This window comes from Sciurus carolinensis, chromosome 9 (genome assembly GCF_902686445.1).
Source record: "Sciurus carolinensis chromosome 9, mSciCar1.2, whole genome shotgun sequence".
Taxonomy (NCBI): Eukaryota; Metazoa; Chordata; class Mammalia; order Rodentia; family Sciuridae; genus Sciurus; species Sciurus carolinensis.
Genome location: NC_062221.1, coordinates 91483719 through 91605553, shown reverse-complemented (window position 1 = coordinate 91605553; position 121835 = coordinate 91483719). Strand labels below are relative to the sequence as shown.

Genomic DNA, 121835 nt, shown 5'->3' with positions numbered 1-121835 from the left:
CAGAAAAAAACTTCACTCTTCCATATACTTCTGTCTTATTCTTTCTCCTGTTCTTTCCTGTTTGCACCTACCCCCAAAGGTAACCTATCTCATTTCTGATTTATCTTTACCTCGTTTCTTTTTTCATGCACTGTCCTTCATTTTAAACAAAAAATAGTGTAATACGGTTACTCTTTTTCAGACTTTATTCTGATACTGGGGATTGAACCCAGGTCTTCATGGCATGTTAAGCACACTATCATTGAGCTACACTACCAATACCACCCCCACCCTTTTTAAAATTTTTCTTGTGGTACTGGAGATTGAACTTGGACATCCTATCACTGAGCTACATCCCCAGCCCTTTTTATTTTATTTTATTTTTTTATTTTGAGACTGTCTCACTAAATTGTCAAGGCTGGCCTGAAATTTACAATTCCGCTTTAGCTTCCCGAGTTGCTGGGATTATGGGTGTGTGCCACAATGGCCCACTCCCAGCCATATATATTTTCTACCTTGCAGTATGCCCTAGAAATCTTACCAATCCATGGATGTGTTTTCAGAACACAAAAGGACTTATGGGGTGGTATAGCTCAGTGGTAGAGCACTCTTGCCTTGCATACAGAAGTAAAAAACAAAACCAAACCCAGTTCTCACTTGGTGATTCACCCCCTAATCCCAATAACTCAGGAGGGGAATTTGGGAAGATCAAAAGTTTGAGGCCAGTTTGGGCAATTTAGCAAGTGAGATGTCTCAAAAATAAAAAGGGCTGAGAGTGTAGCTTAGTGGTAGAGTACTCCTGGGTTAATACCAAGTACAAAAAAACAAAAAACTCATTTTTTCTTTTTTTTTTTTTTTCTAAACAACCACATACCACTAAATTCTGTGAATATACCAGTTTTTTTTTTTTTTGTCTTGTTATTTTTTCAGTTATTCCATATGTGAACATTTAGGTCATTTCCAATATTTTGCTATTACAATGCTGTAATTACCATGTGCATGTGAATTTTCATAAGACTGAGATATATTTTCAGGTAAATTCCTAGAATTAGAATTATGGGTCAAAATGTAAGCACTTTTGGTAAATGTTGCCAAATTCTCCAAAATCAGTTTGTTTTCCCACCAGGAATATGAGTGCCTGTTTTTCCATAGTCTTGCCAATAGAATGTCAACCTGATAGATGAAAAAAGGTATTTCAGTGTTGTTTTAATTTGTATCTCCTCCGATGAATGAGGTTAAATATCTTCACCTGATTAAGGGCTACTTTAATCTCATTTCCTAATGGTTTATGGTCCTTTCTCAAATGTTAAGAATTCTTTACATATTAACTCTTTATCTGTGAATATCTTATATTTTCTCCCAACTGTTCATTGTCTTGGTTCTGATTATGGTGTGTTTCACAATAGAAAAGTTATTTTCATGTAGTTAAACTTTGTTAATCTTTTATTGTCTTTTGGTTTTAATAATTAGAATTTCCATAAGCTGAGGTTAGAGGTGAATTCGCCCTTGTTTTCCTAGTACTTACATTGTTTCATATCCAAAATTTACAGATTCCTGATCTATTTTGAGTACATACTTACATAGTTTGAGATAGTGATCTAATTTAATTGATCTTTATATTGATTCTTACTAATCAAGATCGGTCTGCCTTTGTCTTTCAGAAGTGTTTTGAAATTTTTAGTATATATAAATTTTACACATTTCTTGTTGAGTTTACCTCAAAATATGTGATCTTTATTGCTCTTGAAATGGGATTTTCTCTACCATTATGTGCTGATTATTATTTCTCTGTTTCTAGATCTGAAGGCAATTAATTTCTGTATCTTGTGTATCTTCCTATCTCAATGAATTATTTTTGCTGTCATTGTTATCATTTATTGAATACTTACTTTTGTTCTGCGTGCTGTAGACTTACAGACTTTATAAGGTAGATACTGTTATTGTCACCATACTAAAGAGGAGGAAATTGAGTATTAGGGAAGTAACTTTCCCTGTGATACATAGCTATGATTGAGGAAATCAGAATTTGAACCCAGGTGTTATAGTTTTAGAGCAGTGCTGTCCAAAAGAAATGAGTTATATCTGTAATTTTAACTTTTATTAGAAAAAGTAATACAATATATCAAAACACCCTACTGAATTTTTATTTTTTAATCATTGATCCTATAAGATTCTACATATGCCATCACACCTACAAATTGAGAGGGTTTAATTTCTTATCAATTATTGTGCCTCTAATTCATTTTTCTTCATATTATTTAATATCTTTAGTATAGTACTAAATAATAGTAGACAAAGAGTTTCATTGCTTTAGCCTTGCTCTGAATGGAAGTTTCCCTTGTGTTTTCTTAATAAGGATGAAGATAAACATTTCATAAAATGTTACAATTATCCACTATTTCCTGTTAAGTACTTTTATCAGGAATGGATGTTGAATTTTGTCAAAGGCCTCTTCATCATTGTTTTGGCAAGGGAAAACTCTAAACCTGGGAATTCTAAGGTGTAGCAGAGGTATTAACTTTAGGGAGAAGCTAGTACTCTTACACCTAATGTGAGTACTTAATACTCTTAGGTGTAAGGATACTGGCTGAGGGCTGAGAAAATAAGTGAATAAGAGAAATGCTTAAATCTTAGAAGAGAGGCCCAGAGGTTGAAATTCAGATTTTTGAGAAGGTGTGGCTGCTGCAGAAAAGAGCAGCACACCAAGCTGTCCATCACCAAAATGAAGACAAATTTCAAAATTCGGTCTCTCTGCATGAAAACCCTTGGTGCTCTATAACCCTGCTTGGGAATCCATTGTTGGTAATTATTGTTCTTATATTTTATTTCTTTGCATTTTTCTATGTATCACAGTTTTCCTGCATTGATCCCACATTACTTTGATAATTGCAGAAATGACTGGAAAGTAGAAATGTCTCTCAATAAGGTGAATTAATTAGGCTATCTTGTTAGGGTTTAAGACGTATGAGGACATTCTCTGACCAAAGGCCTTAAGCACACCAAAATAGACATCCACCTAATTATTCATACTTGTGTACTTTTCTTATGTAATGTAATACAAATGAGCTATTATCCTAAATCTTTTTTTTTTTTTCTTTTCCTAAGAATACTCTTTGGGAGCATTTTATTTGGAATACCCACCCACATTTAGAATTTAGAAAAAAAAAAGAAATACCCAGTGACTCTAGAGGCTGAGGCAGAAGGATTGCAAGCTCAAGGTCAGCGTCAGCAAGATAGACCCTGTCTCAAAATAAAGAGCTCAGGTGTGGCTCAGTGGTAGAGGTCCTCTGGATTCTACCAAAAGAAAAAAAAAAAACAAAAAAAAAAAAACCAAAACTAAAATGTGTTGTGCAAAAAGTGTAAAACATGAGATTTTTTTTCTATTTACATATACTAAAAACAAACTGAAAAGTAAAAAAAATTTAGGCAAAACCATTCACAATTGCACAAAAATATGAAGTAACAAAAATCTGACAAAATATTTAGACTGAGATATTAAGTGGAGAAATGTGCCATGTTCAGAGAACCAAAAATTCAATATTATAGGATAATAATGCCCCCCCAATTGACTTATAGAGCCCATGCAATTCCAGTCCAAATCCAAGCAGATTTTTATTATGAAAATTGACAAACTACTTGTAAAATTTACATGGAAAGAATAGCCAAGACAAATAAGAATAAAGCTGGAGAACTCTTAATCAGATGTCAAAATTATAAAACTACATTAAAAGTGCTATTGGTACAAGGACAGAAAAAGCAAAAAGGCAGAATAAGTTCAGAAAGAAGCCCCCAGATGTATGTACCCATGAATTATGACAAAGACAGCAGCCCGAATTTCTTTGGGTGGAAAGGTCAGCATATTTTTAAAAACGTTAGAGACCCTGTCACAAAATAAAAAGTGCTGGGGATACAGCTGAGTGGTAGAGTGTTTGCCTAGCATGCATGAGGCCCTGGGTTTAATTCTTGGTACTACGAAGAAAGAAAGAAAAGAAATGTAATTTTGGAAAAGAACTCAAAAGATAAGTGAAAAGAGTTAAAAGAGCAATCAAGTTAAAAAAATTCTCCCAAGCTGGGATGGTGGCACACACACCTGTAAATCCCAGTTACTTGGGAGGCTGAGACAGGAGGATCACAAGTTTAAGGTCTGGGGCTGGGGAGATAGCTCAGACGATAGAGTACTTGCCTTGTAAGCACAAGGCCCTGGGTTCCATCCCCCAGCACCCAAAAAAAAAAAAAAAAAAAAAAAACAAGTTTAAGGTCACCATATGCAACTAGCAAGACCCTGTCTCAAAATGAAAAAAATAAAAAGGGCTAGAGATAGTGGTTCAGTGGCAGAGCATACCTGTGTTCAATCTCCAGTAATGTGGGGGGAAAAATTCTCCCAGGTTTGCAAGAAGGGAGAAAAAGAAAATGGAAAAAGGTATTGAGGGGCTGGGGTCGTGGCTCAGTGGTAGAATGCTTGCCTAGCATGTGTGAGGCACTGGGTTCGATTCTCAGCACCGTATATAAAGTCCATTGACAACTAAAAAATAATAAAAAAAAGATATTGGAAAGTAAATATAAAACTATCAAAATATGATCAATGAGAGCAGACTGCCAAAATATGTCTTACAATGAAAGAAGAGCCATTGTTCATTGGAAATATTTAAAACAACACTACTGCTTCCAGCATTTATCAGACTAACATACTTCAAAATCCACTTGACAATATAACAAACATCCTTAGAAAGTCAAGATATTAAGTTTGTAGGGGCCTCTGATAGAGGAAACCCAGTTGAAATTGTGGTAGATGAGATTTGCTAGTCTTAAAGAGACTGACACTTGACACTCAAAATGTTAACAAGAGATAAGGATTTTAGGTCCACAAAAACTGGAACTGAAACCTCCACACAAAGCTGACACCAGCAAAGAGTGAGATCTTCAGTGAAAGCACAAACCAGAAAGACTCCATTCACCAGCCAAGAGATAAGCATATGTAACTCTCAGGCTGAGGTCAGGTGGGCCAAAAGCCTACATTGACAATTTAGAACACCGGGTTTGTATTTACATGGGTCTAGAGTTCAAATTTATGATTGTTTACCTGACAAGCCACAGGTTAAGGTAATACCAGACTCCATAATTTATAAACCACATTTATTTTCTCACAGTTCTGGAAGCAGGAAGTCCAAGATCAACGCACCTTCAGACTTGGTGTTTGGTGAACACTTCCCTTCTGCAGCCAAGATGGCACCTGTTGCTGCATACTTGCATGGCAGAAAGCAGAAGGACAAAAGAGGCAAAAAGCCTAGTTGGTTCCTTAATAAGGCACCAAAATATTCATGAGGGTGGAGCCCTCATGACCTAATCACTGTCTAAAACCTGCACTTCTTAGTTTGCAATGGGGACTAAGTTTCAACATGGATTCTGGAGGGGACAAAAACTTTTAAACATAGTACAGCCCTTTTGGAGATCTACTCATCCTCTAAAATTTGTAAAACTCCTTGAGGAAAACTCTGACAGTAGTATTAAACTTCAAAAACTTCAGATAATAAAATAAGCATGGTATATTCAAAAAAGGATTAAAGAAATGAATTATGTACCTTGCTTCACACAACAAACTTACTAATGTGTAGCATCAATAGAGAGAAAGGCTAACTTTTCCTGCAACTGTGCCAAACATTATATGTAAAACCCATTAGGAAGCTCCAAGATTTACAGGTTTGAAAGGGAGAATCATGAGTAGGATGCATTATGCACAAAATGGGTTTATACCAATACTATAAAAACAGTACAGAAACAAAAATGAACCAACCCTGATGGTTGGATTAGCTCCAAATCTAGTAGTTTAACGTTCTGAAATTTTCCAGCCACTGGTTTTTAATAATAAAATGAACAGAATAAAACTCAGGTTAAAGGATTACTTAATTTCTGATAATAAATGGATTCCAGTGATTAACGACAGTGATTCAAATTGTTTAGCAGCAATAGCTGTAACAAGTAGACAAAAAATTGTTTCTTAGAACACTGATTTGAGGGGAGATAGCTCAGTTGGTAGAGTGCTCACCTCGTAAGTACAAGGCCCTGGGTTCAATCCCCAGCACCGCAAAAAAGATAAAAAAAAAAAAAAAATCAGAACACTGATTTGATCATGAGCCATGTTTCTTTAAGTCATCTGATGACAACAAAATACTTTGTGTTTCTACAAAGAAAGAATTTCCCACATAGTAACATTAAAACTCCTGAATTTTTGGAAAGTTCTTGATATATTTTTTCACATGGAATAATTCTAAAAAGTTAAATTATCCGAAGTCGATGGTTATTTGCACTACATTTAATTTTACGGTAAGATTATATTTAAGAGTAACAAGTTTTAATATTAATGTTCCTAATTATTTTTTAATGCATTTGATTCCCTTAACCTTTAACTAAACATATTAAATAATACTATGATTTAAGGATTAGAAATAGTGACAAGTTCAACTCCAAACCTTATGCTTTTAAGCAAGATTCAACATCTTTTATTTACATATTTATGACATACATTAATTATCTTATACAATTAACTAAATCTAATTAACAATGGTGAAAATGGAACATAAAAGACACAATTCCAAATTTTAATAGATTGAAATACTTTTTCACTAACTGAAAGATACGGTAAACAAGCAGCCATTATAACGTATGGGCTGTATGTTGATTCACTTCTTAAAACTGAAAGTCAGCCACACAACTACCAAAACAACAGGAAATTTGCAAATGCAAATATTACATATCTAAGTATAATGCATGCACAGCTATCACATTTATTCTTTATCCATAAAGCCATTTTTAAAGTAAACTGAAATAAGCATCTGAATAATATATGTACATCAAGGCACATTCTTTTCTTGTGCTTTAGGAATGATTTACATATAATTTGCTTATATCTTAATTTTATACCTTATAACAGCTTCTAATACCTAAAAGCTTCATTTTAACAATTATAGTTTGAATGGTAGTTTCCTAGAGAGAAATGTGGCATTTCCCCATGGTTATTTTGAAAATCAGAAAGTTGGACAGCTTAAAGAGGCAAGAATTCAAAAATCAAACACATGTATTAATTTAGTGTTGAGGTAACTTTTCAAAATATTTTCAACAATTTGGTAGGACCATAATCCATTAATTTCTTCAAGTAGTATACTATGAAGAGGGCTGCACTGAAGAATTTTCAATATTTGGAAATTACTGGACAATTATGAGATATCCACAGGACGACTGTAGATGTCTATATTGCTGTCTTATTTCTCAACTTCAGTTTTTCAACAAAGTAAAACAATTAAACATGATGCAAAAGTTGAAAACATGAAACGTAACTTGTTCATTCTTCAATAAAAGAATGTGGGTTTTTTTTGGTCTTTATTTATGTTCCTACATTATCAAGGAGAAATTGCCCATCAACAATTTTATAACGGTATTCTTTTCTTATTGTCAATTACCTGCCTTGAAGAGATAGAACAGTAAGGCTTTAAAAGGCATCTCATGCATTTTAATGGCATATTAAAATTAGCTATTTATTTATGGGTTTCCCATATTGTTAAATATATTGTGCAAACTTGATTACAACATGTAACTCATTAATAGTGCTTTAAAACAGAGTAAAGAACCCCTGATGTGGGGTTAAAATAAATAGTAAGAATCACAGATCTTAAAGCATTTTAAAAATGTAATACACCTATGCATCCTACTGAAATGCTTTATATTAGAATTTGCTTTTTAATTCACAAACAGGGCAACTGAAATCACAGAACCTCTATATGTTGAGAATAAAACAGAAGAAAAGGTAATTGGTGCAGCCTTTTAAACTCAGAATATATAATAAAATAATGTCAAAATACAAATGATACTGTACAGCTTTAAATTTAGTACAGTTGTTTACAAACATTAATTCATAAAGGGCATACCATGATAAACTATTACCATCATATAGATTTGTTTTCAATTTCTTTACAGTAAATGGACTTTTCTACAGAACTCAGTGGCTAGAGTTTAGAAATGTCACCAACAGCCCAGAGCCTTGACATATATAAACTCTAAGTGGATAGTCACATGAAATTGTAAACAAATGTTCTGTGAGTTCAGTATAAATATGATGTCTCTTCTTTTTTGTCATTACTATATTCATTCTGCTTCTGAAATATGTGCCACCTCTACTTCAACAGTTTGAATAGCTTCTGCAACTTCAGATAGCTTCTGTCCTTGCTGTTGGGCCAATACATAATTAACCACTTGCATAATACTTTGGTCAGAAAGCGTAGATACTGATGGACACTCTTCAGTAGCTGCAACAGCTTCAAGAACTTCCATGGTTTCTCCTGTCACCACCACAGTCTCAAGTTCTTGAGGACCACTGCTTTCTTGTTCCTGCATGTCTGCGGTTAAGATGCTAACAGCATGTTCCACTTGAGTTCCTTGGTTATGAAACTGAAGTGTGTCTTTTTCCAGCATAATTTTGCAAGGCACATAGTCTCGGTGGAATTTAGTCATATGTTTACGAAGTGTTCGAGCATCTATGTAGGCTTCACTACACACAGGACAGACATATGGCCGTTCACCAGTATGTGTTCGGACATGGCGTTTCAGAGATCGGGCATCAGCCCAAGCTACTCCGCATGTTAAGCATTCAAATGGCTTAACTCCTAGTAACAAACAAACAAAACGGGTATGTTTGGTGTTGGTGAGGGGCTAGTAAATATGAAAATTGACTGGAAAATAATTTTTTAAAAAAATACAGTAGTCTATAAGCCTTTGACCTTGAACTACCACTGAGTTGTATCCCCAATGCTTTTCTTTCTTTTTTCTTTAATTTTGAGATAGGGTCTCCCTAAATGACTGAGGGTAGCCCCAAATTTATAATCCTCCTCCCTCAGCATCCTTAGGAGATGGAATTACAGGCATCTATGGCAATCTTTTATTTATCACCTAATGGTTTTCCTTAGAATAAGCATGATTCTACACTATAATCTCACTGAAGATGTTTTCATGCATACAAGTTACTAGGAAAAAACCTGAGATTCTGTGCAAAATCTCATTTATTGTTTTGCAACAATTCTATAATCCTACAATAAGGAAGCAGCCTTTAAATAATTATATTCTCGGGGCATGATCACCTGTCACTTGCATAAATTTTCAAAGATAGGAAGAATCACTACTGGATTGGCTCTTACTCTATTTTGATGTATATAGTACCATGTATAGTTACCTTCATGGTTGTTCATGTGTCTCCTATACTCTCTCAGCTGAGTGAATTTTCTTCCACATTGTTCACATATTCGTTCCAGGTTTTGCTTTGCTCTCCCTTTCTTCCCATGGGTGGCTTTCTTTACATGTCTTCTGAATAAAGCTTTTTCATAAAATTCTTTGCCACATATATTACACCTAAAATAAGGGAAAAGACCTAAATTGTTTTTTCCAAAGCAGTGGAAGCCCTAAAAATCTAAATACATATTTCTTAATTAATTTCAGATCTTTTTTGAATTTACCCACCTGTAAGGTTCAGTGACAGAATGAGACTTCACATGGGAATACCAATCTTTCTTCCAACTATAACACTTATCACAAAATTGGCACTGGAATGGTTTTACACCAAGATGTTTATTCATATGCTGGCGAAGATCTCTTGCTTCAAAGAAACTTTTCTCACACCTGCAATAAAGTTTAATTACCCAATTGGATCACCTTAATCTTTTAAAACAAGTTTCCACAAATTCAGTATATTCTTAGGTTTAAGAACTCTACAAAATAACTATAGCATAAAAGAATTCCCCAATTTTCCAGTTTTTTATCAAGAGTGCATAGTTACAATTCTTTTATTTCTAAAGCACCACAGAAGTTTAAGAATCACACAAAGTTCTCAAAGGTTATTAAAAAGGAATTTATTGTCTCTCTCCTCCTTCTGCTTCTGTTCCCCCCTTTTACATTCCCTTCACCACTTTCATTCTTTGTCCATGTGTTGAAGGTAGGCTTCACCCCTGACCCTAGGGATGGCAATATTCAGGCCTAGGTAAACCAGAGCATAGCATTCCCTTGGTCATGGTGATTGCGAGATTTCTGAATGACTTAATTTGATCTAATAACAGTGAACCTCAGGGCTTTTTTGGAATTACCAGAAAAGGAGCTTGACAATGTGGAAGTTGAGGATATGACACTCAAACCATTGTCCCTGTCTTATCCATTTGGAGCCTAAAAGAAATCAAATACTAATCTATCTGAAACCAGTTTGCATTAAACTTCTGAGACTTCTAGGTTTTACCCTTCATTCAACCAGTTTTGGATGATTTCTTTTTTCACTATAATGAAAAACATATTGATAATAAACTACCTTTCTTTTAAAATTAAAATAAGACTAATTAGAGTGCAATTAAAATACAGCAAAGTAGGAAACGCCAAAAGCCCATCCCTCCAGAAAAGCTGTGGATAAACTGACAATCAGAATCAACTTTACTGGGATCTCTAGAAATTAATCAGAAGTAGCTGGGCATAGTGGTATGCACTTATAATGCCAACTACTTTGGAAGCTGAGGCAGGAGCACTGCAAATTCAAGGCATACCTTGTCTCAAAATTAAAAAAAAAATGTTTAAAGGTGGCACTAGGAATGTGGCTCAGTAGTTGAGCACTACTGGATTCTATCCCCAGCAAAAGAGAGAAACTATCAAATGTTTAATCAAGAAAAAAAATACTGTTGAATCTTATAAGATTCATGACATTTTCAACTTACCCTGTCCTGTCCCTGCTCCTCAAAGCTTAGCAATATCCTTGACAACAACAGCCTGCATTTCAATATAGGTTACTGTGACTGAAGGTACTTTTTTTTTTGTATTAGGGATTGAACACAGTGCTTCATACATGCTAGGCAAGCACTCTATACTAGAGTTATAGCTTCAGTCTTTTTTTTTTTTTTTTTTTTTCTTGAGACAGGGTCTTGCCAAGTTGCCCACGCTGGCCTTGAACTTGCAATTCTGCTGCTAGAGGGATTTATTGTGGTTGCCTTTACCTATCCGGTAGTTTTCTGAAGGAGTCCTTGTCTTCATTTATTGTAACTTTCCTATTATTAAAGGATGGGAGTGGGTAGTTTCTTGAAAACATTGAAATGAACAAATTGAAAGCATGGAATGAGGTGTTTTCAGGAATATGAACTTTGAAAATCTCTCACCTATTCTGGGTATCCAGAAGCCCATATGCTTACTTAGGGTTGAGCACATGTTCAAAAAAGACCTCTAGCCTGAACTTGGTATACAAACAGGAAGTGAAAGGTAAGGCAGAGTTGTAAACTTTTTGGCTAAATATTATAGGAATTCTGGAATTTAGTGGTAATGTTTGTACAATATTGTAATGTACTAAACTTCCCCTAAATTGTATACTTTAAATGATTAATTTATATGAATTTAACTTCGATTATTGAGAGAGAGAGATTATCAGCAAGCTTTGGAAAATGAAAAGAGAGGGAGAAAGAAAAAGAGTGGGAAGGAAGGAGAAACTAGCAGAATGTTCAGCACTTCAGAGGAACTGTCTAGAAAGGAACTCCAGCTGGCCATGGACTTTTCTTTCCTACTGTCTCACCCCCAGGTAGTTCATATAAAAAGCTCTAAAATGAGTGGTCAGTGAAACTGTTAGACTGATTAAAATCAAGGGTAAACTGAAATTACAGTCTGATATTATCTTTGACTATTTTCTTTTGAAAACAGCTTTCAAACAAACCAAATAAAAAATATAATAAAATTAATTGTTTCACATATTAAATACTTACTGAGTACAATGATAGCCTCGAACCTCAGGCTTTGGTTGGTGTTTCTTTAAGTGCTTGCTGAGTCCAGAGCCCCTGTGAAAAGACTTTCCACAAACTGAGCAAAAGTACTTGGACTCTCCTATAAAAAATAAAAACCATGCCACATATATAACAATCAGATCTTCTTTCAACAGAACTCTGTATATGTCATATTTCAGAAGTTGTTTTATTAAGGGGACATGGAACCCTTAACATCTGGCAAGAATTCTCTAACAACAAAGCTTGTTAAAATCTCTATTTCTTCTCAAATCTATAAAACCGTCATGTATTGCTTAGTGAAAGGATACATTCTGAAAAATGTACCTTACACAATTTCTTTATTTGGTCAACATCACTGAGTATACTTACATGTGCTAAGGTGGCTATGATGTCATAAGGCAATATAATTTTATGGGACCACTTGTGTAGTTGTTTGAAAAATTGTTGTGTGTGGTGTATGACTATTATCAAAGGCTGTTATTTAAACAAGGTGATATGCTTCCATAATCTATGGGCTATGCTTGCATAACAACAATAGAGTTGAATACAAGTTCTTCAGTTCTTCATTGGCCATTCCCACATTCCTACTTTAAAGCATCTGAAAGTAAGTATGTGTGGACTAGAAATTCTAATAACATTATAAGCCATTTACCATATTGACATTTACAACTGCTTATCATTGAGATTTTTAAAAGCATGACCATTTCTTTGGATCTCGGGATCTAATGATCTGACACTAAATGCACATTTTTCTTACACTAAAACAATGAACATTTTTATACCTTTTAAGATAGTTTTTAAAAAAAGATAATGAAAACATTTTTCAATACCACAGGAAAAAAAGATAGTTTATAAGTAGACTGAAGAAAATCTTTTTAACTTTACTGTGATTAATTTTTAAAAAACTGCACATATATAACCATCAGTATCTCAATGTAATTTCTGGTACAATTGAGGCACAATCGGTATAATAGCAAATTAAAGCATATAAAATGTAACAATGTTAATAAAAATTTCTCATTACCTGTGTGAATACTCATATGTTCCTGAAGACTCCGTTTGGTAACAAATGACTTAACACATAGTTCACACTGGAATTGCTTTTGTGATTGATGGAGACTCTGGTGTAATTTCAGACCATGTTTATAGATAAAAGTCTTTCCACAGACCTAATATAGGAGTGTTCATGTCAGTAAAACAAAAAGAGAGATAGGTGTTGTTTCTAAAGAATAAGGACAGAATAAGAACTAATCTAAAACAATGTAATCAAATCTTAATTTAATTAAAAATATAAGCAAAATGACAAAGTGAAAGTTGAAATCTCAAATGCCAAGGATTATTAGCTAGTACAGCTCTTTTCTGATTCAGTACTTAACAAATATTGATGCTATCTTTCTTAAATCCGTGTGACCACTGGAGAGCTTAGAAAAGCACAAAACAATCTTTGTGTTATCCCTATAAGATTGGTAAACAGTATATATTAAATTTAAGAAAAACATGGAAGTTTAATTAACAACAATACATTCACTGGGGATGTAGTGGCACACATCTTTAATCCCACCAATTTGGGAGAGTGAGGCAGGAGGATTGTGAGTTTGACGTTAGCCTCATCAACTTAGCAAGGCCCTAAAGCAACTTAGCGAGACCCAGTCTCTAAATAAAAAAATATAAAGAGGGCTGGAGATGTGGCTCAGTGGCTAAGCACCCCTGGGTTCAATTTCTGGTACAAAAAAAACCAAATAAGCAAAAATAACAACAACAAAAGAGCACTATATTCATTTCCTTCTATAGCAAATAAAATAGTGCCTTTTTTTTCTGGTGATGAAGAACCAATTTTTTCTTTGCCCAACACAATAAAAATGTCAAAACAATGTCAAATAGCTATACATTTCTACATGCTTTACTTTCTAGTTCTGTACCTTTTTTCCATGGATCACACATTTTGAGTAGTGATACAAGGGAAGACCAGAGGCCCAACTAATACTTGATATTTAAATTTGTAAATGATTCTTAGAATTTGGCTTCAAAGTAACTGGGATAGCAGGAAGAACAATGAGTGGCTGTATGAATAAAAAAGAGTTGACAATGAGGTGATAATAAAGTATGTTGATAGGTACATGAGGATTCATTTCATTTTCTTTTTTATTTTCATTTTCTTTCTTTCTTTTTTTTTTTTTTTGGTACCAGGCATAGATCCCATAGGTGCTTTACACTGAGCTACACCCCAAGTCCTTTTTTCTTTTAATTTTTATTTTGAGACATGGTCTTGCCAAATTGCTTAGTCTGGTTTGAACTTTTGATGCTCCTGGCTCAGCCTCACAAGTCGCTGGGATTAGAGGAGTACACCACCATGCCCAGCTGTTCATCTCATTTTCTTGTACTCTGCATTCATATGATAAAAAGCTTAAGAAAAAAATCATGAAAATCTTAATGGTTCAAAATCATTTAATAATAAAAAATAATGGGCCATGTTTATCTGAAAGGTAACAAGTGCTACTAGAAACTTTTCACTGTTCCAAATGGCAAAAGCCGGCTAATAATAGGATTCTTTTATCTAGGAGTTACATTTTGGTAGTGAGTTACCCTCAGTCCTCAGCAACAGAGAGGACTAAAGAGCTTGGGTAGAACTTTTTCTAAACAAGATTTGTTTAAGCCATCAGTTCCTTTCTAGTCCAGGTTAGTCCTACTGAGGGCTAAGTATGATTGAATTGGCTAATCTCATCAGCAGATCCTCCAGATCCTAATACATTTCACAAACATCTTAAATAGATTTCTTTCAAATTACAACTTTAAAGAACAAGTTAAAAAATACAACAGGTAATTAATCTTGGCAACCTAGGAAGATAAACATTTCCCTGACATTTTACAAGAGTCTGGGTAACTCTAGAATACACAATGACCAGCTTCATCACCATAGTTAATTTCCAATATTCTTTAAATAACAAAATAAATGTCATGGCTTTACCTGGCAAGCATGCGGTTTTACACCTGTGTGCTTTAACATATGTATTCGGAGAGAATATAATTTAGGTAATGTTCTTCCACATATAGAACAAATAAATTCTCGTTTGGTTCTGCCCTTCTCAGATGATGTTCCTGATGCTTCATTAGATGTGGAATTGGATGAGGATGATGCCGGTGCATCCTTTCTGGTATGTCGAATAAGGTGTGCTCGCAATGAGGCACTATACTGGAACTGTTTTTTACATAACTAAAATAAAGAGTAGACGAAATTCTGTCTAAATATATTTCCATTTAAAAATATTAAACAACTTATTTCAGCTTCCTTTTTCTGATTATAGTTGTTAAATTATAAATACATAATACTATGCAAAAGACAATATGCTAGGTACCAGATTAAAAAGAAGGCCCTACTCTGGGATTTATATCTTTAAAAGTTCAGCATTTAAGAAAAGGGAACAAACAGAGCAAATGAGGAAAGACTGGGCTTAAGTTGGGTCTTAATGTAATAGGATATAGACAGATGGAATATTATCACTATATGAATGAATGAATAGCAATGGTTTTAAGTGGAACAGAAACAGAGGTTGGAAAAAGTGGAAAGGTTAAGACAGTGATGGTCCTTGAATTTTATCTTGTATTGCGGGGGATTCATGAAAGTTTTTGTTTTTGTAAAAATCGAAGTTATATAGGCTTACCATCTGTGAAACTTTTTCTTTTATTGGAAGCACAGGGTTAGGATTAAATCCAGGGGCACATTATCACAGAGGTACAGGTCTTTTTATTTTCAGACAGGGTCTCATCATGTTGGCTGAGCCTGGCCTCAAACTTGCAATCCTACTGCCTCAGCCTCCTAAGTAGCTGGGATTACAAAACTGTTTTAGGTGCAAGGGTGTGGATTGGAAGAGAACCCAGAGCCTTGCACAGCCTCGGCAAGCACTCTACCACTGAACAACACTCCCAATCCCAAACTTTTTTTTCTTGTACTAGGGATGAATCCATGGGTACTTTACCACTGAGCTACATAACCAGCCCTTTTTATGTTTTATTTTGAGACAGGATCTTCTTGCTAAGTTGTTGAGGCTGGCCTCCAGCTTGCAATCCTCCTGCTTCAGCCCTGCAAGTCACTGGGATTACAGGCACGCACTACCATGCCCAGCTTAAAACTTTTTTTCTTAAAATATAAATAAAACTGGTCTCCTGACTCATGATCTCCATCACATTTTGCTTCTAGAGTTAACTTTTTCCCTCATTCTCTCTTAATGCTTATTTTGCAGCTTAAGTAACACTAATAATTGAAACTGAATTCTCTCCTTCATTTCTCCATGTATGTGCATTATTTCCATTTCCCTACATTCAGCAACACAGTTATATCACGTTAAATCAATTATACCTAATGAGCTTATAATTTTATCTATCGAGATTATTTTATCAGGAGATAAATGTTATTGAAGTTGGGCTATATGATTCACTATGATCTTTCCTTCCTTCCTTTCTTTTTCCTTTTCCTACACTGGGGATTGAACCCAGGGTCTCCTGCATGTTAGGAAAGCACTCTAACACTAAGCTACAACCCCACCCCTTATTTCTTTGTATTTACTACTAATTCACCACCAAACTCTTCCTCCAATTATCTCCTGAGAGGAGATTTAAAACACATCATCAGCCTGGCATGGTGATGCATGCCTGTAATCTCAGCAGCTTGGGAGCTTAGGTAAGTTCAAGACCAGTTTCAGCAACTAAGCAAGGTCCCAAACAACTTAGCAAGATCCCATCACAAAATAAAAAATAAAAAAGACTGGGGATATGGTTCAGTGGTAAAGTGCCTCTGTTCAATTCCCAGTACCAAAAATAAAAGAACAAGAAAAAAAAAAATTCACCATAAAACACATCACCGCCTTGACTAGAAATCTGTCAAAGCATTATGTCCTATTTCAACCTGAGCTGGTTGTTCCCTATGTTTGGTACACAGCTTCATCCTGGGATCTTCTTTCACTATTGTCTTGATGAATCCCTTAAACTTTAGAAGCAGAGGTGAATCACTGAATATTGGGGGGGGGCAGGGAAGGAAGGGAAGTAAATGATATATATATATGAATCAGATGATGACCCTTGGCAATTTAAGAGATAGACATACAGAGAATACCAGTGTAGGAATAATAGCCAAGCATTAAGTAAAGAGGATTCTATTTATGAGGTTAGAGCCATCTTTGGTTAGCTTTTCAGATACTTACTGGACATTTGTAATCTCTAGCTCTCTCATGTTTCAGTGTGTGCATTATAAAGGCATACCGTCTCTGAAAAACCATTCCGCATTCCCCGCATTTATGGGACACTTCTTCAGCATTCTCCTTAGAGTCCCTTTTTGGCTGTTTCATCTTTTTCCCTCTTTGAACTAATTTCTGGGCTACCTGGTTAAGGAATAGAAAATAATCTAAGTAAATATACATGTTTTGGTTTCTAAAGTCAAGAGACGTTATAAATTTCCAATCAAAATATTTCAAATTCACATTATCTAATTAATATTGATATTTCAAACATTAAATTGCTGTCATATACCTATCTCCCTTCACAAATTATTTTAAATTTTAAACTATAAGAACGATTTCAACTTAAAGCTAACACTACAAAGGACAACCTTTTTTACATCATACCTGTTGAACCGCTGACTTGGGAATGGTTTTCCGTTTCTGATGCTTTTTCTCCATGCCTTTGTGAAGTCGGACATACCCCCCTTCATTAACAGAACGCTGCCGAAGCCTGCTTCTGTAAGTATCATCATCAGGTCCAGGGTCTGTCTTTTCTGTTGGTGTAACTAGATTTTCCTGATCCTTCAAAGGTTGGCCCAAGTTCTGCCTATGTTTTGAAATGTCTTCAATACAGATTTCTTCAACTGATGTATCATTTCCCATATCACTGTTCTCTTGAGAATTACCGATTATATTCTCTTTTGAAATTTTAAGATGAAAATTAGAAACTATGCCATCTTCTCTGATGTTTGAAGTTTCTAGTTCTGACTGGTTGTTTTTTGTTACTAAATCAACAGACTCCATTTGAGGATGGGAATCAGTTATACATCCTACAGATGACAGAGCAGATTCAGCTGCTGAAGAAACCTGAGGCTCAGGCTGTCGTCCTAGCCCTCCATTCTGCTCAGCTTCTGGCAAGTCTCCATTTACCAGTAGAACTATTTCACAATCCCCAAGTTCATTAGATAAAGTTGTTGTGGTTCCTTCACTGCTAGCCACTGGAGGTGCTATGCCTCCACCGTGTTCTGATAAGTCCTGGGTAGATGCAACTGTCTGTACTTCACCCTTCTTATATACTGTTAACTGCTTTTCTTCCATTAGTTTATGTACACTTTCACAAATTTCTAAAACTTCTGACATGAAAAGATGACGAGCTAAAATGGCCACATCAGCCATGCTACAGAAGTCAAAACTTAGTACAGAAGTATAGGCAAATTCCAGCAAAGGAAGGAAGCTTGCTTTACAAAAACCTATATGAAACGAGAAAGGTAGGGGACAAAAAAGCCAATCATCACTAAACCATTCTATAAAAATAATACAGAATTATGATAAAATACAATGAAAGGTAATTATGGACATTTGTTCTGCAATTAATTACCCCTGGATATACTTTCCTAATCTGGTTTATTAAACCTAGACTAACTCACTTCTACGAGCCAAGTCTCTCAACACCTAATGTAGAAAATAGACTTACTACCTCAAGACATGCAATAAGACAGTCATTTTCAAACTGTACGCCTTAGAACTTTGGGGGTTACTCAAATTTCTCTCAAGAAATGGCTGTTGAGGAATGGAGGGTAAAAAAAGGGGAGGAGAGGTAGGTAGATGATTAGGCAGGGTTCAACCAACCTGTCCCCTAACCTTACATAAGAATAGCTGTATGTGTTAATAATAGTAGTCCATATAGAAACATTTGATGTTGGGCATGGTGGTATACTCTATAATCCCAGGTGAAGGAGGCTGAGATAGGAGGATCACAAATTCAAGGTCAGCAAGACCCCTGTCTCAAGATAAAAAAAATAAATAAAAATAAAAGCCAAGATCTAAGGCAGGCAGGAGTTAGCAAAAAATGTTCTGAAAGAATCAAATAAATATTGTAGGTCATAAGGTGCCATGGTGTCTGTTACAAATGCTCAGCCCTGACACTGTAGCTGGAAAGCATATGAACACTGTGTTCCAATACGACTTTTTTTTATGAAAAGGGAAAAGGATTTTGGCCCATGGGCTATAGTTTACTTATACTGGTTCTAAGAAATGAAATAATAGTTATATACATGAAGCATATAGGATAATGTGGTTAAGGATTCACTTTCAAAAGTCCTTTTAAATTCTTAACGATCTCATGATTTAAAAACCTAGATAAGCTGGGCTTGATGGCACACACCTATATGTAATCCCAGAAGCTTAGGAGGCTGAGGCAGGAGGATCACAAGTTCGAATATAGTTAAGATCCACCTGAACAAAACAGGTGGGAAGCAAGACACTGTGGCACATGCTTGTAATCCCAGCAATTTGGAAAGCTGAGGTTAAGAGGATCACAAATTTGAGGACAGTCTTAGAAACTTAAGAAAGACCCTGGCTCAAAATTAAAAATAAAAAGGGCTTGGAGATCCAAGATGGCGGACTAGAGCGGGGCTGTGTTCCTTGTCACTCCATAACTTGGGTTTCAAGCAGAGGATATCTGTTTCTCAGTGAGGCAGTTTTGCTGCTTATCGATCTCCTGTTGTTTACCCCATTTGTCTACTGCGTTTACCTGCAGTCTGTCAGCCTATGACTACTTTTTGAGTGCAGACTGCTCACTGACTGGTGTCTATCATCCGCCCTTTGCCTGCTTATTGTCTGTCCATCACCTGCCTTTCACCTACCCATCACCCAACGTCTGAGGTTCACCTGAGGATCCTCTGATAGCACCCAGCAGACCGACCACAGACTGGAACTTGCCTGGAAGCCCACTGTCACAGTACCTGCAGGTTTAGTTACTCATGGCTGCCACCATTTTGAGACAACAGCTAGAACCTATAGGACCCCTGGCCAGACTGACTGAGCCCCGTCTTGAGAACTCCTCAGCCCAACAGATCACTCCCTGCCTCCAGGACCCCCAGAGTGATTGACTGCTCCCTGCCACCAGGACTCCTCAACCAGACTGACACACACTGCCTCCAGAACTTCCAGCTGACCACAACCACACCCCTAGCTGCAGGTCCCAATTTGTCAACACATTTGAAAACCAAAGCGGCCATCTGGGATTATCCTGGAAGCAGCAGATCCCATCTTTAGGTGGGGCAAATCCCATCCTGAGATGCCTGCTGGAGACTGAAAGCTCATTGTCAGGTACCTCTCAACCATCAGGCTACTGAAGACTGGGAGGCTTGAATAGTACATGACTATTATAGTGTAGATTTTTTTTTCTCCTTTTTGAAAATTTTTAAGTTTTTATTTCTTTACTTTTCTCGCTTTATTTTCCTTTTGTTTACCTGTTTCCTCAGAGTCTCTTTCTCCCTTTTCTCATGCTAACAACCAACTTCTTTTGATTACACTTTCACACTTTCTACCATCTAGAACTTCTATATACACTTTTCTTATTCCACTAACAGTTACATCTTATACCCCTCCCCATCCTCTTTGTCCTCCATTAGAAACTGCAGACCTTATTGCAAATCTACTTGTTATACTATAGATAATAAGTGACTCATGTTTATTATGACCATACTGTTAACGTCTTTATAGGGGAATATTGTCTGTACTGGGCGCTGTTAATATTGATCTCCCCCTTAAGGAAAAGGTTTTGGAAACCTATAGGGTCACTAAAGCCTATAGGGGGGAAACAACAATACCCCAGATCTGCACTGCTAGAGGGGAAGATAAATGAACAACATGAAAAAACAATGGAAGAAAATGATCCAAACAAACCTAGATTCTATATTAACAGAATCCAGTGACAGCATGGTAGAAGAAATGTCGGAGAAGGAGTTCAGAATATACATAATTAAAATGATTCGTGAAGCGAAGGATGAGATAAGAGAGAAAATGCAGGCAATGAATGCTCACTCCAATAAGCAACAGAAAGAGCAACTGCAGGAAGCAAAAGATCATTTCAACAGAGAGTTTCTCCAAAAAAAAAAAAAAAAAAAAAGGAAATCCTTGAAATGAAAGAAACAATAAACCAAATAAAAAACTCAATGGAAAGCATCACCAACAGAGTAGATCACTTGGAAGACAGAAACTCGACAACGAAGACAAAATATTTAATCCTGAAAATAAAGTTGCCCAAATAGAGAAGATGGTAAGAAATCATGAACGGAACCTCCAAGAACTAGGGAACATCATGAAAAGACGAAATTTAAGAGTTGTCAGGATTGAGGAAGGCGCAGAGATACAAATCCAAGGAATGAACAACCGATTAAAAGAAATAATTTCAGAAAATTTCCCAAACCTGAAGAATGAAATGGAAAAACAAATACGAGAGGCTTACAGAACACCAAATGCACAAAATCACAACAGATCCACACCAAGGCACATTATAATGAAAATGCCTCACATACAAAATAAAGATAGGATTTTGAAGGCCACAAGAGAAAAGCATCAGATTACATATAGGGGGAAACCAATACATTTACCAGCAGACTTCTCAGCCCAGACTCTAAAAGCTAGAAGGGCCTGGCACAACATATTTCAAGATCTGAAAGAACATGGTTGCCAACCAAAAATCCTATACCCAGCAAAACTAACCTTCAGATTTGAAGATGAAATAAAATTCTTCCATGATAAACAAAAGTTAAAAGAATTTATAAATAGCCTGCACTACAGAACATTCTCAGCAAAATATTCCAGGAAGAGGAAATGAAAAACAACAATGTAGGTCAGCAAAGGGAGGTACTACCTTAAAGGAAAAGTCATTCAAAGGAGAAACCAAGCCAAGTTAAAAACCAAAAAATAATCCCAAATGACTGGGCATACAAATCATATCTCAATAATAACCCTGAACGTTAACGGCCTAAACTCATCAATCAAAAGATACAGGCTGGCAAATTGGATTAAAAGAAAGACTCAACAATATTCTGCCTTCAAGAGACTCATCTCATAGAAAAAGATATCCACAGAATAAAGGTAAAAGGATTGGAAAAAACCTACCATGCACATGGACTTGGTAAAAAAGCGGGGGTCTCCATCCTTATATCAGATAAAGTGGACTTCAAGCCAAAGTTAGTCAGAAGGGAAAAAGAAGGACATTTCATACTGCTTAAGGGAACCATAAATCAGGAAGACATAACGATAGTAAATATTTATGCCCCAAACAATGATGCATCCCTGTACAGCAAACAAATCCTTCTCAATTCCAGGAATCAAATAGACCACAACACAATAATTCTGGGTGACTTCAACATACCACTGTCGCCACTGGATAGATCTTACAAACAAAAACTAAACAAAGAAACCATAGAACTCAATAACACAATCAATAACCTAGACTTAACAGACATATATAAAATATTCCATCCATCAATGAGCAAATTCACTTTCTTCTCAGCAGCACATGGAACCTTCTCAAAAACAGACCATAAGTTATGCCACAAATCAGCCCTTAGTAAATGCAAAAAAATAGAGATACTACCTTGTGTTCTGTCAGATCATAATGGAATGAAATTAGAAATCAATGACAAAATAAAAAACAGATGTTACTCCAACACCTGGAGACTAAATAATATGCTATTGAATGAAGCATGGATAACAGAAAATATCAGGGAGGAGATAAAAAAATTCTTAGAGGTAAATGAGAATGATGATACAACATATCAAAATCTCTGGGACACTATGAAAGCAGTACCAAGAGGAAAATTCCTTTCATGGAGCGCATTTAAGAAAAGAATAAAAAGTCAACAACTAAATGATATAACATTACTGCTCAAAGCCCTAAGGAGAATGAAACCTCACCAAAAGTAGTAGAAGACAGGAAATAATTAAAATCAGAGATGAAATCAATGAAATTGAAACAAAAGAAGCAACTCAAAAAATTGACAGAAAGTTGGTTCTTTGAGAAAGTAAACAAAATAGACAAACCCTTAGCCATACTAACAAAGAGAAGGAGAGAGAAAACTCAAACTACTACAATTGGTGATGAGAAAGGAAATATCACAACAGACACCACAGAAATATATAACATAATGAGAAGCTACTCTGAAAATCTACACTCCAACAAAATAGAAAATACCGAAGACATCAACAAATTTCTAGAGACATATGATCCTCCCAAACTGAACCAGGAGGACATACACAATTTAAACAGATCAATTTCAAGCAATGAAATAGAAGAAGCCATCAAAAGCCTACCAACTAAGAAAAGCCCAGGACCAGACAGATTCTCAGCTGCGTTCTACAAGACCTTCAAAGAAGAACTCATTCCATTACTTCTCAAAGTATTCCTGGAAACAGAAAAGGAGGGAACCCTTTCAAACTCATTCTATGAAGCTAGTATCACCCTCATACACAAACCAACAAAGACACATCAAGGAAAAAATTTTAGACTGACATCTCTGATGAATATAGATGCAAAAATCCTTAACAAAATCCTGGTAAACTGCATCCAAAAACATATTAAGAAGATAGCACACCACAATCAAGTGGGGTTCATCCTTAGAATGTAAGGTTGGTTCAACATCCGGAAATCAATAAATGTAATTCATCACATCAATAGACTTAATGTTAAGAATCACATGGCTATTTCAATTGATGCAGAGAAAGCATTTGACAAAATACAACACTCCTTCATGCTCAAAACACTAGAAAAAAATAAGGACAGTAGGAAAATACCTCAACATTGTAAAGGCTATTTATGCTAAGCCCACGGCCAGCATCATTCTTAATGGAGAAAAACTGAAAGCATTACCTTTAAAAACTGGAACAAGACAGGAATGCCCTCTTTCACCACTTCTATTCAATATTGTCCTTGAAATACTAGCCTCAGCAATTAGACAGACTAAAGAAATTAAAGGGATATGAATTCCAAAAGAGGAACTCAAGCTGTCACTATTTGCTGATAACATGATTCTCTATTTAGATTATCCAAAAAACTCCACCAGAAAACCTCTAGCCCTCATAAATGAATTCAGCAAAATAGCAGGTTATAAAATCAACAGGCATAAATCTAAAGCATTTTTATACATAAGCAATAAAACATCTGAAAGGGAAATGAGGAAAACAACTCCTTTCATAATAGCCTAAAAAAAACTTGCAATCAATCTAACTAAAGAGGTGAAAGATCTCTAGAATGAATACTACAGAATATTAAAGAAAGAAATTGAAGAAGACCTTAGAAGATGAAAAAGTCTCCCATCTTTTTGGATAGGCAGAATTAATATCAAAATGGCCATACTTCCAAAGGTGCTATACAGATTTAATGCAATTCCAATTAAAATCCCTATGACATATCTCATAGAAATAGAAAAAAGCAATCATGAAATTCATCTGGAAGAACAAAAGACCCAGAAGAGCCAAAGCAATCCTGGGCAGGAAGAGTGAAGCAGGAGGTATCATAATACCAGACCTTAAACTCTATTATAGAGCAATAGTAACATAAGCAGCATGGTACTGGCACCAAAATAGACAGGTAGATCAATGGTACAGAATAGAAGACATGGAGACATACCCACATAAGTACAGTAACCTCATACTAGACAGAGGTGCCAAAAACTTACCATGGAGAAAAGATAGCCTCTTCAACAAATGGTGCTGGGAAAACTGGAAATCCATACACAACAGAATGAAACTAAACCCCTACCTCTCACCCTGTACTAACAACTCAAAAAGGATCAAGGATCTAGGAATTAGTCATGAGACCCTTCACCACATAGAAGAAAAAGTAGGCCTGACTCTATCACATTGGCTTAGGACCAGAGTTCATTAACAAAACCCCATAGCACAAGAAATAAAAGCAAGAATCAATAAATAGGACAGATTCAAACTAAAATGCATTTTTTCAGCAGAGGAAACAATCAATAATGTGAAAAGAGAGTCTACAGAGTGGGAGAAAATCTTTTCCACACACACTTCAGACAGAGCACTTATCTCCAGAGTCTATAAAGAACATAAAAAACTTTATACCCAAAATACTTATCTCCAGAGTTTAAAAAGAACATAAAAAACTTTACACCCTAAATACAAAGAAACCAATCAATAAATTGGTTAAGGAAATAGGCAGACATTTTACAGAAGAGGATATACAGGTGATCAACAAATATATGAAAAAGTGCTCAATCATCCCTGGTAATTAGAGAAATGCAAATTAAAACCACCCTAAGATTTCATCTAACTCCAATTAGAATGCCTATTATCAAGAACACAAGCAATAGTAAGTGTTGGTGTGGATGTGGTGAAAAAGGTACACTCATACATTGCTGGTGAAGTTGCAAATTGGGGCAGCCACTCTGGAAAGCAGTATGGTGATTCCTCAAAAAACTTGGAATGGACCCACCATTTGACCCAACTATCCCACTCCTTGGTTTATACCCAAAGAACTTACTACAAAGGACATACTACAGTGATGCAGCCACATCAATGTTCATAGTAGCTCAATTCACAATAGCTAGACTGTGGAACCAACCTAGAAGCCCTTCAACTGATGAATGGATAAAGAAACTGTGGTATATATACACAATGGAATATTACTTGGACATAAAGAATAAAATTATGGCATTTTCTGGTAAATGGATGAAGCTGGAAAATATGCTAAGTTTAATAGGCCAACTCCAAAAAACCAAAGGCTGAGTGTTTTCTCTGATACGTACATGACACTATATAACACGGAGGGTGGTGGGGGGAAGAGAAAAATGAAAGAACTTTGGATGATGTAGAGAAAAATGGGATGGGAGGGGGTGGGGGACAGAAAGATAGTAGAACAAAACTGACAGTATTACACCTATGAATGGTGTGAATCTACATTGTGTACAACCATAGAAATGAAAAGTTGTACCCCGTTTGTGTACAATAAATCAAAATGCAGTCTTTAAAAATTGATTTTAATAAAATAAAAATAAAAGGGCTGGGAATGTGATTCAGTGATAAAGTGCATCTGGATTTAATCCCCAGTACAAAAAAAAAAAAAAAAAAAAGAAAAAGTTGGAAGACTTTCCTTACTATTACATACCTAATGTAATTAAGACCAAATGATAATAGCGTAGGAAGAGGCAACCAATAGAACAGAACAGATTAGAATTATTCCCAAATACAAAAATGTTTTGTAGTACAATGTGCATGACTAATGAATGGTAGAGGATCAAGTTTTCACTCAATGGTTCTCAGACAAGTGATTAAATTGAACACTTAAATATCACAAAGACAAGAGTGTATTCCAAATAGATTAAATGTTATATGTGAAAGAAAAACTATAAAACTTTAAAGAGACAATATGTAAAAATATCTTTATGTTCTTGAGTGGGAAAGAACATAAAATAGCGACAAATTCAAATATATTAACTAGTTTGAAGTACATTAAAAAACAGATAAACATACTGTATATGTTTTACATTCTACTTAATCTTTATTAAATAGATAATATATCTTTTAAATAGCATCTAATTCACTTGCTATTGGCTTACATTATAACAGCTGAACAATATATAAAAGTATGCTTGGAAACAATACTAAATTATTCAGATGGCTGAGTGAAAGGTGTATTTTTCCCCTTTGAGTCACCAAACCCTGGGGAAGGGAGGACACCCAATCTAGAATATAATCTTGAGCTTAAGTCAGTTGCTTGCACAGTGTAAATGCTTTACAGAAAACTTCTGCTTTGTGCAATCATAACTCTACTACTAGGAGAAAAGGTTTATATTGGTTTTCCTAGAGGAGATTTAAAAAATGTAAGGCAAAAATAGTGATACCAGTAACACAAAAATTATAACAAGTTTATATTATGATAAATTGTATAAATGAGGTTACCTGTTTTAATTCTTCCTAAATAGTCATTTATTGACTCATAAGCCAATATATAAATTCTAATGAGGCCAAAAGAAAGAACTTATAATAATAATAATAATAATATTAATAATTGTAATAATACCCATAAAAATGTTACCTGGAATTTTATTTTTCAGTTTAACCTAATGATTCTGATGATTAATCTTTTGGGGACTGAATCCAGGAGTACTCTACCACTGAGCTACATCTCATGCCCTTTTTTATTTTTAGACAGTGTTTCATTAAGTTGCTGAGGCTGGCCTTGACCTTGAAATGCTCCTACCTCAGCCTCCATGTGACTTGGACTACATGTGTGCACTTCTGTGCCTGGCCTAACGATTAATCTTTAAAAAAAAAAAATTTTTTTTTTTTTTGTTGTAGATGGACACAATACCTTTATATTATTAATTTTTTTTTTTTTATGTGGTGCTGAGGATCCAACCCAGGGCCTCACACATGCTAGGCAAGTGCTCTACCACTGAGCCAAAACCCCAACCCCTAATGATCAATCTTAAAAAGCAAAACATAGACTTACAGACATATTCTATGTACAATCACATGTCCCACTCAATAATATATAAATAGGCAACATATTTATTTAATATAATAATACTGATGGAAGTATGGATTTATACTCAAACTGTTTTTAACAGTTGAAGTCCCAGAAATAATAATTCTAGTACAACTGTCTAAGAAACAGTGATCAGAAATGACAGCTTTTCCCCTAATTCTATTTTAAAACCCTTACTAAGAAGGAACTGTTCAGTTGAGTTGGGTCTGCTTCTATAAATAGGCCTCTACTTTAGCACAAATCCTGTATTTGGAAGACACATATACACACACACATCCCTCTTCTGGAATGTACTTATTAATGAAAAGCAAGGTATTATAAAATTCTTACCAGAAAGATCCACCACAGCTTCATGACTTGAAACAGCGCCTTTTTCAATAAAAAGATCTCGAAAATATTCGCTATTAGCTGACAAAACAGATTTATGAGCTTTGTACTCTTCTCCTTCAATTAACAAAGTAACATCGCAGAACTGATTGGATAGTCTCTGTTCATTCAGTTGTTTCAAGACAGCCTGGCAATGTTTTGGAGAAGATCGTTTTACTACTCCTTTGGTGTCAACCTGACAAAATAAGATGATATAGGAGGTGTATTATGAAAATATAGCTCAGAGGTAGTGTGCTTGCCTAATGTGCACAAGCCCCCTGGGTTAGCTCCCCACCCCAGGGAAATCATTTGTACTTTTTACCCTTTTAACAGATAAGAAAAAAATAAGCTTCTATTCTTTCTCTGTTACCTATGTATTTAAATAAAAAGGTGTCACTATTTTCTACTATGTTAATGCTACTTGACCTAGCAAGAAGGTGTATCTCACTTCTTGCTACCTCTTCTTACTTATCAGAAAGTTGGTGATTTATAACACTCATGAGGCAAAAAAACAACGAAAACCAAGCCAGATTAATTTTTACCTTGCTGCATGACCCAGAGACTGCTCCAAAAAAGTATTCTGTCTACCTGTACCAATATTATCATTACAAAGTAAGGGAAGTAAGGGAATTAACAACAAATCAATTGGATACTAAGTTCATTCTGGAGAATAACAAGAATATTTATAATGAATGAAGAGGCAATACTATATACTTTTAGCTTATATAACAACACAGTACATAACCCATTCTGTCTTATTCAATTACCTTTACCTCATACATAAAGATCTGTTTAAATTTTCAACATCAGTTCCAACTGTCAAGTAGTGTCAGTGGTTTAAAAAATACAATTCACCAAGACTGCAAATAGTAACACATCAGTTAAAAATGTTAAAATAGAATGGAAAGTACCACTTACAAATACAAGTTCATGTTTGGATACCGGTTTCTTTTTTGAAGACTTAGAGGCTGTAGTTGGAGGTGAAGTAAAGTTGCTCAGGTCATCTTCTGATTCATTACTTTCTTCTCCAGATTCAAGGTCTAGTCCCAATTCTTCCAACATTTCTGAAGCATCTGATATTGGCCTGGAGCGATCTAGTTTCTCCTGGCATTTGCTACACTGTTTAATGTAATCTTTGACTTGCTTTAATATACCTACAGTAACAATAAAAATAAGTCAAATTTAATACTGTTTTATTTGAAAATTGAAGAATATATCATTATTTGTATATACTAATGTATGTTCAACTGCAGATGTGTACACACACTCATGTCCATAAAGAATGTGGAGTTCTTTAGATGACATTTTTTTTTTCAAAAATAAAAGGATATAAATGATAGTCTCTTTCCACGAGGTTTGTAGTTTATTTCTAGTTATTCACGCCCCCCACCATAAGATGATTACATAGCCATACTCGACTCCATGTGCATTACAAATGGATATGCAATGAAAACTACAGTCATAAACTGCATAGTGGTGCATGCCTGTAATCCCAATGACTTCAAGAAGGCTGAAGAATGAGGATCACAAGTTCAAGGCCAGCTTCAGCAACTTAGTGAGGCCCTAGGCAACTTAGCAAGATCCTATCTCAAAATAAAAAATAGAAAGGGATAGGGATGTGGCTCATTAAACATTGCTAGGCTCAATCCTAGTACCAAATTTTAGAAAAAGGTTTCAGTCAACTTAGGTTCACATAAACAAATAAGATTATAATATGGCCTAGGTATGTAGGATATACCATCTAGATTCATAAGTGTATTCTACAATGTTCATACAACCATCCATAGAACCATGAAATTGCCTAACAATGAATTTCTCATTTCTCACAGAATTTATCCCTGTTGTAAAAGCACTACCTGACTATATGTGAAATATTCAACTGTTTTGACCTACAAATAATTTAATGCAGCTCAAGGCATAATACTTCTCCATCCCACTGACATCAGATTTGACCATGCAATTTGTTTTGGTCAGTGGATTATGAAGGGATGTGATTTGTGCCATATTTGAACAGAAGTTTTAAGAGGCACTTAGTATTTCTCATCACTGCCCTGTATTTTGTCCCCTTTCTCAAAAAACAGAATGTCCCGGTCGGATGCTGTTCCTTAACCTGTATCACAGACAGACAAGGGTGAGGCGTCGATCTGCAGCCTGCAACAGGACTACAAACGAAACATAATACAAATGCAAGAGAAATCTTTTTTTTTTGAGTTATGAGGTTTTAGGGCTATATGAAATAACAGCAGCATAAATAACAAAAGTTGATAATACACAAGAAACTGACAAAAAGACTACTCTGAATTTCAACTTCGAGCTCAGAATGCTTGGGTAGAGATAAGGGGGCAGGCAGGGAAGACTTTATATACATAACACAGACACAAATCCATCATCCTTATAAGGCAGGAACAATTAATTCCCATCCTACTGAAGAGGACGAAGCCCAAACAGGTATGCAACTTGTTCAAAGTCATATTGAGTAAATGGCAGAGCTAGTAGTTATGATACTTACATAGGAACATGTTTGTACAACCTTGTGGCAGGTACCTATCCCTTATACTCCAAATAAATGCAAATAAAAGATTTAGTTTCAGCTAATATGATACAGAGGCATACAGCACAGTCTGAACAGCTTTATTATGTCGAATTATGCCAAATTCCTTACACTTTGAGCCTTCGAATAGTATTCAAACAGAATTTCCTAAGCTATGTTATGCCCCACATTAAAAAAGTATTCATTCAGTGAACACCAGGTATGGTGGCTCATGTCTGTTATCCCAGTTACTCAGGAGGCTTAGGCAGAAGAATCACAAATTGGAGGCCAGTCAGGTAACTTAGGAAGACCCTGTCTCAAAATTTAAAAAAACCCCTAGACTCAGGGGTATATGCCTATAACCCCAGCAACTTGGGAGGCAGAGGCAAGAGAGTCCCAAGTTTTGAGGCCAATCTCACTCATCAATTTAGTGAGACCCTCAGCAACTCAGTGAAACCCTACCTCAAAATAAAAAATAAAAGGGACTGGGGATGGAGCTGGAAGTACAGCTCAGTAGCAGAGCGCTTACCTAGCATGTGTGAGGTTCTGGGTTTGATCCTCAGCACTGCATAAAAATAAATAAAGGTATTGTGTCCATCTACAACTAAAAAAAAAAAAAAAAGGCTGGGGATGTAGCTCTGTGGTAGAGCACACCTGGGTTCAATCTAAAATAAAGTTAATTAAAAAAATAAATTAATTAAAAATACAATAAAAAGGGCTGAAACACAGCCCAGTGGTAGAGTGCTTACTTAGCAAGCTTAAGGCCTGGCTTTAATACGCACACACACACACACACACACACACACACACACACAGCGTTCATTGAGCCGGGTATAGTGGCACATGCCTGTAACTCCAGTGACTTGGGAGGTTGAGGTAGGAGATCACAAGTTCAAAGCCAGACTCAGCAACTTAGTGAGGCCCTAAGCAACTCAATGAGACCCTATCTCTAAATAAAATATTTAAAAGGATTTCTTTCCATCCATGCAATGCCTTCTGCTATTATGCAGCAAGAAGGCCTTCATCAGATGTGGCTTCTCAGTCCTAGACTTCCCAGTCTCTAAAACTGTGGACCAAATAAATTTCTTTTCATTACAAATGACCATCTGTGGTATCCTGCTTAGCAGCACTAAACAAACACAATAGTCAAATAAATAAATAGGGTAGGTTTAAATACAACTTTCACCGTGAAAACATTTACAAAGGCATAGATTTAGAGACCAACAGAAGTTGTAATTTTATTTTTAAGAACAAATCAATTTGTCTATAAGGTATAATACCAGGTTTTAAAAAACGATAAAAAGGCAGGATGTATATATATATTTTAAATGGGGCCCAGCGTGGTGGCCCATGCCTGTAATCCCAGGGGCTTGGGAGGTTGAGGCAGGACGACTGAGTTCAGAGCCAGCCTCAGCACAAGTGAGGCATTAAGCAACTTGGTGAGATCCTGTCCCTAAATAAAATATGAAATAGGGCTGGGGATGGGGTTCACTGGTTGAGTGCTTCCAAGTTCAATTCCCGGTAACCCCCTGCCCCAAAAGAGTAAATGGGTTAGTTAAAAAAGAATAAATGAGGGCTGGTAGAGCACTTGCCTAGCACAGGAAGTACTGGGTTTGAACCCCAGTACCACATAAAAAAAACTAAATAAACAAAATAAAGGTATTGTGTCCATCTACAACTAAAAATATTTTAAAAAGAAAGAATAAGTGAATTAGGACAATGAAAAACTTCTGGAAATGAGTGGTGATTACTACACAACAATGTAAATGTATTTAATGCCAGAGAACTGTATACTTAACATGGTTAAAAATGGTAGATTTTCCATTATTTATACTTTGTCACAATAAAAAAGAATGGGTATATGAAAAAGAGGTACATAAGTGAAAATTTATATAGAGAATAAGAAGTACTATCAAAATTTTCATGTTCCAAACTTTAAAAGCAGTTTTTTCTAATTAATCTTGGCTATATTTCTAAACATTTTTTGATTCTTCACATTTAAGTATATTCTGCATAATCAAATAGAGGTTTGATTAAAGTATTAACTGGCTGAGTTCAAACTGTATTAGAGAAAATACACAGAAGTCATTTGAATAAGGATGAAAAGTAACGAGTAAGAAAATGTATGAACCTATGGCCATATCTAACTACAAGGAAGCCTGAGAAATGTAATATCACTTCAGCCTTAGAATCAACTGCTAAGAAAAGAAAGGGTAGCTAAGCATGGTGGCAAATGCCTGTAATACCAGTTAACGTAGGAGGATCACCAGTTTGAGGCCAGCCTCACTAATTGAGGCCCTCAGCAACTTAGTGAGGCCCTATCTCAAAATAAAAAATAAAAAGGACTTGGAATGTGGCTCAGTGGTTATGTGCCCCTAGGTTCAAACCCCAGTACTAAAAATAAAAACAAAAATAAAAAATTAGAAAAAAAGGGCTGACAGTAGTCAACGAGTGGCTCCACCACTGGGCAGTAGGGAGGCCAAAGGTAAAATCTGCTTAAATATGTTCACCTGTTGTTTTCCAAACTTGGTTCACTATAGGATCATCTTTAGAAGCACCAATTAAAACACTATTTAAAAAATGCTAACTTAGGGCAAAATTTTTACTCTGTATCATGCCCTTGCTCTAGCTGCAATTTCCATTAAAATTTACATGATGAAGAAAACCAATGACATCAAGTGTTCAAATCCCAGAATATATAGATCCTATGCATAGGAGTCATTTTCATTTTCACCTATCAGGTTTAGACAGCTTTGCCTTCAATTATTAGAGTGCTTCACCTGCATTTAGGGCCCACTCCCTGCCCGCCACATTTTCAAGCTTTTCTACATCATAGATCTCACTGCAAGGAACATGCTGCTTGAGGCCAAAAGCAGATCTGCTGGTTAGATGCTCTTCTGATGTTTCCCCTAAATAACTTCCTTACTCAATGAGAAATGGTTTAATTACTTAAGAGATATAAAGATGAGGTTGTATTAATATCTAGATCATGTTTACTGATTTAAATTTTTGCCATTTTTAGAGAAACCAAATTTTAGGTTTTACACTTCAAGTTTCTATGTTTTCTCAACATAGTCCCTACAATAACTCCTTGGGTGTCAAATTACTAACAAAAGGTTATTTATTGAGTAACAAGAAATAAATTAGGTCAAGCATCCCTAACCTGAAATTTCAAAATTAAAACTTTTTGAGTGCCTGCAAGTGGAAAATTCCATACCTGATTTCATGTAACAGACCACATTCATCTAATGTACACTAAAAATACTGTAAAAATTATAAGGTATGTGTATTAGGTGTGTATAAAACATAAATTAGTTCTACATTTAGACTTGGGTCTTATCCCAGATGTCTCATTATACATATGCAAATATTTCAAAACTTTAAAAACATCTGAAATAAGAAACACTTCTGGTTCAAAAAACCCTGGATAGGAGATATTCAATTAACTACTCAACCTGTACTTTGATGGATCATCAGCCTGAGGAACAGTTTCTCACTCAGATTTTCCAATCTCAGAAGTATAGATGCTCCTCAATTTATAACAGACTATATGTTCTAATAAACCTGTCTTAAATCGAAAACGTCTAAGTAGAAAACGCTTTTAATACACCTAACTTATTGAACACCACAGCTGACCAAAACAGTACACTACAGAGTCTTGGTTGTTTATCATAATGATCATTGTGGTTGACTGGGATCTTCTACTAACCACTGCTGCCCGGCATTGCAAGAGCATATCATGTTAGATATTGCTGACCTGGAAAAAGTCCCAAATTAGAAGTATGGTTCCCACTGAATATATATATATATATATATATATATATATATATATATATATGGATTTTGAACTGACATAAAGTCAAAATATTGTGAGTTGGGGACCATCTATATTAACATTTTGGGTCAAATGACCCTCTGTTGTGTGGGAACTGTCCTATATACTGCAGAATGTCTGGGCACATCCCTGACCTCTACTCAACCAAACGCCAATCATCATTTCCTCTCCCCACAGTCTGACAACCAAAATTTTCTCCAGACATAGCCAATACCCCCTAGGAAGAAAAACTGTGGAGTTGAAAAACACCACTCTGCAGATCTACATGCCAAACTGGAAAATGTATTCCTGCCAGCTGTCCAAAAACCTCTTTCTAGACCAGGCTCAGTGACATGTGCCTGTAGTCCCAACTCAGGACTGGGACTATATTGTCTCTATTGGGAGACAGGCAGGAGGACCATTTGAGCCCATGAATTTGAGGTCAGCTGGGCAACATACTGAGACCTGTCTCAAAAAACAAAACAAAACCCTCCCTCCCTTCCTCATCAGTGAGCATCTCTTATTCAGTGATTTTAATTTTGAGCTCCCTGAATATCAATTCTTCAATTTTTTTGTTTGCTTTATTTTCTTCAAAGAGATTAGAAGTAGTTAGTTACAGTTTTATTTTACATAAAGCCAGATAGTACCAGGTTTTCTAGAGATTGCACTTTCCAGATTAGATCACAGCAGCATCTATTTATCCCAACAATCTGAACAAAAACATATCAATTCTTAGGCTAGGAACTTCTACAGACAGCTAATTTAACCTATTATATGATTTTGCTAGTTTAATCCTTTCTTCCTTCTAATTTAATCTTAGAGTTCAGATACATTTAATTGTAGATTTCCACACATCAGCTTTTCAAGGAGGCAGGGGAAAGACATTCATTCAAGCACACACAATATACAGGATAAAAATAGAAAAATAGGGGGACAATATATATTAACATTTTACATTCTGAAATAAATCTGGTAGCTAATATACATAAACTTGAGGCACTGAAGCAAGGTAAGTTGTTACAATCTTTCCTAAGCATTAGAATATAGCTCATATTGGGAGCACTCCAGAAAAAAATAGCATAAATAATGACTCCAGTAACTACCCTTGGTAAAACTTCTTGTGAAATGATTTTGAAGCACTGTCCCCCCCGCAAATAATATTAGAGCCATCTATAATGGCTTTAGGGAATCTCATTTGTGCTTAATGACACATTAACAAATATGAGTTACAAATGCTTATTTGATCAATTATCAGTCCTAGATCATTGCCAACACCGGTTATAAATAACACCTTTAGATCTAGAATCAAACTTAAGCTTTCTTCTTTGTTACTCAGAAACATGCTATGTAAGTCACTTAAGACTTACAAATTTTGAAACAAACTACATAGGAAGAAACTGACTAGCTAAAAATATTTCCATTCCTTTGTAGTTTTGTTAATCTAATAAGACTAATAAAGAAACATGTAAACAAGTAATGTGTTAATATAATAAACATCAAAATGAATAGCTAATAATTGAGGGTACACTGCTCTGATGCTTACTAGCAATTTTGATTTTAAATGATGAAATATTAAAACAAATAACATGATGATCAATAATGTAATAACCCTATTACACGTTGACACAGCATTTTTATGAAAAGTAACTGCTAAAAAGGTTATGAGAAGAGTAGCACTCCTAGATTTTTGCAAAATCTTTTAAATATGTGGCTTAACAGAAGACAGATTATTATGGATGTGTCTCCCTTCAATCTAATGTGATAAAACATTTTTCATGTAGCCTGTGGAAAACTCCACTGTATGCTTGGGAGAGAATGCATTAAAAAACAAATAATGCTTTATTATAATTATGAAAATAATTTTAACCTGGCAGATCCTCTGAAAAGAATATTGGGTCCTCTCTCCTCCAGGATTTCCTATACTTTGAGAATAGCTAGCTGCTCTAAGTGTTAGAGGATTTTGACATTCCACATAGCTACAAACATCTCTTCCATTTTAAAATTCAGCTAACAGAAACACAATCTTAGGGTCCTCCCCCCTAACCCCAGTTTTTTCAGACAATGCATTCTAAAGCCAAAAAACAAAAACTGGATAATCAATTTAGAAAAAAAAAATGTGAACGAACACCATATAGCACCATTTAACAGAGGCTTGCTTTCACCCTACATTTACTCTTCAGTTTTATCTCTTTAGAGCAATTTAATTCATATATTCGTTTAAAATAGAAAATAAGGGAAAACATTTGAGAATACAGATCTGTTTTGAAAAAGGGATAGAATTTTCTAAGGAACAAAAGTTTGTAATAGAATAGTTTTGATGAACAAAGCTCATAAACCAAAAAACAAAACCCTTTAGAAACTAGGACCACAGTCTAATTTCTTTAATCAAAGAAAAAGAAATCAAGACTCATGATTTAGGGCTGGGGAGATAGCTCAGCTGGTAGAGTGCTTGCCTCGCAAGCACAAGGTCCTGAGTTCGATCCCCTGTACCACAAAAAAAAAAAAAAAAAAAAAAAAAAAAAAAAAAGACTCATGATTTAATTTCTCTCGAGAGTGGCAGATCCTTGTTGACAAAGCGCCTTCTTACATGAGCCTACAAACTTCACTGAGTGGTTTAGTATTTAACAACTTTGTGGAAAGGGAAGGTGGTTAAGAACCCAAGGGCACAAGCTCTCCTCCACTAAACTGGTTTCCAAGGAGTTAAGAAACTTTAGAGATTAAATTCTGACAATTAAAAAGATAACCACAGTATCCGCATCTTTTCTGGGTATACATGGTGCCTCTGTAATTCCCAGAATCAGGGCGAAGAACATTAAAACATTCAGAATTAAAAGTATTTGATAATCTTTACATTTAACTATCGCAATAATCGCGAGATTCAAGACGACTTTTCAACGATTACTCTTTAACACTTCTGCACACAAATGCATCATTCCTTATTTACGTTGTAATAGCAGAATCTTGAGAAACAGAGCGAGTAGACCCAGCAAGGTTCAAACCCATTCCCCCAAACGCGAGCAGAACACACGGGAAACAGCAGCCGAGTTTAGAACAAGCCGTCCCTGACCAAAATCATCTGCACAGACTTTAAAAGGCAAAACCCGCAGCCTCCCGGGCCAAACGCCACAAATCCCTCCCAAGAGACTGAGCCACCGCCTCCGGGTTGCCCAGAGAGGCGGGCCTGGACTGGCCGGGCTCCGGCGTCCCGCCCTCCCCGCCGCTGGCCCGGCCCCCGGGGAAGCCCCCTTGGCCCCACCCCGGGCGAGGGTCCGCCCCTACTTCCCGGCCTTCTTCCTGTGGGAAGTGCGGCTCCTTTCGCGTCCCCCACCCTCTCGACGCCGCCTGGCAGCCGCTCTGCCACCGAGCGCGGGCTGGCCAGGCAAGAGGCGTCCGAGACTCTCCAGCTCGCGGTGCGCCAACAGGCCGCGCCAACAGGCCTTGCCCGGGCAACTAGCCGCCGACCCGCCCTCTCGCCGCGGGCCAGGTCTAACCTCGCCACCAGTACGTCTTGGACAAGTCGTGCCAGGTCTGATGCCGGGTGTGGTGAGTGCCGCCAGGGCCCAGGTGTGCCGCTTCGATGAGGCCCCGGCGCCGCTCCGGCTGCAGTACTACCTCTAGCTCCGCAAAGGTCTTGCGGTGCCGTTGCCGCCGCTGGTAGTACAGAGTCCCGCCGCGCACCACGTAACAGGCGGCAGCCTTGCGGATTTTACGCTTGACATTGCCCTCGGTGCCCGGCGCGTAGGGCTCGCGCTCGTTCGTCAGGTAGCGCAGGATGGCCCGGTAGCTTTCCTCGCTTGACATCGCGGACGGCGGCTCCCTGAGGGCACCTGTCAGTGGTGGTGGAGGAAGACAGCGCACTAGCTCCGGGTAGATGCAACAGCGGTGGCGGCACTGTACGGAGGAACGGCTCCGCCTTTGGTGAGCGCTCTTACACGGCGCCGGGAGCGTGAAAGGAGAACGGACGAGTTGGTAACCAGGGGGAACTGCACTTCTCCAGCGCGCGGGATCCGCTCGCGACTGACAAAATGGCTGCTGCACCATCGGAAGTGACGCAAGCTAAGGGCGTGGACTGAGCCCGGATTGGAGTGTTTTCTCTTTCTGGTTTGAGGGAGCGGATCAAATGACGTCAGCACTGCGGGCAGACATTTTGGAAACGGGTAGGCCTTTGCTAGGAAATAGAAGGGGTTTTGAGCAGCCATCTTAAGTCCTGGCAGTTTCCCTTTTTTATTTTTCCCTTTTCCCATGCTCCGAAAAGCCACGTGTAGGAGCTGGTGGGCAGTTCTTAGCCCTTCAGAAACAACCAAAAGGGTGAGACAACCAAAGGGTAAATGAGTTCGTTTTTGTCTACCTTGAGACACCTGACATAAAGCATCAGGTATTCAGACTTTAGCAAATGCCACTAGATACATTCACATGGAAGTGTAGACTCCAGTTAACAAACATTAGAAAACCTAAGTCCTTCAGTTTTATAAGCTTTCGTTTATGTACGTAAACCGCTGCCCCTCTACCCAATTACCCAAGGAATAAGCAGGATTTTTCTGGAATGATCAGCATGTATAACGATGATGTACATATAAAGGGCAATCGTGTTGGAAATAAATGGAAAGGAGTGGTCAGCGCCATTTAGCTTCGTTTGCATATATTTTTACATAAATTCAGGTGGGGAAAGGTCTCCGTTTTACACTCAACATATTGTACTACACAAGAAGCCAAGCAGATTTCAACCCATTTCCTGATGTGCCCTAAGGGTCATAATTCAGATATTTTTCAGCTGGTAGTACTGTATGGTGGTCTTTTCCTGGGATAAATCTGCTGTGCTTTAAAAAAGCCCACATTCCCTAGCAAGTTGCAGTTCCAGGCTTTCCTAGCCCAGGAACTTTGGCTGCAGATACTGTCGATCTCTTTCCCCACCCGGTTCTGAGGTCTGAGACTGAACATGGTTGGGACAGGTATGGGGCAGATAGTAGCCGAGTTGCAGGAGACTCAAAAGCAAAACTGGGTTCTATTTGTAATTATATACCTGCAGACTTTTCAACAGTAACTGGTGGAATTAGAAGGTGGTGATACACGCCTACAGTGGGACGGTGAAAGGGGATGTCCAAATCTACCCTCAAATAAGAGCTGGTTGATCCATGCGGTGGTCAGCACTTTTGTGATATCAACTCCCTTTAAAATTAAAACAATTTGAAAGGTGAGTAGATTAACCCACACCCGTGGTCCCAGCTTCTAGGGAAGCTGAGGAAGGAGAATCTCAATTTCCTAGGAGTAAAGCCTAGAAAAATTTAGTGAAACTGTCTCAAAAACAAAGGCTGGGATGGAGCTCAGAGGTACGGTGCTCCTGAGGTGGGTATAGCAACAAAAAGGATGTCTTATGAAAATCGGTTAAACAGCCAGCAAATACTGCTATTCAGGCAAGGAGGTTAAGGTGTTAAAAAAGAAAAAGAAAAAGCACTGTGGTGCATTCTGGCAATCCCAGCCATTAGGGAGGCTGAGGCAGGAGGATCACAAGATCAAAGCCAGCCTTAGCAACTTAGCAAGTTGCTATGGAGAGACCCATCTAATAATAGATGGGAAATGCAAATACTACTTAAGAAAATCTAAGTTATGAAAACATTTCTCCATCCAGTTCAGTTTCTGCAAAACATGTGAAAACACTGAGCAGTCCACTGATCCTCAGATTCTCCTTTGGGAGAAGAAACAAGTGTTTTAATAAAATGCTTTCCTGGCGGTCAGGCTGTCTTCCTGAGTGAACAAAGCTAAATTTCCACTATGAGAACAGGTAATGAAGTGTTTATTTCTTGCACCTTCTGAGCTACCTAGGACTCCAGGGCAATCAAAATTGGTAGTTCCATGTCAGGGGAAACAATGCTTTACAAGTGGAGATTGTGTCCATTAATTAGGAATAGCTCAGGATTCACTTGGGTATTTTAACCTTTTCAGCTAGTGTCCTTATTTTCCCTTGAATTTCACAAATTGCATTACCACCAAAAGGCTTTTTTCCAAGAAAAACCTTTAACATTTTCCGCTTCACTTACTCATTTCTTGACACTGATTTCACATAAGATAGTTTTTTTTCAGGTTCTCCCTAAACCTGTTTTATTTTACCCCACAATATAATGGCTTGAGCATTGTTGTATCCTTACAAACTTAGCACAGGTTGGCAGCTAATAAAGACAAGCTATTCACAAATTTCTAATTACTATTTTCCTTATCACATATTACACATCTTTTTTAAAAAATTCTTTTGTAGTGTAGATGGACAGAATGCCTTTATTTATTATTATGTGGTGCTGAGGATTGAACTGAGGACCTCACATGTGCTAGGCAGGCGCTCTGCCGCTGAGCTATAGCCCCAGCCCCCATTACACATCTCTTGAACATCATCAGGCTACTGAGCAATTTTATTTGGCAAACGTCTGTCAAAGTCCTAGCTCAACAAACTACTCTGGGAACAGGTACAATATACTCCTAACTCAGTGTCCTTGGGTTGAATAGCCAGAATAGGGAGGAGGATGCTATTTTCTAGAAGCAAGCGATTAATACAGCTCATGATTTTTTGGCACTGTCAAAACAGCTAACACCTAACAGTGGGGGGAGGGGATCCCAATATAAAATAAATATGCCTGTCATGGATAGAGAAATGGCAGGAAAAGAGCATTTTAATAGTCAACTTGGACTAAATCTATACAACATTCCAGTACTTGCAGCCTGTGTAATGTGCCCTTAACACCTCATGGAAGAACAACTAGCATTCAACCACACATCTTATTATCTTATTTTAACATTTCACCAATTAAGAGGCTTACATTGGGAGTCATTATTCCTCAGAAACCAAGTTTCAATCTGTTTTTGGTACAGGGACTCAAATCAGGGTGTGTATATGCTAAGCAAGTAAGTCTACAATTTTGATCTACACCCTTTGCCCCAAGAAATGAACTTTTCTCAACTTTACGGTACATCTATTACCACGTAGACCCAACATGCCTGTTTTGGAACAAAAATTCAACACAACCTAAGTTACAGATACAACTTTATTTTAAAATCTGATCTGCAAATTTAGCGTTTTCCACCAACTCGGGGAGCAGAAACCTTCACAGGCTTCACAATCTTTTGCTTAGGTGCTGCCTTTGTGGGAGCCTGTAAAAAGATAATATGACATTACTTCATTAAACTTTTATCATCCACTTTTATGTCCTGATTTATTTACATATATGTATGTATATACTACATTGCCTGAATAATTTAACTGTATTCTTATTATAAACTTTTTTATATAACCCCCATATTAGAATTTCCATCTTCATAATGAAAGACAAAGACACACTGTACAGATTGGAGAACAAGGAGACACAATTGGCAAATGCAGTATGGGACTCTGAACTGTATCTAAATAGAAAAAGGATACTATTTTTATTAGGAGCATAGGACCAATATTAATTTTCTGGTTTAGAATTTTCATCATGGCAGAGAAAAGTGAAAAATCTTTGAGTCTAAAATTATTTAAAAATAAAAATCAAAAGCCATTTTATTTTCCCTGTTCCCAATACCTAACATTAACACTCACTGGTTCCTAGAAAGAAATCTGAACCAGTCACCCACCCAGAAATCCAATAAGCCTTGTATTCACTTCATTTACTACTCCTTGACTTAAAACAAAAACTTCCTGCTATGTTAAGAAATCCAAGAAAAACCCATAAATTACCTTAGCAGCAGCCATTGCTGTCTTTTTAGATGCCTGCTTAGCCTTTTTTGCTTCCTTGGCAGCCCTGTGGAGTAAAAGATAAATTTAGGCAAAGCACTTTACTCCTTAAGAGTACAACGAATTGAGGAGCTATAGTTTTAGAACTATCATATTGCTTCCTTCCTCATTTCTATTTGTTCATTTGTAGGTTAAGTCCAAAATCCAAGGGGATTATTAAACTTCATCATCAAGTTACCTTAATGTGTATTAGACTGTAAATTTAACTGCATATACCATTTACTTTGTTGTACTGGGAATTGGATTTACCACTGAGCTATATCCTTAGCCCTTTCAATTTTTTTAATTTTGAGATAAGGTCTTGCTAAATTGCTGAGCTGGCCTCAAACTTGCAATTCTCCTGTTTCAGCCTCCACAGTTGTTGGGATTACCAGCTGCCACAGGCTGAGGCAGGAGGATCCCAAGTTTAAGGATAAGCTCAGGAACCTAGCCGACCCTGTCTCTCATTAAAAACAAAATGGGCCAGGGAGGTAGCTCAGTGGTAAAGCACATCTGGGTTCAATCCACAGTACCAAAAAATTAAACAAATTAGACAATGTTGTAAATAAAACACAATCTGAAGTTTATCCCCAATGGTTGAAATGTTCAGTGAACCATTCCTTACCTGATCGCTTGCTCTCGTTGAGCCTTTCTAACTTCCGGTTTCTGATTCCTCTTGGCCATGATATCTGCAAGAGATGCACCAGTGATGGCCCTCTGAAATTTGACTGCACGTCGGGTTCTCTTCTTCTGAATTTCTTCCTACAGAACAAAAACACCAGAGCACACTTATTAAGTCTTTTAATTAGACTTAAAACTTTAAAAGACTTTTAAGAGAGGGCTAATGGGGGGGGACTGAGTTTACCAATATCCTTAAGACAATAAAAACAAAACTGAGTTGTTTAAAAAAAAAAAAAAAAAAAAAAAAAGGTCATCTTTTAAGACTCATACTCAACAACAACAAAATTCATGCCAGGGGCTGGGGTTGTGGCTCAGTGGGAGAGTACTTGCCTAACAAGTGTGAGGCACTGGGTTTGATTCTCAACCCAGTATATTCTCGATATATAAATAAATGAATAAAATAAAGGTCTATCAACATCTACAAAAATATTTTAAAAAATTCATGCCAATTATTTGAAATAAAATGTTAGCTTTCTACTTATGAATTGTTTAAATCGCCTATCATAAATCCTAGCCACTTTTGACAACTTTAAAAAAGATGACAAACTGAACTATTAGAAGGATTGAAAATGGCTTTAAAAATACTATTTATACATTTAAGAATCTACTTATGAGTAAGGTCCAGCAGTTCATCCTAGTTACTCAGGAGGCTGAGCAAGCCTATCTTCAAGGTTCATTTATAAGTTGGCTGGTTGTCAGCCTTTTTTAAGCCTGTATATTAACAGACTGAGCATCTGCAACCACAAAATCCAAACTTGCTCTAAAATCCAAAATTTTTTGAGCAACAAGTGGAAAATTCCACACCTAACCTCAGGTGAAAGGTTGTCAAAATGCAGGTACACTAAAAATATTTATAAAATATCTTTAGGCTACCTGTAAGAAACATAATGAATTGTGTTTAGACTAATGTCCTTTACCAAAATCTCATTATGTTTATCCACCTATTCCAAATGTATTAGGAATGCTTTAGGCATTCCATTATCAGAGATACTCCTTGCTTTAAGCATCTGGAATGACAACTATTCAACCTGTGCATTTTGTTATCCATTCTTCTAATGAACAGTCATCTTCACCTTTTGGCTATGGTGAACAGTGGTGCTATTAACATCAGTTTACAAGTTAATTGAGTACCTGTTTTCAGTTCTTTGTAACATCCAGCAATGAACAAGGGTTTGTTTCTCCTATCCTCACCAACACCTATAATATCCCATTTCTTTTGAAAATAGTCATCCTAATGGGTCTGTCAACTCCACTTTTAAATGGAACTAGTAATAATTTTACCTAGTGGAGATTGAACCCAGGGCCTCCAGCAAGTTAGGCAAGCACTCTGCCACTGAGCTATATCCCACCCCCAGTTTGTTTAAATTTTATTTTGAAATGGTCTGGCTGAGTTGTCTAGGCTGGTCTAAACTTCTGATCCTTCTCCCTCAGCCTCCTAAGCAGCTGGGATTATAGGTATGTACTACGATTCTTAATATATTTTATAACTGATGGTATTTCCCATCATACCTAGTAAAGTCTTCCACATAGGGGATGCTCACTAAATAAGCATAAATATTCCAAGTCCTCTGAATAGTAGTTGTAGTTCTACCACCACAACCAAAACTTTTTTCCTCACAAATCTCCTTCATCTAGCTAAAAGGACACCAGAAAGGGGTAGGGTCGCAAGGAACCCACCAAAAATTTATTTCAGACTTCAGGATGAGCCAGTATTTCATGTTGGGAGACTCCACTGATATCCCTACCTTACTGCTAATCCTGTAAGGACTATATTAAAAATCAAGTTGTAAGAAGACACAATTTTCACCCACTGAACACCTTTAACCTTTCCATTATGCTCTATAACCCAAATGTAACTAATTTAACTTATACAAAGGGATATTTGCAATTTCAACTCCATATTGCTAAGCCTAAGATGGAAAGGAGAGACTCTTACATCATCCTTTTTTCACTTCACTGTTTGATGCTTTAGATTTTACAAGCTTATTTGAATAACCCTCTCACTTGGTCACATGAGCGACAGAAACCAATACTTAGAGAGTTTTAATTTCTTCAGAGATTGCCCCACAACACCAAAGGGTGTTCCACTCACCGACTGGCCCTTCTTGTGCTTTCTTCTGTAGAGGACAGTCCAGTTTATCTGCCGAGGATTCCTCTTGGATAGGAATGCTGACTCGCATTTTGCATTAAGAAATTGGAAAACCTGATGTGACAAATCCAAAGTCATTAACTACCTAGCTAAACAAACAGGAGAAGCCGAGCTTGAAAACCCTACAAAATATTTTTAAGTACTCTTTTCTTTTATGAAATTGGGGATCACCGACACCAGTGAGCTTGGGTCATATGATTGTCATATGTTTCGTCTGTTCTCCTGAGGCAAAGTTGCGCTCTTACCAAGGGTGGGGTGTCAAATTCCGGGAATTCTGCCCTTTTCCCTCCCGGGATTCCAAAAGGACCTGGGGCCATAAAACAAGCAGATACCCCGATACCCCTGTTATTTCCCGTACACTACGTCATCAGTTACACAAACCGCTCCTCTTTCCCACCTGGCTCGCACTAGATTAAGGCTCAATACTGGTTCGCCTAGAAGTTTCTGATGCCAAGCTCACTCCATGCAGGGATCCCGAACCCTTTCAGAAACCAGCAGTCTGGTAGGAAATTAACCCGTTTAGACAGAAGTAGGTTGGCCTTTCCTTTTCTGAGCTCGAAAAGCCAAAGCGGCCTTTTACCTTTCCGTCGGTCCTGGCGTAGCGCCTCCCGTGTCCGGGGTATATCTTGTACCCGCTAAAACTGCACAGCTCGACCCTGTAACGAAAAGTGAAAACCCATTAAGGGGGCTGTTTACAGCAAATACAAGTCATGCCCAGGAGGCCGCAGAGGAGTTCTGCGCGCGGATGAAAGAGGATTGGGATTCAAGCTTACTTCATGGCGGTAGCTGCTGAGAAGGAGGAAAGATGGCGAAAAGAAGGAGAGCATCATGGGAAGAGACCTAATAAGGTCGTGAGGAAATCTCCTCCCCGAATCCCTTTCGCTGACCCGGGCGCTCGGTGATGACGTTACACACCGCGGTCAGGGATCTCGGCGTTCTGGGCTGTGGCGGGCTTGGGAGGAATTCCGCTAGATTGCTGGATGCCCTAAGGAGAGAGGAAGGAAGTGGCCTTGCAGGCCGCTCCTGTGGCCAGTCCGCCTCCTATGGCCAGGTGTTCTAGAGCCAACAGTTCTACGAGAAGGAATGTGAACGAAAGAGACTGGTGTCCCGTGTCCTCGCTCCTCTTCCTTTTGTATAGATTCACAGATGAATACCCCGCAGGTAAAACACAAGTCGCATTTTGCCTTCCGTGTTGACCCATTTCCAAAACCAATACATTTAAATTTTAGGAGCTGGGGTGTTGCAGAGTGGTAGAGCACGTGTTGCTCGAGCCGTGGGTTTAATTCCCACCACCCGAAAGAAAAAAATAAAAATTACGTTTAAAAGCAAAAAACAGGGAGGGGGAAATGCTGGGGAGTGATATTGGTCAAATTGTATTGTTATATTGTGTGCATGTACGAATATGTGACAACAAATCCCATCAGTATGTACAACTATAATGCACTAGTAAAAATGGAGAAAAATTAAAAAAATACGTCTGGAACTGTCTCCCAGCGTAATGGCACTTTGTGTTGATTATAATTAACGTTCATCGTGAGCTTTGTTCGTACCAGGATTTGTGCTAAAGAGTTTATATACTTTAGCTTATTCAGTTTACAAAGTTCCTACCGAGTATGTGAGGAGACTGCATAATTACGGTAGGAGTTCGATTGCAGCGAATGGTTGCTTAGGGAAGCTGAGGGACGTGATGGAGACTGAAGCTCTTGCCAGGCCTGTCGGGAGGACGCAGGTCTCAATTTTTTGAGCTTTTTTTGTGATACCAGATACTTAAGTATATGAAGGGGTACTGGCAAGAAGCAGTGGGAGACTGTCATGCATAATACATGAATAGGAAACAAATGAAATGATTTAAGTTGTGCTTTCTAACTATATAAGCAACTCACCCTAAAAATGTTTTGTAAGGTGGATGATTGAAGAGATTTGGAATGTTCAGTGAGATGACTAATGTCAAGAAAGGGTAGAATTATTGTTGAACCAGTCAAAAATGAATTAAAAGAGATATGTGTGGAATCAAAAGGCAGAACAAAGAATTTTTGTTCGACCAACTCTGACCAACTGTTGAAAATGCCTAGTGTACTTTGAAGGCGTTTGCTTCCTTAGTCTTCTATAGCTTTATGAACTGAGTCATGGGATTTTCATCCAACTATAGTCTAACTCATAGCTGATTTCAAAATGTTAGTTTTTTGGTTTTTTTTGGTACCTGGCATTGAACCCAGGGGCACATAACCACTGAGCCACATCCCCAGCCCTTTTTATTTTATGTTTTGAGGCAGTGTCTTGCTAAGCTGTTTAGGGCTTTGCTAAATTTCTGAGACTGGCTTTGAACTCATGATCCTCCTGCCTCAGCCTCTTGAGTCACTGGGATTACAGGCCTGTGTCACCATGCCTGGCAAATGTTTGATCTTTTAAAGAAAAAAAAATCTGAAATGGTCTTGGCTTCTGGTTGCAAGGCTCAGCTAGGATGTGAATAGGGGTAGAGTCAAGATCCACCTGTAGGATTGTAGTCCCATTTGCTGAACAGAATCTCAGAATTTCTGTCCCTTTCCAGCATTTTAGAAAGATTTTGGTGGTTTTGACCTTTGAAATTCATTATGGAAGGAAAAGCAGGAAACTGGGTCAGAGTTTTAACTGTATTTTACCCTTTCCTGAAGGGCATTCTTGAATTGGTATTTCAAGGGTTTTTTGTAACAGGCTAACCTGTATCACAATTTAAACTGTGATCTAAACACTCTTAGAGTTGGAAGAAATTATACAGAAACCCCTAAAAGAAACTTTCTTCCTGTTAATAAACACAACTTCAGTACCATCCATAATTTTTTTGCTAATTTTCTCTTTGCTTTCTATCATAGACAAAAGTCTCAGCTGCACTCAGTTCTTTCATTCACTTTTGGGGTAGTTCTGAACCAAATTTGGTGCTGCTCTTTTTAGCTTCTGTAACTTCTTTAGCAGTTTTAAACCGCAATAGGTAGATATGGTGGCATGTTCCTGTAGTCCCAGCTACTTGGGAGGCTGAGGCAGAAGGATCACTTGAACACAGGGGCCAGACTGGGGAACATAGTTTACCCTCATCACAAAAACAAAAACAAAATATGTTTTGGAGATAATTTGTTCACATAACCATAGATAATTCAGGGTGTAAGAAAAATATGATGTTGGGGGCTTGGTGAATGGTAGTATCATTGTCAAGGGAGAACAGAAAAAGGAGCAGGTTTCTGGGGGATGGGTCAGTTTTGAAAGGCTGGATTTAGTATTGCTCATAGTACAGGAAAATAGCTGTGTAGCAGGAAGTTCAGAGGATTGTTTAGGATATATTTTAGGAATAATGAACCTCTGGTGACAGTAGGCAATGTAGGATAACAATGTAGGATGTGACACTGAGACACATTAAAGTACCTATGGAACATTTTTTTTTTCACCTCCCAAAACATTCTTTAATAAAATTTAAATCTCTCAAGCTTCATATTTACAAATTTTAGGAAATAACAAGGGATGGAAGAACATGTGAATTGACTACAGAGATGAAGTTGGCAATATCTAGTGTGTGAGAAATAGGATAACAATTTTTTCAACAACATATAAACCGAGGAAAGATTAGAACCTAAAGACAGGACCAGCACAGAAATAATTTGCAGGGGCGAGTGAAAGTGAACTGGAAAAAGGTGTTGCTAAAGTACTAAAATATGAATCTATTTAGTTTTTTCTTCCCTCTATCCCTTGACCTTTTATAGTATTTTCTATTTGCAATTTAATGTTAAACTCTTAGACCAGGACACTAGGTCAGTGCAGCCTTTGCTGGTGCCCAGGTGCCCAGCATGTTGGCTTGCACTGAAGTGGCCGACCAGCTCTCAGTCCTGGCTACAACAGGCAGTGCCACAGCTGGGGACCATAAAGTCTAGCTAGCCATATTCCATTGCCTTCCTAGCCAAACCCACAGCAGACAAGCAAACTACCTCCCCACCCGCAATTTGTTCTGTACCCAAATCTTGAATGATTCATCAAATCAAATTTTGCTCAATTGGGGGACAAGGGACATGGGGGACATGACAGCAAGGGACATCCTGAAACTGCTGAATCAGCCTACAGAGCCATCAGGAAATAGGACTGCATTGAGCTGAGGCACCAAACCCAAGGTACTATTCTCTATTATCTCATTGTACTTCGCTTACAAACAAAATCAATGATGAAGTTAAGACTTTCAAGATAGAAGATGCAGAGTATTAAACCCGAGTATGGACCTCTCCTTAGTTTGGTGCCCTGTGCAACTATAGTGCTTGTGCTAATTGATGCTGGCTCTGCCCTTAGAAGAAATCTATGAACCTTGTCACTAATTGCAATGTATGGATTTTATTTAATCCCTGACTTTTTTTTTTTATTATTATTGTATACAAATGGGATACATGTTGTTTCTCTATTTGTACATGGAGTCAAGGCATACCATTTGTGTAATCATACGTTTACATAGGGCAATGATGTTTGATTCATTATTTTTTTCCCTTCCCCCCCACCCCTCTCACCCCTCTTTTCCCTCTATACAGTCCTTCTTTCCTTCATTCTTACCAACTCCTTATCCCTAACCCTAAACCTAACCCTAAACCTAATGCTAACCCTTCCCACCCCCCAATATATGTCCTCATCCGCTTATCAGCGAGATCATTCGTCCTTTAGTTTTTTGAGATTGGCTTATCTCACTTAGCATGATATTCTCCAATTTCATCCATTTGCCTGTAAATGCCATAATTTTATCATTCTTCATTGCGGAGTAATATTCCATTGTATATATATGCCACAGTTTCTTTATCCATTCATCAACTGAAGGGCATCTAGGTTGGTTCCACAATCTGGCTATGGTGAATTGAGCAGCTATGAACATTGATGTGGCTGTATCTCTGTAGTATGCTGATTTTAAGTCCTTTGGGTATAGGCCAAGGAGTGGGATAGCTGGGTCAAATGGCGTTTCCATTCCAAGCTTTCTGAGGAATCTCCGTACTGCTTTCCAGAGTGGCTGCACTAATTTGCAGCCCCACCAGCAATGTATGAGTGTTCCTTTTTCACCACATCCTCGCCAACACCTATTGTTGCTTGTGTTCTTGATAATCGCCATTCTAACTGGGGTGAGATGAAATCTTAGGGTAGTTTTGATTTGCATTTCCCTTATTACTAGGGATGTTGAACATTTTTTCATATATCTGTTGATTGCTTGTAGATCTTCTCCTGTGAAGTGTCTGTTCATTTCCTTAGCCCATTTGTTGATTGGATTATTTGTATTCTTCGTGTAGAATTTTTTGAGTTCTTTATAGATTCTGGAAATTAGCGCTCTATCTGAAGTATGGTTGGCAAAGATATTCTTCCACTCTGTAGGCTCTCTCTTCACATTGCTGATAGTTTCCTTTGCTGAGAGAAAGCTTTTTAGTTTGAATCTATCCCAGTTGTTGATTCTTGCTTTTATTTCTTGTGCTATGGGAGTCCTGTTAAGGAAGTCTGATCCTAAGCCAACAAGGTGAAGATTTGGACCTACTTTTTCTTCTATAAGATGCAGGGTCTCTGGTCTGATTCCGAAGTCCTTGATCCATTTTGAGTTGAGTTTTGTGTAGGGTGAGAGATAGGGGTTTAATTTCATTCTGTTGCATATGGTTTTCCAGTTTTCCCAGCACCATTTGTTGAAGAGGCTATCTTTTCTCCATTGCATATTTTTGGCCCCTTTGTCTAGTATGAGAAAATTGTATTTATTTGGGTTTGTGTCCATGTCCTCTATTCTGTACCATTGATCTACCTGTCTATTTTGGTACCAATACCATGCCATTTTTGTTACTATTGCTTTGTAGTAGAGTTGAAGATCTGGTATTGCGATACCCCCTGCTTCGTTCTTGCTACTTAGGATTGCTTTAGCTATTCTAGGTTTTTTATTCTTCCAGATGAATTTCATAATTGCTTGCTCTATTTCTGCAAGATACATCATTGGGATTTTAATTGGAATTGCATTGAATCTGTATAGCACTTTAGGTAGTATGGCCATTTTGACGATATTAATTCTGCCTTTCCAGGAACATGGGAGATCTTTCCATCTTCTAAGGTTTTCTTTAATTTTTTTCTTTAGTGTTCTGTAGTTCTCATTGTAGAGGTCTTTCACCTCTTTTGTGAGATTGATTCCCAAGTATTTTATTTTTTTCGATGCTATTGTGAATGGGGTAGTTTTCCTAATTTCTCTTTCTGAAGATTCATCACTTATGTACAAAAATGCATTGGATTTATGAGCATTGATCTTGTAACCTGCTACTTTACTGAATTCACTTATGAGTTCTAAAAGTTTTCTGGTGGAATTTCCAGGTTCCTCTAAATATATAATCATGTCGTCAGCGAACAGGGATAGTTTGAGTTCTTCTTTTCCAATTCGTATCCCTTTAATTTCTTTGGTTTGTCTAATTGCTCTGGCTAGAGTCTCAAGGACGATGTTGAATAGAAGTGGTGAAAGAGGGCATCCCTGCCTTGTTCCAGTTTTTAGGTGGAACGCTTTCAGTTTTTCACCATTTAGAATGATATTGGCCATGGGCTTAGCGTAGATGGCCTTTATAATGTTAAGGAATGTTCCCACTACCCCAATTTTTTCTAGTGTTTTGAGCATGAAGGGATGCTGTATTTTATCAAATGCTTTTTCTGCATCTATTGAAATAATCATGTGATTCTTAACTTTAAGTCTGTTGATATGGTGAATGACATTTATTGATTTCCGAATGTTGAACCAACCTTGCATCCCTGAGATAAAACCCACTTGATCGTGGTGCACTATCTTTTTAATATATATTTGTATGCGATATGCTAAAATTTTGTTGAGAATTTTTGCGTCGATGTTCATTAAGGATATTGGTCTGAAATTTTCTTTCCTCGATGTGTCTCTGTCTGGTTTAGGTATCAGGGTGATATTGGCTTCATAGAACGAGTTTGGGAGGGTTCCCTCCTCTTCTATTTCATGAAATACTTTGAGGAGTATTGGAATGAGCTCTTCTTTAAAGGTTTTGTAGAACTCGGCTGAGAACCCATCTGTTCCTGGACTTTTCTTTGTTGGTAGGCTTTTGATGACCTCTTCTATTTCATTGCTTGAAATTGGTTTATTTAAGTTGTGTATGTCCTCCCCGTTCAGTTTAGGTAATTCATATGTCTCTAGAAATTTGTTGATGTCTTCGAGGTTTTCTGTTTTGTTGGAGTATAGATTTTCAAAATAACTTCTAATTATGTTTTGTATTTCAGTCGTGTCTGTTGTGATGTTTCCTTGTTCATTCCGAATTTTAGTAATTTGAGTTTTCTCCCTCTTTCTCTTTGTTAGTGTGGCTAAGGGTTTATCAATTTTGTTTATTTTTTCAAAGAACCAACTGTTTATTTTGTTAATTTTTCCAATTGTTTCAATTTTGTTGATTTCGGCTCTGATTTTAACTATTTCCTGTCTTCTACTACTTTTGGTATTGGTCTGCTCTTCTTTTTCTAGGGCTTTGAGCTGTAGTGTTAAGACGTTTATTTGTTGATTTCTACTTCTTTTTTTGAATGCGCCCCATGAAATAAATCTTCCTCTAAGTACTGCTTTCATAGTGTCCCAGAGATTTTGATATGATGTGTCTTTGTTCTCGTTTACTTCTAAGAATTTTTTTATTTCCCTCCTGATGTCTTCTGTTATCCATTCATCATATAATAGTGTATTATTTAATCTCCAGGTATTGGAGAAATTTCTGTTTTTTATTCTGTCATTTATTTCTAATTTCAATCCATTATGATCTGATAGAGTACAAGGTAGTATCTCTATCTTCTTGTATTTGCTAACAGTAGCTTTGTGGCATAAAATATGGTCTATTTTAGAGAAGGATCCATGTGCTGCTGAGAAGAAAGTGTATTCGTTCTTTGTTGGATGGTATATTCTATATATGTCCGTTAAGTCTCAATTGTTGATTGTGTTATTGAGATCTATGGTTTCTTTATTCAATTTTTGTTTGGACGATCTATCCAGTGGTGAGAGAGGTGTGTTAAAATCACCTAGTATTATTGTGTTGTGGTCTATTTGATTTCTGGAATTGAGAAGGATTTGTTTGATGTACGTGGATGAGCCAATGTTCAGGGCATAGATATTTATGATTGTTATGTCTTGCTGATTTATGCTTCCCTTAAGCAGCATGTAATGTCCTTCTTTATCCCTTCTGACTAGTTTTGACTTGAAGTCCACATTATCTGAAATGAGGATGGATACTCCAGCTTTTTTGCTGTGTCCGTGTGCATGGTATGTTTTTTTCCATCCTTTCACCTTTAGTCTATGGGTATCTCTTTCTATAAGATGAGTCTCTTGCAGGCAGCATATTGTTGGATTTTTCTTTTTAATCCAATCTGCCAGTCTGTGTCTTTTGATTGATGAGTTCAGGCCATTAACATTCAGGGTTATTATTGTGATATGATTTGTATTCCCGGTCATTTGACTCATATTTGTTTTTTGACATGATTTGGTTTCTCCTTTATTTGGCTATTCCTTTAGGCTAGCACCTCCTGTTGCTGATTTGCATCGTTGTTTTTCATCTCTTCCTCATGGAATATTTTGCTGAGAATGTTCTGTAATGGTGGCTTTCTTCTTGCAAATTCCTTTAGCTTTTGTTTATCATGGAAGGATCTTATTTCATTGTCAAATTTGAAGGTAAGTTTTGCTGGGTATAAGATTCTTGGTTGGCATCCATTTTCTTTCAGGGCTTGGTAAATGTTGTTCCAGGCCCTTCTAGCTTTTAGGGTCTGGATTGAAAAATCTGCTGATGTTCTTATTGGTTTCCCTCTGAATGTAATTTGATTCTTTTCTCTCGTGGCCTTTAAAATTCTGTCTTTATTTTGTATGTTAGGTATCTTCATAATAATGTGCCTTGGTGTGGGTCTGTTGTAATTTTGTATATTTGGAGTTCTATAAGCCTCTTGTACTTGGTTTTCCATTTCATTCTTCAGATTTGGGAAATTTTCTGATATTATTTCATTGAATAGATTGTTCATTCCTTTGGTTTGTTTCTCTAAGCCTTCCTCAATCCCAATAATTCTCAAATTTGGCCTTTTCATGATATCCCATAATTCTTGTAGATTCTGTTCATGATTTCTTACCATCTTCTCTGTTTGGCCAACTTTGTTTTCAAGATTAAATATTTTGTCTTCAGTGTCTGAGGTTCTGTCTTCCAGGTGTTCTATCCTATTGGTTATGCTTTTCTATTGGTTAAGTTTTTAACTTGGTTTATTGTTTCCTTCATTTCAAGTATTTCAGTTTGTTTTTTTTTCAGTATCTAACTCTTTATTGAAATGATCTCTTGCTTCCCGTATTTGGTCTTTTAACTGTTGATTGGTGCGATCATTTAATGCCTGCATTTGCTCTTTCATCTCCTCATTTGCTTCTCTGATTGTTTTAATTATGTACATTCTGAACTCCCTTTCTGACATTTCTTCTGCTGTGCTGTCATTGGGTTTTATTGATGTAGTATCTAGGTTTGTTTGGGACATTTTCTTCCCTTGCTTTCTCATATTGGTCAGATGTCAGTGGGAATCTGAGATATTGCAGATTTCCTCTATTGGTTTATAGTGTCCTGGTAGATTTCCATGTATCACCTCCCAGACTTCAGTAGCCTGAAGTCTTGGAGGAACTTGATAATGCAGTGCTTCCGAAGAAAGCTGCCCCTAGCCCCTACTGGTTCCAGGACTTGGAGTTGGCTCTGTACGGAAAGGCTCTCACTGGGGGCCTGCACCGTGCAGCTGGCCATGTGGGGGGAGCCCACCGCTGGAGTGTGGAAGGCTACCTTGGGAAGACTCTAGCTGCCCTACCCTGCTATGATAAGCCACCCCTATCTGTGCCTGGCGCCCAGGCCAAGTTTCACCCAGTGGGGGAGACTCACCCCGTGACTCTATTTTTGTCCAAGTCTCTCGATGACTCCCCTTCTTGAGTCCTGGGTTCTGGAGCGACTGGAGATGCAGTCACCCTCTAGGTCGCCATCTTGGATCGCCCTGTGGAAAGAGCCTGCGGCCGGAGTGGGCAGAGCCGCCTGAAGAAGTCTCTGGCTGCCCTGCCCTGATCCCAGAGTCTGCTTGTGGATCGAAGCTCTCCCTTGGCTCCGGGTGTAGAAAAGCTCTCACTGGGCGGTCTGTTCCAAGAAGCTAGCCTTGAAAGGCACCTCCCACCGCAGGGATCCAGGCTGCTCGGGGAGGTCGCTGGCTGCCCTGTCCTGGTCCCTGAAGCCACTTGCGGCCAGAGTATGCCGCGCTGGCTCCGGGACTTGGAGCTTGTTCTGATCAGAAAGGCTCTCAGTAGGGGTCCTGCTCCGAGAACCTGGAGAAGCTGGCTGTGTGGGAGGGGCCCAGCACCGGAGTGCGCAGGGCTGCCTGTGGAAGACTCTAGCTGCCCTGCCCTGCTCCGATAAGCCACCTCTATCTGGGCCTGCCACCCGGGCCGAATTTTACCCAGTGGGCAGTCTCTCAATGCCTCCCCTTCTTAACTCCTGGGTTCTGGAGTGACTGGGGATGCAGTCCCCCTGTAGTCCGCCATCTTGGATCGCGCCTAATCCCTGACTTGAACAAACAAGCTAGACAGACTAACAGGGCAATTTGAATATGTTTTTTTTTTTTTTTTCTGGTACTAGGGATTGAACCAGGGCCTTGTGCTTGCAAGGCAGGCACTGTACCAACTGAGCTATCTCTCCAGCCCTGGAATTTTTTTATATCAATATTTATTATTAATTTTTAGGTGTTACAATCATACTGTTATATATTTAAGTCCTATAATTTAGTCCTGAAAAATAGAATAAGCACTATTTGTATTATTTTGTAATTTAAAAAAGCCTTTTAGGGGCTGGGGCTGTAGCTCATTGGCCTAGCGCTTATCTAACGTGTGAGGCACTGGGTTCAATCTTCAGCACCACATAAAAAATTAAATAAAGACATTCTGTCCATCTACAACTACAAAAAAAGAAAAAAAGCATTTTAAGGAATTGAGGATATATAGCTCAGTGGCAGAGCACATGCTTAACATTCTTAGACCCTGGTTTCATCTCCAGTACCACATACCCACACAAAAATTTTATTTATTTATGTACTTGTAGTGCTGGGGTTTGAACTCAGGACCTTGTACACGCTAGACAAGCACTCTCACTGAGCAACACTCACCCTCCCCAAATATTCTAAAGGAAAAAGAACAACTTCATATAATAATGTTTATAACATATTCATCTATAATAGTCAAATATAGCAAAGTCTAGGTGTCCATTAATAGATAAATATATAAATAAAATATAATATACATTTATTTAATGTACTGTTACTTAGTAACGATACATCGACACTGATCAGTACCACGCATTATGTTAACTAAAAGCCTTTCACAAAAAAGTAAATACTGTGTACCTTCATATATATCAAGTTCTACATTGTACAAAGCTAACCTATAGTGGGGGAAATATCAGATTAGTGGTTGAGTGACTGTCGAGGGAAGGAGTGACTGGAAGGAGGAAACTATGTTAATGGTAATGTATATTTCGATGGGTTAATTACAGCTTGTCAAAAAATATTCAAGATTTGAACATTTAATTTATAAATTTTACTGCAAAAGAGGAAACTAGAGAGGCATTTAGCACTAGTGTAATACATGCTGAAGTGTTTAAAGATAGGTATATTTTACATCAAAAACATGGTGAATTAATGGCTAGATATGTGACAAAACAAATAGAGTAAAATGTTGATAACAGGCTGAGATTGATAGGTATGTAAGTGTTCACTGTAAAATTCTTCCCAATTTTCCATTTGAAGTTTTCATATTTGGGGGAACTAAATAAAGGGAGCCCTCTTGTGGAAAAGTCTAGTATTGCTGATTGTCTCAAAAAAGCAAACCTAAGCATGGCTTGATGGTTCAAGCCTGTAGTACCAGCAGCTCAAGGGGATCTCAAGTTCAAAGCCAGCCTTACCAATTTAGTGAGGCCCTAGGCAACTCAGCAAGACCATCTCTAAATAAAATATAAAAAAGGACTGGGGATGTGACTCAATGGTTAAGTGCCCCTGGGTTCAATCCCTGGTACCAAAACAAATAAACAAACCAACCAACAAAGCATGGTTTTTATATGATTTGATACATAATAATTACTTATTATTTTTCACGTACTCTGTGGATTTGAGGGAATGGGTAATGGGAATTGATCCTAGGGACATTTTACCACTGAACTATTTGTTTTCCCAGTCCTATTTGTTTTCTAATTTAGTTGCTAAGACTGGACTAGAACTTGTAATCCTCCTGCCTCATCTCCCTGAGTTGCTGATATTACAGACATGTGCACTGTATCTGGATTACTCTATTGATTTTTCTCACATGCTCAAGTTGTCCTCTTTGACTGGAAATCTTTCTTCCCCTTCACTGATTAACATCCTACTTAGATATACTTAGATTTCATTAGAATAGATGTTGGCAAGCTTTTCCTGTAAAGGAATGGATAGTGAATATATTAGGCTTCATGGGCTGAGAGGCAGAATTGAAGATATTCCACAGGTACATATAGTACAAGAAAGATAAACAATGTCCACAACACTTTAATTGGTAAAATTTAAAGTATAATAATATTCAGTACAAATTTTTGTGAAACAGGTCTACTAATGAGAAATCCTTTCTTCAGATTTTTTCTGTTTTTCAGAGTTGAAGAATAATATTTTTCTTAACTAGGTTTCAAAGTTGTTTATTCCCTGTCATCAAAATTAATTGCAAATGTTCATCTGACAGTCCTGATCTGTAATGAGATTTTATAAATTTCATCTTTGAAAAATACCTTTTCATATGGATAGGCACTTCCCAATTGATATCAATCCAAAGGCATATAATTTAAATTGAACATATGATTTCTTGGACGTCAATTATAGAATATATTGTTCTTTTGATATTTGCCTTTTTATAGTCATATTAATCATTTTCAACTGAAGTTTAGGTCAAAGCTCTTCAGTTTCACTGATTTTAAAACATGAAAATTTCTTTTGCACTTGCATTGAAATCCTAAAGGACTGCTAAGACTGTAGTTTGAGCTTAAAAAAATGTAATCACTGCAAAACTTGTATGAGGATAGAAATTTTCTTTTTTTAAAATTATTTTTTTTAAATTTTATTTTTAACAGTGCATTTTGATTCATTGTATACAAACAGGGTACATCATTTCATTTCTATGGTTGTACATCATGTAGATTCATACCATTCGTGTAATCATACATGTATATAGGCTAATGATGTCTGTCTCATTCCACCATTTTTCATACCCCGCTCCCTCTCATTTCCTTCTACATAATCTAAAGTTCCTCCATTCTTCTCTCATTCCCCCCCATTATATATCATCATCCACTTATCAGGGAAAACATTTGGCCTTTAGATTTTTGGGATTGGCTTATTTTACTTAGCATGATATTCTCCAATTCCATCCATTTATCTGCAAATGCCATAATTACTGTTTTTTATGGCTGAATAATTTTCCATTGTGTATATGTACCACAGTTTCTTTATCCATTCATCTCTTGAAGGACATCTAGGTTGACTCTACGATCTAGCTATTGTGGATTGATCTGGGGATGCCCTCTTTCACCACTTCTATTCAACATTGAAACACTAGCCAGAGCAATTAGACAGACCAAAGAAATTAAAAGGATACAAATAGGAAAAGAAGAACTCAAGCTGTCACTAGTTGCCAATGACATGATTCTATATTTATAGGATCCAAAAACTCCACTAGGAAACTTCTAGAACTAGAACTAATAAATGAATTCAACAAAGTAGCAGGATATAAAATCAATCCATATAAATCTAATGCATTTTTATTCATAAGTGATGCATTCTCTGAAAGAGAAATTAGGAAAACCACTCCATTCACAATAGCCTCAAAAAAAAAAAAAATACTTGAGTAACAAAAGAGGTGAAAGACCTCTACAATGAAAACTACAGAACACTAAAGAAAAAAATTGAAGAAAACCTTAAAGATGGAAAGATCTCCCATGTTCTTAGATAGGCAGAATTAATATTGCTTTTTATCTTGTAACACAATATTACTTTTTATGTGTCATAAGTGCTATTTTGTCTTGTAATTTAAGGTTGAATTTATTAAGAAGTATTATCAAGTGATCAGAATTAACAAACTACCAAGAATGAATTCCCACCATGTCACTCAGTGTTCCATATAATGATTAAGACAGATTCTTCATTTGGAAAAATTTTAATCTTGACCTTGAGCTTTTTAAAAAAAATCATGATTAAAACATCACTGCTGTGCAACAAGTTAAATCAGGATATTCTGCTATTTTGACAAAACTTCATGGGCTGACGACAGTTATGTTCATGAGTTATTGTTGATACTGCTCATTCAGCAATACATAGGAGATTCAGATTCTTTCCAGTGTATCTATTGATTAAAAATATAAAACTTAAATGCTTTCATTTTCATTAGGCATGAAAGTCTGTGAAACCAAGACTTTTAAAAATATTCTTGCCTATTTTGTGCTATTTGTGAATTAGCCTCCATAAGACTGTTTCTTCAGTCAGTTCAAACACTGACTCATTGAATAAACAGAAACAAATGAACTTTGACAGAAATACCCATCAACTCATTAAGAGTCAAGGAAATCATTTACTTTTATTTTTAAATTGACTACTAATATTGTTCCCTGGGTCCTTAACACTTTAAGTAACTGTTATCACCTAAAGATCTTAAGTTTATCTGTAACACATTTTTTTTCAGTTGCTGTAATCAAACATCATTTAATTAACATGCCATGAATAAGTTTTGTTTTGTTTTGTTTTTTTTGCCTGACAAATGAACCACTTGGATGCTTATTTAGATTTGAGTCCTATTTCATTTTTTAAATTTTTGTGAAGAAATTCTATAATGAAATATTTTGTATGGTTTTTCTTTTTTTGTTTTTTGGTAGTGGGGTGGAACCCATGGGCCCTTTACCAGTGAGACTTTTATTTATTTATTTATTTATTTATTTATTTATTTATTTATTTGAGACAGGGTCTTGCTAAGTTGCTGAGGCTGGCCTCCCAACTTGCAGTCCTCCTGCCTCAGCCTCCAAAGTTGTTGGAGTTACAGGTGTGCACCACCATACCTGACTCTAACTTTTCTGACTATTTTCCATGATTTGGAAATATTGTGATGACCACATACTTTGGTAATGTCAGCATATATAATATTTTTAGCACAGTTTTAATTTAATTTGCATAATAAACAATTCTTTGCCATCCAATTTGATAACACTATCTACTCATCCTTCATTATATTTTAAAGATGGAATATTTTAAGTCAATTTTTCTCTATTTCTTTAATGTTTAAGAATGGGTTTAGCTGTGTTGTCTAGATTGGCCTTGAATTCCTAGACTCAAACAGTCCTTCTGTATTAATCTCCTTGATACTCAATCCTTGTCCCCAATATGAATCCAATGATGAGTTCTCAGAAAAAGTAGAAAAAAAGTTTTACTGATTTTCTAGCAAACAAGCAATCAGCAGATTCACATCTTAGAGACTGCCATTCTAACTGCTAGGGGCGACAGAGGGCTGCTTTCCATGTATCAATACTTTCCAAGTATCAATATTGGTAGATCTAATTAATGGTCAGCTTATATCCTTGAGATAGCTGCTGTTTCAATTTCCAGGTCCAGACTGTGTTTCCTTTTTCCTTTTTGTTACTGGGGATTGAACCCAGTGGTGGTTTGCCATTGAGCTACATCACCCGCCCTCCCTGCCTGAATTTACTAGGATGCTTTCAATGACCAGGACCTCTTTCATACTAGGTAAGCACTCTACCACTGAACTAAACTCACAGCTCCTTGTTAAAAATTTGAGACAGGGTCTGGCTAAGTTGTTCAGGCTGTCCTCAAACTTGGAATCCTCTATCTTCAGCCTCCCTAGTAGCTGGGACTGTAGACATGTGCCACCGCATCCAGTCAAAATAAATTTTCTTTCTCCTCTGTGTGTGTGCAGTCCTCCTGCCTCAGCCTCCTTGAGTTGCTGGTACTATAGGCACAGTGTGCTTTCCCTTAGCCACATCCATAGCCCCCTATATTATTTTTTAAAAGAAAATACTTCTTGAAGAATAAAGTAAAAGACTAATTTATAATTCTTGGAATATATTCTTTTCAAATTAAATTGAAAAACTTGTGTAACATTCTGTGCACAAGCAACTCTGTGGCAAGCTTATGGCCATAATCACTGTGTAGTTAGATCTCTGTATTAGCTGCACTGCTATATGCCATAGTGGATCATCTTTTCTATTAGTAGGCACCTAATTTACCCATACTCTAAATGTTGCCTCTCCTTTAGAGAAATGCTCTCAAGAAATTAACTAATTTTTCTTTTTCTTTCTTTCTTTCTTTTTTTTTTTTTTTTTTGGTACCTGGCATTGAACCCAGGGATGCTCAACCACTGAGCCACATCTCCATCCTATTCTGTATTCCATTTTATTATATGTATTTATTTATTTATTTTACAGACTGTATTCGTTGTACACAAATAACTTTTCATTTCTATGGTTGTACACAATGTAGATTCACACCATTCATGTAATCATAAATATACATAATAGAGTAATACTGTCAATTTCATTCTATTATATTTCCGTGCCCCAACCCTCCCACCCCATTTTCCTCTACACCATCCAAAGTTCCTTCATTCTTCTCTTCCCCCTCACCACTCCCCCTCGTTATATATCGTCATCCACTTATCAGAGAAATATTCAACCTTTGGTTTTATGGGCTTGGTCTATTTCACTTAGCATGATATTTTCCAACTTCATCCATTTACCAGAAAATACCATAATTTTATTCTTTATAGCCAAGTAATATTCCATTTTATATATACCACAGTTTCTTTATCCATTTGCCAATTGAAAGGCATCTAAGTTGGTTCCACAATCTAGCTATTGTGAATTGAGCTGCTATGAACATTGATGTGGCTGCATCACTGTAGTGTGCTGATTTTAAGTTCTTTGGGTATAAACCAAGGAGTGGGATAGCTGGGTCAAATAGTGGGTCCATTCCAAGCTTTCTGAGGAATCTCCACACTGCTTTCCAGAGTGGCTGCACAAATTTGCAATTCTACCAGCAATGTATGAGTGTTCCTTTTCCCCCACATTCATGCCAACACTTATTATTGCTTGTGTTCTTGATAATAGCCATTCTAATTAGAGTTAGATGAAATCTCAGGGTGGTTTTAATTTGCTTTTCTCTAATTACCAGGGATGATGAGCACTTTTTCATATATTTGTTGATCACCTGTTTATCCTCTTCTGTGAAGTGTCTGCCCAGTTCCTTAGCCCATTTATTGATTGCATTCTTTGCATTTTGGGTGTAAAAGTTTTATAAGTTCTTTATTAAACTCTGGAGATTACTGCTCTGTCTGAAGTGTGTGTGGAAAAGATTTTCTCCCACTCTGTAGACTCTCTTTTCACATTATTGATTGTTTCCTATGCTGAAAAAATGCGTTTTAGTTGGAATCTATCCCATTTATTGATTCTTGCTTTTATTTCTTGCGCTATGGGGTTTTGTTAATGAACTCTGGTCCTAAGCCATTGTGATAGAGAGTCAGGCCTACTTTTTCTTCTATGTGGTGAAGGGTCTCATGACTAATTCCTAGATCCTTGATTCATTTTGAGTTGAGTTTAGTACAGGGTGAGAGGTAGGGGTTTAGTTTCATTCTGTTGCATATGGATTTCTAGTTTTCCCAGCACCATTTGTTGAAGAGGCTATCTTTTCTCCATTGTAAGTTTTTGGCACCCTTGTCTAGTATGAGGTTACTGTACTTATGTGGGTATGTCTCCATGTCTTCTATTCTGTACCATTGATCTACCTGTCTATTTTGGTGCCAGTACCATACTGCTTATGTTACTATTGCTCTATAGTAGAGTTTAAAGTCTGGTATTGTGATACCTCCTGCATCACTCTTCCTGCCCAGGATTGCTTTGGCTCTTCTGGGTCTTTTGTTCTTCCAGATGAATTTCATGATTGCTTTTTCTATTTCTATGAGATATGTCATAGAGATTTTAATTGGAATTGCATTAAATCTGTATAGCACTTTTGGAAGTATGGCCATTTTGACAATATTAATTCTGCCTATCCAAAAAGATGGGAGACCTTTTCATCTTCTAAGGTCTTCTTCAATTTCTTTCTTTAATATTCTGTGAATTTCCTTGTAGAGATCTTTCACCTCTTTAGTTAGAGTGATTCCCAAATATTTTATTTTATTTTTTTGAGGCTGTTATGAATGGAGTTGTTTTCCTCATTTCTCTTTCAGATGTTTCATTGCTTATGAATAAAAATGCTTTAGAGTAATGCATGTTGATTTTATAACCTGCTATTTTGCTGAATTCATTTATGAGGTCTAGAGGTTTTCTGGTGGAGTTTTTTGGATCCTCTAAACAGAGAATCATATTATCAGCAAATAGTGACAGCTTGAGTTCCTCTTTTGCAATTTATATCCCTTTAATTTCTTTAGTCTGTCTAATTGCTCTGGCTAGTATTTCAAGGATGATGTTGAATAGAAGTGGTGAAAGAGGGCATCCCTGTCATGTTCCAGTTTTTAGGGGGAAAGCTTTCAGTTTTTCTCCTTTGAGAATGATGTTGGCTGTGGGCTTAGCATAAATAGCCTTTACATATGTTAAGGTATTTTCCTACTATCCCTATTTTTTCTAGTGTTTTGAGCATGAAGGGGTGTTGTATTTTGTCAAACACTTTCTCTGCATCAATTGAAATAACCATGTGATTCTTTTTTTTTTTTTTTTTTTTAACCATGTGATTCTTAACATTAAGTCTATTGATGTGATGAATTACATTTATTGATTTCCGGATGTTGAACCAACCTTACATTCCCAGGATGAACACCATTTGATCATATTGCACTATCTTCTTAATATGTTTTTGGATGCAGTTTACCAGGATTTCGTTAAGGATTTTTGCATCTATATTCATCAGAGATGTCAGTCTAAAATTTTTTTTCCTTGATATGTCTTTGACTGGTTTATGTATGAGGGTGATACTAGCTTCATAGAATGAGTTTGGGAGGGTTCCCTCCTTTTCTGTTTCCAGGAATACTTTGAGAAGTAATGGAATGAGTTCTTCTTTGAAGGTCTTGTAGAACTTGGCTGAGAAGCCATCTGGTCCTGGGCTTTTCTTAGTTGGTAGGCTTTTGATGGCTTCTATTTCATTGCTTGAAATTGATCTGTTTAAATTGTGTATGTCCTCCTGGTTCAGTTTGGGAGGATCATATGTCTCTAGAAATTTGTTGATGTCTTCGGTATTTTCTATTTTGTTGGAGTGTAGATTTTCAGAGTAGCTTCTCATTATGTTATATATATTAGTGGTGTCTGTCATGATATTTCCTTTCTCATCACGAATTGTAGTAGTTTGAGTTTTCTCTCTCCTTCTCTTTGTTACTGTGGCTAAGGGTTTGTTTATTTTGTTTACTTATTCAAAGAACCAACTTTTCGTTTTGTCAATTTTTTGAGTTGTTTCTTTTGTTTCAATTTCATTGATTTCATCTCTGATTTTAATTATTTCCTGTCTTCTACTACTTTTCCTGTTGTTCTGTTCTTCTTTTTCTAGGCCTTTGAGCTGTATTATTAGGTCATTTAGTTGTTGACTTTTTATTGTTTTCTTGAATGCTCTCCATGCAAGGAATTTTCTTCTTAGTACCGCTTTCATAGTGTCCCAGAGATTTTGATATGTTGTATCATCATTCTCATTTACCTCTAAGAATTTTTTTATCTCTTTCCTGATATTTTCTGTTATCCATGCTTCATTCAATAGCATATTATTTAGTCTCCAGGTATTGGAGTAATTTCTGTTTTTTATTTTGTCATTGATTTCTAATTTTATTCCATTATGATCTGATAGAACACAAGGCAGTATCTCAATTTTTTTGTATTTTCTAAGGGCTACTTTGTGGCATAACATGGTCTATTTTCAAGAAGGTTCCATGTGCTGCTGAGAAGTGTATTCACTCCTCGATGGATGGAATATTCTGTATATATCTGTTAAGTCTAAGTTATTGATTGTATTATTGAGTTCTGTGGTTTCTTTGTTTAGTTTTTGTTTGTACGATCTATCCACCAAAAATATGCAATGGAGAAAAGATAGCCTCTTCAACAAATGGTGCTGGGAAAACTGGAAAACCATATGCAACAGAATGAAACTAAACCCCTATCTCTCACCCTACACAAAACTCAACTCACAATGGATCAAGGACCTTGAAATCAGACCAGAGACCCTGCATCTTATAGAAGAAAAAGTAGGTCCAAATATTCACCTTGTTGGCTTAGGATCAGACTTCCTTAACAGGACTCCCATAGCACAAAAAATAAAAGCAAGAATCAAAAACTGGGATAGATTCAAACTAAATAGCTTTCTCTCAGCAAAGGTGACTATCGGCAATGCAAAGAGAGAGCCTACAGAGTGGGAGAATATCTTTGCCACTCATACTTCAGATAAAGCACTAATTTCCAGAATATATAAAGAACTCAAAAAACTCTACACCAAGAATACAAATAACCCAATCAACAAATGGGCTAAGGATATGAACAGACACTTCACAGAAGAAGATCTACAAGCAATCAACAAACATATGAAAAAATGTTCACCATCTTTAGTAATAAGAGAAATGCAAATCAAAACTACACTAAGATTTCATCTCACCCCAATTAGAATGGCGATTATCAAGAATACAAGCAACAATAGGTGTTGGAGAGGATGTGGGGAAAAAGGTACACTCATACATTGCTGGTGGGACTGTAAATTAGTGCAGCCACTCTGGAAAGCAGTGTGGAGATTCCTTAGAACTCTTGAAATGAACCTACCATTTGACCCAGCTATCCCATTCCTTGGCCTATACCCAAAGGACTTAAAATCAGCATACTACAGAGATACAGCCACATCAATGTTCATAGCTGCTGAATTCACAATAGCCAGACTATGGAACCAACCTAGATGCCCTTCAATTGATGAATGGATAAAGAAACTGTGGTATATATATATATATATACAATGGAATATTACTCAGCTATAAAGAATAATAAAATTATGGCATTTGCAGGAAATGGATGAAATTGGAGAATATCATGTTAAGTGAGATAAGCCAATCTCAAAAATCCAAAAGACAAACGATCTAACTGATAAGCGGATGATGACACATAAAGGGGGGTGGGAGGGGAGCAAGAATGGAGGAAGGAGGGACTGTATAGAGGGAAAAGAGAGGTGGGAGGGGTGGGGGGAAGGAAAAAATAACGGAATGAATCAAACATCATTACTCTGTGTAAACGTGAATATGCAAATGGTATGCTGTTACTCCATGTACAAACAGAAACAACATGTATCCCATTTGTTTACAATAAAAATAAATTTAAAAAATATTAATTCTCAAAAAAAAAAATAAAAGATCTATCCAGTGGTGACAGCACTGTGTTAAAGTCACCCAGAATTATTGTCTTATGGTCTGTTCGATTCCTAGAATTGAGAAGGATTTGTTTGATGTACATGGATGCACTGTTGTTTGGGGCATAAATATTTATGATCGTTATGTCTTCCTGATTTATGGTTCCCTTAATCAGTATGAAATGTCCTTCTTTTTCCCTTCTGACTAACTTTGGCTTGAAGTCCACTTTATCTGAAATAAGGATGGAAACCCCGCTTTTTAACTGAGTCCATGTGCATGGTAGATTTTTTTCCCATCCTTTCACCTTTAGTCTGTGGATGTCCTTATCTATGAGACAAGTCTCTTGAAAGTAGCATATTTTGGGTCTTTCTTTTTAACCCAATCCGCCAGTCTATGTCTTTTGATTGATGAGCTTAGGCCATTAACATTCAGGGTTATTGTTGAGATATGATTTGTATTCCCAGTCATTTGGGCTTATTTTTGGTTTTTATCTTGACTTGTTTTCTCCTTTGATTGGTTTTTCTTGTAAGGTAGTAGTTCCTCCCTTTGTTCACCTACATTGTTTTTCATTTCCTCCTCATGGAATATTTTGTTGAGAATATTCTATAGCGCAGGCTTTCTATTTGTAAATTATTTTAGCTTTTGTTTATCATGGAAGGATTTTATTTCATCTTCAAGTCTGAAGGTTAGTTTTGCTAGGTATAGGATTCTTGGTTGGCAACCATGTTCTTTCAGAGCTTGAAATATATTGTTCCAGGCCCCTCTTGCTTTTAGAGTGTGAGCTGAGAAATCATCTGATATCTGAATTGGTTTCCCCCTATGTGTAATCTGATGCTGTTCTCTCGCAGGCTTCAAAATCCTATCTTTATTTTGTATGTGAGGCATTTTCATTATAAGGTGCCTTTTTGTGGATCTGTTGTGATTCTGTGTGTTTGGTGTTCTGTAAGCCTCTTGTATTTGATTTTCCGTTTCATTCTTCAGGTTTGGGAAATTTTCTGATATTATGTCACTGAATACATTGTTCATTTTGGTTTCTCTTTGCCTTCCTCAATCCTGATAACTCTTAAATTTGGTCTTTTCATGATGTTCCCTAGTTCTTGGAGGTTCCGTTCATGATTTCTTACCATCTTCTCTATTTGCGCAACTTTATTTTCAGGATTAAATATTTTGTCTTCATTGTCTGAGGTTCTGTCTTCCAAGTGATCTAGTTTGTTGGTGATGCTTTCCATTGAGTTTTTTATTTGGTTTATTGTTTCCTTCATTTCAAGGATTTTTTTTGTTGTTTTTTTTGTTTTGTTTTGTTTTTTAGAATCTCTCTTTGTTGAAATGATCTTTTGCTTCCTGCAGTTGCTGTTTCTATGCTTATTGGAATGATCATTCATTGCCTGCATTTGCTCTCTTATCTCATCCTTTGCTTCACGAATCATTTTAATTATGTATATTCTGAACTCCTTTTCCGACATTTCTTCTACCATGCTGTCGCTGGATTCTGTTAATATAGAATCTAGGTTTGTTTGGATCATTTTCTTCCGTTGTTTTTTCATGTTGTTCATGTATCTTCCCCTCTAGCAGTGCAGATCTGGGGTATTGCCGTTTGCCCCCTATAGGCTTATAGTGACCCTGTAGGTTTCCAAAACCTTTTCTTTAAGGGGGAGATCAATATTAGCAGTGCCCAGTACAGACAATATGTAGCCCTAAACCAAATAGCCCCTATGAAAACATTAACAATATTGTCATAATAAACAGAATGAGTTCAATTATTATCTATAGTATAACAAATAGATTTGCAATAAGGTCTTAGGACATGTTTTGGCTGCAAAGTTTTAGTCATCACAGTAACCACTGGTCTATAGGAGGTCAGCTTGAGCACAGTCAGGAGGGCCTCTCTTTATGTCTTAGCAACTGCCCAAATCAACTGCCAAGGACATCCTGTTATCTAGCTAGGCTTGCTTCAGCTCGTCAGCAGCTTTTCATCTATAACCCCTTTTTAGCATCAGCAACTCTGGCAACTTTTTAAGTTAACTCATTGGGGCCTTACATGACCAGGTTCTCTAATTAGAGGTGTGCGTATAAATATATATAGAGTTGTGTCCTGCATAATGACATTTTAGTCAAAGACATGCCACATACACAACAAAGGTCTCATAAGATTATGACGGACCAGAACAATTTCTATGGCTTAGTGAACTAAGCTCTTCTGAAAGTGGCTGGGGATATAGTTCAGTGGTAGAAGCCTTCTCTAGCATGTGCGAGGGACTGGGTTCTGTCCCCAGCACCACAAAAACAAAAAATAGTTTGAAAACATGAACCTCAACACCAAGAGGTTTTCATGAACAGAAGAATGTTCATTGTACATCATTGCAAGCAAATCTGATTGAAAAAAAAGAAAAGAAACCACATGGATTTATTTGTAAAAAGAATGACATCTTTTCATGAAGAGCCTTACTTCAGGAAGTATTCCAGAAGATGGTATTGTTACGGGAGATAATGGTTCCATGCATATTATTGCCCCTGAAACCCTTCCAGTGGGACAAGATATGTAGGCAGAAGAGAGTGATATTGATGATCCTGACCCTGTGTCAGCCTAGGCTAATGTGTGTTTGTGTCTTGTTTTTAACAAGAAGAGTTGAAAAAAATTAAAAAGATATAGAATAAGGATGTAAATAAACTTAAAATCTGTACAGTGTATTTGTGTTTTAAGCTGTGTTATTACAAAAGAGAATGTTTTAAAAAATAAAATAGTTTCAGGTGTGATGGTGCGTGACTCTATTTCCAGAGACTCTGGAGGCTGAGGCAGGAGGATGGCAAGGTCATGAACACTGTCAGGAACTTAATGAGAACCTGTCTCAAAATAAAAATAAAAAGGACTAGCGATGTACTCAGTGGTAAAACACCCCTGGGTTTGATCCTCAGTAGGAAAAAAAAAGTTTATAAAGTAAAAATGTTTCAGTGAACTAAAGTTAATTTATTGAAGAAAACTTTCTTTTTTTCTTTCTCTTTTTTTTTTTTTTTTTTTCTTCTTTTTCTTTTTGTAGTACTGGGGATTGAACCCAGGGACACTTTACCACTGAGCTACATTCCCAGCCCTTTTATTTATTTATTTATTTTTATTTTTTGAGAAAAAGGAAAAAGGTGGTTTATTGCTTTACTAGCAAAGGAGAAACACAGGCCATCCATCAAGGCTACATTCCATGTATTATTGTCTGGAATTGTATTGTTAATTTGGGTCATTTCTGAAATATTCTCATACTATCCCTAAAGTCTGAATTACTTTTTTTTTTTCCTATGGTGGGTGTGTACTCAGGGACAGATAAATCTGCCTAGGATGGGGAAGAAAGGTAATCCTGTTTCCCCTGAGATTAGGGAGGGGGAGAGATTAAGAGAGGAAGAGAAACATGTCCATTTTAAAAATAAGTACAGTGGCAGAGCAGCAAGGGTTACATTCAAAGCATAAAGTGAACCACTGTTACATTTTCCCACTGTCAATTCAACATTCCATTTGCATGGAAAAATGGGCAATGACATCTCCAAACTTCTTCCTGCTGCAAGGGGTGAAGTTGGGGGAAGTAACCCAAAGTCTTCAGCTGGGGCATGGACAGTTAAGGGCATTCAACATCAGAGCAGTTCAGAGGTCCACAGTGCAGGTGACTGGACAAGGCATATATAGGGCAGGGATTATGCTAAGCCAACAATAAACAAGACAGCAAATTATTATTTTTTTGTGTGTTAGCACAAAAGCAATTAGTATTTCAGCCAGTTTCTGAAAACCACAAGGAAAGTAACTCATAATCATACAGTGAGAAACCAATTGAGTTTATCAATACAGAAAGTTAGGAAGATTTGTAAGTCTGAGATCAGGCTCAAATAAACTCAGGAGAAACTTGTGACTCTCCAGTCCTTTGTGATCATTATTATTGGGCACTCCCACAAGAATCTTTCCTTTATTGCCTCCAGCTTTACTTACTTTTTTTTTTTTTTTGGGGGGGGGATGCTGGGGATCAAACCCAGGGCCTTGTGCTTACAAGGCAAGCACTCTACCGACTGAGCTATCTCCCCAGCCCCTTTACTTACTTTTGGTAGGGCTGACACAAGGTACATCTTTTTTTTTTTTCTTTTTTTCCTTTCATAATTTTTTTACTGCTCTTAAGGTACATCTTAAGTTACATTAAAAAAAATTGTTTTTCCTTTGAAATGTCCTTGTAAGACTGTGCTTTTAAGCTATCCTCTCCTGCCAGGTGTTTAAGACCAAGTTGGTCAAAACTGACCATGTTCCTATCTACTCCTCAGAGTCAGCTGAGATTCCTCAAAGATCACTCTTGGGGACATTGTGAAGCCTCCTAGTTTTCCTCTACCAGTGGTGCCACCTGCCAGGATGAGATGGAATCTGGCTAACCACATGTGGTTTCTCTTGAAAGCATCAGGGACATTTCTATTTCCAATGACCCTCCTCTTTGCAGAATGTGCACTGATTGGCTTCCTGTTCTTTGGGGTCCTCTAGATCTCCCTGATCAGCAGATCCAGTGATTCACCAGAGTTGCAGGGCCCAGAGAAGGGGGCCTGTCATTCATTCTCTGGCTCCTGCTTGACCTTAAGAGGGCAAGGGCAAAAATGTTGGTTGCTTTTTCCTTGACCCTTTTACTTCCTTAACTTTGGTCTCTTATATTTTTGGTTTTAAACACCCAGCAAGCCCATTTCACCAGGCTTAAAGATGGAGTAACAGGTTATAACTTCAATATCTATAATTTTAAAGTTACCCCTTTCATTTAATTGGGGTCAGTATTGGTACTGGAAGTCAGCATTATATACTATCTGTCCTGTAAATGTTGGCTTATGTGAAACCCAGGATTTTTTTTTTTTTTTTTAAGAAGTAGTACCTCTGCAAAACACTAATAGGCAACAGTTATAAAGTTTACAAAGGAAATACAGAATGAAATTACAGAGCAAAAACATTCAGTTTGTGCAATAGCTATAAACCAAGAAAAATGATTTTTATAATCTTGAACCTTTACTTAGTTATATATCACATCCCCTGTCTGAGATCACAGTAATCATTTTGTTTTGTTTTGTTTTCTCGGTGCTGGGGATTGAACCCAGGGCCTTATGCTTGTGAGGCAAGCACTCTACCAACTGAGCTATATCCCCAGCCCAATCACAGTAATCTTTACAACAAAATCCATCTTTTGAACATGACTTTAAATGAGCTCAAGTCTATTCTATTTTGGAGCTATTCTAATATGGAATAAGGTGGTAAGCAGAGCCTTATCTCAGGTAAGGCAGGGCTCTTTCTTGCTCAGTCCCACATGGGCAAGGGAAAGGGTTCCTATCAGAGGGAAGAGCTGACTGCAGAAAAAAAGCTAAGGAATATATATATCAGAAATAAAGACAAGAAGGTAAGAATATTTCTGAAGCAGGGACGTGACCGATTGAGCCATCCTGAAGCGTCTGACACTAACAAAGAAGAGCCAGCACTTGCTTTATTTATAGCAATACAGATCAAAGGGGCCCTTAGGAGCTTTGAGGAAAACAGGATGTGGGGTGGAGGTAAGCAGGCCATTTGGCTCTAGTTGGTCACTCCCATCTCCAGTGCCTATTTTGAACCTGAGCAGTGAGCTAATGCAGGATACCACATGACTCAGGCATTCTAGAACAATGCCAGATATTCCTGGTTAATGGCTCAAACTTCGCTTGGTTCTCTTAGGAGTCTTGAATGGCTCCCCGCAGCTCTTCACAAATGACACAATATATTACATCTGAAACATGAAAGACTAAGAGAGCTTTTACTTTCTTTTTATGGAAAAAGTGGTAGAATGCTTCCATGTTTTACAAGGTCACCTTTAAACAGATCAGGGTCTCCTTATTATCTTCCAAAAATGCATTTAAATTCCAATTCCAGTGTGAAGAGTAACACAAAATTGTATATATAATTTATTGATAATAGGTTACTTTATCCAGCTATAAAACATCAAATGACATAAGTATGAACCAAATTTGTTATTTTTATACAATTCTGAGAATTTTACTACACATAACTTTAGTTTGGAGAGCACCAACTTGGCAAAGTGTTTTCTTAAGCTTTACATTTAACTAAGTTTAACTTTTAAAGTACAATTTAGAATTCAGTGTCAGGTAACAATAATAACAGGTCTGCATGGGTTAACAAAAATCAAAGGATAACCTTAAATCTCTTCTATATTTAGTAAACAGTGTTAATGATCACAAATTCAAAACAAACAGAAGACAGGTCTTCAAATGACAGTGTGGCCCTCTACATCAGACACAATGTATAAAAGAGAGCACTTATTGATGATCTTGGTGGTAAACTTACATAAACTTTGATTTTATAAATTTTAACGTAACACTTAGATGAGGCTTAGATAGATACAATTCTCAGATGCATACATATACCTAGTCACATATATTTAGGGTGTCAACTATATTGTTATAACCTAAAATAAGTTGTGTATTTAATCAGTTACAAAGTAATCCATTTAAAAGACTTTAAAACAGGTATAAACCCTATTCCTTTAAGACTTATTTTTCTCTAAATAATAAAGATACAAGAAAATTATCTTGATCAGATCAATGTTTCAGACTGTTTCATATAGTACATTAAAATTTATATAACTTTGTGCTAATTATAACCAATTTATTTATCTGGGTACCGGTGACTGAACTCAGAAGCACTGAGGCATATCCCCAACCCTATTTTGTATTTTATTTAGAGACAGGGTCTTACAGAGTTGCTTAGTGCCTTGCTAAATTGCTGAGGCTGGCTTTGAAATCACAATCCTCCTGTCTCAGCCTTCCGAGCCACTGAGATTACAGGCAAGCCTCACCATACCTGGCATTTATAGCCAATTTAATCAAAAGCACAAACTATTTGAGATTTATCTTTTGCAAACCTTCTACAACTTACTTAAACATTCACAACTTCTTTACATCCTTAGTTTTGTCCTCTTTCATCTTGGACTTTAGCACAAGAATATTACTTTACCAGACAAAATAATTTCTCATCCAGAAACATTTCTTTTACCTTCTAATTTTCCATACTAAAATATATTTCCATACCTATAAATTTATTTTATCTTTTCTAGTTTTGAACCCTTTCTTAAATTCATATTCTGAAAGACCTTTTGAATATTATCTGTGCATTTAATTTACACAACAAATTATATCACAGGAGAGTGTTGTACAATCCAGCATATACAAAAAAACTGTGCCTTAATCTTTTTTCCTCTGAGGTTACATTCAAGGGGTTGGAGCACAGGATATTTTTGAGCCTGACCTCTCTCACTTTGACCCACAGTGAGATGATCTGTGGCTGCCTGCGGCCAGGCTGAGAAACAGTGCTGAGAGTGCCAGCCCTGGGTTTAAAAGATTGAAAAAAAATTTTAACCCTTTCTTTTGGTGTCCTGCTATCCTTGCACACCAGAGGCAGTGCCTTTTGGCAACTTCAACTTAGTTCCTGACTATTCAGACCCCTAATCAAGCAACTGCATGAGTGCCTGCACATATAGAATCTCGTGTACTTTACCCCTGATAGACCAACTTCAGTGTCAAGATTGTATAATAATCCAGAAAGCGATTTAAAAGCCTTATCATTACAATAAAACATTATCTTAGACTTACACCTATAGGTAGCCCTTTCTTCAACTTACTTTACCTTTGATAGACCAACTCTAATTTCAGGATTCTACAAAAAGAAATACAGAAAGAGACAACCAGAGAGGAGCCCCAAAATCATGGCCAACAGATGGGAACCTTTAAATTGACCTGCCAACATCTTTCCCAAGAGACTACCTATAGAAACAATGCAGTACTGCCCATGTATTAAAAGGGGCAGTAACAGATGCAAACAAAACAGACAACCAGAGGGAATTCCCAAGCCCAAGGCCAACAAACAGATGAGAACTTAGAACAGATCAGAAGGGAGTAAATAACCCCAGGTTCTCGAGTCCAGCTTAACTGTGACTCTTACACCATAGTGACACAGAGGCCCCCAGAAAAGAGGGAACAGATGTTCCAACAAAGAAGAACCAGATGTGTGGAGTCCAGGGTCTCAGTATGCACACGGAGGGACTTAGCAAATGGCCAATGATGTCGTGACTTTACTGGGTTCAGTTTCCTTTTTCTCAAAGTGGGCCATGATGTAGCAACCTGTACTGTTCAGGGAGAGAAGGCAGGAGTTCCCTGAAGCAAAAGGAGCTTCTGCAGCTGCTCGGAAGGTCCCTCAGTTTCTCCCTTTACTCACAGGAATAGCTCCTCTGGTTCGACCTGAGGCAAACTTGCCCATCTCCTAACTCTAGCAGTTGGTTCTCAACAAGTTCGCCAGCCGCCCTGCATCCTCAGCATGGTAGTGGGGTTCCTTGGAGAGTCAGGCCTGCTCAAGAAAGCTGGAACGGAGGCTGCTTGTGGGTCCCCTCTGGGATGCCATATTTGTTGCCGAAAGCTCAGTCCTTGTCCCTGATGCCAGTCCAATAAAAAAGGATATGGTTTTGATTAAAAGGAAAAAGAAGGTTTATTGCTTTGCTCCCAAAGGAGAAACTCAGGGGACTCCTATCCCAAAGGCTCAGATTCTCATTTTTTATTTTTATTTTGAGACAGGCTGGCCTCAAATTTGTGTTCCTTCTGCTCAGACCCTTAAGTTGATGGATTTAAAGACCTGCTGATGGATCACAAAGCCCTACTAAGAAAAATATTTTTTATAAATTTATTGTAGCCTAAGTTTAGTGTTTATAAGTATACAATGGTGTACAATAATATCCTGAGGCTTCACATTTTTTCACCACTCACTCACCCAGAGCAACTTCTAGTCTCACTAGTTCCTTTCATGGTATGTGCTCTAATCAGGTGTATCTTTTTTTTTTTTTATTGCTCATATACTATTTTTACTATATATTTCTGTTTAGATACACAAATGCCATTGTGTTTCAATTGCCTAAAGTATTCAGTACAGTAACATGTACTAGTTTGTATCCTAAAAGGAAAAGGCTATGCCATAAAGCCTAGATGTGTAGTAGGCTTTACTATGTGGGTTTGTGTAAATACACTCTATGATGTTCATGTAGCAACAAAATCACCTAATACATTTCTTGGAACACATCCCTGTTAAGTAATGAGATTGTACATATGATTGATTTTAGGGAATTGGCTCACGAGATTTTGGAGGCTGGTAAATATAAAATCTTCAGGGTAGGCTGATAGGCTAAAGACTTGGAAAAGAGCTAATGCTGTGTGTGGTTCAAATCTCAAAACTCTTTGCTGCAGAATTTCCTCCTGCTAAGGGGAGGGCAATGTTTTCTTCTATTCAGGCATTCGACTGATTAAATGAGGACTACCCATTATTATGGAGGCAATCTGCATTACTCAAAGTCCCTGAATTGATGTTAATCTCATCCAAAAATACTCCCACTGAGATGTCCAGAAAAGTGTTTGACGGTGTATCTGGGCACTGTGGCTCTGATAAGTTGACATATAAATGAACAATCATACTTAACTTTTTTTTTTTTTTTTTTCTTTTTTTGTACTGGGAAGTGAACCCAGGGGCACTTTACTAATTGCCTACATCCCCAGTGCTTTTTATATTTTTTTTTACTTTGAGACTGGTTCTTGCTAAGTTGCTGAGGGTCTCACTAAAGTTGCTGAGGCTGGCCTGGAACTTGTGATCCTTCTGCCTCAGCATCCTAAGAACCTGGGATTACAGGCATGCACCACTTTGCCTGGCATAACTTTTCATAAGTTTAATGTACAGCTGGAATATTTTTTTTGTAATTATTGATTATTTTTATTTTAAAATTTGTGACTTCTTTTACATACTTGAAAAGTTTATATTTCTTTTCTTTTTTTTTTTGGGGGGGTGCTGGGGATCGAACTCAGGGCCTTGTGCTTACAAGGCAAGCACTACCAAATGAGCTATCTCCCCAGCCCCTATATTTCTTATATCATCCTTAGAACTTATCAAAATGATACATATAAAGTTGGTGCTAAATAAATAATAGTATAACCATTGAGGAGTATGAGGACAGTTTCACCGCCCAGGGAAAACTGAAAGGCACAAAAAGATTATAAGTCTTGCTAGAGAAAAACTTCTTTTCCTTTACAGTTCCATTTACATCTGGCCCTGCCTGTCCATCCCCCACTAGGTTGTCTGGTTCAAGCACTTTGCTACAGCCTTTCTCCTAAATCAATATGGATACCCACTGCCTTCTTTTTTTTTTTTTTTTAATTGTAAACAAATGGGATACATGCTGTTTCTCTGTTTGTACATGGAGTCAAGGCATACCATTTGTGTAATCATAAATTTACATAGGGTAATGTTGTTTGATTCAGTCTGTTATTTTTTTCCTCCCCCCCCACCCCTCCCACCCCTCTCACCCCTCTTTTCCCTCTATACAGTCCTTCCTTCCTCCATTCTTGCCACCCTCCTTAACCCTAAACCTAACCCTAACCCTAACGCTAACCCCTCCCACCCCCCATTATATGTCATCATCCGCTTATTAGGGAGATCATTCGTCCTTTGGTTTTTTGAGAGTGGCTTATCTCACTTAGCATGATATTCTCCAATTTCATCCATTTGCCTGCAAATGCCATAATTTTATCATTCTTTATGGCCGAGTAATATCCCATTGTATATATATGCCACAGTTTCTTTGTCCATTTGTCAATTGAAGGACATCTAGGTTGGTTCCACAATCTGGCTATGGTGAATTGAGCAGCAATGAACATTGATGTGGCTGTATCTCTGTAGTATGCTGATTTTAAGTCCGTTGGGTATAGGCCAAGGAGTGGGATAGCTGGGTCAAATGGTGGTTCCATTCCAAGCTCTCTAAAGAATCGCCATACTGCTTTCCAGAGTGGCTGCACTAATTTGCAACCCCACCCAGCTGGAATATTTTGAGGGCTTAAAAGCTTAGAATTTTTGCCTGGTGCAGTGGCATATGCCTGTATTCCAGCAATTAAGAGAGGCTGAGGCAGGAGGATCACAAGTTCCAGGCCAGCCTGAGCAATTTTAGGGAGGCCCTAAGCAATTCAGTGAAACATTGTTTCAAAATAAAAACAAAAAAAGTGCAGTGGTAAAGTGCCCCTGTGTTAAATCCCTGGTACCCAAAAACAAAAGAAAAAAAAAAAAGCTTAGATTTAAAAATAAATAAATAAATAACTTAATTTTCTTTCCTTTTTTCTTTCTGTTTTTTTTTTTTTTTTTTTTTTTTTTTTGAGACCTGCCCCCATCCCTGTTTTTGAGACAGGGTCTCTCTAACTTGCTTAATTGCTGAGGCTTTGAAGTGTGATCTTCCTGCCTCAGCCTCCTGAGCCACTAGGATCATAGGCAGGCACGACTATGCTGACTCTAAAACATTCACTTAATTTTTAATTGAATCACTTTTATTATTTTACTACCTTTTATAAAAATATCAAAGGGATGGAATTAAAACATCAAGGATTCCTTTACTACTCTTGAACAAAAGACAACTTCCTTAACTAAGTAGGTAAAGATAACTGCCAGCACAGTGGCTTTGTTCTTGAAATCCATTTAAACTTTACCTATTTTTCTTCTCATATCTTCCTGATATATTGAGGAAAAAAATAAAATATTTTAGAATCTCATCTAGAGAAGGTTAACTCTCCTATAATCATTATTTTTGACCATTGGCATGCATTCTGTTTAGGATAAGAGTGTTCTGTCCACCCTCCTGAAATTTCGTTATTTAGAGAAGAATGGGTTACCAATTCACCTTTAGAGGAGTGGTAGAGGCAATCACTCAGTGATCCCTTAACCTATTTTGTTTTCCTCTTCTTGACAGAGCTTCCTATTTGTCCACACCAATCTCTGGCCAGAAACCCAGCTAGAACCTCCTTATAATATAATGGAATAGCTAGTTCCTGTGTTAAAATATTATTGTGGCATTTTATTGTTGAAATTCTTTTACTTTGGTTCCAAATTTCATTTTGGTTTACAGACTATGTCTGCAAGACCATAATTTCAAAGAGCTGTGACCCTTCTTTTAGAGCAGTGTAAGGACAACACACATGTGTATAACCCTTTCTACTTTTTGGGATTTACCATCATGTGTATAACTCCTATTAAAATAATAAATGCATAATTCTGAATTCAGAACAACCGACTCTTTGTTTTTATTGTTTTTTTGATTGTATGAACTATACTTGACTTTTTAAATATCCAAGAACACAAAATAATGTGTAAAATACAAGGTGAAGGCACCCCTTAGAGCTGAATTGTCTCACATGGTAAGCTGCTAGCCACAGTAGGCTGCATTTGAAATGTGGCCTGTCTTCACTGTGACATGCCGTAAGTGTAGAATATACATTGAATTTTAAAGACATAATTAAAAACGAATGTAGCTGAGCACAGTGGCACAGGCTTGTAATTGCAGTAACTTGGAAAGAGGGGACAGGATTGCAAGTTTGAAGCCAAACTTGTCAATTTAGTGAGACCGTTTCTCAAAGTGAAAAAACAAAACAAAACAAAACTGCTGGGACTTAGCTCAGTGGTAGAACATCCCTGGGTTCAATCCCCAATACTTATACACAAACAAGAAAAAACAACAAAACAAAGTGTAAAAACATTAACACTAAAGGTGAATATTTTTTAGCATATTGGGTTAAAGAAAACAATATCTGTTTCTTTTTACTTTTTAAAATATGACTTAGAAAACTGAAAATTTCATTAAAAAGTATACATTTTTACTGGACAGTACCACCTTAGTAATAATAATTTAAAAAATCACTGCCTTTTATTGGGTTTACCATATGCTAGAGACACTGTTTTGGGTTTCAAAGATGATTTAATTGAATTATCACAGTGTTGGTAATGGGTTGCAAATTATTGCCATTTTTCAGAAGGCAAAGCACAATTTAAATTACAAGTCCAAGATTAAGAGAAATATCACATATATTTCTATATGTAAATAGGTTACACATAAAAATATGCAAAATTAGAAGAAATTACTAGTATATTTAAAGTAGTTATCACAAAGTCTAGCATAAAGCAGGAGATAAATAATCATGATAATAGATAATCAGGAAAGTTAATGCTCATTTGGGGCTTCTAGATAACTTGTAAGTGGATATTTCATAGTAGCAGTCTCCTTCCATGTTGTGGTTCATAGACAAAGTTGCAAGATCTTTAAAGTTGCAAGACTTTAAAGATCTATCAATGAACAATAACCAAGAAAGCACATGTTTAATTTAATGTATTTAAACATTTGCATTAAGATTTTGTGTGTGTGTGTATGATTTGGGGGATCACATCCAGTGGTACTTAACCATTGAGCTACACCCCGACTTTGAGACAAGGTCTCATTAAACTGCCAAGGCTGGACTTGAACTTTTAATCCTACTGTCTTAGCCTTCTGAGTAGGTGGAATTATAGGCATGGGCCACTGTGCCAGGCTAGTGATTTTTTTATTGTTAAAAAAATGGCACATTTTCTAAATCTTTACAGTATTACAATTCATTACGTTAGTAACAGTTTTAAAACCTGAGAACTATTATATTTCTTTAACATAATTAGAAAATCATCTTCATTATGTCAAAGTAAATTGTACTATTCATTAATGTTGTTCCAGTTTTTGTCTACCTAGTTCTTAAGTTTGTGTTATCTAAACATATATGATATTCTCCAGAAGTCCAGTATTACAACAATCTCCTTCCTGCTGCTGTTCTACATTTCAATTCACCCTTGTTATATGAGCAGTTTAACTTTTCTAAAACACTAGCTCCATTGTGTCAATCACTTAATCAAAAACACCAAAAGAAAACTAGTGGACTGAATGGTGGGAAGTAGAGTGAGGCCAGTAATTGATAGTGACCTTTGAAAGTTGAATTTCAAGTGGGAAGCTTTTGAGAAGGGGATTAATATGATAAAAGGCATTGTTTAACTTGGCTCATGCCAGTAACACAACGGCAGATGAATTAGAGACAGCAAAGATGAGTCAGGGCAATTGCTGGGGATCAGGTATACTGGGCTGATAGAAACAAAAATCTTTCTTGTAGGCCCTGGGCCTGCCAAAGAAATACTACCTTGCTGAGAGACTCACAGTTTTAATTAATAGAATGCTCCAATTTTTCCAGAACTCGTAGGGTTTAACATACAGAAAATGAAGCAATTTAGTTAAGGGGTAGCCATCTGTATCTTAAGCACAAAAGGATTTCTGTGCTGTGGTTGAAGGATTGCTGGGTCATTTCTGCATGTTGGACCCTGCCCAGGACCCAGGAACATCTGGCCTTTTTTTTTTTTGGTGCTGGGGATCGAACCCAGGGCCTTGTGCTTGCAAGGCAAGCACTCTATCGACTGAGCTATCTTCCCAGCCTTAACATCTGGCCTTTTTAAGAGCCATGACTATGCTTCTGCCATTAGGATCCCAGCACAGCTGAACCAGACAAAACTTTGTTTCAGTTATTGCTGTAAATTTGCAGGAATCTGTGCTTCTGAAGTATTCTCTAAACTCCCAGAATTCCCTCCCAAGTCATTACTTTGCTAAATCAGACAGAACTGCAAAACTTTTCTCCCTGAGCTAGATAGTCTCTTCAATCATTGTGACTCATTTCACATGTGCAAGAAATGTGACTGTTGTCAGAATAAAAAGGAGTCACTTGTGTCAACAACTATAAATAAATAAAGTTGGAGGATTATGAAGGAAGGGTTCTTCCTCATGATTCTATTATAATAACTCTCATAAAAGAATCTGGCAGAACTACAAGCTTGCACAAATGCCACCATAACCATATACAAACCCAACAAACCAAAAACCTCACTTTTCAAGAACATCTGCCCAGCAACTATTCACCTTGGACTGACACCATTTTTTTGAAATTTACTTTTGTGACTAAGATTGTTTCAAAATATCTGATGTAATCTTCACTTTTGTCTTTAAAAACTTTTCCTTGGGTTAGGGATGTATGTAGCTCAGTGGTAGAGCATTTTGCCTAGCATGCCAGGCCTTGGGTTTGATCCCCAGAACCACAAAACCAAACCAACGAAAACAAACACAATTCCCTCAACTTCCTAGAATATGTTAGTAAATCAGGTCCATTTTGCCTGCCATGCAGTATGCCACTCACTGAAATGTCTAGTTTTGCAAAACACATGGTGTGTTTTCACCATGTGGCCAAGTGTGTACAGCCAGGAGAGCAAGTCTCAAGTTTGGGGTATGTATGAGCTGAGGTGCAAGGAAAAGTGACTGGAGGTTAACTATGAGCAGGTTTCTCCATGGTTTCAAATATGCCCATAGTTTACAATGGTGTACACATTCCCATCACAAGACTGTTCTATTCTCAAATAAGTATCATTCCTTGGAGAACCTTTCACTGTTTTTTTATTTTAGTTGACACCAAGAACAGGGATTAGTAGGAGGAAATATTCATGATTGCTTTTTTCTTACACATATAATATGACTGTGTGTTAGGTAAAAATTCTCTTGCTTAACGGAGAAAGAATTCTTATTGCCTCTTCAGAACTAGCTCCAGACTAATCCCGTGGGAAACAGAAAAGGAGTTAAGGCAAATGAAGCCAGAGGTATTAGAAGCAGGGAAGGAGGGAGTCCTTAACAGAATCATGTGCCTGAAAATCTAGATGCTTGAGTAACTTGATTTTCGCAATAAATTATCAGAGACTACAGAATCATTTGAGAAAGAGGGGAATTCAGTATAAAGTTTTCAAGAAGAAATGGGAGAGCTGGTAAAAGAAAGTGGAAGTTCCCTTCGTATATTCGGTGGTACTAACATTAGTTTCTCACTCCCTGTAAGCACAACTTCTTTAGCACTCTCTACCTTCAGTCTGTGCTAATGTCTTTTCACTTTCTACTCCTGAACTGCTTTAAAGTCCGCCCATCTGTTAAGCCCTAGCTCAATTTTGCTTCCCCCCATCAAGTCTTTCCTGAAGATTATAATTTCCATTTCTTTCTCCATTTCTGAAATATTAAGTTCATACTTATAATCACACTAATTAGTATGTAATAGGTATATTAAAATGTGAGCCTACTCCCTTCCAACTAGATAATTCATTTTGGACAAAGATCGCCAAGGTATTCCTATGGTTGAACTGAACGAAATCTTAATTTTCACAAGAAGGCGCAGCCTTCATTGAGACTTCTAACAATCAGCTCTCAAATTCCGTCCTCAGTAAGTAACATCCTTATAATCAACCCTATGGTAAAAGCATCAAATTTCGCAAAGACCTGGGCAGGGTGTGAAAAGATCATCTAACAATGCCATTTGCTCACCCGTCAAATAAAGGAGTCGACTAGGGCTCCTGAGCTCACTACCGCTCACATCTTGGCCCGGGTTCACATCATTAGGCAACCAATTGAACCGTCTGAGTGCCGTGCATCCTGGGAGTTGTAGTTTCCGCCTCTCCTGCAGACCACAAGCTCCACAGAGCGGCTGGAGGACGGTTGCCTGGTGTTATTAGCAAGCGGCAAGTATGGCTGTAGCACGCGCCGATGCGACTTTGCCTCCCGGAGAAGGTAAGGCGATTCCTACCCCAATATCTCAAGGTTTACTCCAGTGAGCCGAAATGAATAGATTCCTGGTAGAGAGGAGAAGCCTGATTTAGAGGTGCAGTTCTGGACCAGTTCTTTTGATGCGGAGTTGTGGGCGACGCGAAGGCGCGCTGCCTTCTGGGAGTTGTAGTCCGGGTGCGTTGTCCAGCTCCGCAGCGGCTGGGCGAGGGCCGTACCGAGGACTTCAGTCCCCAGGAGCCTTCGCGACACCAGCCAGCCTGTCCCGCGCTCCCGAGCCTAGCTGGGCGGTGGGCTTCGGATGCGGTGACCTTTCTTAAACATTTACTTTGACTTTGGAATGCCCAAAGGAAATTGGCAGGATAAGTCTCTTAGGCTTCACGCATCCTTCTTCCCCCTCAGTTCCAAGAACGTTCAGGAACCATTTCCTCAGACTCTTCTCCGTAGACTGACTTGGAACCCTTGGAAGTGGCCAATGGCCGTGATAAAATCTAGGGTTGATCCAGAGCCCACAGTTCTCTACCCCTTGTTCTGCATCCTGGGTCGGGTTTGAGCGTTGCTCAGCAGAGCGCGAGGTGTGGGTGCTGCTGTGTCCGGGAGATAGCCTGTGGGGCGCCGGACCGGAGCTCCTTTGTTTTGGTTACGACACCGAGGCTTGGTAGCCGCCGTGTGGATCCGGGGCAGGACCGAGATGGAGCCTGGTCTCCACTACTCAGATCCGGGACTGGGTCTGGGAGCCGTAAATTCTTGGGGCCGGAGTCGATAGACGGTTCTAAGAGATCTCCATCTCTTAGATTGCACTTTTCTGGGACAGCACGCAGCTTTCATCGTTCCCCGAGGGCCACAAGACCCCTCACATGCTAAGAGACATTAAGTAATGAGAAATGCTGAGACCCTCCGGGAGAGCAGTCGCGCCTGATTATTTCCTGCAGTAGTCCTAATCTGGGTATAAATTTGAAATTGGCAGTTTCTCTGGGCGCGCCTCCTCTGATAGAAGCTTTTTAAAAATTTCACCTCCATAGCCCACCGAGGGTTCTTAACTGACGATAGTAGCAGTTAACGGTTATAGAGCGACATTTTTTGAGCCCGAATGCTTTGCTTATCTCATTTGTGTGTGTGTGTGTGTGTGTGTGTGTAGAACAGCATTTATAAGGCAGGTGTTATCGTCATTCCCATTTTACAATAGTAGAAAAAGTGAGCCCAAGAGACATCAGAAACTTGCTTAGGATACCACAGTGGTTAACTGGTGGAGCCAGGATCTGAACGTCTGTTATGTTACACTGAAGGACTTTGAGAGCTGTGTGTCGGACCTCGGGCCAGCTCTGTTCTTTTGGTTTGTCTTTTAATCCTCAGCACCAACCTAGTGAAATAGGTGTATTATTCCATTTTATAGAAGAATTAACTGAACTGGCCTTTGATTTTCAGGTAGTTTGGGCACTTAAGGATAGGCCTGTAGTTAGGTTGAAAGTAGGTTGATCTGGGGCTGTAGTCAGTGACAGAGGGCACTTGCCTAGTACATGTGAGGCACTGGGTTCAATCCTTAGCACCGGATACAAAAATACATAAACGAAATAAAGGCATGATGTCCATCTCAACTACAAAAAAGATTTTTTTTTAAAGTTCAGTTACGCTAAAAAAGGCCATTATTGCTTTTGTACAAAATATGGAAATAATAGCTTATACTTAAATGTGAACAATTTCCAAGTATTACTTCATCGAAATTTGAATATCCCAAATCTAGTTGTAACTTGGTGTTTTGAAGGAAAACTTAGTTATTGAATTTGTGGTTTTTTTAGAGCTCTCAAGATTGCTTTAGCTTTAAATTTTTTAAATTTTATTTTATTGATTCTTCTTAGTTATACATGATAGTAGAATCCATGCTGATAAAAAAAAATTTTTTTTTTTTTTTTTTTTTTTTTTTGGTGCTGGGGATTGAACCCAGGGCCTTGTGCTTGCAAGGCAAGCACTCTACCGACTGTGCTATCTCCTCAGCCCCATGCTGATAAAATTTTACAAGCAAGAGAAACAAGATGTATCCCTTTTGTTTACAATAAAAATGAATTTAAAAACTTTTACAAGCATAGGATATATCTTATTCTAATTAGGACTCCATTCTTGTGAGTGGGGACGATGGGTAGGAGCTTTAAAATTTTGATATTTATTATGCTCTAATACTTTCTAACTTGTATAGAGATTTAATTAGTATAATTCCATCCCTCTGCTCAGCTGTCATATTTTTGTTTGTTTTTCTAACGAATTCTCTTCTCTTTTCAAGGATCAGTGGTCAATTGGTCAGGGCAGGGACTACAGAAATTAGGTTCAAATTTACCCTGTGAAGCTGATATTCACACTTTGATTCTGGATAAAAATCAAATTATTAAATTGGAAAATCTAGAGAAATGCAAACGATTAATACAGGTGGGTGATGATATCTGTGAAATAGTTATATAGCAGTAATTCATTATTAAACAAAATAAAGTAATACTATAACCTGACAAAAAGTAACTCTGCAAACCTGGAAAGCAGTAAATGTTGCCTTAAATTTTTATGTAACAACACATTTGTGCTACATTTAGAGTAAACTAGAGAAAGAAGCATTGTTAAAGAAAGAAAACATTTTATGTTGGTAAAATATTGTGTTGTTAAGAAACTTTTTACTTAATGACTACAGTAAAGAGTTCATTCAACCAGTCATCATTCAAAAAATGTTTATTGGGTCTGTATTATATTTCTATGTTCTAGGTTTTGACTCAACTTACATTCTCAAGTTATTGCTTTGTTAAAAATGTCTTTAGTAATTGAAGGAGGTCTGATCACTCAGTTTTACCTGTGTTTTCTGTTGCTTAGGAACAACAAAAAAAACTAATAGTTATACAGTAGATAATAGATTTAGAATCTGATATAAGTGAAAGGTACAAATTTGATTTGTGTATTTTAAACCACTGTAATGTGAAAGTAATATACACACACGTATATACACATGTATACACACACACACATACACACACACGTATATGTTTGTTTGTTTGTTCCTGGGAATAATAACAATGATATGTTTTCTTTCTACAGTTGTCAGTGGCTAATAATCGGCTTGTTCGGATGATGGGTGTGGCCAAACTGACCCAACTTCGTGTATTAAATTTGCCTCATAATAGTATTGGCTATGTGGAAGGACTAAAGGAACTAGTACATTTGGAATGGCTGAATTTAGCAGGAAATAATATCAAGGTAAATTGTGTATTTTATTTATAGTAATTAGGTTTTTTAGTTTTTTTATTACAAATCTATTTTCTGTAAAAAAGAAATTGAAACAGTATAAAAACAAGTAGGTTTAAAAAAAAAAAAACTACTTCCACTCTCCAAGAATAACATTTGTTAACATAAACTTAAAAAAAAACTCTCATTTTTAAACACATAGTGTAGTATTCTTTTAAATGGGAATAAGAGTCTATATTATATTTAGAAAAAAAGTCATCAAATAGAATGGTAATGAGAGTGTTTATTTCCTGCTGAATTAAGCTTTAAGTAATATTTAATGGTACAAAGGAGAATATACTGTTTTAAAAGTCATGAGATCCGGATTCTAGTCCTGCTTCTGCCACTTTGTAACTATATAATTTTGGATAATAAGTGTCTCTTTGTCTTATTTCTAACTGGACTAGATTAAATGATAGTTATAACTGCCTTTTTTGTTGTTGTTGTTGTTGTTGCTGGGGATCGAACCCAGGGCCTTGTGCTTACAAGGCCAGCACTCAACCGACTGAGCTATCTCCCCAGCCCCTATAACTGCATTTTGTTGAGCACTTTATGCTCGTTAATCTCCCAGTCTCACCACAGCCTATAAGGTAGATTTAGTTATGATGCCCACTGTATAGATGAAGAAATTGAAGCACAGAGAAGTTAAATAACTTGCCTAAAGTCACATGTCCAGGAAGTTGCAGAACCAGGATTTAAATCCAGGCTATTTGGCTACATTCTAAACCTATAAACTCTGTTCTGTACCAGTTTTCATGTTATTATGTTGTTATATTATTATATCATGTTATGTTATTATCTCAGACCAAATATCTGGGATGGATGGTGTGAACTGCCTGTTAGTCCTCTATTCGTAGAGGAATAGTGAAAGTGGAAGTTTGTAGCATGACAGTTTACTAATGTTAGCACTCCTTTTTCTCTTGTTCATCTTTGCTGCCCTGCTTCTAAAAATAATAAGATTTGGTAGGCAACTCTTTCAACTACAGAACTAGGAAAGAATTTCATTTTGATTTTGAGTGCATTAAATAATGTGATAATTTTCTTGTGATAGGCCATGGAACAAATCAATAGCTGCACAGCCCTACAACACCTTGATTTATCAGACAATAATATACCCCAGATAGGTGATCTGTCCAAATTAATATCCTTGAAGGTAAGCATGTTTTCTGTGTCATTTTTGAAATTTTATTGAAAATGTCATCTGATTAGCCTAAAATCTCTCTCCCATATATGAAGAACAGATTGTTTTTATTTTGATAAGAATTCTATTAGAGTACCAAAATTAAGTATGACATTTTTTATTGTTCTTTTCTTCTCTTTTCTTCTATCTTCTTTCTTTCTTTTTATTGTGACAGAGTCTCAGTATGTTGCCCAGGTTAGTCTCCAAATCCTGGACTCAAGCAATCTTCTTACTTCAGTCTTTCAAATGCTGGGACTGTAAGAACACCTCACTATGCCTGGCTTTGTTGTTAGTTTCTATAACTGATTTGTTTTATATGGAAGTGATTACTATAGCTAAAATTAATTCTTATTTACCATTCTTAGCACATGATGGAATTTCCTTCATGCTCAATCAGCAAATGCTAGTGGCTTTAGTTATGTAGTACATAACACATTGGTAAGGTTGAATGTAATAAAACCTGAACTTGAGTCCTTTTTTTGTTTGTTTTGTTTAATGTGGGGCGTTGTTATGTTTTGTTGTGTGGCTCCTGGTCTCAAGTGATCCTCCTGCCTCAGCCTCTTAAGAGCTGGTGCCATACATGACTAGAACTTACATGTGTGCACAACCATGCTTGGCTGAGCTTAGTTTTTTGGTTTTTGTTTTTTGTTATTTTTTTTGACACTTAGGATTGCCATTTTTTTTTAGTAGTCGTTACTATTTAATTATCAATTAATTTCACCTTCTTTTAAAAAATTAACATGTAGCATGTAGTACTATTTAAAAATAAAATATATTTAGTTGTAGATGAACACAATACCTTTATTTTATTTATTTATTTATTTTTATGTGGTGCTGAGGATCAAACCCAGTGCCTCACATGTGTCAGGCAAGTGCTCTACCACTGAGCTACAACCCCAGCCCACAGCATATAATACTTTTTAATGAAGGGTAATGTATCATGTAATCAACAGATGAAATCACAGCTTCAAAAAAAATGTAGGACCTTTTCTGTATTTTTGATTCATTGGAGATTACTAGCATCAGAATGAACTCATTAAGCCTCAGAAGCAGCATCTTAGCTCTGTATTTTTTGAGCAGAAATCACTTTTAGCAATAACTATACTAAACAGATACCATCCTCTTAGATGCCAAGAGAATTCAAATGAACTAAAAATAATGGAGTATTTTAGTTTTTTTTTTTCTGAAATGGAAATATGATTTATTAGATCAGAATCCTGAATATTGAGTCTTGTTCTTATTCTTGATTGTTGCATTAGCCTCATATCCAAGTAGCACATTCTGCTTTCCTCTAGCTTTTGTTTTGTTTTGTTTTGTTGTACTGGGGATTAAACCCAGGGCCTAGCACATGGTAGGCAAGCACTCTACCGCTGAGCTAGTTCTGCAACCTTTTAAATTTTATTTCACTCCATTTTTAAATCAGGATCTTGCTAAGTTGCCTAGGCTGGCCTTCAATTTAATGATCTTCCTTCAGTCTCCCAAGTAACTGGGATCATAAGCATGCACCTGTGTACTTGGCTTCCTCCAGTTTTTAGTTTCCAGAAGAATGTAGTTGTAAAATATGGACTATTTTATTAATTTTTTTTGCAGTGCTAAGAAGTACATCCAGGGCCTTGTGCATGCCAAGCAAGTGCTTTACCACTGAAATGCATCCCTAGTCCCTATATGATTGTTTTAATGACTTTTTGTTCACTTTATCCACCCTCTATTTTGGTGTTTTGAAGGAAATGAATGAGAGTATTGGAAACTGCTCTCTGATTTTTTTTTTTTTTTTTGCGGTGCTGGGGATTGAACCCAGGGCGTTGTGCATGCAAAGCAGGCACTGCTCTCTGATTTTAATAATGTAAATCTCACAGCCTGCTATTTACTACATCAAACATGTGCTCTTGAACAAGTATTTAACTTTTTTTGAGCTTAAGATGCTGACGTGAAAAGAGAAGATTGGAACAGAATACCTCCTAGGACCCTTCTAAGTATTAGTATTCTTTGTGTGCAATGACAAGTATAACAAAATAGATTCCTTTATTTTTGCATATGTCATTTTGATGTTGTCTGACCAATTTATTTGTAATCTATTCATTGGCAATTCATACTGTTTTTACCTTCAAGACCCTGCTTTTACATGGAAACATCATCACCTCGCTTAGAATGGTACCTGCTTATCTACCCAGAAGTCTTGCTATACTGTCTTTGGCAGAAAATGAAATCCGGGACTTAAATGAGGTAAAATTTGAAGATATTCTGTGAGATCCAGGACATTGGAAAGTCCAGGAGAGGCATTGGAGAGGTTAGTGAGCTCACTTTTAGACTGTGAGCTTCTTGGAAGAAAATGCCATCAAGATGAAACACTTGCCTCTAGATGATCATTATTTTTTTTCCCTACCTTTTCTGGATGTAAGTCAGACATTAAGGTTTAATTTCATTTGTAATACTGCAGTTATCATCTTGGGAGGTGATTGGTGGTAGTGAGACATCTACATTACAGGGGTTACTAAGGCACCCTATCCACCTTCCTGCTGTTATGTTTTCAAAATGGGGATCTCTCTCCTAATGCAGATACTTTCTAAGGGAATCTATTCAGCAAGGACAAATGGCCATATTGTTGGAATTTTGGAAATTAGTTGCTAATGGAAGAGTATTACTTGTTGCTTTTCAGAACAAGGGGGAAATTGTTAAATTCTAAAATGCTGCCAAAGATGCGTAATCAGTGGAAACCCCGTGCTTGACACTGAACAGTCCATTTTGTTCAATATATATGCTTTGTTCCAGATCTCTTTTTTGGCATCCTTAACTGAATTGAAGCAGTTGTCAATCATGAACAATCCTTGTGTGATGGCAACACCGTCCATTCCCGGGTTTGACTATCGGCCATACATTGTCAGCTGGTGCTTGAATTTGAGAGTCCTAGATGGATACGTGATTTCTCAGAAAGAAAGGTGAATGTGACCTCTTTAATATCACATTAATCATGGAAGTTACTGAAAAGATTTCTAACATACTGGAGATTAATAAATTGACTGTTTCTTAAAATTATATTTAGAAATTAAAAGAGCATTACTGCAATCACATAGCAGACTATATGCTGATTATTTAGGATTGTCTCTTCCTTTTGAAAAAGTACAAGAAATAAGTATCAGCCACAGAGGTTGTGGGTAATGAGTCTAAATTAGTGCGGAACTTATATTAATTTAATTTTGAAGAGGTTTTTTTCTTAATCAGTTGTTTGGCACTTGAAACACTTTTGCATAGAAATGAGGTTATAGGTTTTGTGGGAGGATCTCAGATCAATTCCACAAAAGCTTGTAACCTATCACGTATTTAAGGTAAATGTTAATAATAATATCTTAGAGCTTAGGGCTAATGATGTAGCTCAGTGGTCGAGCACTTCTCTAGCATGCACAGGACCCTGGGTTTGTCCCCAGCACCGCCCCCCCCCCAAAAAAAAACTGACAAAATTAACCCAATTACCTTTTATAATGCATGCAGAGCTGTAATTTGGAACTAATAGCAGACATACTGATTGGTCTTCCCCATCTCATACCTGTGAACCAGCAGAAGTAGAACTTCCCCATGTCTGGATCATTGATGGTTTCTGTGGGTTGCACTGGGACTCTGGCAAGGTGGAGTCATCGGGATACTGGCACAAGATCAGTGGAATCAATACGTTAGAAGAGATAAGGAACTAGAATGTGGAGAAGAGGGGTGGAATTCGAGGGAATGAGATGAAAGTTATTATTATTTTTTTTTACCATGCTTTATTTCACTTTTTGCTCTTAGTACATACACACATGCATTTATGAACACAGTACTTGCATTCTCCCTTACTTTTTAAAATCCTCTGTACCACAGACAGGTTACTTGAGGGGTTTCCCGATGGGAGGATAAGTGGCATATTGCAGTGTTTCCCTTTTCCTTCTTATTGACGTTTCATGTAGTTGCTGGATAGAGCAGGGAGCAGTGAGGAGTGGCATCCAGGAGCTAAATAGTGGTGGTGCTGGTACAGATTAAGGGATATATGTCAGCTCTAATTTGCCTTTTAAAAGGTTGGCTTTTTCCTTTTTTCTGCAGTTAGTGTTACTTTGAAAAGAAATATTTTGTTTCAAACTGATTAATTCTAAAATTAGAATATAGATTTACTTGAATTATCTTCTCTGGATGTTCCTTTAGGAAAAAGAAGATATAATTATTATGTTTCTCTATACTGGCAGCATTTTCATTTCTGGGAGGCAATGTGGTGAGGCGAACAAAGATAATGACCTCCCATAATAGTCCAACTTCAACATGGCCAGCCTTGTTTCATTTCTGTACCTTCATTCACTCTCCCTTCTTCTGTATTTTTTTGAAGGAAATCTTAGTTTACATATTTCATCTGTGAATATTTTAGTATTAAACTCTTAAAGGGGTAAACACAAAACTATTATTACATCTCAAAAAATTAAGGATAATTAACCAGGCGCAGTGGCACATGCATATAATCCCAGCTGCTCAGGAGGCTGAGGCAGGAGGATCGAGAGTTCAAAGCTAGATTCAGCAACTTAGTGAGGTGCTGAGCAACTCAGTGAGACCCTGTCTCTAAATAAAATACAAAATAGGGCTGGAGATGTGGTTCAGTTGTTGAGTGCCCCTGAGTTTAATCCCTGGTACCCCCAAAAAATTAAGGATAATTTTGTAATTATAGATATTCAATCAGAGTTTGCATTTCTAATAGTTTTTATATTTTTAAAATGTGGGTTTGGGGCTGGAGTTGTGACTCAGTGGTAAAGTGCTTGCCTAGTGTGTGTGAGGCACTGGGTTCAATTCTCAGCACTGCATATAAATAAATAAAAAATAAAGGTCCACCAATGACTAAAAAAAAAAAAAATTTTAAATGTGGATTTTTTGATATAAGATTCAAATAAGGTCATATTTTGCAACTGGTTAATATTGCTCTTAAATTCTTTTTTTTAGTTTCTTAAAATATCAATTAATTATTATTGCATCCTCTGTAGGTTAATTATGCTGATTGGGTGATTTTCACTTGGGATCTTATATCCCTGCAGTCAAATCACACATAGGGACTGAGTGATCTGAAGGCTTGACTTGACCAGATGTCCAAGATGACTCCCATAATCCCTTAAGTCTCTTTATCCTTTCTTATTATCTTTGCTTCCCCCACCCCCTTGGTTGTTGAAGAAATTAAATTATTTGGCCTAAAGAGTTTTCCAATGTCTGCTAATTTTGCTGGTTATTTCCTATGTCCTTTGATTTGTTTTCTCTTTTATGTTACCCAAAAATTGACAACTGGATATGAAGATTTGATCAGATTCAGGTTTGATTTTTTTGAAGGGAGGACTGCTTTGTGTCTTCTATTGGATAGCATCCAATGTCTGGTTGTCTCACATGATCATGATCAAAACCTAAAATAATTGATTAAGGGTTGTAAAATAGTGAAACTCTAATTTTGTCTTTTAGTTATTTATTAACTGGAATAATTCTATGAAGTTTCTTTTCCCCATTGATACAGTTTGTATAGAAAAGAATAACCTTTATTTTCCATTTTTATAAAATAAGTTGGTGGTTTACTATCATTCTCTGTGACCAGTGAGCTCTTTATTTTAAAAATTGTCCTTATGAACTAATGGATTTAAATGCAGTTAATTTATATAGGTACTTCAATTTGATAAAGTGAATGGAGAAAATATCCATTGCTTCTTAGCAAATAATTTAAAAATATTTAGAGTCATTAATTCAATGTTATGGAAATGTCCCTAAGAAAAAAGCTTTAAAACTTTTTTAGAGTAAAGGAAGTGAGTCAGAAGGATAGACTTTTAAGACTTGAGTGGATTTATGAAAAACATCCAATGGTTTTATAAAACTTAATTAAGAAGGACGATCACTGTTGCTTAACAATGTGTTTTTTTTTAATTTATTTTTATTGTAAACAAATGGGATACATGTTGTTTCTGTTTGTACATGGTGTAACAGCATACCATTTGCGTAATCATACATTTACATAGGGTAATGATGTTTGATTCATTCTGTTATTTTTTCCTTCCCCCCCACCCCTCCCACCCCTCTTTTCCCTCTATGCAGTCCCTCCTTCCTCCATTCTTGCCCCCCTCCCACTCCCTCCCTCTTCCCATTATGTGTCATCATCCACGAGATCATTCGTCCTTTGTTTTTTTTGAGATTGGCTTATCTCAGTTAGCATGATATTCTCCAATTTCATCCATTTGCCTGCAAATGCCATAATTTTATTATTATTTATAGCTGAGTAATAGTCCATTGTATATATATACCACAGTTTCTTTAGCCATTCATCAATTGAAGGACATCTAGTTTGGTTCCACAATCTGGCTATTGTGAATTGAGCAGCAATGAACATTGATGTGGCTGTATCTCTGTATGCTGATTTTAAGTCCTTTGGGTATAGGCCAAGGAGTGGGATAGCTGGGTCAAATGGTGGTTCCATTCCAAGTTTTCTAAGGAATCTCCACACTGCTTTCCAGAGTGGCTGCACTAATTTGAATCCCCACCAGCAGTGTATGAGTGTACCTTTTTCCCCACATCCTCTCCAACACCTATTGTTGCTTGTATTCTTGATAATTGCCATTCTAATTGGGGTGAGAAGGAATCTTAGGGTAGTTTTGATTTGCATTTCTCTTATTACTAAAGATGGTGAACATTTTTTCATATGTTTGTTGATTGCTTGTAGATCTTCTTCTGTGAAGTGTCTGTTCATATCCTTAGCCCATTTGTTGATTGGGTTATTTGTATTCTTGGAGTAGAATTTTTTGAGTTCTTTTTTTTTTTTTTTTTTTTTTTTTATTATTGTACACAAATGGGATACATGTTGTTTCTCTGTTTGCACATGGCGTAAAGGTATACCATTTGTGTAATCATAAATTTACATAGGGTAATGTTTGATTCATTCTGTTATTTTTTTCCCTTCCCTCCACCCCTCCCACCCCTCTTTTCCCTCTATACAGTCCTTCCTTCCTCCATTCTTGCCCCCCTCTCTAAACCTAACTCTAACCCTAACACTAACTCTTCCCACCCCCCATTATGTGTCCTCATCCACTTATTAGCGATATCATTCTTCCTTTGGTTTTTTGAGATTGGCTTATCTCACTTAGCATGATATTCTCCAGTTTCATCCATTTGCCTGCAAATGCCATAATTTTATCATTCTTTATGACAGAGTAATATTCCATTGTATATATATATACCACATTTTCTTTATCCATTCATCAATTGAAGGACATCTAGGTTGGTTCCACAATCTGGCTATTGTGAACTGAGCAGCTATGAACATTGATGTGGCTGTATCTCTGTAATATGCTGATTTTAAGTCCTTTGGGTATAGGCCAAGGAGTGGGATAGCTGGGTCAAATGGTGGTTCCATTCCAAGTTTTCTAAGGAGTCTCCATACTGCTTTCCAGAGTGGCTGCTCTAATTTGCATCCCCACCAGCAATGTATGAGTGTACCTTTCTCCCCACATCCTCGCCAACACCTGTTGTTGCTTGTATTCTTGATAATCGCCATTCTAATTGGGGTGAGATGGAATCTTAGGGTGGTTTTGATTTGCATTTCTCTTATTACTAGAGATGTTGAACATTTTTCCATATGTTTGTTGATTGCTTGTAGATCTTCTTCTGTGAAGTGTCTATTCATTTCCTTAGCCCATTTGTCAATTGGATTACTTGCATTCTTGGTGTAGAGTTTTTTGAGTTCTTTATAGATTCTGGAGATTAGTGCTCTATCTGAAGTATGATTGGCAAAGATTTTCTCCCACTCTGTAGGCTCTTTCTTCGCATTGCTGATAGTTTCCTTTGCTGAGAGAAAGCTTTTTAGTTTGAATCTATCCCAGTTATTAATTCTTGCTTTTATTTCTTGTGCTATTGGAGTCCTGTTGAGGAAGTCTGGTCCTAAGCCAACAAGGTGAAGATTTGGACCTACTTTTTCTTCCATAAGATGCAGGGTCTCTGGTCTGATTTCAAGGTCCTTGATACATTTTGAGTTGATTTTTGTGCAGGGTGAAAGATAGGGGTTTAGTTTCATTCTGTTGCATATGGATTTCCAATTCTCCCAGTACCATTTGTTGAAGAGGCTATCTTTTCTCCATTGCATATTTTTGGCCCCTTTGTCTATATGAAAAAATTGTATTTATTTGGGTTTGTGTCCGTGTCCTCTATTCTGTACCATTGATCCACCTTTCTATTTTGGTACCAATACCATGCCGTTTTTGTTACTATTGCTTTGTAGTACAGTTGAAGGTCTGGTATTGGGATACCCCCTGCTTCACTCTTCCTGCTAAGGATTGCTTTAGCTATTCTGGGTTTCTTATTCTTCCAGATGAATTTCATGATTGCTTGCTCTGTTTCTGTTTAAGGTACGTCATTGGGATTTTAATTGGAATTGCATTGAATCTGTATAGCACTTTTGGTCGTATGGCCATTTTGACAATATTAATTCTGCCTATCTAAGAACATGGGAGATCTTTCCATCATCTAAGGTCTTCCTCAATTTCTTTTTTCAATGTTTTGAAGTTTTCATTGTAGAGATCTTTTATCTCATTAACAATGTATTTTGAACACCCCAGTGTCATCTTCTCTTTTTTATTTCCTTCAATTCCAGTTTAAAAGCTGAATGGCTCTATAGTCAAGGCAAGGGGAGAGCATATCGGCCTGGCCAGCATATCCAGCTTGTTCAGTATCTGGCTACAGTCTGCCCTCTCACTTCTACACTGGGTCTTCAAACTGCAGAGGATGCCAAACTAGAGAAGATTCTGAGTAAGCAGAGGTAAACTCATTTATTTGTGGCAGTTGATGAATTTACAAGTGAAAATACTTCTAAGTCTTTTGTATGGTTATAGTGGGCCAGAAGCCAGTGTTTTTGCCTGTATCTCCAGGCACTCATGCCCCTTGTCAGTGCAGTAGTTCTGCTGGAAAGCTGAACCACACAAGTGTAGCTTGCTCTGTGGCATCTGTATTACCAATAATTTCTCAATGGGGAGGAGCCAAGCAATATGATCTGGAGGAATGGAACTTTTAAAAAAATGTATTTGTCAGGGGCTGGGAGGGTGTATAACTCAGTGTGTTAGAGGGCTTGCCTGCCATGTTCAATTTCCAGCACCTCAAAAAAAATGTATTTGACTTTTTAATGTAGGTGTGTCATATGGGTTTTTAAAGACTTTTTAATGTAGGTGTGTCATATGGGTTTTAAAATACTTTTTAATGTAAGTGTGTCATATGGGTATATTAAGAAGTATAGATAGAAGTATTCAGTAGTTTCTTTGTTTATCAGAGATCCTGCCTTTAAATGTTTCTGTATGTGTATACATGTGCATAGAAGGGTGTCTATGTAATTTAAAAATGTTTTAACCTTTTTTTTTTTTTTTTTTTTTTTTTTAGTGTTTCCAAATGAGACTATAATTTGCCAGTGATTAAAGGTTCTTGCTTTGTAAACTTATAAACATTTACCTTTTTGACATTGTTACCTAGGAAGAACAAGAGTTTTCTCTTTTGGTTTATGCTGGGTGACATCAAATGTTATTGATTTTTAGGTTTCACCAGAGGCAGCTGATGAACCAAAGCCAAAATGAAGAGATATCTCCTCTTGCTCCTGTTGAAACAAGGGCACCCCTCATACCTGAGCATTCAAGCCCAGTTCAAGATTGCCAGACAGTCCAGGAAAGTGGTAAGAAATTAATTTATCTCTGATCATTTTTCTTCAGCTCATTTAATTTATTTGGTATCATAACAGAAAAAATACATATTTTATAAATTCTCATTTAACTTCAGTGATCATTTGGATCTGCTATTTTATATATGTATATGAATATGTATGTGTACATATGTATGTATATAATTATGGCTTCTAATTTTTAAAAACATTTCAAGGACTATAAGCCTTTTGTATGGACTTGAGGCTTTGAGTATTATGATTATTACAAAAATTCATATTCTTAAAAATGTTTGGTTTGATGTTTTAGGTATATTGGAGGAAATCATTGAAAACATTTTATTGTATTTTACTATATTTCAAGGAACAGATTTCATTAAAAGCATACAACTAACAAAACTCTTTATTCAGTGATTTAAGTGATAACTCTGTTGATTCTTCTAGAACCTGTCATCCAAGTCAATTCTTGGGTTGGGATAAACAGTAATGATGATCAATTATATGCTGTTAAGAATAGCTTTCCAGCCTCTACACATGCTACAAGATATTCTCGAAATGACCTCCACCTGGAAGACATACAGACAGATGAGGACAAGTTAAATTGTAGTCTTCTCTCTTCAGAATCTACTTTTATGCCAGTTGCATCAGGACTATCTCCAGTATCACCTACAGTTGAGCTGAGGCTGCAGGGCATTAACTTGGGCCTCGAAGATGATGGTATTGCAGATGAATCTGTGAAGGGGCTGGAAAACCAGGATTTGGATAAAGAAGAGGAAAAGGCTTCATGGGTTACAAATGAGAATTCTGTTCAGATGCTGAAAAGTAAGATCAGTTCAGAGATAAATGAAAAAGCTGGGCTGTTACCTTGTCCTGAGCCAGCAATAATCAGTGCTATCTTGAAGGATGATAACCATAGTCTTACATCTGTGTCAGTTGGACACAGTGTCTCCCATATAGAAACAGATAGTGAGGAAATCATGTCTGAAACAACTTCAGAGAAATTTCCCTGCAGGATTTTAACCCAAAGATCTGTTGGTTTGGGACAAGATAAATTTACACTTCAGAAATTGAATGAAGCAGCCACAAAGCTTCAGGCCTATTGGCGGGGCTTTTATGCCAGGAACTATAATCCTCAAGCAAAAGAGGTGCGTTATGAAATCCGACTGCGCAGAATGCAGGAACACATTGTCTGCTTAACTGAAGAAGTAAGGAGGTGGGTCAGAAATCTCACTGGGTTCTGTTTTGTTGGTTTCAAGGTGTCAGATTCTTAAGTCGTTTGAAACACTGTGTTGTTGTGGTCATGACATGTAACCACTGTTGGCTTACTTGTCTGTCTTCTAGAATAGACTGAAAGCATTTTGAGGGTACAGTTTGTCCTATGCATCCCAATCCTCTGCAGAGGAATTGATACATGGATGTAGTATCACACAAAATGTTGAATCAATGTGAGCTATAAAGGCATGTATATTTCTAAACATGAAAATGTCCAGATAATACAGCAAATTTGCATAAGTAAAAGAAAGAGAAGATGAGAGAGTAGATGGCATAAGACTTAGAGAAAATAGCAGGAACTTAAAAGGAACTAAAATTTTGCAGTTACAGTAGGAATTATTTCTTAATTCCATGGCTCACATGATTTATTGACTGCCAACCCAAGGAAATTAGGGTTTCATTAGTATTACAGCTAGCAATATTTATTCAAATTGTCAGATGGAAGAGGAGAAAGCAGCAAAGGAGACTGAGAAGGGACAACCTGAATGGTAGGAAAACTGGGAGGATAAATATCCAGTTCCACAGGGGAAGGTGTTTCAGGAAATATGACAAGTGCCTTAGGAAGGAGAGAGAACTAGACTAGATTTAGCAGTTGGAGGTTGTTGGTAATTGTGTTGGTGACCCTTAAGACTATTCTCAGGTGTCATGATTTGCTAATGTACTTATAGAACTCTGGAGTATTCTTCTGTTTATAGTTATGGTTTATTTCAGCAAAAGTATACAGATTAAAATCATCAAAGAAAAATGGCACATAGCAGAGTCCAGGAGAGGTCAGGTACAAGCTTTCAGTTGTGTTCTCCCAGTTGTGTTGTACATACAGGGCTTAATTCTCACAGCTATGATGTATGACAACACATACAAATTCTTGCCAACCAGGGATGCTCGTTTGAGTACTGGTGTTCATGGTTTTTATTTGGGGGTCAGTCGTAGAGATTGAGTGCTCATGTGTGTGACCTTAACTACTCAGACATCAGGCTCCTTAGAAGTCAGACTGATGCACTGTGGCCTGGGGCCCCAGGTAAACAAAACAGGGGTTCATTAGGCATCACATTGTTGGCATAAACAGTCTGTGTGACTCAAGACTGTGTGTACAAAGATACACAGGATATTCCAGTGACTTGGATTGAAGGTTATCTCTTAGGAGTCAGTCAGTCAGCAGCAGGTCCTGTCTTTGGAACATGCAGGCTTGAATGTCAGTCCTGCTGAGTTAACCCTTTGCTGCACAGTGACTTTCCTAAGAGCACCTTAGTGGTGTGGGAGGATGAAAACCAGTTTGAAATAGCTCGAATAGTAAATGGGAGGTAAAGAGTTTAAAGAATGAGTGTAGCCAACTCTTGGGAAGTGTTTTTTTTTTTTTTTTATTGTAAACGAATGGGATACATGTTGTTTCTTTATTTGTACATGGCGTAAAGGCATACCATTTGTGTAATCATAAATTTACATAGGGTAATGTTGTTTGATTCATTCTGTTATTTTTTTCCCTTCCCCCCCCACCCCTCCCACCCCTCTTTTCCCTCTATACAGTCCTTCCTTCCTCCATTCTTGCCCCCCTCCCTACCCCTAACTCTAACCCTAACACTAACCCCTCCCACCCCCCATTATGTGTCCTCATCCACTTATTAGCGATATCATTCTTCCTTTGGTTTTTTTGAGATTGGCTTATCTCACTTAGCATGATATTCTCCAGTTTCATCCATTTGCCTGCAAATGCCATTTTTTTTTTTTTTTTTTTTTTGGGTGCTGGGGTTCGAACCCAGGGCCTTGTGCTTACAAGGCAAGCACTCTACCGACTGAGCTATCTCCCCAGCTCCAATTTTATCATTCTTTATGGCTGAGTAATGGGAAGTGTTTCTTTAAGAAGAGAGTAGATGATTGCTGGAGGAGAATCTGGAGTTAAGGAAGATTCTCTTTTAAAGATGGGTGTTTAGGGCTGGGGATGTAGGTCAGTTAGTAGAGTGCTTGCCTTGCAAGCACAAGGCCCTGGGTTCAATCCCCAGCACCAAAAAAAAAAAAAAAAAAAAAAAGATGGGTGTTTAGGTGTTGATGAGAATGATTCAATGAGGGGGAAAAACTGATGGTGTGGAAGAAAAAAGGGATTGACGTTCTTGAGGTGCAAGAAGAAGGGATCCAAAGTGCAAGTAGAGGAAGTGGCCTGAGGTAGAAGCAGGAGAATGTAAGGTGGTGTGTTTGCTGGTGGGAGCATGGGAAAGTCCTGTCTGATGTGTGGTCTTTTTCAGTAATGTATCAGTTGCAGTCCATACTTAAAAATGAGAAGAGAAGTGAGGGTGAAGGTATGAGGTGTAGTCATCTTGAAGAGTGAATATGGACTGGGTGTGGTGGTGCACCCAGCTACTCTGGAGGCTGAGGCAGGAGGATCACTTGAGCCCAGGAGTTGGAGACCAACCTAGGCAACACTGACCCATCTCAAAGAAGAAGTCAGGTTGTATGATTTTCATCAGCAACTCCCACCTGTTCTCTGTTTCAGGCATGGTTTATTTGGTTCAGCCAGGAATGGTTTTTCCCAGCTAAATATGATAGAGAAGAGGGAAGGGTAAAGGATATTTGGTAAGGGTAGTAACTTCAGATCTTGGAATTTAAATAAAATAAAAGGGAAATGAAGGAGGAGGGAAGGGTCATTGGATTGGAGAAGAAGATTAAAGATCTAGATTGTTGCCAGAGCAAATAAATTGGAAGGATAGGAAGGTAGTGAGTAGTTAGTGTTGGAATAATTTTTGAAAGTGACATGGCCAAAATGATTTGGTCTGGGGTGAGATTATGACAATGGTGACTAATTTTGGGTAAATTATTGTTAGATAGAATAATGTGGATGTTGAAACCTCCAAAAATGATATAGAACTGGGCAGAGGGGATGACTGGTACTGAGATGTCAGTGAATGGAGACAAGATAGTAGGAGGTCAGTACTTGTCAAAAAGTTTTGGGGATAGGATGGATAGCAGTTCTTAAAAGAGGAGGCTAAACAACAATTTGAAAACAGCAGTGAGAAGCAGTTTTCTGACTGATGAATGAGAGGAAAAAGTACCTTCCACTTGAGAGAGTGATAATGCTCTTCTTACAGTGGGTCTGCTTTGGCCAAGGAAAAATTCAAAAAGAGTTTGAGTGTATAAGGAAATTTATTGAGCATAATTCAGAAGCACCAGATAGAATAACAGAATGTCTTGAGGGGGCTGGAGAAAGTGGAGAAGTGGGCCAAAGTTCAGAAAAGGGCTGGAGGCGTAGCTCAGTGGTAGAGAGTGCTTGCCCGACATGCATAAGACCCTAGGTTTGATCCCCAGCTCTGAAAAAAAAAAAAAAGTTTGCATCAAAACAGTAGTGACAGTTTGATAACTAAGGGAATCTTGAGTTTGTGATAGATGTATGGAAATGGCAGCAGTGAGTCCAGAACTAAGACTTTAATGAATAAGGAGAAATGATATATCCCAGAGGTCTGTTGATAGCAAGAATACATGTGGAACTGGGGCAAACAGTGAAAGTGAAGTTTGATGGGATTAATCCTGCTAGTCTCTAAGAAGAGGATGTTTCAAGATGCGATCATGAGTGTTAAGTTTGAGCCTTAACTATTTAAATGCTTTCTGCACCTCCACCCACTTTCTTGTGTGTGACTGGGAAATTAAAGGCAGGTAAAAAGCCATTTAATATGTTACTAGTTTTTTATCAATGGCACTCCTTTATAGAAGAATATCTGAATTTCAGTCACATCTCATTTAGTTTCTACTCTGAATCAGTTTAAAACTAAGGTGTCAGCTTAGATATCCTAAAAGTGGGGGAGGATTATTAGATTTATTAATCTCTTTACACTGGATGTGTTTGGTAGTTATAATAGGAAGTACAAGTCAAAGCAGCCTTCCTTGATCAAAAATGTGTTTTGAATTATTATAGATTAAGAAAAGAAAGAGATGAAGAACGTGTTAAAAAATTTGTACAAGAAGAGGCTGTCAAATTCCTTTGGAACCAGGTAAACCCCCTCCTATTGTTAAGGAAAAATACTAGATTCATTGAAACAACTGTAGAATAATGATGTATGTTAAGTACCCTTTCTCTCTCTCTCTCTCTCTCTCTCTCATAAATTATATATATATATATAATTTATGGTTTGTTTGTTTGTTTGTTTGTTTTTGTGGCATGAGGATCAAACCCAGGGCCTTTTACATCTGCTACCACTGGGCTGTATCCCTAGGCTTAAACACTTCTTCTCAGTTCAGGGTGTAATTTTGTTTCTTTTTCTTTTTTTTTTTTTTCTTTTGGTAATAGAGATTGAAACCAGAGGTGCTTAACCACTGAGTCGCCTTGTTATTTTTTATTTTGAGATAAGATCTCAATAAGTTGCTTAGTACTATAGTGACACAGCCACATCAGTATTTATAGTAGCTCAATTCATAATTGCTAAACTATGGAACCAACCTAGCTGCCCTTCAACAACAGATAAATGGATAAAGAAAATGTGGTATATATACACAATGGAATATTACTCGACTCAATCAAGAAAAATGAAATTATGGCATTTGCCAGTAAATGAATGGAACTGGAGGCTTTCATTTTAAGTGACATAAACCAATCCCAAAAAACCAAAGACCAATGTTCTCTCTGATATTTGATGTTAACATTCAATAAGGGTAGAGGAAGAAAGAATAGAAGTTCATTGGATTAGACAAAGGGGAAGGAATGGAAGAGGAGGATGGAATAGGAAAGACAGTAGAATGAATTGTACATCATTTTCCTATGGTCACATATGAATACATGACCAGTGTAACTCCACATCATGTACAACCACAAGAATGGGAAGTTATACTCCATGTAAGTATAATATGTCAAAATACATTTTACTGTCATGTGTACCTGAAAAGAACAAATAAAAAATTTAAAAAGTTGCTTAGGTCCTCACTAAGTTGTTGAGGCTCGGCTTGAACTTGTGACTTGGGAGGCTAAGGCAGGAGGATCACAAGTTTAAGACCAACCTCAGCAACTTAGTGAGGACCTCAGGACTTAGCAAGAACCCATCTCAAAATAAAGTATAAAAAAAGATCTGGGTTGTATCTCAGTGGTTAAGTGCCTCTGTGCTCAATACCTGATTCTAAAAAAAAAAAGTAAAGGTCCTATTATCAAGAACTTGGGATATTTTTAGGTATTTTAGGAAGTCACATATACTATATTTTTAGGTAATAATTAAAAACTTATTGCTACCTTGATATCTAAAATGAGAATTATTTTAGAAAATCTACTTTACTTAAACAAATAGGATCTACTCTGTCTTATTGAATAGATCTTGGTGTGTATTCTGTACATTATTGAACCCTTTTTCAAGGACAGGTACTGCTGTGCTTCTCATTGTTTTTCTGTATAAGCAAGAGAACTGGTTGACCTGTCCACACTGTCCTGGTGAGGGCCTTTTGTTACCAAGGCATGTACCACTTGTGCTAGCCTATTTAAGGCAAGGACGACTATAGAATGGGTAAAGGAAGTCAGGCAGTTTTTAATTCCAATTCTGCCGTTTACCAACTTCATGACTGCTGGGAAAAAAACTCTAAGGACCATTTTAAAACTGACATGATTTTTATCTTATATAAAACTGTAATCTCTGTTTTATAGGTAAGGTCTCTACAATCTTGGCAACAGACAGTGGATCAACATCTGATTTCCTGGCATGCTGATGTTCCTCCTGTATCAGGCATTCTGGTACCATCTAAACCTCCATTATTCACCCAAAGTCTCGAGCCTTTTTCTGATCAAAATTCCGATTGGCTCATTGCACATGATGAAGCTCATCAAGAGAAATCTTTACCAGAATTTCCAGACTCTGGTTTTCATTCCTCCCTAACAGAACAAGTTCACCATTTACAGGATTCTTTGGATTTTGAAAAAAGTTCCACAGAAGGCAGTGAAAGCTCCACAGTGGGGAATTCCATTGATACAGTCAAATATGGCAAAGAACCAGATTTAGGGGATGTTAGTGAAGAACATGGTGACTGGAGCAAGGAAAGCTCAAATGACGAGCAGGATAATAATCTGCTTGAACAATATTTAACTTCAGTTCAACAGCTAGAAGATGCTGCTGAGAAGACAAATTTTGATGAAGGGATAGGAGATAGTAAGCTCCACATAGATTGTTCCCTAGAAAAGTTAGATGCTTTGTCTGACAGTGCTTCTGTAGGCGAGACTCATGGTGTATCTCCTACTTTGCAAAATGAAGTCAACCAGATGCCAGAGAATTATAAATTAAATGTAGAAGTCCAAGAACAGCAGCCAGAATGTGATTCCACATTTCAATTATTGCATGTTGGCGTTATTGTGTAGCATGTCTGGTTTCTTGGGAAACAGAAATCCATTTACATTTTCTTAATGTTTTCAGTTACCCTTTTTTCTTCTTTTTTTAGAGGAGGGAAACCCCCACACATTTGTTACTATTTATATAAAATTTGTATTTTTGTCTCATCTTTCAGATTCTAGGTTCCAAGCTGAGTCTTAATTTGATTTTGCTAGCTTTATACCTGTAATGTACCAAACAATATTTATATCAAAAGTTATGTGCACTTTATTTCTTAACAATTGCATTAACAATGTTTCTTTCATGTAATTGCTTCCTTTCAAAAATAAACTAGAAGTTTCTAAAGAAAATTTAAAATTTTACCTTAATGATATAAACAGAATTTTGGTTTTGTTCTGGGGAAATTAATTATATAGTAAGAAATGTTGTTCATTAAAATGTGAATAGAAATGATAACTATGAGGGTTGTGAACTACTGAAATTTGCCACAGTTTAGAGTAAGAACATGTTTTCGAAGACCTTTTAATTTTGAGTCAAAGAAAGACTTCTTATAAGCAAATTTAGAAAGAAAAAGTAAGGTTATTAAGATTTTTCTTTTTGTTTTGTTTTAGTTTGAACCCAGGCTCCAAGCATGCTAAACACGAGCTCTATCACTGAGCTATCTCCCTATCCTCTAGATTATAGAATTCTTAGTGAGAATGACTAAATTGTCTCATGGAAAATTTTAGTTAATGTCATGCATGAGTTTTAACATATGAAGTGAAGTGTTCCATCCAGGATTGAAATCAAACTTACTTAGAGAGGTAACCTAAAAATGTTTCTTTTTGATATGAAGAAAGGAGATATTAAGCTCCATTTATATGTAATAATGTCACTATAAACATTTATCTTCTCATCAAGTGCTTTTTTCTACCCCACTGATTAAGAATTGATGTGCTATTACATTACCAGAAATTAATGTATGTTCATCTCTGTTCCTGCTTATACTTCCTTATGTATTTCAGCAGAAGGTCCAAGTCCATCTACTTCACTTTTGACCTCTGCCCTATAGTAAAGAGTATTTAAAATAATATTAGTGGTAGAATATGAATGACATTTTTAAAGAACTATTTTCTGTCTACTCTTTGAAAAGTGCCACATTTGAAAGATAATGGTGGTTAAGAAAAAATAAACCTCACCTCACTTTACTTGTTTAAAATAATATATATATGTAACTTCAGGAAGACTTAAGATTGTTTTTGAATGTTATAGGTAGGTACATCTGTAAATCAAGGGTAATTTTTTGGAAGCTTGGTATTTTACTCTTTTAGCATGTTCTGATATCATTGGATAACACATATCTAATTTCCCCCAAACTATGGACATGTACCTATTTAAAACTATGATAATACTTGAGTGTTCACTAAGTTTAGGTGCTAAATATATATTCATTATTCTCTTTAGAGTCTAGATCCTCTTCTTTGAAACTGTGTGTTCTGATCCTTCAAGAATTAAAGTTGAAGATCACATGGTACACTTTGTTGATAGTTAGAAACATTTGTCTAGTATAGTCAGATGTATTTTTCTCAGTTTATAAATGAACTCAGGTTGAGAAGACTTGGATTTCATTTTCAGAAATCTAGAATCCCTTGAAAAGGAAATGTTTTCTGTTTCTTATAAGAAAACAGCAGTCCTATCTTCAAAAGGATTTTCCCTAGTGAAGCATGTGTAACATTGAATTGCATGTTAAATAAAAATTGAATTTTTACTTTTTGAATAATGCTAATTATCTTTTACGAATGAATTTTAATTTCTTCTTAAATATATTTTTATATTTCTAAAGTGCCTCGTTTGCTTCAAATAGACTAAAAAAAACAATTTGCACTGCACTTGTACCACAATACTACTTCATGGTTAATTTTTCAGAAAGCTGAAATGTCATGGTTCAGTATTACTTAAGTAGGTTTCTGCTAACATCTTCTTCCTCTTCTCTTTTTTTAAGTAATGGCAGATATAACTAAATTTATTTTATCATCAGCATGTCAATGGGATTTCCTTTTTTGCCTTTGGTTTGTTTTTCTAGCCCACAAATAGTATTCAACATTCATATAATACATTTGGAAAATTATGATGATTTTTAATATTATTCTCTTTATATTTTATTTTGCTAGTATATAGAAGTACAGAAATCATCAAATAGCCCACTCTCTTAACTAGAGAGTATCTTGAATGTAGATAGAATGAAAATAATGTAAATTAGAATGAAGGAACACAGGCATAGACTTAATATATTTTGATTGGTTTAAAATGTACTTTGAAGTCGGGCTCGGTGGCACACTCCTGTAATCCCAGCAGCTCGGGTGGCCAAGGCAGGAGGATCGAGAGTTCAAAACCAGCTTCAGCAAAAGTGAGGTGCTAAGCAACTCTAAACAAAATACAAATAGGACTAGGGATGTGGCTCAGTGGTTGAGTGCCCCTGAGTTCAATCTCCAGTACCAAAAAAAAAAAAAAAAAAAAAAGTGTAATTTATATAACTAAGATATTTGGTTTTAACTCTGATCTGTTCATTATCTTGACTAAAGAGGGACTAGGTCTGGAAAAATTTGTGAAGTTGAGCTTTCAACCCCATCTTTTGTCACTTTTCTAAACCAGAGAGGTTTTTTATTCAGTTGTACTATTTTAATTCACATCAGTTCTCTTGATTTTTGGAATATTGTTATTAGTATGTATTTATTTAATATGAAAGATTTTTCTCATGAAAGGCTGAATTTGCTCATGTTTTCAGTTTTACAGAACAACAGTTTTACAGTTTTAACTCTCATAGTGGTTCAGAAAGCTTTAATAATGCTGAGGTTGTAGCTCAGTGGTAGAGCGCTTGCCCAGCACACGTGAGGCGCTGGGTTCGATCCTCAGCACCACATAAAAATAGATAAATAAATAAAGATATTATGTCCATCTACAACTAAAAATATTTTTTAAAAAAGAAATCTTTAATCATGACAGTTGATGATGTTCATTTGGTTTGGTTTTATAAGTTTAATTATAGAAGATATTATAATACGCATGTTTTAGGAAGGTGTTATTTGACCACACAATTGTCTGTATATATGTAAATAACTTTATTTTTTAATAATGTGCCATTCTTGAGTTGTTTTTCTTTTATTTGTTTTGGATTGTTTTAAATATATAAATATCATAATAATGTATTTTTCTGTTATCTACTTAAAAGAGATCTAGTTCTTTTTTGGGGGGCGGAGTACTGGGGATTGTGAACCCATGAGTGCTTTACCATTAAGCTACATCCCTAGCCCTTTTCATATTTTATTTTGAGACAGGATCTTGCTAAGTTGCCTAGGCTGACCTTGAACTTGTGATCCTCCTGCCTCAACCTTCTTAGTCACTGAAATTGCAGGCATGCACTACTGTGCCAGCCACGTTCTAATTTCTGTAAATATTTTCAGAAGATACAGGCTTTAAATGTTATGCTCTTTCCTGTGGTATGTTTCTTTGTGCAAAGTCTCAAAATTGAATTTATGACAAGAATAATATAAATGAGTCTGATCAATTTCTCATTCATAAAAAAGAATTCATTGTTTAATGTGTATTTTTATTTTGCCACATCCTTATTAAAAGATATTTATTATACTGTAATGTTTTAAATTTTAAATATGTGAAAACACTCATTCTGAAATGAAAAAAAAAGGGTCTGTAAGGAACATTCTAAACTTTTTTTTTTTTTTTTTTTTAGATGGGCTCTTACTATGTTCCCAGCTGTCCTTTAACTCCTGGGCTCAAGTAATCTTCCTTCTTCAGCCTCTGGAGTAGCTGGGAGTACAGACATCTAAACGTTTTTAATGATACTGCTTTCACTGATAAAGCCTTTTGTGCCATATTAAAATTAAAAGTCAAGTAAATAGAGCAGTCCTCACAACCTTGGAGAAAAATGGGTACTTGTCTTTTTAAAACGAGGTGCTTTTTATCTGTGAATGAATAGAAATCACACTAAATTTTAATTCCTTTATTGATTTTAATGAATAGCAGGAAGCACTCTGTAGTGGCTTTTCTTTCTTACAGATTTCTTTGATTATTTTGAAAAACATTTTTTTTTTCATTAGCAGTGCTGGGGATCAAACCTAGGGCCTTGTACATGGTACATGCACCACTAATGTACATCCCCAGCGCCATGTTTTGTAATACTTTAAATGTTGACAATAAGAGTTTTAAAGTAATTTTATTTCAAACTTTTTAGATTTCTCTTTAATTTTATTATAGAAATAATAGACTTAATGTGGTTATAATCTGTTTTAGGAAGGCTTAATATTTTGTATTGTACTTAATAATGGATTTAATTCTCTCATTTTAAATAAAAGATTTATACATTTGAGTGCTTCATCTTTATTTCTGTGATCAGTAGTAATAATGGCTATTATTCATTTTGCTTGCAATTAATAGGTAAAGTTCAGAACAGACTGCAAATAGAATAGTACTGAGGAAGGTACAGAGTATTGTCATAATATAAGTGAATTTACAACAGAACAGTCCTGGGCTTGTGAAAATGGATATGAAGTAAAAGGAATGCTAATTTAGTCTTACTCAGCACAAATTTTATTACCTCTAGGATATTCACTGGAATTCTGTGGACAGAGGAGAGCATATATTATCCTTCCAAAAGCACTTTGTCAGGTGTTGGTGAGATCACTGGGGACTGAAAGTATTAGGGGTAAGTTTAGTAGAAGCCCTCTCATTTGATACAAATAGGACAAGTAGTTGGTTGGTGAATCAAAAAATTAGAGTGGGGAATCATAAAAAATGACTTCATATACCATAAACTTTAAATGTCTCAATTGAGATAAAATTTGCTTAGTGTAAAGTACATATACTTAAAGTGAGAACTCTGATAAATATTAACACATAAATGTGCCAATGAAACCATCACAACAATCAAGATGATAAATGTGTCCATTACAACCAAGAGATTCCTCATTCCCTTTTGTTTTTTATTAAAATGTGTTTTATTTTTAAGACACATTTCGATTCATTGTACACAAAAGGGGTACAACTTTTCATTTCTATGGTTGTACACAATGTATATTCACGCCATTCATATAATCACACATATATATAGGGTAATACTGTCTGTTTCATTCTACTGTTTTTCCATCCCCATCCCCTCCCACCCCTTTTTCCTCTACACCATCCAAAATTCCTTCATTCTTCTCTTCCCCCCGCTACCCCCAATCATTATATATTGTCATGCACTTATCAGAGAAAACCTTTGGCCTTTGGTTTTTTTGGGCTTGGCTTATTTCACTTCGCATGATATTTTCCAACTTCATCCATTTACCAGAAAATGCCATAATTTTATTACTCTTTATGACTGAGTAATATTCCATTGTGTATATATACCACAGATTCTTTTTTTTTTTATTGTAAACAAATGGGATACATGTTGTTCTGTTTGTACATGGAGTAAAGGCATACCATTTGTGTAATCATAAATTTACATAGGGTAATGTTGTTTGATTCATTCTGTTATTTTTTCCCTTTCCCCCCATCCCTCCCACCCCTCTTTTCCCTCTATACAGTCCGTCCTTCCTCCATTCTTGCCCCCCTCCCTAACCCTAACCCTAACCCTAAACCTAACCCTAATCCTAACATTAACCCCTCCCACCCCCTATATGTGTCATCATCCGCTTATCAGTGAGATCATTCGTCCTTTGGTTTTTTGAGAGTGGCTTATCTCACTTAGCATGGTATTCTCCAATTTCATCCATTTGCTTGCAAATGCCATAATTTTATCATTCTTTATGGCGGAGTAATATTCCATTGTATATATATACCACAGTTTCTTTAGCCATTCATCAATTGAAGGACATCTAGGTTGGCTCCACAATCTGGCTATTGTGAATTGAGCAGCTATGAACATTGATGTGACTGTATCTCTGTAGTATGCTGATTTTAAGTCCTTTGGGTATAGGCCGAGGAGTGGGATAGCTGGGTCAAATGGTGGTTCCATTCCAAGCTTTCTGAGGAATGTCCATACTGCTTTCCAGAGTGGCTGCACTAATTTGCATCCCCACCAGCAATGTATGAGTGTACCTTTTTCCCTACATCCTCGCCAACACCTATTGTTGCTTGTGTTCTTGATAATCGCCATTCTAATCGGGGTGAGATGGAATCTTAGGGTAGTTTTGATTTGCATTTTTCTTATTATTAGAGATGTTGAACATTTTTTCATATATCTGTTGATTGCTTGTAGATCTTCTGTGAAATGTTTGTTCATTTCCTTAGCCCATTTGTCGATTGGATTATTTGTCTTCTTGGTGTAGAGTTTTTTGAGTTCTTTATATATTCTGGAAATTAGTGCTCTATCTGAAGTATGAGTGGCAAAGATTTTCTCCCACTCCGTAGGCTCTCTCTTCACATTACTGATAGTTTCCTTTGCTGAGAGAAATCTTTTTAGTTTGAATCTGTCAGAGTTATTGATTCTTGCTTTTATTTCTTGTGCTATGGGAGTCCTGTTAAGGAAGTCTGATCCTAAGCTGACATGCTGAAGATTTGGACCTACTTTTTCTTCTATAAGATGCAAGGTCTCTGGTCTGATTCCGAGGTCCTTGATCCATTTTGAGTTGAGTTTTGTGCAAGGTGAGAGATAGGGGTTTAATTTCATTCTGTTGCATATGGATTTCCAGTTCCACAGATTCTTTGTCCATTTGTTAATTGAAGGGCATGGGTTGATTCCACAATCCAGCTATTGTGAATTGAGCTGTTATGAACATTGATGTGGCTGCATCACTGTAGTATGCTGATTTTAAGTCATTTGGGTATAAACTGAGGAGTGGGATAGCTGGGTCAAATGGTGGGTCCATCCCAAGCTTTCTGAGGAATCTCCATAGTGCTTTCCAGAGTGGCTGCACCAATTTGCAACTCCACCAGCAATGTAAGAGTGTGCCTTTTTCCCCACATCCACGCCAACACTTATTATTGCTTGTGTTCTTGATAATAGCCATTCTAATTGGAGTTAGATGAAATCTTAGGGTGGTTTTAATTTGCATTTCTCTAATTGCTAGGGATGCTAAGCACGTTTTCATATATTTGTTGATCACCTGTATATCTTCTTCTGTGAAGTTCCTAGCCCATTTGTTGACTGGATTCTTTGTATTTTGGGTGTAAAGTTTTTTAAGTTCTGTATAAACTTTGGAGATGAGTGCTCTCTCTGAAGTGTGTGTGGAAAAGATTTTCTCCCACTCTGTAGGCTCTCTTTTCACATCGATTGTTTCCTGTACTGAGAAAAAACTTTTTAGTTTGAATTTATCCCATTTATTGATTCTTGCTTTTATTTCTTGTGCCATGGGGGTCTAGTTAAGGAAGTCTTGTCCTAAGCCAACATGATGGAGATTCAGGCCTACTTTTTCTCCTATTTGGTGAAGGGTCTCTTGACTAATTCCTAGATCCTTGATCCATTTTGAGTTGAGTTTTGTACAGGGTGAGAGATAGAGATTTAGTTTCATTTAACTGCATATGGATTTCCAGTTTTCCCAGCACCATTGTTGAAGAGGCTATCTTTTCTCCATTGTAAGTTTTGTGCACTCTTGTCTAGTATGAGGTTACTGTGCTTATGTGGGTATGTCTCTATGTCTTCTATCCTGTACCATTGGTCTACCTGTCTATTTTGGTGCCAGTACCATGCCGTTTTGTTACTATTGCCCTATAGTAGAGTTCAAGATCTGGTATAATGATACCTCCTGCTTCATTCTTCCTGCCCAGGATTGCTTTGGCTCTTCTGGGTCTTTTGTTCTTCCAGATGAATTTCATGATTGCTTTTTCTGTTTCTATGAGAAATGTCATAGGGGTTTTAATTGGAATTGCATTAAATCTGTATAGCGCCTTTGGAAGTATGGCCATTTTGATAATATTAATTCTGCCTATCCAAGTACATGGGAGATCTTTCCATCTTCTAAGATCTTCCTCAATTTCTTTAATATTCTGTAGTTTTCATTGTAGAGATCTTTTACCTCTTTGGTTAGATTGATTTTATTTTATTTTTTTTGAGGCTATTGCAAATGGAGTTGTTTTTCTTATTTCCCTTTCAGATGTATAAAAATGCTTTAGATTTATGCGTGTTGATTTTATAACCTGCTATTTTGCTAAATTCATTGATGAGGTCTAGAGGTTTTTCTGGAGGAGTTTTTTTGATCCTCTAAATAGAGAATAATGTCATCAGCACATAGTGACAGCTTGAGTTCCTCTTTTCCTATTCATATCCCTTTAATTTCTTTAGTCTGTCTAATTGCTGTGGCTAGTATTTCAAGGACGATGTTGAATAGAAGTGGTAAAAGAGGACATCCCTGTCTTGTTCCCATTTTTAAAGGGAATGCTTTCAGTTTTTCTCCATTAAGAATGATGTTGGCCATGGGCTTAGCATAAATAGCCTTTACAATGTTGAGGTATGTTCCTATTATTCCTGTTTTTTCCAGTGTTTTGAGCATGAAGGGGTGTTGTATTTTGTCAAACACTTTTCTGCATCAGTTGAAATAACCATATGATTCTTATCCTTAAGTCTATTAACTTGATGGATTACGTTTATTGATTTACGGATGTTAAACCATTCTTGCATTCCAGGGATGAACCCCACTTGATCGTGGTGCACAATTTTCTTAATATATTTTTGGATACTGTTTGCCAGTATTTTGTTAAGGATTTTTGCATCAATATTCATCAAGGATATTGCTCTAAAATTTTCTTTCCTTGATGTGTCTTTGCCAGGTTTGGGTATGAGGGTGATATTAGCTTCATAGAATGAATTTGGTATGGTTCCCTCCTTTTCTGTTTCCTGGAATACTTTGAGAAGTATTAGAATGAGTTCTTCTTTGAAGGTCTTGTAGAACTCGGCTGAGAAGTCATCTGGTCCTGGGCTTTTCTTAGTTGGTAGGCTTCTGATGGCTTCTTCTATTTCATTGCTTGATATTGATCTGTTTAAATTGTGTATGTCCTTCTGGATCAGTTTGGGAGAATCATATGTCTCTAAAAATTTTTCGATTTCTTTGGTATTTTCTATTTTGTTGGAATACAGATTTTCAAAGTAGCTTCTCATTATGTTATGTATCTCAGTGATGTCTGTCATGATATTTCCTTTCTCATCATGAATTGTAGTAATTTGAGTTTTTCTCTCTCCTTCTCTTTGTTAGTATGGCTAAGGGTTTGTCTATTTTGTTTACTTTTTCAAAGAACCAACTTTTCATTTTGTCAATTTTTTGAGTTGTTTCTTTTGTTTCAGTTTCATTGATTTCAGCTCCGATCTTAATTATTTCCTGTCTTCTACTACTTTTGGTGTTGTTCTGTTCTTCTTTTTCTAGGCCTTTGAGCTGTAATGTTAGGTCATTTAGTTGTTAACTTTTTATTCTTTTCTTGAATGTGCTCCATGCAATGAATTTTCCTCTACTTAATACTGCTTTCATAGTGTCCCAGAGATTTTGATATGTTGTATTGTCATTTTCATTTACCTCTAAGAATTTTTTTATCTCCTCCCTGATGTTTTCTGTTTTCCATGTTTCATTCAATAGCATATTATTTAGTCTCCAGGTGTTGGAGTAATTTCTGTTTTTTATTTTGTCATTGATTTCTACTCTCAGTCTATTTTGATCTGATAGAACACAAGGCAGTATCTCTATTTTTTTGCATTTACTAAGGGCTGCTTTGTGGCATAACATATGGTTTATTTTCAAGAAGCTTCCATGTGCTGCTGAGAAGAAAGTGAATTCACTCATTGATGGATGGAATATTCTATATATGTCTATTAAGTCTAGGTTATTGATTATGTTATTGAGTTCTATGATTTCTTTGTTTGGTTTTTGTTTGTAAGATCTATCCAGTGGTGACGGTGGTGTGTTAAAGTCACCCAGAATTATTGTGTTGCGGTCTATTTGATTCCTGGAATTGAGAAGGATTCGTTTGATGTAAGTGAATGCACTGTTGTTTGGGGCATAAATATGTACAATCGTTATGTCTTCCTGATTCATGGTTCCCTTAAGCAGTATGAAATGTTCTTCTTTATCCCTTCTGACTAACTTTGGCTTGAAGTCCACTTTATCTGAAATAAGAATGGAAACCCCCACTGTTTTACTGAGTCCATATGCATGATAGATTTTTTTCCCATCCTTTGACCTTTAGTCATGGATGTCCTTATCTATGAGATGAGTCTTTTTTTTTTTTTAATTTGGGTGCTGGGGATCAAACCCAGGACCTTGTGCTTACAAGGCAAGCACTCTACCGACTGAGCTATCTCCCCAGCCCTGAGATGAGTCTCTTTAAGGCAGCATATTGTTGGGTCTTTCTTTTTAATCCATTCTGCCAGTCCATGTCTTTTCATTGATGAGTTTAGGCCATTAATGTTCAGGGTTATTATTGAGATATGATTTGTATTCCCAGTCATTTGGGCTTATTTTTGGTTTTTAACTTGGCTTGCTTTCTCCTTTGAATGGATTTTTCTTTAAGGAGTTCCTCCCTTTGTTCACCTACATTGTCGTTTTTCATTTCCTCCTCATGGAATATTTTGCCAAGAATGTTCTGTAGTGCAGGCTTTCTATTTGTAAATTCTTTTAACTTTTGTTTATCATGGAAGGATTTTATTTCATCTTCAAATCTGAAGGTTAATTTTGCTGGGTATAGGATTCTTGTTGGCAACCATGTTCTTTCAGAGCTTGAAATATATTGTTCCAGGCCCTTATAGCTTGTAGAGTCTGGGCTGAGAAATCTGCTGATATCTGTATTGGTTTCCCCCTATATGTAATCTGATGCTGTTCTCTCACAGCCTTCAAAATCCTATCTTTATTTTGTATGTTAGGCATTTTCATTATAATGTGCCTTGGTGTGGATCTGTTGTGATTTTGTGCATTTGGTGTTCTGTAAGCCTCTTGTAATTAATTTTCCATTTCATTCTTCAGGTTTGGGAAATTTTCTGATATTATTTCATTGAATAGGTTGTTCATTCTTTTGGTTTGTATCTCTGTGCCTTCCTCAATCCTGATAATTCTTAAATTTGGTCTTTTCATGATGTCTCATAGTTCTTGGAGGTTGTGTTCATGATTTCTTTTCATCTTCTCTATTTGGGCAACTTTATTTTCAAGATTAAATATTTTTTCTTCATTGTCTGAGGTTCTGTCTTCCAAGTGGTCTAGTCTTTTAGTGATGCTTTCCATTGAGTTTTTTATTTGGTTTATTGTTTCCTTCATTTCAAGGATTTCCATTTTTTTTTTTTAGAATATATATCTTTTTGCTTCCTGCAGTTGCTCTTTCTACTGCTTATTGGTATTATCATTCGTTGCCTGCATTTGCTCTCTTATCTCATCCTTTGCTTCACAAATCATCTTAATCATGTGTAATCTGAAGTCCTTTTCTGACATTTCTTCTAACATACTGTCATTGGATTCTATTAATATAGAATCTAGGTTTGTTTGGATCATTTTCTTCTGTTTTTTTTCATGTTGTTCATGTATCTTCCCCTCTAGCAGTGCAGATCTGAGGTATTGCAGTTTCCCCTCTATAGGCTTATAGTGACCCTATAGGTTTCCAAAATCTTTTCTTTAAGGGGAGATCAATATTAGCAGTGCCCAGTTCAGACAGTATATAATCCTAGACCAACTAGCCCCTATGAGGACATTAACAATATTATCATAGTAAACAGAATGAGTTCAATTATTATCTTCACTATAACAAACAGATTTGCAATAAGATCTGCAGTTTCTAATGGAGGACAAAGAGGATGCGGAGGGATGTAGGATGTAGCTGTTAAAGGGATAAGAAAAGAGTATATAGAAGTTCTAGATAATAGAAAGAGTGAGAGTATAATCAAAAGAAGTTGGTTGCTTACATGCAAAAAGGGAGAAAGAGACTCTGAGGGAACAGGTAAACAAAAGGAAAATAAAGGAAGAAAAGTAAAGAAATAAAAACTTAAAATTTTTCAATAAGGAGAAAAAAGAAAATCTACACTATAACGGTCATATAGTATTCAAACCTCCCAGTGTTCAGTAGCCTGATGCATGAGAGGTACCTCACAATGAGCTTCAAGTCTCCAGCAGGCATCTCAGGATGGGATTTTCTGCACCTAAGATCAGAGCTATGGTTTCCAGGATTATCTAAGATGGCCACTCTGGCTTCCAAATGTGTTGGCAATGGGGAGCTGCAGTTCGGGGGTGTGGGTGTGGTCAGCTGGAGGTCCTGAAGGTGGGGTGTAGTTGGTCAGACAGGGGTCCTGGCGGTGGGGTGTGTTCGGTCTGGTTGTGGGATCCTGGAGAAGGGGGTGCAATCAGTTGGTCTGGGGGTTCCCGTGATAGGGCGCAGTCAGTCTGTCTGGGGCTCCTGGTGGCAGTGAGCAGTCAGTTGATGTGAGGGCCCCAGAGGCAGGGAGTGATCACTGGAGCTGAGGGATCCTGGATACGGGGCTCAGTCAGTCCGGCCAGGAGTTCTTCACGGCCTGGTTGTCTCAAAATGGCAGCAGCCACGTGTAACCAAACCTGCAGGTACTGTAACAGTGAACTTCCAGGCAACAGCAGGCAGCTGGCGCTCCACTGACCGTTAGCAGTCAGTTTGCCAACTGCTGTTGGAGGATCGGGAGGTGAACCTCGGGTGGTGGATAATGGACAAGTGAAAGGCAGGCAGGTGATGGACAGGCAAGAGGCAGGCAAATGGCAGATGACAGGTGCCTGACAGTGAGCAATCTGCACTCAAAAAGGCGTAGATATGCTGGCTGACTGCAGGTGATCACAGTAGACAAATGGGGGTAAACAGCAGGGGATGGATAGCAGCAAAAACTGCCTCACCAAGAAACGTATATCCTCTGCTTGAAACCCGAGTTATGGAGCAACAAGGAAAGCATCCTCCCTCTAGTCTGCCATCTTGGATCCGCCCTCCTCATTCCTTTGTAACAACTTCTTCTGTCTAGTTTCTTTTCCTTAACATAATTATTTTGAGATTCATGTGATTTCTTTAATTGCTGAATAATACCCTGGTGTACTAATTTACATAATTTATCCATTCATCTGCTGAAGGACATTTGGGTTTTTATCAGGTTTTAGGTATTAGAAATGAAGCTTTTATGAATTTTTGCAGATAAGTCTTTGTACAGACATATATTTTTATTTGTCTTATATAAATAATTTGGAGCAAAATGACTGGATTGTAGAATAGTTACACTTAACTTTAAGAAAGTGACAAATCAACTTTGTTTTCCAAAGTGTTTTTGTTTTCCTTTTACATTACTACCAGCAGTATGGGATAGTTCCATCTATCCTATCCTCACTAATATTTGGTACGGTCATTCTTTTTAATTTTGACCATTTCTGGTGGATATATAATAATATATCACTGTGGTTTTAATTTACATTTTCTTAGTAGCTAATGATGTGGAGCATCATTTAATTTGTTTAATTGCTCTTTATCCTCTTTAGTTAAGTGTCCCCAAATTTGGCTAAGTCCTTATAAAATTTGGCTGTTTAAAAAGTTGTATCATTTCCTTATTTTGAGTTGTTAGAATTCTTTATATAGTCTAGGTATATCAAATATTTTGTCCCAGTCTGTGGTTTGCTTGTTGATGTTTATTTTATATATATGTGTGTGTGTGTGTGTGCGTGTATGTGTGTTATACATATAAAAAAATTTTCTTTCTTTTTTTTTTTGGTTCTGGGGATCAAACCCAAAGGCACTTTGTCACTGAGCCACATACCCAGCTCCGACCCCCTCCTTTTTTTAAATTTTAAGGCTGAGGCTGGCCTTGAACTTGCCATCTTCCTATCTCTCAGTCTCCTGAGTCGATGGGATTACAGATATATGCTACTATGCTTAGCCATAATCATATTTTTTGAAGAGAAAAAGTTTACAACTTTGATGAATTCCAATGTATTGATTTCTTGAAAGAGTTTGTGCTTTGTGTTATATTTAAAAAAATGTTTGCCATGCTGAAGGCCACTAAACATTCTTTGTTTTCTTCTAGAAGTGTTATAGTTTTAGTTCTTATGTTTGAGCTTATTGGTTCTTTTCAGGTTATTTTTATGTATGATATAAGGCAAAAATTAAGGTTTCTTTCTTTTTCTGGTTTTTTTTTTTTTTTTAATGCTGGCGATCAAAACCAGGGCCTGCCTTGTGCATGCCAAACGTACCGCACCACTCAGTTACCAACTCCAGCCTGTATCTTTCATCAGTTACAAACGTTAACTCAGAATGGATTAAAGACTTAGACATAAGACCTGAAAATATGAAACTACTAGAAGAAAACAAGGAAAATACTTCAGGACGTGAGAATAGGCAAGGATTTTTTTGACAAGATCCCAAAATCACAGAGAACAAAAGCAAAAAATAGATAACCAAATTATATGGAACTAAAAACTGCACAGCAAAGAAAATAATCACCTGGGTGAATAGACAGTCTACAAAGTGGGAGAAAATATTTGCAAACTATACATATGACAATACATGTGAGTTAATATGAAGAATATACAAGGAACAAAAAACTAAACAGCCAAACAAACAAAAAATTAAAAAAATGGACAGTAGACCTAACTAGACATTTGTCAGAGGAAGACATACAAATGGCCAATAGGTATATACAAAAATGCTCAAAAATGTTCAATATGACTATATCATCAAGGAAATGCAAATCAAAACCACAGTGAGATATCATCTCACCCCACTTAGAATGGTTATTTAAAAAAAAAAAAACCAAAAAGTAAATGCTGATGAGAATTCAGAGAAAGGGGAATTTCTACACTGTTGGTGGGAATGTAAATTAGTTCAGCTATTATGAAAAACAATATGAAGTTTTCTCAGAAAAGCAGAAATAGAACTATGGGGCCCAGCAATCCCATTACTGTGTGTTTACCCAAAGGAAATGAAATTGGTATTTTGACAAGACAAATGTACTCCCATATTTATTAAGCAGTCAGTATTCAACAGTAGCCAAGAGATGTAAACAACCTAAGTTGATGAACAGATTAAAAAAATGTGGTATATAAACAAAATTGAATACTGTTTAGCCATAAAGAATTTCTGTCATTTGTGATAACATGGATGGGTCTGGAGATCATTATATTATGTGAAATAAACACCACATGATGTCACTCATTTATTAAATCTAAAAAAGTTTGCTCTAGAAGTTGAGATTAGAGTGATGGTTACCAGAGGCTGGGGAGAGGGCCAGGGAAGGATGAGGAAAGGTTGATCAGTGGATACTGAATTATAGCAGTTAGGAGTAAGAAGTATTGGTACGCTATTGCACAGTAGGGTGACTATAGATAACGATTATATACTACTTATTTCAAAAACTAGAAGAAAGTATTTGGAACTTTTCCACCATAAAGAAATGATAAATGAGCTGGCCATGGTGGTGCATACCTGTAATACCAGCTGAGTCAGCAGGAAGCTGAGGCAGGAGGATCAAAAGTTCAAAGCTAGGCTCAGCAACTTAGTGAGGTATTAAACAACTCAGTGAGACCCTGTCTCTAAATAAAATATAAAATAGGGTTGGGGATATTGTCAGTGGTTAGGTGAGTTCAATTCCCAGGCCTCGCCTCCAAAAAAAAAAAAAAAAAAAAACCCCATAAATGGGAAGACAAATACATTATAAACATTATACAATGTAGGCATGTATTGAAACATGGTATCTTATTAATATCTACAATTTTTGTTTGTTTACTTGTCAATCAAAAATAATGAACTCTACTGCAGTTCACTGTTTCAATATTTCATTTCTTTAAAATGGAGAACCTAAAAGCATTTATAAAGCCATTTGAATTCAGAATACTTCTAAGTTTTTATAATTTCTCTCTCTGGTCTGAAATCAATAGAAGTTGTTTTTTTTTTCTCCCTGCTCTTTCAAACAATATACTCTTGAATCTTTCCAAAGAATTCAACTTTGTTTTTCTTGAATATTTTATCTTTTCACACTTGATTTCAAAGCTTCATATGATGATAGGTAATTAGAACATGTGATTAACAGTAACATAACTGGGGCTGGGGTTGTGACTCAGTGGTAGAGCTCTTGCTTCACATGTGTGAGGCACTGGGTTCAGTTCTCAGCACCACATATAAATAAATGAATAAAATAAAGGTCCATCAACAATTTAAACATTTTTAAATAAAGTAACTTTACAAACATACAAAAAACCAGTAACATAACTGGCATAAACTGGTTTGGAAACAAATACAACTCAAATGGGTGTGAATGGAGGTGGGCTCTCATGAGAGGAAGGAAATCAATTAGCAGGGTAACAAAGCTTTTCTTGTATCTTCTCATGTAAAAGAAAAGATCTTTTTACACCACAGATAAGGTTCTTCCAAATTTAGATAATTTAACAAAGCTGGGAGGTTATATCCTTTAAAAATGTGTCTAAAATGAGACTGACTCCCAGTTTGGTGATGAGGTAGATGTGAGTGCTTCATCACATGGTATGTGTATTAGTAAGAATAATGAATGGTTCCCAAACTTGCTCATAATCACAATATTGGGAGTACACATTTTATGATTCTATCTATATAACATTCTGGAAAAGGCAACACTATAGGCAGAGAAAAGAGGTGAGTGGTTCCTAGGCATTGAAGAAGGGATTGACTATAAAGGGGTCACACATAGGAATTTTTAGTGTGATGAAACTATTGTATATTTAACTGTAGTTGTAGATATGAGTCTTTGTCAAAATCTATACAACAATATATTACAAAGATTGAATTTTAAGCAAATTTTATCACCCTCCCAAATCTGAACTATGATGTCAGGGATCTCAGGATGGAATATGGACTATGAAAAATGAATTGTACTGTTTAACAAATGTATGATACAACCTCACTGAAGGAGATGAGGAAAAAGGGAGATAGCCTAAGTAATTTTGGAAACTTGTTTTGACTGGATAGTGTAAGACTAAAGACAAAAAGTGGGGGTGGGCATGGTGATGCCCTCCTATAACCCCAGCTACTTGGAAAGCTGAAGCAGGAGGATCCCAAATTCAAAGCTACCCTAGGCAATTTAGCAAGACCCTCTCTCAAAAACAGAGCTGGGAATGTACATCAGTGGTGGAGTGCTTGGCTGCCATATACAGGGCCCTGGGTTCAAACCCTAGTACCACATAAACCAACATTACCACAAGAAAACAAACACTTGCTCACACACACAAAAATAAATAAAATAAAATAAAAATCTGTACCAAAAGTACAGAAACACTGTACTCCAGTTAATACATTTGTTTCTTATAGGGTTATAAGTTATCAGTTATTTTACTGCATGTCTACGAGGGTTGAGCAAATCAGTAAATGATCAGTAAATAGTGATAGCTAGGTATCCTGCTGGAGAAAGAAGTTACAAATAGGCAAAGGGGAATGCTAGAATAAAACTTGTGATGCTTCATTCCAGTTAGATATGTCAATATGAACTGATGCTTATTTTAATATATATAGTTATGGAACTAAATATAGATATGTGTTTATAGTATAGTATATCTATAGTATACACACATGTACTTCTAGTGCTTTTGGTTGAAACGTCCCAGAAAGAATGATGCTGCCATAGCAATAAACACACTTAGCACCCAAATCTTGGTCTCTATCAATCTTCAATACAAGAAAAGCCCAGAACATCTTAAAGTGCCAGAAATATAGAAGTGATTTAAAAAAGAAAGAAAGAAAGAAAGAAAGAAAGAAAGAAAGAAAGAAAGAAAGAAAGAAAGAAAGAAGTGTGTCAACCTGAAAGAGGTCCCCAGGCCAAAGCTGTAACAAT

The 121835-nt window shown here is 36.9% G+C and overlaps 3 protein-coding genes across 4 annotated transcripts; 1 reads left to right on the top strand and 2 right to left on the bottom strand.

Annotated features, from left to right (window-relative positions):
- Positions 1-6436: 6436 nt before the first annotated feature.
- On the bottom strand, positions 6437-38112 carry Zbtb11 (zinc finger and BTB domain containing 11). Its single transcript, XM_047565424.1, has 11 exons — positions 37474-38112; positions 28557-28792; positions 27603-27834; positions 17375-18219; positions 16955-17131; positions 14725-14970; positions 12784-12928; positions 11742-11859; positions 9481-9639; positions 9197-9372; positions 6437-8633 (listed from the first exon to the last, which is right to left on the bottom strand). Exons 1-11 carry the CDS (start codon positions 38021-38023, stop codon positions 8116-8118), a joined length of 3402 nt encoding a protein of 1133 aa, XP_047421380.1. The 5' UTR covers positions 38024-38112; the 3' UTR covers positions 6437-8115.
- Positions 38113-40995: 2883 nt separating this feature from the next.
- On the bottom strand, positions 40996-45403 carry Rpl24 (ribosomal protein L24). The gene is made up of 6 exons (XM_047565428.1): positions 45324-45403; positions 45131-45206; positions 44494-44604; positions 42346-42482; positions 41685-41748; positions 40996-41119 (listed from the first exon to the last, which is right to left on the bottom strand). The coding sequence occupies exons 1-6, from the start codon at positions 45326-45328 to the stop codon at positions 41039-41041; spliced, it is 474 nt and encodes a 157-aa protein (XP_047421384.1). The 5' UTR covers positions 45329-45403; the 3' UTR covers positions 40996-41038.
- Positions 44476-107749, top strand: Cep97 (centrosomal protein 97). 2 transcript variants are annotated; one of them, XM_047565425.1, is made up of 12 exons: positions 44477-45711; positions 82285-82452; positions 84722-84864; positions 85516-85674; positions 86753-86854; positions 88991-89104; positions 89651-89817; positions 95499-95663; positions 96427-96560; positions 96990-97758; positions 101716-101791; positions 103423-107749. In XM_047565425.1, the coding sequence occupies exons 2-12, from the start codon at positions 82410-82412 to the stop codon at positions 104125-104127; spliced, it is 2577 nt and encodes an 858-aa protein (XP_047421381.1). In that variant the 5' UTR covers positions 44477-45711; positions 82285-82409; the 3' UTR covers positions 104128-107749. The 2 variants fall into 2 exon arrangements, with proteins under 2 accessions (XP_047421382.1, XP_047421381.1); XM_047565426.1 differs by lacking the exon at positions 84722-84864 and having other exon boundaries at positions 44476-45711.
- Positions 107750-121835: the final 14086 nt, after the last annotated feature.

What these genes read in the sequence shown, in the direction of transcription:
- Cep97 (XM_047565425.1), top strand. Translation starts at nt 82,410, where the DNA reads ATGGCTGTAGCACGCGCCGATGCGACTTTGCCTCCCGGAGAAG. An exon ending in CCAAATTAATATCCTTGAAG is followed by an intron (nt 86,855 to 88,990) that starts GTAAGCATGTTT and finishes TTTACCTTCAAG; the next exon opens with ACCCTGCTTTTACATGGAAA. An exon ending in AAATCCGGGACTTAAATGAG is followed by an intron (nt 89,105 to 89,650) that starts GTAAAATTTGAA and finishes GCTTTGTTCCAG; the next exon opens with ATCTCTTTTTTGGCATCCTT.
- Zbtb11 (XM_047565424.1), bottom strand. Translation starts at nt 38,023, where the DNA reads ATGGTGCAGCAGCCATTTTGTCAGTCGCGAGCGGATCCCGCGCGCTGG. An exon ending in CTAGAGATTACAAATGTCCA is followed by an intron (nt 14,971 to 16,954) that starts GTAAGTATCTGA and finishes TCTTTATTTTAG; the next exon opens with TTATGTAAAAAACAGTTCCA. An exon ending in ACACATGAACAACCATGAAG is followed by an intron (nt 8,634 to 9,196) that starts GTAACTATACAT and finishes GTTTGTTACTAG; the next exon opens with GAGTTAAGCCATTTGAATGC.
- Rpl24 (XM_047565428.1), bottom strand. An exon ending in ACGCCAGGACCGACGGAAAG is followed by an intron (nt 44,605 to 45,130) that starts GTAAAAGGCCGC and finishes TTGTCACATCAG; the next exon opens with GTTTTCCAATTTCTTAATGC. An exon ending in CAGCAATGGCTGCTGCTAAG is followed by an intron (nt 41,120 to 41,684) that starts GTAATTTATGGG and finishes ATCTTTTTACAG; the next exon opens with GCTCCCACAAAGGCAGCACC.